Raw genomic sequence first — 144,179 nt, forward strand, 5'->3', positions numbered from 1 at the left:
ATGTAACCCCACATCGACCAGGGGGCATGGGTATATCATAGTCGCCGTTGACTATTTTACCAAATGGACCGAGGCAATGCCTACATTAGATAACACTGGTGAAACAACTGCCCTTTTTCTTTTTCAATCATGTAGTCGCCAGGTTCGGCGTACCACAAGCTATAGTTGCAGATCATTGATCGCATTTTCGCAATCACATGATGATTGAATTAGCTGCCAAGCAAGGGTTATCTCACGACAGCTCTACCCCGTATTATCCGCAAGCCAACGGACAAGTTGAAGCAATCAACAAGGTCCTGAAGCGTATGTTGCAAAGGATGATCGGAGTTCACAAAAGAAGGTGGCACCCAATCCTGTACTCAGCCTTGTGGGCTTACCGAACGTCAGTAAGAAATGCGACCGGGTTCACACCTTTCCAACTGGTGTATGGCCTGGAGGCAGTCTTACCAGTCCAGTGCGAAATTTCGTCTCTTAAACTCGCAATCGACCTCCTCCCCGGAACTTCAGAAGAAGAAGCCCGTTTCTTGGAATTAATCCAATTGGATGAAACCCATCGTGACGCCTCTTTGGCTAACGAAGCCCATAAGAAATGAGTCAAGGCGCAATTCGACAAGAATGTCAAACCCCGTGTCTTCTCAGAAGGTGACTTGGTCTTGCTTTACGACAAAGAATCCGACAAATTGGGAGCAGGAAAATTTAATTCTTTATGGATGGGCCCCTATATTATTAAACGAGTGTTAGCAAAAGGAGCCTACGCGTTAATGGATTATGACGGAATTCCACTGGCGCAACCCCGCAATGGGTTGTACCTCAAGCATTACTATGCTTAAATAGTAACCTGTGTGCTTTTGTTGTATTTTGTTTTCGCTAAAGTGTTTGTTTTGGTCGAGTAATCCACCTTTTTACATTTATTGCAGATGTCGAACCTTTCTGAGACATGTGTGGGATATCCTGATGGAGCGAGTCGTAGTTCGCGGAACCTATCCTCCGCGGCCTGGGCCATTTTTTATCCAAGCGGCGAGTTAGTAAGTTTTAGAGGTGTGTGTATTGGGCAATCAATGAATAATATCGCTGAGTATAGTGCGTTGATAGAACTACTCTCTGATGCCATCACCCATGGTATACGCCGACTAATCGTCAGGCTAGACTCACAACTCGTGATACTACAACTCAATGGTATATATTCCGTCCGCAATCCAGCTATTTATCGTATGTTTCTAAGGGTTAAGATTTTGGAAAGACAGTTTGAGTTAATTCAATACCAACATATTTCTAGGAACTTAAACACATTAACCGACTCATTAGCAAACTATGTGTTAGATAGACATTTGCGACATTTATAAAAAGAAATGCATCATCAATGTTGTGCAAGTGGATCATATAACTCAACCGGAATAAACCCCGAAAATCAAAATATATATATAAAAGCTGTTTATCGTTTACACATAATGTTCTGTAACCAAGACAAAAATTGGTCGCATGATCCAAGAACTCAAAAATGCTAGGGGGCACCCTAGCCTAGTGATGCACATGATAGCACGTCACGGCCTGTGCAATCATGCGCAAGAGACGAGTCCATCGTCTAGGCACACCAATAGTATGCCGGTGCAACTCTAAAGGTAACTCATCGATCCGTACATCCGGAATACCAAGAGTAAGGCTCTCAACCTGCTCCTGCACAGCTGTAAGGGTCTCGGCCACGTCAAGGTCGCGAAGAATAACCCTCCCAGCAGGCTCCCCTACTGGGGAAGCGACTGGCACTCTCGGGTGAACTGCTGGACGAACAGGACCAACATCTGCATGCACACAAGAGTTTGATTAAAGTCTTGACAGAGTAAAGCACAGAAACATTATGAATAAAAATAGTAAACAGTGATATGGTCGAAGATTTTACCAATAGCACCCCACTGTTCGCCATCTGGTAGTACCAAATCCGGATCGCCTCGGAAATCCATGCCAACATATGGATACTCGGAATAGACCATTTCCTGACGCTCGAACCACCTGAAGAAGATATCAGTGAAAGAAATATGAGATTGACCAACATGCCTAGACATGTGATCAACCCATCTCTGCATGTGTGGCTCGGTAGGAGAAGGCAAGTCGAGCGCAATATACTGAGGCTGTATCAGTGGTATCTTCTCCAAGGTAAAGGCAGTCAAGATAGAACCAAATCCAAAGTTCTTCAGCTTCCCGTCCTTTACCTTGGTCAACTGACTTTTCATCTGGATAAGTACTGCATCACACCAGTTGAAGACTTTCGGTTGGAGACACTCCAAGGCGTGCTGCACATAAGATCTGTTGGCAACATGAAGAGATGCGCTACCGGCCATCCTACCAATAGTATACAGAATGGACCTGAGAGGCCTGTCAGTAATCTCATAGATAACGACCTTGCCGTCTCTGCTCGGCTGAGATCCTTCCCTGCAATACTGGTGGACATAATCTCTCACGGAGTCATTCCCTCGGGCCGAACCTGACAAAGAAATGGGGGCACCCCGCTTTGACAATCCAGTCAAGAAGTAAATGTCTACTATGGTCAAGGGGATGGATTTGCCCCTAATCTGGAATACTTGGTTGATAGGATCCCAAGCATCAAGCATATACTGCAGTAAGGAGATCTGTGCTCTCATACTAGAGATACGGAAGAACTTCAGCAGGCCACAGTTCCGCAGCGCGTTCACCGTGACAGGATCATGGAGGGCAATCATGTCCTCTTCTTCATGTTCTCGTTCTCGCCATGTAAGGGTCATTTTGCTCAAAGGTCCCTGCAAAACAAACAAGAGAAAGAGTAAGATCCTGGATTTGATGAGAAACTGGCAAAATTTTCATCAAAAGCTATGCAACAAAACTAGTTTTCTGTGCCCAACGCAGTTAGCCAGTGTTCCACCTGCGTTGAAGGTCAAACTGCCTTAAGGCAGCTTGACATTCAACACAGGTTTCGAGTGAACTAGCTGCTCTGATGGCAAAGCGCCCTAACAAAACCCCAGGTGCTCAAGGAGACAGGAAAACAGGCACAGAATGGAAAAATGAAACCATGAAAAGAAAGAGCTAAGAGTTTAGCTCCTACCTGGTCCAGACGGCGCTGAGAATCGTCCACAAAATCTCCCGAAATCAGCTGGTGAAAATCAAGGGGGAAGAGGCACCTCCAAAGCTCCAACAAACCAAGTTCAAATGAAATGGTAAAATGAGAGGTAAAAACAATTTTTAATTTCTTTTTACGTAGTTCAAAGCGAAATATTAGGGTTTTAATCTCATTTTCAAACAAATGTTATTCATTTCTAACTAAGTTTGATGCAGCAATTGAGAATGCAGTACTATCTTTGAAAAGGGCAAAGCTAGTTATGGTAAAAAATCAAAATTTGACCATATAAACGAGCAGTTTTAGCACACAGTTCATGCTCGTTAAAAAATAAACGCAAGATCCGAGCAGTTTTAGCGCATAGTTCATGCTTATTAAAAAATAAACATAAGATTGAGCAGTGTTTTTCCGCGTTCAAGCTCGTTTAAAAAATGAACTATCTTCCGGTAAATAACCACTGTGAATGTAACCTTATCTGCCATTAAAGCCTTGGTCGTGTTTGCACCATCACCTCAAATTTTCATTTGGCCGATCGTTCACCTCCATATGATTGTTTACCCATTTGGAGGAACAGCTGCGAAGAGTGATTTCACCTAGCCATCCTTGTGACACTGCCATGATTGGAAAATTCCAACCTGTACCTGGAATCAGCTGCTAACCCTGTTTATCACTCATTCCTCAAAAGATGAGTCTTCTTTAAGCTCTTTTCAACTGACTCGTAAAATATCAAAAGATTGCCGAGTCTTGGCCTTCCAGCTCGTTAAAGGGACAGGAAGTGTTATCCCTCCTCTAGATTTTAATCTTTTTGGACCTGAGGGATTATTGCACAAAATGATCTAGCGCTTGTTTTGTTCGGCTCGTTAAAACTATCGAAAACTCATCCCTTCTGTATTGTTTTATACTTTTTCGGACTTAAGGGATTAGATGACGAAAAAGGACTTTCGGAGTTAACTTTATGTACCTTTTCAGACTCTCTAAAAATGAAAAGGACCGAGTTATCTTTGTCGTTAGACTCGTTAAAATCACTAAATAGCGACAAACTTTTCTTTAGACGAGAACGAGTTTCACTGTCGCTAGGCTCGTTAAAACATAACGATGGGCTTGCCCGAAGGGTAGGTTATAGAACAAGCATATGTTATCCTCCTCAAGCTTGACAAAAATAAAGAGGTACTGGTCAGCAATGACTGGGGAAAAATTGGGAGAAACTAAAGAAAACTTTGATGGTAGCAAGTCGCTCTTGAACATGACAATTTTCCTCCGTACCACAATCGGGTTGGGTTGTTTCATTCACCGGTCACATCACCATGGTCTCGCCATACCATCCATATTTGGGGTAATGCTACCGATCCATCGCATCAGTGTTGCCACATGTTCAAGAGAAGTCGTTCAGAAAGAGTCAACTGTGTCCCATCCACTACCATACATTATCCTTCATCCGTTCATGACCGCCACCCTGAATCATATGTCACAGATCGTTTTCACCTCCATCAAAATCATTAGCTCCGTTCCATGTCATAGATGTGGGATTCATTAAGGCCCTCCTTTGACGGATCGCTTCTTGTCGACTTCAGCTCATTATCCAAGAAGTTGATCTAGGAACAACCCCTTCAGTACTTTGAAGCTTGCATGCCTCAATGGCAAGTTTCTCACTTCTGGTGACAAGTATACATCAATGTCCTTCGACCGAAAGATTTTGTGTGGTGTTCGACGCCAAGTCCTTTATTCACACCACATGAATTGTACTGCAGTACCTTGAGGGTCATTATCATTATCGGTGATTCCTCTCGCGCTTGTTAACGGTTTACCTCATTGACCGGTAATCAAGCGATGTCTTTCCATGTTCGACTTCAGAACAATTCTCACATGGATCAACTTGTACTTAGAGTGAAGATTGAACGAGTTCGAAGACCCCGGATCTAGTTTCATCCATCCGGGCTGCGATATATATTCGGGAAAGATAAAGACATTTGACACGTACATCATTGCAGCAGATAATCATCCTACTCAAAGGATGATAATTTCACCAAAATTATCAGTCTACCATCAGATGATTGTCTGTTCTATGTACAGAAAAATGAATTTATAAAGCTGAGTATGGGAATGCTCGCCTCAGCTAGATCATGAAAGCAGTATGAAAAATAATGTATTGTATTGTATCTTATTATAGGTCTCCTCCCAGCATTGGATGAACTTTGGACCCTCCTGGATAAATCATTTCACCCGATAAACGGCCTCATACTTTAGGGGTCAACTGTTATAGACATTTTTGTGCCTTACAGCATTGAGCATGAAATGTCCACAATCTAAGGGATCCAAAGTCCCTAAACATGTTGTTCCTACCGCTAGAGGAACAAGGCTAACAAACCACAGCAATTCACAGAAGTTCTCCACCAGAAACTGCTCAGAACAAGTCAATTCAGGATCATGTCAATGGCTCCACTGGCTGTCTGTGCTGAATGTCAATGGCTACACTGGCTACCTGTGCTGAATGTCAAAGCCAACACTGGCTACCTGCGCTGAGCGAGAGTGGACATGGAAGTGAACCAGCAAAAACTATGTACTACCATGAAACACTTGCAAATGAGACTAACGACAAAAGTATCCTATGCAGGACGATCAAAAGTGTTTCGATCCGGTTTCTCTTCTCTTGGAGAGTTCCCAGCTACTTGCCTTCTCGCTCGCCCAGCTTCAATAGGTCTCTGCAAGATCACAAGAGAAGAACGCTACAAAAGACAGATTCATATTCATAACTAGTTCAGGATTAGAAGTAAACTAAACATACTAATGCAATCATACATCAAAGATACATCAGTATATAGGAGAAACCAAGATAGCTTTATTGATGAATAACAAGGTTCAGGAAGAGATACAACCCAGAGGGCTCCAATCCAGCATCTCCTTCCCAGCAGAATGGAATTCCTATCTTCACCTCCCTTCAAAGCATTAAGCACCCAATGATTCCAATCTCAAACCAACAGCAATTCTTTGCAGTAACAAAATTCCAGCCTGTACCTGGAATCAGCTGCTAACCCTGTTTATCACTCGTTCCTCAAAAGACGAGTCTTCTTTAAGCTCTTTTCAACTGACTCGTAAAATATGAAAAGATTGCTGAGTCTTAGCCTTCCAGCTCATTAAAGCGACAGGAAGTGCTATCCCTCCTCTAGATTTTAATCTTTTTGGACCTGAGGGATTATTGCACAAAACGATCGAGCGCTTGTTTTGTTCGGCTCGTTAAAACTATAGAAAACTCATCCCTTCTGTATTGTTTTATACTTTTTCGGACTAAAGGGATGAGATGACGAAAAAGGACTTTCAGAGTTAACTTTATGTACCTTTTCAGACTCTCTAAAAATGAAAAGGACCGAGTTATCTTTGTCGTTGGACTCGTTAAAATCACTAAATAGTGACAAACTCGTCTTTAGACGAGAACGAGTTTCACTATCGCTAGGCTCGTTAAAACATAGCGATGGGCTTGCCCGAAGGGCAGGTTATAGAACAAGCATATGTTATCCTCCTCAAGCTTGACAAAAATAAAGAGGTACTGGTCAGCAATGACTGGGGAAAAATTGGGAGAAACTAAAGAAAACTTTGATGGTAGCAAGTCGCTCTTGAACATGACACTTTTCCTCCGTACCACAATCGGGTTGGGTTGTTTCATTCACCGGTCACATCACCATGGTCTCTCCATACCATCCATATTTGGGGTAATGCTACCGATCCATCGCATCAGTGTCGCCACATGTTCAAGAGAAGTCGTTCAGAAAGAGTCAACCGTGTCCCATCCACTACCATACATTATCCTTCATCCATTCATGACCGCCACCCTGAATCATATGTCACAGATCATTTTCACCTCCATCAAAATCATTAGCTCTGTTCTGTGTCATTGATGTGGGATTCATTAAGGCCCTCCTTTGACGGATCTCTTCTTGTCGACTTCAGCTCATTATCCAAGAAGTTGATCTAGGAACAACCCCTTCAGTACTTTGAAGCTTGCATGCCTCAATGGCAAGTTTCTCACTTCTGGCGATAGGTATACATCAATGACCTTCGACCGAAAGATTTTGTGTGGTGTTCGACGCCAAGTCCTTTATTCACACCACATGAATTGTACTGCAGTACCTTGAGGGTCATTATCATTATCGGTGATTCCTCTCGCGCTTGTTAACGGTTTACCTCATTGACCGGTAATCAAGCGATGTCTTTCCATGTTCGACTTCAGAACAATTCTCACATGGATCAACTTGTACTTAGAGTGAAGATTGAACAAGTTCGAAGACCCCGGATCTAGTTTCATCCATCCGGGCTATGATATATATTCGGGAAAGATAAAGACATTTGACACATACATCATTGCAGCAGATAATCATCCTACTCAAAGGATGATAATTTCACCAAAATTATCAGTCTACCATCAGATGATTGTCTGTTCTATGTACAGAAAAATGAATTTATAAAGCTGAGTATGGGAATGCTCGCCTCAGCTAGATCATGAAAGCAGTATGAAAAATAATGTATTGTATTGTATCTTATTATAGGTCTCCTCCCAGCATTGGATGAACTTTGGACCCTCCTGGATAAAGCATTTCACCCGATAAACGGCCTCATACTTTAGGGGTCAACTGTTATAGACATTTTTGTGCCTTACAGCATTGAGCATGAAATGTCCACAATCTAAGGGATCCAAAGTCCCTAAACATGTTGTTCCTACCGCTAGAGGAACAAGGCTAACAAACCACAGCAATTCACAGAAGTTCTCCACCAGAAACTGCTCAGAACAAGTCAATTCAGGATCATGTCAATGGCTCCACTGGCTGTCTGCGCTGAATGTCAATGGCTACACTGGCTACCTATGCTGAATGTCAAAGCCAACACTGGCTACCTGCGCTGAGCGAGAGTGGACATGGAAGTGAACCAGCAAAAACTATGTACTACCATGAAACACTTGCAAATGAGACTAACGACAAAAGTATCCTATGCAGGACGATCAAAAGTGTTTCGATCCGGTTTCTCTTCTCTTGGAGAGTTCCCAGCTACTTGCCTTCTCGCTCGCCCAGCTTCAACAGGTCTCTGCAAGATCACAAGAGAAGAACGCTACAAAAGACAGATTCATATTCATAACTAGTTCAGGATTAGAAGTAAACTAAACATACTAATGCAATCATACATCAAAGATACATCAGTATATAGGAGAAAGCAAGATAGCTTTATTGATGAATAACAAGGTTCAGGAAGAGATACAACCCAGAGGGCTCCAATCCAGCATCTCCTTCCCAGCAGAATGGAATTCCTATCTTCACCTCCCTTCAAAGCATTAAGCACCCAATGATTCCAATCTCAAACCAACAGCAATTCTTTGCAGTAACAAAATTCCAGCCTGTACCTGGAATCAGCTGCTAACCCTGTTTATCACTCGTTCCTCAAAAGACGAGTCTTCTTTAAGCTCTTTTCAACTGACTCGTAAAATATGAAAAGATTGCTGAGTCTTAGCCTTCCAGCTCGTTAAAGCGACAGGAAGTGCTATCCCTCCTCTAGATTTTAATCTTTTTGGACCTGAGGGATTATTGCACAAAACGATCGAGCGCTTGTTTTGTTCGGCTCGTTAAAACTATAGAAAACTCATCCCTTCTGTATTGTTTTATACTTTTTCGGACTAAAGGGATGAGATGACGAAAAAGGACTTTCAGAGTTAACTTTATGTACCTTTTCAGACTCTCTAAAAATGAAAAGGACCGAGTTATCTTTGTCATTGTTCTCGTTAAAATCACTAAATAGCGACAAACTCGTCTTTAGACGAGAACGAGTTTCACTATCGCTAGGCTCGTTAAAACATAGCGATGGGCTTGCCCGAAGGGCAGGTTATAGAACAAGCATATGTTATCCTCCTCAAGCTTGACAAAAATAAAGAGGTACTGGTCAGCAATGACTGGGGAAAAATTGGGAGAAACTAAAGAAAACTTTGATGGTAGCAAGTCGCTCTTGAACATGACACTTTTCCTCCGTACCACAATCGGGTTGGGTTGTTTCATTCACCGGTCACATCACCATGGTCTCTCCATACCATCCATATTTGGGGTAATGCTACCGATCCATCGCATCAGTGTCGCCACATGTTCAAGAGAAGTCGTTCAGAAAGAGTCAACCGTGTCCCATCCACTACCATACATTATCCTTCATCCATTCATGACCGCCACCCTGAATCATATGTCACAGATCATTTTCACCTCCATCAAAATCATTAGCTCTGTTCCGTGTCATTGATGTGGGATTCATTAAGGCCCTCCTTTGACGGATCTCTTCTTGTCGACTTCAGCTCATTATCCAAGAAGTTGATCTAGGAACAACCCCTTCAGTACTTTGAAGCTTGCATGCCTCAATGGCAAGTTTCTCACTTCCGGCGATAGGTATACATCAATGACCTTCGACCAAAAGATTTTGCGTGGTGTTCGACGCCAAGTCCTTTATTCACACCACGTGAATTGTACTGCAGTACCTTGAGGGTCATTATCATTATCGATGATTCCTCTAGCGCTTGTTATCGGTTTACCTCATTGACCGGTAATCAAGCGATGTCTTTCCATGTTCGACTCCAGAACAATTCTCATATGGATCAACTTGTACTTAGAGTGAAGATCGAACGAGTTCGAAGACCCCGGATCTAGTTTCATCCATCCGTGCTGCGATATATATTCAGGAAAGATAAAGACATTTGACATGTACATCATTGCAGCAGATGATCATCCTACTCAAAGGATGATAATTTCATCAAAATTATCAGTCTACCATCAGACGATTATCTGTTCTATGTACAAAGAAATGAATTTAAAAAAGCTGAGCATGGGAATGCCCGCCTCAGCTAGATCATGAAAGCAGTATGAAAAATAATGCATTGTATTGTATCTTATTACAGGTCTCCTCCCAGCATTGGATGATCTTCGGATCCTCCTGGATAAAGCATTTCACCCAATAAACGGCCTCATACTTTAGGGGGCAACTGTTATAGACATTTTTGTGCTTTACAGCATTGAGCATGAAATGTCCATAAACTAAGGGATCCAAAGTCCCTAAATATGTTGTTCCTACCCCTAGAGGAACAAGGCTAACAAACCACAACAATTCACAGAAGTTCTCCACCAGAAACTGCTCAAAACAAGTCAATTCAGGATCATGTCAATGGCTCCACTGGCTGTCTGCGCTGAATGTCAAAGCCAACACTGGCTACCTGCGCTGAGCGAGAGTGGACATGTGGCAAGCTCATTTCTCAAGGTGTCAAAACCCAGGAAGCTTCCAAAATGACACTTGCCTCAGGGAATTTGACTATGATGAGTAAGAGGTTCCAAATCTCCAAGTGGAAGCAAGAACCTCCAAGTGGAATCAAGAACTGACAGAGGGAGAGGACACTAGTCAGATCTCAAGCTAACTCATCCTCTCTCCAAAGGGTTGGAGCCCTCTGGGTTGTATCTCCTCCTGAACCTTGTTATTCATCAATAAAGCTATCTTGGTTTCTCCTATATACTGATGTATCTTTGATGTATGATTGCATTAGTATGTTTAGTTTACTTCTAATCCTAAACTAGTTATGATTATGAATCTATGTCTTTGTGTAGTGTTCTTCTCTTGTAATCTTGCAGAGACCTGTTGAAGCTGGGCGAGTGAGAAGACAAGTAGCTGTGAACTCCCAAAGAGAAGAGGATCTGGATCGAGGGACAAACGGAAGACACCGGTTAGTCCATCCGTCTCTCTTCATTCTTAATTCATAAAGGAAGAATACTAGAATAGCTGTCTCTGTTTGTTGCTAAGGCACTGTCACACCTTAGGTGGATAGGATCGTCCTGCATAGGCATTTTTCCCCACAAACAAGTGGACGAGAACGAGCTAGATGCAACCGGTTTCAATAGGATTTGATGTATGATTTAATATCTGAGATATATTAGGAAACCCTAGTTATTGATGATGCGAAACATTTTGGAGTAGGGGTCTTTGAGTGTCAAGCTCGTACACTCAATAGGAAACCCTTCTTCCATTATATATTGGACAGGGAAGCTTCAGAAGAAGAAGCCCGTTTCTTGGAGTTAATCCAATTAGATGAAACCCGTCGTGACGCCGCTTTGGCTAACGTAGCCCATAAAAAACAAGTCAAGGCGCAGTTCGACAAGAATGTCAAACCCTGTGTCTTCTCAGAAGGTGACTTGGTCTTGCTTTACGACCAAGAATCCGACCAATTGGGAGCAGGAAAATTTAATTCTTTATGGATGGGCCCCTATATTGTTAAACGAGTGTTAGCAAAAGGAGCCTACGAGTTAATGGATTATGACGGAATTCCACTGGCGCAACCCCGCAATGGGTTGTACCTCAAGCGTTACTATGCTTAAATAGTAACCTGTGTGCTTTTGTTGTATTTTGTTTTCGCTAAAGTGTTTGTTTTGGTCGAGTAATCCACCTTTTTACATTTATTGCAGATGTTGAACCTTTCTGAGACATGTGTGGGATATGCTGACGGAGCGAGTCGTAGTTCGCGGAACCTGTCCTCCGCGGCCTGGGCCATTTTTGATCCAAGCGGCGAGTTAGTAAGTTTCAGAGGTGTGTGTATTGGGCAATCAATGAATAATATTGCTGAGTATAGCGCGTTGATAGAACTACTCTCTAATACCATCACCCATGGTATACACCGACTAATCGTCAGGCTAGACTCACAACTCGTGATACTACAACTCAATGGTATATATTCCGTCCGCAATCCAGCTATTTATCGTATGTTTCTAAGGGTTAAGATTTTGGAAAGACAGTTTGAGTTAATTCAATACCAACATATTTCCAGGAACTTAAACACATTAACCGACTCATTAGCAAACTATGTGTTAGATAGACATTTGCGACATTTATAAAAATAAATGCATCATCAATGTTGTGCAAGTGGATCATATAACTCAATTGGAATAAACCCCGAAAATCAAAAAATATATATATATATATATAAGTTGTTTATCGTTTACACATAATGTTCTGTAACCAAGACAAAAATTGGTCGCATGACCCAAGAACTCAAAAATTCTAGGGGGCACCCTAGCCTAGTGATGCTCATGATAGCACGTCACGGCCTGTGCAATCATGCGCAAGAGACGATTGCATCGTCTAGGCACACCAGTAGTATGCCACTGCAACTGTAAAGGTAACTCGTCGATCCGTACATCCGGAATACCAAGAGTAAGGCTCTCAACCTGCTCCTGCACATCTGTAAGGGTCTCGACCACGTCAAGGTCTGCGCTGAATGTCAATGCTTACACTGGCTACCTGTGCTGAATGTCAAAGCCAACACTGGCTACCTGCGCTGAGCGAGAGTGGACATGGAAGTGAACCAGCAAAAACTATGTACTGCCATGAAACACTTGCAAATGAGACTAACGACAAAAGTATCCTATGCAGGACGATCAAAAGTGTTTCGATCTGGTTTCTCTTCTCTTGGAGAGTTCCCAGCTACTTGCCTTCTCGCTCGCCCAACTTCAACAGGTCTCTGCAAGATCACAAGAGAAGAACGCTACAAAAGACAGATTCATATTCATAACTAGTTCAGGATTAGAAGTAAACTAAACATACTAATGCAATCATACATCAAAGATACATCAGTATATAGGAGAAACCAAGATAGCTTTATTGATGAATAACAAGGTTCAGGAAGAGATACAACCCAGAGGGCTCCAATCCAGCATCTCCTTCCCAGCAGAATGGAATTCCTATCTTCACCTCCCTTCAAAGCATTAAGCACCCAATGATTCCAATCTCAAACCAACAACAATTCTTTGCAGTAACAAAATTCCAGCCTGTACCTGGAATCAGCTGCTAACCCTGTTTATCACTCGTTCCTCAAAAGACGAGTCTTCTTTAAGCTCTTTTCAACTGACTCGTAAAATATGAAAAGATTGCCGAGTCTTGGCCTTCCAGCTCGTTAAAGCGACAGGAAGTGCTATCCCTCCTCTTGATTTTAATCTTTTTGGACTTGAGGGATTATTGCACAAAACGATCGAGCGCTTGTTTTGTTCGGCTCGTTAAAACTATCGAAAACTCATCCCTTCTGTATTGTTTTATACTTTTTCGGACTAAAGGGATTAGATGACGAAAAAGGACTTTCGGAGTTAACTTTATGTACCTTTTCAGACTCTCTAAAAATGAAAAGGACCAAGTTATCTTTGTCGTTAGACTCGTTAAAATCACTAAATAGCGGCAAAATCGTCTTTAGACGAGAACGAGTTTCACTATCGCTAGGCTCGTTAAAACATAGCGATGGGCTTGCCCGAAGGGCAGGTTATAGAACAAGCATATGTTATCCTCCTCAAGCTTGACAAAAATAAAGAGGTACTGGTCAGCAATGACTGGGGAAAAATTGGGAGAAACTAAAGAAAACTTTGATGGTAGCAAGTCGCTCTTGAACATGACACTTTTCCTCCGTACCACAATCGGGTTGGGTTGTTTCATTCACCGGTCACATCACCATGGTCTCTTCATACCATCCATATTTGGGGTAATGCTACCGATCCATCGCATCAGTGTCGCCACATGTTCAAGAGAAGTCGTTCAGAAAGAGTCAACCGTGTCCCATCCACTACCATACATTATCCTTCATCCATTCATGACCGCCACCCTGAATCATATGTCACAGATCATTTTCACCTCCATCAAAATCATTAGCTCTGTTCCATGTCATTGATGTGGGATTCATTAAGGCCCTCCTTTGACGGATCTCTTCTTGTCGACTTCAGCTCATTATCCAAGAAGTTGATCTAGGAACAACCCCTTCAGTACTTTGAAGCTTGCATGCCTCAATGGCAAGTTTCTCACTTCCGGCGATAGGTATACATCAATGACCTTCGACCAAAAGATTTTGCGTGGTGTTCGACGCCAAGTCCTTTATTCACACCACGTGAATTGTACTGCAGTACCTTGAGGGTCATTATCATTATCGGTGATTCCTCTCGCGCTTGTTAACGGTTTACCTCATTGACCGGTAATCAAGCGATGTCTTTCCATGTTCGACTTCAGAACAATTCTCATATGGATCAACTTGTACTTAGAGTGAAGATCAAACAAGTTCGAAGACCCCGGATCTAGTTTCATCCATCCGTGCTGCGATATATATTCAGGAAAGATAAAGACATTTGACATGTACATCATTGCAGCAGATGATCATCCTACTCAAAGGATGATAATTTCATCAAAATTATCAGTCTACCATCAGACGATTGTCTCTTCTATGTACAAAGAAATGAATTTATAAAGCTGAGCATGGGAATGCCCGCCTCAGCTAGATCATGAAAGCAGTATGAAAAATAATGCATTGTATTCTATCTTATTACAGGTCTCCTCCTAGCATTGGATGATCTTCGGATCCTCCTGGATAAAGCATTTCACCCGATAAACGGCCTCATACTTTAGGGGGCAACTGTTATAGACATTTTTGTGCTTTACAGCATTGAGCATGAAATGTCCATAAACTAAGGGATCCAAAGTCCCTAAACATGTTGTTCCTACCCCTAGAGGAACAAGGCTAACAAACCACAACAATTCACAGAAGTTCTCCACCAGAAACTGCTCAAAACAAGTCAATTCAGGATCATGTCAATGGCTCCACTGGCTGTCTACGCTGAATGTCAAAGCCAAGACTAGCTACCTGCGCTGAATGTCAAAGCCAACACTGGCTACCTGCGCTGAGCGAGAGTGGACATGTGGCAAGCTCATTTCTCAAGGTGTCAAAACCCAGGAAGCTTCCAAAATGACACTTGCCTCAGGGAATTCGACTATGATGAGTAAGAGGTTCCAAATCTCCAAGTGGAAGCAAGAACCTCCAAGTGGAATCAAGAACTGACAGAGGGAGAGGACACTAGTCAGATCGCAAGCTGACTCATCCTCTCTCCAAAGGGTTGGAGCCCTCTGGGTTGTATCTCCTCCTGAACCTTGTTATTCATCAATAAAGCTATCTTGGTTTCTCCTATATATTGATGTATCTTTGATGTATGATTGCATTAGTATGTTTAGTTTACTTCTAATCCTCAACTAGTTATGATTATGAATCTATGTCTTTGTGTAGTGTTCTTCTCTTGTAATCTTGCAGAGACCTGTTGAAGCTGGGCGAGTGAGAAGACAAGTAGCTGTGAACTCCCAAAGAGAAGAGGATCTGGATCGAGGGACAAACGGAAGACACCGGTTAGTCCATCCGTCTCTCTTCATTCTTAATTCATAAAGGAAGAATACTAGAATAGCTGTCTCTGTTTGTTGCTAAGGCACTGTCACACCTTAGGTGGATAGGATCGTCCTGCATAGTCATTTTTCCCCACAAACAAGTGGACGAGAATGAGCTAGATGCAACCGGTTTCAATAGGATTTGATGTATGATTTAATATCTAAGATATATTAGGAAACCCTAGTTATTGATGATGCGAAACATTTTGGAGTAGGGGTCTTTGAGTGTCAAGCTCGTACACTCAATAGGAAACCCTTCTTCCATTATATATTGGACAGGGAAGCTTCAGAAGAAGAAGCCCGTTTCTTGGAATTAATCCAATTGGATGAAACCCGTCGTGACACCGCTTTGGCTAACGTAGCCCATAAGAAACAAGTCAAGGCACAGTTCGACAAGAATGTCAAACCCCGTGTCTTCTCAAAAGGTGACTTGGTCTTGCTTTACGACCAAGAATCCGACCAATTGGGAGCAGGAAAATTTAATTCTTTATGGATGGGCCCCTATATTGTTAAACGAGTGTTAGCAAAAGGAGCCTATGAGTTAATGGATTATGACGGAATTCCACTGGCGCAACCCCGCAATGGGTTGTACCTCAAGCGTTACTATGCTTAAATAGTAACCTGTGTGCTTTTGTTGTATTTTGTTTTCGCTAAAGTGTTTGTTTTGGTCGAGTAATCCACCTTTTTACATTTATTGCAGATGTCGAACCTTTCTGAGACATGTGTGGGATATGCTGACAGAGCGAGTCGTAGTTCGCGTAACCTGTCCTCCGCGGCCTGGGCCATTTTTGATCCAAGCGGCGAGTTAGTAAGTTTCAGAGGTGTGTGTATTGGGCAATCAATGAATAATATTGCTGAGTATAGCGCGTTGATAGAACTACTCTCTAATGCCATCACCCATGGTATACGCTGACTAATCGTCAGGCTAGACTCACAACTCGTGATACTACAACTCAATGGTATATATTCCGTCCGCAATCCAGCTATTTATCGTATGTTTCTAAGGGTTAAGATTTTGGAAAGACAGTTTGAGTTAATTCAATACCAACATATTTCCAGGAACTTAAACACATTAACCGACTCATTAGCAAACTATGTGTTAGATAGACATTTGCGACATTTATAAAAATAAATGCATCATCAATGTTGTGCAAGTGGATCATATAACTCAATTGGAATAAACCCCGAAAATCAAAATATATATATATATAAGTTGTTTATCGTTTACACATAATGTTCTGTAACCAAGACAAAAATTGGTCGCATGACCCAAGAACTCAAAAATGCTAGGGGGCACCCTAGCCTAGTGATGCTCATGATAGCACGTCACGGCCTATGCAATCATGCGCAAGAGGCGATTGCATCGTCTAGGCACACCAGTAGTATGCCACTGCAACTATAAAGGTAACTCGTCGATCCGTACATCCGGAATACCAAGAGTAAGGCTCTCAACCTACTCCTGCACATTTGTAAGGGTCTCGGCCACGTCAAGGTCGCGAAGAATAACCCTCCCAGCAAGCTCCCTTGCTGGGGCAGCGACTGGCACTCTCGGGTGAACTGCTGGACGAACAGGACCAACATCTGCATGCACACAAGGGTTTGATTAAAGTCTTGACAGAGTAAAGCACAGAAACATTATGAATAAAAACAGTAAACAGTGATATGGTCGAAGATTTTACCAATAGCACCCCACTGTTCGCCATCCGGTAGTACTAAATCCAGATCGCCTCGGAAATCCATGCCAACATATGGATACTCGGAATAGACCATCTCCTGACGCTCGAACCACCTGAAGAAGATATCAGTGAAAGAAATCTGAGATTGACCAGCATGCCTAGACATGTGATCAACCCATCTCTGCATGCGTGGCTCGGTAGGAGAAGGCAAGTCGAGCACAATATACTGAGGCTGTATCAGTGGTATCTTCTCCAATGCAAAGGCAGTCAAGATAGACCCAAATCCATGTTGGCATTTTGGCACAGGTGTAGCGCTATGATACAGGTGTTGTCCTTGATGGCAACTCTCTTTGATGACAGATCTCCGTTCAGACTACAGAATGAAGAGAAATCTCATATACGCAGGTTAATTAAGTCCAAGTTGCGTATACACGCTGGTGATATGCATACTAAGTCGCGTATACGCAGGTGAGCTATATAAGAAGGCGCGTATACACGCAGATGCATGAACAGAAAAGGGCGTATATGTCGGGAAGCTTCCCTTTGGTCTGTGGTAGTTAGTCCTCGATACTTGAGCCTATGTCCTTAGACCAAAGTATCTCGATAGACGTGTTGATCCCTAGTTTTTAAGTTGATGGTATTGGATTTCTATGGTTTTGGCTCTTGGTATTGAGCAAGGCCTAAGGCTATATAAGGAGAAGAAGATCATTAGGCAAATCATCTTTTGAAGAGGCTTGAATATCTGAAAAAGGAAGAGATCTGGTATGCAGGTTCTGGGTTGCTTAATCTAAGATAAGGAGAGATCACATCGGTTGATGGAAGACTAGATCTAAGGATAGATCGGGATCTAATGGTTTGAAATGCACTATTATGATATGGTTGATTATGCGTATTTCTAGATCTGCATACTGACGCAATGTTATGTTCTGGGTCTAACTGATGTCTGGTACAGCTGCAAGTTGAGAGAATTTATTTTTAGATCTGTACGCAGGTTGTCTTTGGTAAAAGCGCGTGTATACGCGGGTTTCTCTCATTGAAGTAGCGTATATCTTTTGAAGTTTGATTTTTGGGGTTGCAGTTGAGTTTGACTGCTATTGCAGAGTTCTGTAGTCTGCTCTGTGGTTCTGTGACTGATGTTGACAGGGTTTCAATGGTTCAGTGTTTCAAAGATTGATGATGCTAGTATTGGTTGTTTTGTGCTTCAGTGATCTATTGTGAAAGTTGAATGAATTGTGGTCTTCAAATTGTAATGTTGTGCTTCAGGAATATCCAGTCTGAAAATGTATGAAAGGTGGTACCTGAAAGAAAGAAGATTGTAGGCCAGCACCTACGTACTAGTATCTTAGCTAGTACAAGAGCAGAGGGGGTTGGAGCTCCCTTCCAAGGAAGTTTGGAGAACGAGAGAAGGTTGTAGCCTTCTGCAGGTTGTAGCCTGCGTACTGGTATAAGGCTGCACCAGTACAAAATATTGTAAACTGAAGTTTCATTTTAAAGAAAGATAGAGACAACTTGCAGCAGGTGGTTTTCACCCACATTGGGTTTCCACCTTATATCATGGTGTTCATGTGTGTGGTTTTTATGTGATGATCTGTTCTGTTATACTGCACATGTTTTACTATCATGGTTAATAATGTCCTGATGCATTTACTGAAGATAAAATACTGAATCATAAATTTTCTTGTTATACGCTGGATTCTTTAGACACAGCAGCGTGTACACGCTGTTTTACTTAACTGAAGTAGCGTGTATGTTTCTGAGCATAAAATGAAAAAGTTTTTCTGATAATACTGATTCACCCCCCCTCTCAGTATTATTTCCAACAATTGGTATCAGAGCCGGTCCTTCAGAGAAGCTTGACCGCTTGAAGGTAGATCGTTCATCATGAGCAACTACGAGAAAGAAGCATCAATCAGGCCACCGGTTTTTGATGGGACAAACTTCAATTATTGGAAGGTAAGAGTTACTGCCTATCTTCAATCTCTTGGTACAGAAGTTTTGAACATCGTAGAAACAGGCTACACTTTTCCTTCAGCTACTCCTACAGATGCAGCCGAGAAAAAGAAATATGAAACAAATGCGAAAGCAGTCAATACTCTATTGGGATGCATCTCTCAATCAGAATTCATGAAGGTAATGCACTATAAATCTGCAAAAGAAATATGGGATAAAATGGTCACGAGCTATGAAGGAGACGATCAGGTAAAGCGTGCTAAACTTCAAACTCTCAGGATTAAGTATGAGACTCTCAGAATGTATAATGATGAAAGTGTGGCTAACTACTTCCTTAGGGTAGATGAGATTGTCAATTGCATGCAAAACTTGGGTGAAGAAATAAAAGAGGCTATTGTGGTTGAAAAGGTTCTAAGATCTTTGTCCCCCAAGTTTGAATCTAAAGTGTCTGCCATAGAAGAAAAGGAAAATTTGCAAATTCTTACTATGTCTCAGCTTCACGGAATTCTAACCGCTTATGAAATGAGAAAGGGAGGTCCATCAGACAGAAGAGAAGCTGCCTTCAAGGCTTCAGGCAAAGAAGATTATTATGAAGCAAGTCACCTGCCAGAAGACGAAGAAGAGGAATCAAATTTTGTCAGAAATCTTCAAAGGTGTTCTGGAAGGTTCAGAGGTAAGTTACCTTTTAAATGCTTTGCTTGTGGAAGAGTAGGTCATTATGCTGCCAAATGTCCTCACAAAGATAAGAATGACAAGAGAAAGGAACCTGTTAAATGGAACAAGAAACAATATGAAAATAAGAAAAGCTATTACACTCATGAAGATAGTGATGGACTTTCAAATAGTGATGAAGATGAACAAGGTAATAGATATAAACTTTTAATGGCTTTTGAAGATGATGGCTACATGGATGCTATAGATGTAGAAGGCTTTTATGAAGAAATGAAAGATCTCAAAGTTTGTTTAGAAGAGAAGAGTGCTATTATTGATTCTCTACAATGTCAACTAGCTAAAAAGGAAAAACATCTTGAAAAATTGGAATGTGAGATTGTTTGTCTTAGAAAGGAGATTGAGAAAACCAAAGCAATTAATCTTAAGTTTGTTAAAGGATCTGAAACCTTGGATGAGATTATCAATGTGCAGCGATCTCCTCTGATCAAGACAGGTCTTGGATATAATGGAGAAAAATCTCAAGCCTCTACCTCTAAAAGTTATCTTGATGCAGCAAGGAGAAGCGAGCAAAGGCCAAATAAAAGTCATCAGGTGAATCAGGGACAGTTTACCTCAAGAACAAATAAACACCATCAAGAAATTCGGGGACAAACTGCCTTAAGGACAAACAGAAGCTACAATCAGCCACAGGTAAAATCTTCCCAATTTGCTCCAGGAATGAATAGAAGCTACAATCGGTTGGATGATAGATCTGATTATCGCAGAAGATTCTTTAATGGCCAATGCTTTTCATGCCATAACTTCGGTCACAAAGCAGCTCAATGTGTTGCCTACAAAACAATCATGACTAGAGAAGCTCAAAAGCAAGGGAGAATGACTGGAACCATGAAAAGGACTTATAACAATTTTTCGGTTCTTGAAAATGAGGTTGAATGCTCTATTTGTAATAACTTTGGTCATGAAGACTCTGAATGCAGGAGCAGGTTCCGGAAGACAACTCAGAAGGAACAAACCTCAAATGTTAGAACATGGAGAATAAAAGAATCACAACCAGAAAGATGTGGGATAGCCTTTTATGCAGAAGGTCAAGAAAGTCTATGGCACATTGACAGCGGATGTTCGAAGCATATGACAGGGGACATAGAAAATCTTGAGTCATATACCGCATTAGAAAAGGGGAAGAAAGTTTCTTTTGGGAACGATATCTCTACAGCCATAAAAGGAAAAGGTGTTGCTCCGTTGAAAGAGAATGTCAAAGCAGGAAATGTTTTATATGTTGATGGATTGAAGCATAATCTTCTGAGTGTCAGTCAGATGTGCGATCAAGGAACCGAGGTAATATTTAGATCAAATGGATGTTGTGTTCGCGATCTTGATACAGGTGAAACAGTGATCAAAGGAAGAAGGACTCCAAATAATCTATATATCTTTGAGGAAAGACAACAATGCTACTTAAGCAAGGATGATGAACATTGGCTATGGCATCGGAGGTTGGGGCATCTAAGCTTTTCACAAATAAGGAAAGCATGCAAATATCAGGCAGTTCGTGGTCTTCCAGATATCAAAATTCCAGACAACACCATATGCAAATCTTGTCAGTTTGGAAACCAAACCAGAACTAACTTTCCAGAGAAGGAAGGATCAGCTAGCATGCCTCTCGAGCTAGTCCATACAGATGTATGTGGTCCATTTAGGAAGAGGACACCTCGAGGAGAAGAATATATGATATTATTCATTGATGATTTCTCCAGATTTGTTTGGTTAGGGCTCATGAAGCACAAAGATGAAGCATTCGAAAAATTCAAATCCTTCAAAGCCTTGGTTGAAAATGAATCAGGACACAAAATTAAGTGCCTCAGATCTGACAGAGGTGGGGAGTTTACCTCAAACGAATTTTTCGATTTCTGTGAAGAACATGGGATAAGAAGAGAATTCTCTACAGCTAGAACTCCTCAGCAAAATGGGGTTGTGGAAAGAATGAACAGAACAATCCAACAAATGGCTCGTGCTATGCTTGATGAATCAGGTACTCCTGCAACCTTCTGGGGTGAAGCTGCACATGCGGCGGTTATTATTCTTAACAAAACAAATGTCCGATAAACAGCACTCAAACACCTCATGAGCTCTGGAGTGGTGAGACTCCTTCGGTGAAGCACTTCAAAATCTTTGGGAGCAAATGGTATATTAAGAATACTGATGAGCAACTTTGCAAGCTTGAACCAAGAGCAGATGAGGGCATTCTTCTTGGTTATTCTCCACATAGCAAAGCATACAAGTGCTACAATAAAAGACTTGGCAGAATTGTTGACAGCATTGATGTAGTGGTTGATGAGAAGGGATATATTCCTAGGGAAGTTCATCATGAAGACATTGAAGAAGATGAAGGCTACCCTCAAAGGCGGAATGATGAAGAAGAAGAACCTCAAGAAGAACCAGAGGAGCAGACAAGAATAGAAGAGAAGACTCCATCCAGATATGTTCAAAAGAATCATCCAGAATCTCAGATTGTGGGGCAGAAAGAAGCAGGAGTACAAACAAGAAGGACACTTGCAGAAGCTTCAAGCTATTTGGCATTACTCTCCTCCACTGAACCAAAAAATGTGAAAGAGGCATGCAAAGATGAATGTTGGGTCAAAGCAATGGATGAAGAACTTGAGCAGATAAAAAAGAACAACACTTGGGAATTAGTTCCTAGACCAAAAGATAAGAATGTAATAGGAACAAAATGGGTCTTCAAGAATAAATTGAATGAAAATGGAGAAGTAATTAGAAACAAGGCCAGACTTGTTTGTAAAGGGTATGCACAGCAAGAAGGAATAGATTTTGAAGAGACCTTTGCTCCTGTGGCAAGACTTGAGGCCATCCGAATGTTCCTTGCTCTCTCAAGCTTTCAAAACTTCAAGGTATTTCAAATGGACGTGAAATCAGCCTTTCTGAATGGAGACTTAGAAGAAGAAGTATATATTGAGCAGCCAGATGGTTTCATTCTTGGGAATGATCCAAACCTTGTATGCAGATTGAAAAAGGCTCTCTATGGACTCAAACAAGCTCCAAGGGCTTGGTACTATCGGTTGGACAAATATCTTCACCAACAAGGCTTTTCAAAAGGATCAGCAGATAGCAATCTCTATATAAAAGTTGAAAATAACAAATTGCTAATACTTGTTGTCTATGTAGATGATATTATCTTTGGCAGCAATGAAGAGACTATGAGTCAAAACTTTGCCTTGGTTATGCAGAAAGAATTCGAAATGTCACTACTTGGAGAATTGACATACTTTCTTGGGTTGCAAATCCAACAAAATGAAGGAGGTATCTTCTTGTCTCAAACCAAGTACCTCAAGCAGATCTTGAAGAAGTATGGCATGGAAGACTCAAAGCCAGTATGTACACCCATGGTTACAGGATGCAGCCTCAGTGCAAATGATGAATCAGCAGCAGTTCATCAACCAACTTATAGATCCATAATTGGGAGTTTGCTTTATTTGACAGGTACCCGACCAGACATCATGCATGCAGTTGGAATAGTTGGAAGATTTCAGGCAAATCCAAAGGAGACTCATCTTCAGGCAGTGAAGAGAATTTTCAAATATCTTCAAGGGACACAAAATTATGGCTTATGGTATCCTAGAGATACAGATCTCACACTTCATGCTTATACAGATGCAGATTGGGCCGGAAGCATGGATGACAGGAAGAGCACAAGTGGTGGTGCTTTCTTTATGGGATCCAGATTAGTATCTTGGTTCAACAAGAAACAAAGTTCGATTGCCTTATCTACAGCTGAAGCAGAATATGTGGCTGCGACATCTTGTTGCACACAACTTCTTTGGATGATGCAGACCTTGTAGGACTTTCAAATCGCTTGCACTTCACCAGTCTCTATCTTATGTGATAATACAAGTGCAATCAGCATTTCAAAGAATCCAGTCATGCACTCAAAGACCAAGCACATACCAATCAAGTACCATTTTCTTCGGGAACAAGTGCTTGAGCAGAAGGTCAAGTTGGAGTATGTTCCTTCTAAGGAACAAGTTGCCGATATTCTCACAAAACCACTGCCCAGGGAAACTTTTGAATATCTCAGACAAAAGCTAGGAGTAGTTGGTGCTTCATCCTGCTGTTGAAGCTTGTCTGTTCTACAGAAAAGTTGGTATACGCAAGTTACGTAAGGGATATCCGCGTACACACGCCGATTTATGCGGGAAAGTCGCGTGTATGATGTACGCATGTTGCAGAAAGTATATCCACGTACATACGTAGGTTTATGCAGGAGAACTCGCGTATATGGAGTTCTGAACAGCAAGGGCAGACTCTCGTTTGAAAAGGTCTGAGAAGGGTATGCCAGAATTCTTCAGGCACAGTTTTAGTGGGTGTAGCAGGCACAGGTTCAGGGGGAGCAGCTTAAAGTCTCATAAAGCATTGTTGGCATTTAGATGTTTTGATTGTTGGTTTCAGGAGAAGGAGCTCAAAAGGAGATCTTGGTTGCTGATCTAAAAGATGTTTATCGGATGCTGCTTGTGACTTTCCTAAGTCTTGGTCTAGATTTGTTGTCTCTATGTCATGTATCTCTTGTGTGATATCTCTTTTATGGTGTCAAGGTCATGTAACGGCATTTCTTGGTTCCCCCACTATTCCTGGGATGAATGATGTAATTTAATTGATTATTTTGATGTGTCCCCTCTTGGTAGGGAGTATAGATGTATGTATTGAGTCTTTTGGTGATAGGAAGGTCCCTTATGGTGTATAAGCATTGGTTCTCTTTGAAGAACATCGTTTGCATATCTTGCCTACAGTCAGGGGGAGCATGATTCAGCACAGCCAAGCAGAGGTATCAGCATGTACTCAGGGGGAACACAACCCTTTGCCCTTGATGACAAAGGGGGAGAATGATTCTAAGGATCTTGAGGTTGACATCAGGATCTTGAGGTTGCCATCAAGTCCAAAGGGGGAGATTGTTGGCATTTTGGCACAGGTGTAGCGCTATGATACAGGTGTTGTCCTTGATGGAAACTCTCTTTGATGACAGATCTCCATTCAGACTACAGAATGAAGATAAATCTCATATACGCAGGTTAATTAAGTCCAAGTTGTGTATACACGCTGGTGATATGCATACTAAGTCGCGTATACGCAGGTGAGCTATATAAGAAGGCGCGTATACACGCAGATGCATGAACAGAAAAGGGCGTATATGTCGGGAAGCTTCCCTTTGGTCCGTGGTAGTTAGTCCTTGATACTTGAGCCTATGTCTTTAGACCAAAGTATCTCGACAGACGTGTTGATCCCTAGTTTTTAAGTTGATGGTATTGGATTTCTATGGTTTTGGCTCTTGGTATTGAGCAAGGCCTAAGGCTATATAAGGAGAAGAAGATCATTAGGCAAATCATCTTTTGAAGAGGCTTGAATATCTGAAAAAGGAAGAGATCTGGTATGCAGGTTCTGGGTTGCTTAATCTAAGCTAAGGAGAGATCACATCGGTTGATGGAAGACTAGATCTAAGGATAGATCGGGATCTAATGGTTTGAAATGCACTATTATGATATGGTTGATTATGCGTATTTCTAGATCTGTATACTGACGCAATGTTATGTTCTGGGTCTAACTGATGTCTGGTACAGCTGCAAGTTGAGAGAATTTATTTTTAGATCTGTACGCAGGTTGTCTTCGGTAAAAGCGCGTGTATACGCGGGTTTCTCTCATTGAAGTAGCGTACATCTTTTGAAGTTTGATTTTTGGGGTTGCAGTTGAGTTTGACTGCTATTGCAGAGTTCTGTAGTCTGCTCTGTGGTTCTGTGACTGATGTTGACAGGGTTTCAGTGGTTCAGTGTTTCAAAGATTAATGATGCTAGTATTGGTTGTTTTGTGCTTCAGTGATCTATTGTGAAAGTTGAATGAATTGTCGTCTTCAAATTGTAATGTTGTGCTTCAGGAATATCCAGTCTGAAAATGTATGAAAGGTGGTACCAGAAAGAAAGAAGATTGTAGGCCAGCACCTACGTACTAGTATCTTAGCTAGTACAAGAGCAGAGGGGGTTGGAGCTCCCTTCCAAGGAAGTTTGGAGAACGAGAGAAGGTTGTAGCCTTCTACAGGTTGTAGCCTGCGTACTGGTATAAGGCTGCACCAGTACAAAATATTGTAAACTGAAGTTTCATTTTAAAGAAAGATAGAGACAACTTGCAGCAGGTGGTTTTCACCCACATTGGGTTTCCACCTTATATCATGGTGTTCATGTGTGTGGTTTTTATGTGATGATCTGTTCTGTTATACTGCACATGTTTTACTATCATGGTTAATAATGTCCTGATGCATTTACTGAAGATAAAATACTGAATCATAATTTTTCTTGTTATACGCTGGATTCTTTAGACACAGCAGCGTGTACACGCTGTTTTACTTAACTGAAGTAGCGTGTATGTTTCTGAGCATAAAATGAAAAAGTTTTTCTGATAATACTGATTCACCCCCCCTCTCAGTATTATTTCCAACAATCCAAAGTTCTTCAGCTTCCCGTCCTTTACCTTGGTCAACTGACTTTTCATTTGGATAAGTACTGCATCACACCAGTTGAAGACTTTCGGTTGGAGACACTCCAAGGCGTGCTGCACATAAGATCTGTTGGCAACATGAAGAGATGCGCTACCAGCCATCCTACCAATAGTATAGAGAATGGACCTGAGAGACCTGTCAGTAATCTCATGGATAACGACCTTGCCGTCTCTGCTTGGCTGAGATCCTTCCCTGCAATACTGGCGGACATAATCTCTCACGGAGTCATTCCCTCGGGCCGAACCTGACAAAAAAATTTGGGCACCCCGCCTTGACAATCCAGTCAAGAAGTAAATGTCTACTATGGTCAAGGGGATGGATTTTCCCCTAATCTGGAATACTTGGTTGATAGGATCCCAAGCATCAAGCATATACTGCAGTAAGGAGATCTGTTCTCTCATACTAGAGATACAGAAGAACTTCAGCAGGCCACAGTTCCGCAGCGCGTTCACCGTGACGGGATCATGGAGGGCAATCATGTCCTCTTCTTCATGTTCTCTTTCTCGCCATGTAAGGGTCATTTTGCTCAAAGGTCCCTGCAAAACAAACAAGAGAAAGAGTAAGATCTTGGATTTGATGAGAAACTGGCAAAATTTTCATCAAAAACTGTGCAACAAAACCAGTTTTCTGTGCCCAACGCAGTTAGCCAGTGTTCCACCTGCGTTGAAGGTCAAACTACCTTAAGGCAGCTTGACATTCAACGCAGGTTTCGAGTGAACTAGTTGCGCTGATGTCAGAGCGCCCTAACAAAACCCCAGGTGCTCAGGGAGACAGGAAAACAGGCACAGAATGGAAAAATGAAACCATGAAAAGAAAGAGCTAGAGTTTAGCTCCTACCTGGTCCAGACGGTGCCGAGAATCGTCCACAGAATCTCCCGAAATCAGCTGGTGAAAATCAAGGGGGAAGAGGCACCTCCAAATCTCCAACAAACCAAGTTCAAATGAAATGGTAAAATGAGAGGTAAAAACACTTTTTAATTGATTTTTACGTAGTTCAAAGCAAAATATTAGGGTTTTAATCTCATTTTCAAACAAATGTTATTCATTTCTAACTAAGTTTGATGCAGCAATTGAGAATGTAGTACTATCTTTGAAAAGGGCAAAGCTAGTTATGGTAAAAAATCAAAATTTGACCATATAAACGAGCAGTTTTAGCACACAGTTCATGCTCGTTAAAAAATAAACGCAAGATCCGAGCAGTTTTAGCGCATAGTTCATGCTCATTAAAAAATAAACATAAGATTGAGCAGTGTTTTTCCACGTTCAAGCTCGTTTAAAAAATGAACTATCTTCCGGTAAATAACCACTGTGAATGTAACCTTATCTGCCATTAAAGCCTTGGTCGTGTTTGCACCATCACCTCCACTTTTCATTTGGCCGATCGTTCACCTCCATATGATTGTTTACCCATTTTGAGGAATAGCTGCGAAGAGTGATTTCACCTAGCCATCCTTGTGACACTGCCGTGATTGGAAAATTCCAACCTGTACCTGGAATCAGCTGCTAACCCTGTTTATCACTCGTTCCTCAAAAGATGAGTCTTCTTTAAGCTCTTTTCAACTGACTCGTAAAATATGAAAAGATTGCCGAGTCTTGGCCTTCCAACTCGTTAAAGGGACAGGAAGTGCTATCCCTCCTCTAGATTTTAATCTTTTTGGACCTGAGGGATTATTGCACAAAAAGATCGAGCGCTTGTTTTGTTCGGCTCGTTAAAACTATCGAAAACTCATCCCTTCTGTATTGTTTTATAATTTTTCGGACTTAAGGGATTAGATGACGAAAAAGGACTTTCGGAGTTAACTTTATGTACCTTTTCAGACTCTCTAAAAATGAAAAGGACCGAGTTAGCTTTGTCGTTAGACTCGTTAAAATCACTAAATAGCGACAAACTTGTCTTTAGACGAGAACGAGTTTCACTATCTCTAGGCTCGTTAAAACATAGCGATGGGCTTGCCCGAAGGGCAGGTTATAGAACAAGCATATGTTATCCTCCTCAAGCTTGACAAAAATAAAGAGGTACTGGTCAGCAATGATTGGGGAAAAATTGGGAGAAACTAAAGAAAACTTTGATGGTAGCAAGTCGCTCTTGAACATGACACTTTTCCTCCATACCACAATCGGGTTGGGTTGTTTCATTCACCGGTCACATCAGCATGGTCTCGCCATACCATCCATATTTGGGGTAATGCTACCAATCCATCACATCAGTGTCACCACATGTTCAAGAGAAGTCGTTCAGAAAGAGTCAACCGTGTCCCATCCACTGCCATACATTATCCTTCATCCGTTCATGACCGCCACCCTGAATCATATGTCACAGATCGTTTTCACCTCCATCAAAATCATTAGCTCCGTTCCGTGTCATTGATGTGGGATTCATTAAGCCCCTCCTTTGACTGATCGCTTCTTGTCGACTTCAGCTCATTATCCAAGAAGTTGATCTAGGAACAACCCCTTCAGTACTTTGAAGCTTGCATGCCTCAATGGCAAGTTTCTCACTTCCGGCGACAGGTATACATCAATGACCTTCGACCGAAAGATTTTGCGTGGTGTTCGACGCCAAGTCCTTTATTCACACCACGTGAATTGTACTGCAGTACCTTGAGGGTCATTATCATTATCGGTGATTCCTCTCGCGCTTGTTAACAGTTTACCTCATTGACCGGTAATCAAGCGATGTCTTTCCATGTACGACTTCAGAACAATTCTCACATGGATCGACTTGTACTTAGAGTGAAGATCGAACGGGTTCGAAGACCCCGGATCTAGTTTCATCCATCTGGGCTGTGATATATATTCAGGAAAGATAAAGACATTTGACACGTACATCATTGCAGCAGATAATCATCCTACTCAAAGGATGATAATTTCACCAAAATTATCAGTCTACCATCAGACGATTGTCTATTCTATGTACAGAAAAATGAATTTATAAAGCTGAGCATGGGAATGCCCGCCTCAGCTAGATCATGAAAGCAGTATGAAAAATAATGTATTGTATTGTATCTTATTACAGGTCTCCTCCCAGCATTGGATGAACTTCGGACCCTCCTGGATAAAGCATTTCACCCGATAAACGGCCTCATACTTTAGGGGGCAACTGTTATAGACATTTTTGTGCCTTACAGCATTGAGCATGAAATACCCGTAATCTAAGGGATCCAAAGTCCCTAAACATGTTGTTCCTACCCCTAGAGGAACAAGGCTAACAAACCACAGCAATTCACAGAAGTTCTCCACCAGAAACTGCTCAAAACAAGTCAATTCAGGATCATGTCAATGGCTCCACTGGCTGTCTGTGCTGAATGTCAATGGCTACACTAGCTACCTGCGCTGAATGTCGAAGCCAACACTGGCTACCTGCGCTGAGTGAGAGTGGACATGTGGCAAGCTCATTTCTCAAGGTGTCAAAACCCAAAAATCTTCCAAAATGACACTTGCCTCAGGGAATTCGACTGGTGATGAGTAAGAGGTTCCAAATCTCCAAGTGGAAGCAAGAACCTCCAAGTGGAATCAAGAACTGACAGAGGGAGAGGACACTAGTCAGATCTCAGGCTGACTCATCCTCTCTCCAAACATCTATATATGGATCTCTCCTCCATGAGATCTAGGGGCTCGAATTTTGTAAAGAATTGTTGTTGGTTTGAGACTGGAATCATTGGGTGCTTAATGCTTTGAAGGGAGGTGAAGATAGGAATTCCATTTTGCTGGGAAGGAGATGCTGGATTGGAGCCCTCTGGGTTGTATCTCTTCCTGAACCTTGTTATTCATCAATAAAGCTATCTTGGTTTCTCCTATATACTGATGTATCTTTGATGTATGATTGCATTAGTATGTTTAGTTTACTTCTAATCCTAAACTAGTTATGATTATGAATCTATGTCTTGGTGTAGTGTTCTTCTCTTGTAATCTTGCAGAGACCTGTTGAAGCTGGGCGAGCGAGAAGACAAGTAGCTGTGAACTCCCAAAGAGAAGAGGATCTGGATCGAGGGACAAACGGAAGACACCGGTTAGTCCATCCGTCTCTCTTCATTCTTAATTCATAAAGGAAGAATACTAGAATAGCTGTCTCTGTTTGTTGCTAAGGCACTGTCACACCTTAGGTGGATAGGATCGTCCTGCATAGGCATTTTTCACCACAACAAATCCTATATGGAGGGAGTCCAATATATTATATATTAGGTATAATATATAATGACTTGACTCCGCTGATGTCGACGGTTGCTCAAACATTTTGAGTCTATCCAATAGATTGCCTAGTGATTCTACAGGAACTTCCACTAGTGATGGACTAAAGAAATGGGGGCACCCTAATTCAATACCAACATATTTCCAGGAACTTAAACACATTAACCGACTCATTAGCAAACTCTAGTTATTCGCTTCTTATTACTGGATAATGGAATGCCCTTCAGACAGCTTGACATTCAGCGCAGGTTTCGAGTGAACCAGCTGTGTTGATGGCAGAGCGCCCTAACAAAACCCCAGGGGCTTAGGGAAGCAGGAAAATGGGCACAGAATGGAAAAAGGAAACCATGAAAAGAAAGAGCTAGGGTTTAGCTCCTACCTGGTCCAGACGGCACTGAGAATCGTCCACAGAATCTCCTGAAATCAGCTGGTGAAAATCAAAGGGGAAGAGGAACCTCCAAAGCTCCAACAAACCAAGTTCAAATAGAACTACTATTTTAAAAAAATATATATCGATCTACTCATGTCCCCAGCAGAGTCGCCAATTTGTTGTGGGGAAAATTCCTATGCAGGACGATCCTATCCACCTAAGGTGTGACAGTGCCTTAGCAACAAACAGAGACAGCTATTCTAGTATTCTTCCTTTATGAATTAAGAATGAAGAGAGACGGATGGACTAACCGGTGTCTTCCGTTTGTCCCTCGATCCAGATCCTCTTCTCTTTGGGAGTTCACAGCTACTTGTCTTCTCGCTCGCCCAGCTTCAACAGGTCTCTGCAAGATTACAAGAGAAGAACACTACACCAAGACATAGATTCATAATCATAACTAGTTTAGGATTAGAAGTAAACTAAACATACTAATGCAATCATACATCAAAGATACATCAGTATATAGGAGAAACCAAGATAGCTTTATTGATGAATAACAAGGTTCAGGAAGAGATACAACCCAGAGGGCTCCAATCCAGCATCTCCTTCCCAGCAAAATGGAATTCCTATCTTCACCTCCCTTCAAAGCATTAAGCACCCAATGATTCCAATCTCAAACCAACAACAATTCTTTGCAATAACAAAATTCCAGCCTCTAGATCTCATGGAGGAGAGATCCATATATAGATGTTTGGAGAGAGGATGAGTCAGCTTGAGATTTGACTAGTGTCCTCTCCCTCTATCAGTTCTTGATTCCACTTGGAGGTTCTTGCTTCCACTTGGAGATTTGGAACCTCTTACTCATCATAGTCGAATTCCCTGAGGCAAGTGTCATTTTGGAAGCTTCGTGGGTTTTGACACCTTGAGAAATGAGCTTGCCACATGTCCACTCTCGCTCAGCGCAGATAGCCAGTGTTGGCTTTGACATTCAGCGTAGGTAGCCAGTGTTGGCTTTGACATTCAGCACAGACAGCCAGTGGAGCCATTGACATGATCTTGAATTGACTTGTTTTGAGCAGTTTCTGGTGGAGAACTTCTGTGAATTGCTGTGGTTTGTTAGCCTTGTTTTTCTAGGGGTAGGAACAACATGTTTAGGGACTTTGGATCCCTTAGATTATGGACATTTCATGCTCAATGCTGTAAGGCACAAAAATGTCTATAACAGTTGCCCCCTAAAGTATGAGGCCATTTATCGGGTGAAATGCTTTATCCAGGAGGATCCAAAGTTCATCCAATGCTGGGAGGAGACCTGTAATAAGATACAATACAATACATTATTTTTCATACTACTTTCATGATCTAGCTGAGGCGGGCATTCCCATGCTCAGCTTTATAAATTCATTTCTTTGTACATAGAACAGACAATCGTCTGATGGTAGACTGATAATTTTGATGAAATTATCATCCTTTGAGTAGGATGATAATCTACTGCAATGATGTACATGTCAAATGTCTTTATCTTTCCTGAATATATATCGCAGCCCGGATGGATGAAACTAGATCCGGGGTCTTCGAACTCGTTCGATCTTCACTCTAAGTACAAGTTGATCCATGTGAGAATTGTTTTGAAGTCGAACATGGAAAGACATCGCTTGATTACCGGTCAATGAGGTAAATCGTTAACAAGCGCGAGAGGAATCACCGATAATGATAATGACCCTCAAGGTACTGCAGTACAATTCATGTGGTGTGAATAAAGGACTTGGCGTCGAACACCACGCAAAATCTTCCGGTCGAAGGCCATTGATGTATACCTATCGCCGGAAGTGAGAAACTTGCCATTGAGGCATGCAAGCTTCAAAGTACTGAAGGGGTTGTTCCTAGATCAACTTCTTGGATAATGAGCTGAAGTCGACAAGAAGCGATCCATCAAAGGAGGGCCTTAGTGAATCCCACATCAATGACACGGAACGAAGCTAATGATTTTGATGGAGGTGAAAACGATCTGTGACATATGATTCAGGGTGGCAGTCATGAACGGATGAAGGATAATGTATGGTAGTGGATGGGACACGGTTGACTCTTTCTGAATGACTTCTCTTGAACATGTGGCGACACTGATGCGATGGATCGGTAGCATTACCCCAAATATGGATGGTATGGCGAGACCATGGTGATGTGACCGGTGAATGAAACAACCCAACCCGATTGTGGTACGGAGGAAAAGTGTCATGTTCAAGAGCGACTTGCTACCATCAAAGTTTTCTTTAGTTTCTCCCAATTTTTCCCCAGTCATTGCTGACCAGTACCTCTTTAGTTTTGTCAAGCTTGAGGAGGATAACATATGCTTGTTCTATAACCTGCCCTTCGGGAAAGCCCATCGCTATGTTTTAACGAGCCTAGCGATAGTGAAACTCGTTCTTGTCTAAAGACGAGTTTGTCGCTATTTAGTGATTTTAACGAGTCTAACGACAAAGATAACTCGGTCCTTTTCATTTTTAGAGAGTTTGAAAAGGTACATAAAGTTAACTCCGAAAGTCCTTTTTTGTCATCTAATCCCTTTAGTCCGAAAAAGTATAAAACAATACAGAAGGGATGAGTTTTCGATAGTTTTAACGAGCCGAACAAAACAAGCGCTCGATCTTTTTGTGCAATAATCCCTTAGGTCCAAAAAGATTAAAATATAGAGGAGGGATAGCACTTCTTGTCGCTTTAACGAGCTGGAATGCCAAGACTCGGCAATCTTTTCATATTTTACGAGTCAGTTGAAAAGAGCTTAAAGAAGACTCGTCTTTTGAGGAACGAGTGATAAACAGGGTTAGCAGCTGATTCCAGGTACAGGTTGGAATTTTCCAATCACGGCAGTGTCACAAGGATGGCTAGGTGAAATCACTCTTCGCAGCTGTTCCTCAAAATGGGTAAACAATCATATGGAGGTGAATGATCGGCCAAATGAAAAGTGGAGGTGATGGTGCAAACACGACCAAGGCTTTAATGGCAGATAAGGCTACATTCACAGTGGTTATTTACCGGAAGATAGTTCGTTTTTTAACGAGCTTGAACGCGGAAAAACACTGCTCAATCTTATGTTTATTTTTTAACGAGCATGAACTATGCGCTAAAACTGCTCGGATCTTGCGTTTATTTTTTAACGAGCATGAACTGTGTGCTAAAACTGCTCGTTTATATGGTCAAATTTTGATTTTTTTACCATAACTAGCTTTGCCCTTTTCAAAGATAGTACTGCATTCTCAATTGCTGCATCAAACTTAGTTAGAAATGAATAACATTTGTTTGAAAATGAGATTAAAACCCTAATATTTTGCTTTGAACTACGTAAAAAGCAATTAAAAAGTGTTTTTACCTCTCATTTTACCATTTCATTTGAACTTGGTTTGTTGGAGCTTTAGAGGTGCCTCTTCCCCCTTGATTTTCACCAGCTGATTTCGGGAGATTCTGTGGACTATTCTCAGTGCCGTCTGGACCAGGTAGGAGCTAAACTCTAGCTCTTTCTTTTCATGGTTTCATTTTTCCATTATGTGCCTGTTTTCCTGTCTCCCTGAGCACCTAGGGTTTTGTTAGGGCGCTCTGCCATCAGCGCAGCTGGTTCACTCGAAACCTGCGCTGAATGTCAAGCTGCCTTAAGGCAGTTTGACCTTCAACGCAGGTGGAACACTGGCTAACTACGTTGGGCACAGAAAATTGGTTTTGTTGCACAGTTTTTGATGAAAATTTTGCCAGTTTCTCATCAAATCCAGGATCTTACTCTTTCCCTTGTTTGTTTTGCAGGGACCTTTGAGCAAAATGACCCTTACATGGCGAGAACGAGAACATGAAGAAGAGGACATGATTGCCTTCCATGATCCCTGCGAAACTGTTTTAACGAGCCCGAAGTGACAAATGCTCGGATGGACTTTTTCTGTTATAGAGTCTGAAAAAGGCCAAAAGAAACTGCTCTGGAGTTCTAGGCAGGGGGTGTGCCAAACTTTTCGCAAAACCGCAGAATACTTTTTAAGGTACGGGCAGTCGATCTTCCTGAATGCTGTGTTCAGTGCATTGCGATCAGTAGGGCAGCCAACACGGCTTCCTAAGGATAAAGGTTAAATTCCTATAGGGGTCTCCCAATATATACGTGACGATACGTGGGAGCACAATCCGTACTGGCGCTATCGTCCCTCAGGAGGAATCACCCACCTTCAACGAGATCGACAGTCACCAGGCTTTACGACGCCGGAACATGTCTCTAGCCTAGACCTCTATGTTGTGCATTTAGAAGATGGCTTCACAACCGTGGGTGGTGCAATACCAACAACCACAGTTCCAGCAAGTGTACCAAGGTTCTGAGCAGCAGATCTTTGCGAACAGTGGACAACCGTACATTCAAAACGGTCAAAACCAACCGCTTTACAGTGGTCAAGTCCACCAACCGTATCAGTCATACCAACATCAATTACATTATGCTGGTATGCAAAGACCAACTGTTCAGGCGATTCCATCGTATCCTGGGTATGCTTCGCCTAACCTGAATCAGCAGTTACCATTCGTGGCAACTTTAGAGTTACCCGATTTACACTGGTTAACGAATGATCCAATTGCTTACGCCCCTTGGTGGCCAGCGATTCCTCACAAACTTCCATCGGACATTCCTAAATTTAATGGAAATCCAGGCGAAGACCCATCGAATCACGTGATGACATTTCATCTGTGGTGTTCATCAAACACCCTAAACGATGATTCGATAAGGCTTCGCCTTTTTCAGAGGATGTTAACGGGTCCAGCGGCTAAATGGTATATTGAATTATCTAGAGCCTCGTTCGACAATTTCAGCTCCCTAGCCACGACTTTCTTGACCCATTTTCAATTACCGATAAGGTATGAAACGAGAACGGAAATCTTAACCAACTTCAAGCAGACAACGGCCACTCATATATCCGATCATATACATGAGTGGCGTCGTCGTCGTAGGATGGTGAAGACTTACGTTCCCGATCAGTTATTAGCTGAATGGTTTATAAAGTCATTGCTTCCTGCCATAACAGAAGATGTGTCCAAGGGGGGAGTCGTAATGGAGGAGCAAGTTATTGCTCGTGCACAATATCTAGACTTAGTTTACACTCAGTCTGGCATGCTCTACGACAAAATACCTGACGCCCCTAGACCGGAATTCTCAATTCCTCCTCCTCCTAAATCAAATAGTGACTCTCATGCCGGCGATGGTGTGATTGTCACGGCAAACACGAAATCGACAAAGGCTTCGTCTAAGAAAGCCCGTAAGACTTCAGATCAAAATGCAAAAAAAGAAATTCTTGCTTCGGAAGTAAATGCCGTATCAGCAGATAAAGGCAAATTAACCAATCAACTAGGAAGCAAGAAGAAACAAAACAAAGGGAATAAGAAGAAACAAGGTGAGTCATCTCCTGGAAATACTTCTTCAAACCCTCCTCGGAAAGGGAAACCAAAAAGTCCATGCATGATATATGACGAGGATCATTGGACAGCTGATTGTCCATACAAAGCTGAGCTTAAAAGATTCTTCAAAAGTTCGCAAACCTCAGCTGTGTTAACTGATCCGTTTCCCAATCCAGGTCAAAATCTGGTTGATAGTGGAAATGCTTCCCCGTCGCAAGTGCTAATCTTGTCGATCTCCAAGCAACAAAATGATGCTTTGATTTCGACAAGGAACAAAGATTATGGGAATCCGCAGCTGTCGAATGACAAAGATAAATATCAACCAAGTAGTTCGACAACAACTTCGACAGAAGTTGTACCGCCCATCATTCCTGAATTAACAATAAAACCACCAAAGGGAGTAGTACACAAGTCGACATTTAATCCTCGCGCCAGAGCGGCTCAGCATTATAACATAGTGGAAGATTTGGCCCAATCGCCATCCGCTATGTCGACTCTTGAAGTACGACAAAATTGTCCATCCCAAAGGCAGGCTTTGTTGTTGGCTATTGGTGGGGTTGATCCTAAGGATTCCAATCTTGTATCCTTCGACCACAAAGGATACGATCCTCAGTTACCAGCTCAACTAGCTTTCCTTATTCAAGTGAAAGCCCTCAACAAAACTATTCACCGAACAATTATTGATGAGGGGGCATCAACATGTATTATGTCGATGAGTTGCTGGAAAACTTTAGGATCTCCAACCTTGTCGCGATCTTCGACGACATTAAAAGCATTCGACGGAAGGACATATACCCTGTGCGGTATCCTAAATAACTTGAAGGTTGAACTAGAGGGAAAAACCATAGAAATAGATGTTGAAGTCATCGATGGGAATCTTGATTACAACATCCTACTGGGAAGACCATGGATATATGCCATGGCGACTGTAGTGTCGACCTATTTTAGAAAGATCGCATTCCCTTTTCAAGGAGGGATTACGATCGTCGACCAACAAAACTTCCTCCCTAATGGTTCACAAGTTACAGGAAGCATTCCCATGATCCATGGAAGCAACCATTCGCTTCAAAATATCGGAGTAGGCCTACTGAAGGACCCTGCCTTAATGGGTACTTTTGCCCTACCGCCTCCAAGTAATCTGGCGGAAGTGGCCACAGTGGAAACCTACAATATGAAATCTTCTATATCTAATGGATTCGGAAGATTCCTAAACATTTTGTCAGCATGGATCATCGCCATAATAGAAATATTGTAGCAATCAATTTTCTTGGCTTGGAGGGCAAACCCAAATCAACGCTCATCAAGCGTTTGGATAGATAGTTCTAGAGAATATGGTACCCCTTCAGATCCTTGGTCGCGAGTGCATGGAACCGACAAAGGAATTGTCCAATCAATGATAATTGACGGGGCACCATGGAAAAATTCCCACCATCGTTCCCTTCTCTCGGATTGTGGAGAAGATACTCAAGATGACCTTTATCATCCTTCAGTTTTTGATTTTCTATCAAATACTGTAAATACAGTGGGTTCCGAGGACAGTTCTTATCTTGTGTCGACCTCGTTAAAAAATGAAACAAGGAGTCATGAGGATAGTTCTTTTATTGTGTCAACCTCGTTAAAAAATGAAACAAATCCCCTTTTCAAATCTCAAAGATAAACCTTCATTCCAACCATCGACTTGAATGCAATGAAGCTTGGGGGGCATGCACCTCGATTTGCGTTATTATGCTGGGGGCATGCAAACTTAAGATTCGAGCAGTTTTAGCACACAGTTCATGCTCGTTAAAAAATAAACGCAAGATCCGAGCAGTTTTAGCGCATAGTTCATGCTCGTTAAAAAATAAACATAAGATTGAGCAGTGTTTTTCCGCGTTTAAACTCGTTAAAAAATGAACTACCTGGTAAATAACCACTGTGAATGTAAATTATCAGCCATTAAACCCTTGGTCATGTTTGCACCATCACCTCCACTTTTCCATTGGCGGATCATTCACCTCCATTTGCTTGTTTACCCATTTTGAGGAACAGCTGCGAAGAGTGATTACACTAGCCATCCTTGTGACACTGCCGTGATTGGAAAATTCCAACCTGCACCTAGAATCATCTGCTAACCCTTTTTATCACTCGTTCCTCAAAAGATGAGTCTTCTTTAAGCTCTTTTCATCTGACTCGTAAAATATGAAAAGATTGCCAAGTTTTGGCCTTCCAGCTCGTTAAAGCGACCGGAAGTGCTATCCCTCCTCTAGATTTTAATCTTTTTGGACCTGAGGGATTATTGCACAAAAAGATCGAGCGCTTGTTTTGTTCGGCTCGTTAAAACTATCGAAAACTCATCCCTTCTGTATTGTTTTATACTTTTTCAGACTTAAGGGATTAGATGACGAAAAAGGACTTTTGGAGTTATCTTTACGTACCTTTTCAGACTCGCTAAAAATGAAAAGGGACCGAGTTGTCTTTGTCGTTGGACTCGTTAAAATCATTAAATAGCGACAAACTTGTCTTTAGATGACAACGAGTTTCACTATCCTGAGCCAACTCATTATCCAAGAAGTTGGTAGGAGCTAAACCGGATCATCCTGGGAACTATGTACACATGCAAGTGTTTCCGTAGCGCATTCATCGTGACGGGATCATGTCAATGGCTCCACTGGCTGTCTGCGCTGAATGTCAAAGCCAACACTGGCTACCTGCGCTGAATGTCAAAGCCAACACTGGCTAACAAGGATGGTGAATTGCGTCAAAAATAAAGAGGTACAAATGGTACTCAAGCTCCAACGGTGCCGAGAACGGCAAATGAAATACTTGCAAATGGACCAACTTTCATTGTGATTAGTAGGGCGGCCGATACAGCTTCCCCATTTCATAGACTCAACAGCAACAATCGAACTTCTTCTGCTATTCTCAGTTGCAAAGTAGACAGTTGCTGCCTTGATCCAATCACTGGATTTGTCTATGATCTGAACAATGGACTCACAAATGATTTGAATTTTCTTCTGGACTCACAAATGATTTGAGTTTTATTCCTATAGGGGTCTCCCAATATATACGCGACGGTATGTGGAAGCACAATCCGTACTGGCGCTATCGTCCCTCAGGAGGAATCACCCACCTTCAACGAGATCGACAGTCACCAGGCTTTACGACGCCGGAACACGTCTCTAGCCTAGACCTCTATGTTGTGCGTTATGTTGCAAAGCGTTGTTAAGTTCATTCAGTTTATTTTAAGTTGATCTTTTTAGAAGTTTGCCTTTCTGGATCACCACGAGATGTATGATACAATTCCTAAATGCAGTCTAAAGATGATAAGCAAGCTTTATATCTTTTCAACTTTGAAAATCCTAGCTACTAAGGGAAAAGAAAGACACCATCTTTTGTCAAAGAGCAATCAGCACACTCTAATGCACTTTTCCTAAATCAAGCATGCAAACTATCAAGATGCAAATGCACAATGCAGGTGTTTGTTTTCCGCTTTCTTAGTATTGATGCCTACAAAGAAAGCTTTTTGTACAACTTTGAATTTGCTTTTAAATGACAAATACAAACAAGTTTACTTTTTCGAAATCATAAAGGTTAGAAGAGAATACAACACTTTACGACTTTCGAAATGAACACTTGTTTTGACACTTAAAAGAGACAAACTCAAACCAATAAGCAAAAGCAAATGTATAATCAACTGTAAACAGCCAATGAGCTCTCTCCTAAGATCACAATTGACAGATCTGAATCAAGGGCTACAGGATGATTATTTCACTCATGCAAAGGAAAACTGTAAATGACACCACAAACACATAAAAACACTCACAGTCTTTTTGTACAAAAGGAGGCGGAATTTAAGCAGAGAAAAGGAGTTATCAGACTGGTACCTATGCTGGTTACAGGCTGCAAGTCCTTTATTCACACCACGTGAATTATACTGCAGTACCTTGAGGGTCATTATCATTATTGGTGATTACTCTCGCGCTTGTTAACGGTTTACCTCATTTACCGGTAATCAAGCGATTTCTTTCCATGTTCGACTTCAGAACAATTCTCACATGGATTGACTTGTACTTAGAGTAAAGATCGAACGAGTTCGAAGACCCCGGATCTAGTTTCATCCATCCGGGCTGCGATATATATTCAGGAAAGATAAAGACATTTGACACGTACATCATTGCAGCAGATAATCATCCTACTAAAAGGATGATAATTTCACCAAAATTATCAGTCTACCATCAGACGATTGTCTGTTCTATGTATAGAAAAATGAATTTATAAATCTGAGCATGGGAATGCCCGCCTCAGCTAGATCATCAAAAGCAGTATGAAAAATAATGTATTGTATTGTATCTTATTACAGGTCTCCTCCCAGCATTGGATGAACTTCGGACCCTCCTGGATAAAGCATTTCACCCAATAAACGGCCTCATACTTTAGGGGGAAACTGTTATAGACATTTTTGTGCCTTACAGCATTGAGCAGGAAATGTCCGTAATCTAAGGGATCCAAAGTCCCTAAACATGTTGTTCCTACCCCTAGAGGAACAAGGCTAACAAACCACAGCAATTCACAGAAGTTCTTCGCCAGAAACTGCTCAAAACAAGTCAATTCAAGATCATGTCAATGGCTCCACTAGCTGTATGCGCTGAATGTCAATGGCTACACTGGCTACCTGCACTGAATGTCAAAGCCAACACTAGCTACCTGCGCTGAGCGAGAGTGGACATGTGGCAAGCTCATTTCTCAAGGTGTCAAAACCCAAAAAGCTTCCAAAATGACACTTGCCTCAGGGAATTTGACTGGTGATGAGTAAGAGGTTCCAAATCTCCAAGTGGAAGCAAGAACCTCCAAGTGGAATCAAGAACTGACAGAGGGAGAGGACACTAGTCAGATATCAAGCTGACTCATCCTCTCTCCAAACATCTATATATGGATCTCTCCTCCATGAGATCTAGGGGCTGGAATTTTGTAAAGAATTGTTGTTGGTTTGAGACTGGAATCATTGGGTGCTTAATGCTTTGAAGGGAGGTGAAGATAGGAATTCCATTTTGCTGGGAAGATGATGCTGGATTGGAGCCCTCTGGGTTGTATCTCTTCCTGAACCTTGTTATTCATCAATAAAGCTATCTTGGTTTCTCCTATATACTGATGTATCTTTGATGTATGATTGCATTAGTATGTTTAGTTTACTTCTAATCCTAAACTAGTTATGATTATGAATCTATGTCTTGGTGTAGTGTTCTTCTCTTGTAATCTTGCAGAGACCTATTGAAACTGGGCGAGCGAGAATACAAGTAGTTGTGAACTCCCAAAGAGAAGAGGATCTGGATCGAGGGACAAACGGAAGACATCGGTTAGTCCATCCGTCTCTCTTCATTCTTAATTCATAAAGGAAGAATACTAGAATAGTTGTCTCTGTTTGTTGCTAAGGCACTGTCACACCTTAGGTGGATAGGATCGTCCTGCATAGGCATTTTTCCCCACAACAAATTGGCGACTCCACTGGGGAGATTTGTTTTAGTCATTTTATTTGTGTCTCTATCATTGTTTGTTTCATAGACTTAACAACAACAATCGAACTGCTTCTGCTCTTCTCAGTTGCAAAGTAGACAGTTACTGCCTTGATCCAATCACTGGATTTGTCTATGATCTGAACAATGGACTCACAAATGATTTGATGATCCTTTGTGATAGATCTTAGTATCCCCTCAAAGTATCCCTTTGATTGTACCTTGCTTGTGGTTTTGATTTGGCCTGAAACCGTTGATTAATTAGCAATCTGTGACCCAGAACCCAGTGAGAAACTCTCGTTTCTCGTTCAGCGCGAACCCTGTGAAGGCATTCTGCATTTCAACGCAGGTCCCATGAAGGCCACCTGTGCTGAATGTCAAAACCTCTGTGTTGAGGTTGCGCTGATCCAGTTTTGCCTTGTGCAGCTGGGGTTCTTTGCTCTCTGTTGCCCTGTTTTGATCTCTGATTTTTGCAGCCTGTAACCAACATAGGTACCAGTCTGATAACTCCTTTTCTCTGCTTGAATTCCGTCTCGTTTTGTACAAAAAGACTGTGAGTGTTTTTATCTGTTTTTGGCGTCATTTACAATTTTCCTTTGTATGTGTGAAATAATCATCCTGTAGCCCTTGATTCAGATCTGTCGGTTGTGATCTTAGAAGAGAGTTCATTGGATGTTTACAGTTGATTATACATTTTCTTTTGCTTATTGGTTTGAGTTTGTCTCTTTTAAGTGTCGAAACAAGTGTTCATTTCGAAATTCGTAAAGTGTTGTAATCTCTTCTACCCTTTTTGATTTCGAAAAAGTAAACTTGTTTGTATTTGTCATTTAAAAGCAAATTCAAAGTTGTACAAAAAGCTTTCTTTGTAGGCATCAATACTAAGAAAGAGGAAAACAAACACCTGCATTGTGCATTTGCATTTTGATAGTTTGCATGCTTGATTTAGGAAAAGTGCATTAGAGTGCGCTGATTTCTCTTTGAGGAAAGATGGTGTCTTTCTTTTCCCTTAGTAGCTAGGATTTTCAAAGTTGAAAAGATATAAAGCTTGCTTATCATCTTTAGACTGCATTTAGGAATTGTATCATACATCTCGTGGTGATCCAGAAAGGCAAACTTCTAAAAAGATCAACTTAAAATAAACTGAATGAACTTAACAACGCTTTGCAACATAACGCACAACATAGAGGTCTAGGCTAGAGACGTGTTCCGGCGTCGTAAAGCCTGGTGACTGTCGATCTCGTTGAAGGTGGGTGATTCCTCCTGAGGGACGATAGCGCCAATACGGATTGTGCTCCCACGTACCGTCGCGTATATATTGGGAGACCCCTATAGGCATAAAACCTTTATCCTTAGGAAGCCGTGTCGGCCGCCCTACTGATCGCAATGCACTGAACACAGCATTCAGGAAGATCAACCGCCCGTACCCTAAAAAGTATTCTGCGGTTTTGCGAAAAGTTTGGCACACCCTCTGCCTAGAACTCCAGAGCAGTTTCTTTTGGCCTTTTTCAGACTCTATAACAGAAAAAGTCCATCCGAGCATTTGTCACTTCGGGCTCGTTAAAACATCGAAGGAGACTAGAGTCATCTTTAGCTTTTTCTCGACTCTTTAAAAGTGAAAAAGCAAGTTATGTCTAAAGCATCGTTAACAATTTATTTTAAACGGAACAATCACCCTTTATTCCCACGTTGATCTTTAGGTTGAAAAAATGGAGCACACCAACCAAGGAATTCCCCTTGGTGGAAATCCTAGTCCCTTATCCTCTTGGGGAGATGTTGGTGCGCCCCACATGGCCACTTTGTCACTTCCAGGATTGACAATTGGCCTGCCGGTCTGGCTCTTTTCAACCAATGTCGTTTAGAACACCACTATTCTTGAACAGTCAAGTCAACAGTTAGACCATATCAGAGTTTCCCACCAACCTTCTACTTCATCTTCCTCTCCTCCTTCCTCTTCGCTTGACGGAAATGGTAAAACAAAAAAACGAGTTCCTAAGGAGAAGAAGGAGAAAAAGAAGAAAGAGAAGAAGAAGAAGGAGCCAAAAACGACTGGGGGAAAACAAGTGTCGTCTGACAAAAATCCACACACAGCACTGGCAAGGCCTAAATCGCCATGCGTCATATGTAAGGGAGACCACTTCCACAGAGATTGTCCCTACATCCCTCGGATACTAAGGGACTGGTCTCCCCGTTTGCACAATTTGGTAGCATCAACCTCTGATAGCCATGTTGACTGCTCACCGTCAATTAGCGGGAGTGAAGCCCCAGGACAGAGAGGGAAAGCTAAATTTCCCTGCAGAATGTGTGAAGGCAACCATGCCATCCACCGTTGTCCTTTCTTGGACAAGGCAAAAAGAGTTTTGGAAGATCGCCCGATTTTACGAGTGCAACTTCCTCCTGGATATCAAAAACTCCTGCCAAGTCCTTCGCTAGTTGAGAACCCGGCTGGCCTGCTCAGATGGTCAGCCAAAGCACCTATCATTGAAGATGAACCGTCTGAATCCATACCTGACGAAATTCTAAAGGTTGAAACGGCAGTTGACCCGGTTTTGCCTTCAGAGGCTCTATCTTCGAATGATACCATCACAGAGGAGAGTAAAGACGACACCGTCCAAATTCTCTTCATCAACACTGACTCTGATGATCAAGGGGGCAATGCCCCCATTCCTTTATCGCAGGAAGGAAGTTCATCAGAGCGATATCTGGCCGTCTATTCGGTCCCACCACCAAGCAACCTAGTTGTCTCATTCGACTGGAACCAACTAGGCAGACCCCAGTTGCCAGCAAGTATACCATTCAGAATTATCGTTCAAATATATAGAATGGTAATGGCTGGCACTATTTTTGATGAGGGGGCATCTGTGAGTATCCTTTCCTCTATTGCTTGGAAAGCACTTGGTTCGCCAACGCTTTTGCCTGAAATGAGAAATCTATCAGGCTTTGATAAAGGAACCAGTCGACCTTTAAGGGTCCTCCCCAATGTGCCCATAACATTGAAAGGGAAGACCGTTCAAATGAACATGATGGTCGTTCAAGGACCCTTGGATTATAACCTACTCCTTGGACGAGACTATATATATTGCATGGGAGCCATCGTCTCCTCACTCTTTAGAGTAATGTGTTTTCCGCACGAAGGAAGAGTGGTCAAGCTCGTGGACCAACTTTCATTTCCCAGATCACGCATCGCAAATAGTGTTGTACCATCCCTAAATGGTCTATTCACGCAATAAGTGTCTCAACCTACGGTCCGTCCTCCTGATGAGCGCGAGTAATCCGGGAGGATATGACTGGAACCCAGGGGGCATGCGTCCTGGTCTGCTTCGGCAGGAAAACTTTGGGTATAGGGTAGGTTTCCGTGGGAGAATATGACTAGTCTGTACCCCGTCCGTCATGGAAGAGGGGTTGTTCTAGAATAAGATTCTTTTGTCAAAGTTATGTGTTTGGCGCTCGTTGTCACTCACCTTTGTCTATTTCGGTAGGCATCGCCGAAGAAGTGTTTTATTCGTGGCCGCGAATGGAGCAATCTTTGGTAACCTGAAAGAGGTAGGCCTTTCCTGCTTAAACAAATGTTTTGGCGGACAAAGTAAGGGTAACCTTGAAATCATACTTTATATCTGGGGGCATGCAAACCTTTTGGAGTGCGAGCAAGGGGCGGCTATTTATTTTTTAAATTTTTAGGTCCTCCCTTTAAACCTGTAGGTCTAACCCTTTAAACTCGTAGGATTAGTCGTTTCTGAACTTGCATAACGAAAGGATTCAGAGCAAAGCTTTGTAAGATCTAAGCTCCCTAAAAAATAGCATCTTCAATGAGACATTCTTATCATATGACTGGGTTAAACGAGCAGTTTTAGCACATAGTTCATGCTCATTAAAAAACAAACGCAAGATCCGAGCAGTTTTAGCATATAGTTCATGCTCGTTAAAAAATAAACATAAGATTGAGCAGTGTTTTTCCGCGTTCAAGCTCGCTTAAAAAATGAACTATCTTCCGGTAAATAACCACTGTGAATGTAACCTTATCTGCCATTAAATCCTTGGCCATGTTTGCACCATCACCTCCACTTTTCATTTGGCCGATCGTTCACCTCCATATGATTGTTTACCCATTTTGAGGAACAGATGCGAAGAGTGATTTCACCTAGCCATCCTTGTGACACTGTCGTGATTGGAAAATTCCAACCTGTACCTGGAATCAGCTGCTAACCCTGTTTATCACTCGTTCCTCAAAAGACGAGTCTTCTTTAAGCTCTTTTCAACTGACTCGTAAAAATACTTAGAAGATATATATGGTTGACAAAATATATATCGAACTACTCATGTCTACTCTGATGGTATCATTCGAAGATAGAGCCTCTGAAGGCAAAACTGGGTCAACTGCCGTTTCAACCTTTAGACTTTCGTCAGGTATGGATTCAGACGGTTCATTTTCAATGACCGGCGCTTCGGCTGACCACCTGAGCAGGCCAGCCGGGTTCTCAACTAGCGAAGGACTTGGCAGGAGTCTTTGATATCCAGGAGGAAGTTGCGCTCGTAAAATCGGGCGATCTTCCAGAACTCTTTTTGCCTCGTCTAAGAAGGGACAACGGTGGATGGGAAAAATGTGGGAAAAATGCAAAAGAAGAAATTCTTGCTTCGGAAGTAAATTCCGTATCAGCAGATAAAGGCAAAGAAACCAATCAACCAGGAAGCAAGAAGAAACAAAACAAAGGGAATAAGAAGAAACAAGGTGAGTCATCTCCTGGAAAAACTTCTTCAAACCCTCCTCGGAAAGGGAAACGAAAAAGTCCATGCATGATATCTGACGAGGATCATTGGACAGCCGATTGTCCATACAAAGCTGAGCTTAAAAGATTCTTCAAAAGTTCGCAAACCTCAGCTGTGTTAACTGATCCGTTTCCCAATCCAGGTCAAAATCTGGTTGATAGTGGAAATGCTTCCCCTTCGCAAGTGCTAATGTTGTCGATCTCCAAGCAAAAAAATGATGCTTTGATTTCAACAAGGAACAAAGATTATGGGAATCCGTAGCTGTCGAACGACAAAGATAAAGATCAACCAAGTAGTTCGACAACAACTTCGACAGAAGTTGTACCGCCCATCATTCCTGAATTAACAATAAAACCGCCAAAGGGAGTAGTACACAAGTCAACATTTAATCCTCGCGCCAGAGTGGCGCAGCATTATAACATAGTGGAAGATTCCAGTCTCAAACCCAATGATTCCAGTCTCAAACCAACAGCAATTCTTTGCAATAACAAAATTCCAGCCTCTAGATCTCATGGAGGAGAGATCCATATATAGAGTGAAACTCGTTCTCATCCACTATGTTCGAGAAGAAATGAGTGGCCAGTTATTCATCAATAAAGCTATCTTGGTTTCTCCTATATACTGACGTGTCTTTGATGTATGATTGCATTAGTATTTTTAGTTTACTTGTAATCCTGAACTAGTTATGAATATGAATCTATGTCTTGTGTAGCATTCTTCTCTTGTGATCTTGCAGAGACCTGTTGAAGCTGGGCGAGCGAGAAGGCAAGTAGCTGGGAACTCTCCAAGAGAAGAGAAACCGGATCGAGGGACAAACGGAAGACACCGGTTAGTCCATCCATCTCTCTTCATTCTTAATTCATAAAGGAAGAATACTAGAATAGCTGTCTCTGTTTGTTGCTAAGGCACTGTCACACCTTAAGTGGATAGGATCGTCCTGCATAGGGAAAGCAAACTGTTATAGACATTTTTGTGCCTTACAGCATTGAGCATGAAATGTTCATAATCTAAGGGATCCAAAGTCCCTAAACATGTTGTTCCTACCCCTAGAGGAACAAGGCTAACAAACCACAGCAATTCACAGAAGTTCTCCACCAAAAACTGCTCAAAACAAGTCAATTCAGTATCATGTCAATGGCTCCACTAGCTGTCTGCGCTGAATGTCAATGGCTACACTGGCTACCTGCGCTGAATGTCAAAGCCAACACTCGCTACCTGCGTTGAGCGAGAGTGGACATGTGGCAAGCTCATTTCTCAAGGTGTCAAAACCCAGAAAGCTTCCAAAATGACACTTGCCTCATGGAATTCGACTGGTGATGAGTAAGAGGTTCCAAATCTCCAAGTGGAAGCAAGAACCTCCAAGTGGAATCAAGAACTGACAGAGGGAGAGGACACCAGTCAGATCTCAAGCTGACTCATCCTCTCTCCAAACATCTATATATGGATCTCTCCCCCATGAGATCTAGAGTATGGAATTTTGTTATTGCAAAGAACTGTTGTTGGTTTGAGATTGGAATCATTGGGTGCTTAATGCTTTGAAGGGAGGTGAAGATAGGAATTCCATTCTGCTGGGAAGGAGATGCTGGATTGGAGCCCTCTTGGTTGTATCTCTTCCTGAACCTTGTTATTCATCAATAAAGCTATCTTAGTTTCACCTATATACTGATGTATCTTTGATGTATGATTGCATTAGTATGTTTAGTTTACTTCTAATCCTGAACTAGTTATGAATATGAATCTATATATTGTGTAGTGTTCTTCTCTTGTGATCTTGTAGAGACCTATTGAAGCGGGGTGAGCGAGAAGGCAAGTAGTTGGGAACTCTCCAAGAGAAGAGAAACTGGATCGAGGGACAAACGGAAGACACCGGTTAGTCCATCCATCTCTCTTCATTCTTAATTCATAAAGGAAGAATACTAGAATAGCTATCTTCGTTTGTTGCTAAGGCACTGTCACACCTTAGGTGGATAGGATCGTCCTGCATAGGCATTTTTCCCCACAACAAATTGGCGACTCCATTGGGGAGCTATTGGTAAAATCTTCGACCATATCACTCTTAAATGTTTTTATTCATAATGTTTCTGTGCTTTACTCTGTCAAGACTTTAATCAAACTGTCGTGTGCATGCAGATGTTGGTCCTGCTCGTCCAACAGTTCGCCCGAGAGCGCCAATCGCTGCCCCAGCAGGGGAGCCTGCTGGGAGGGTTATTCTTCGTGACCCTGACGTGGCCGAGACCCTTACAGCTATGTAGGAGCAGGTTGAGAGCCTTACTCTTGGTATTCCGGATGTACGGATCGACGAGTTACCTTTACAGTTGCAGCGGCATACTACTGGTGTGCCTAGACGATGGACTCGTCTCTTGCGCATGATTGCACAGGCCGTGACGTGCTATCATGAGCATCACTAGGCTAGGGTGCCCCCTAGAATTTTTGAGTTCTTGGGTCATGTGACCAATTTTTGTCTTGGTTACAGAACATTATGTGTAAACGTTAAACAACTTTTATATATATATTTTGATTTTCGGGGTTTATTCCGGTTGAGTTATATGATCCACTTGCACAACATTGATGATGCATTTCTTTTTATAAATGTCGCAAATGTCTATCTAACACATAGTTTTCTAATGAGTCGGTTAATGTGTTTAAGTTCCTGGAAATATGTTGGTATTGAATTAACTCAAACTGTCTTTCCAAAATCTTAACCCTTAGAAACATACGATAAATAGCTGGATTGCGGACGGAATATATACCATTGAGTTGTAGTATCACGAGTTGTGAGTCTAGCCTGACGATTAGTCGGCGTATACCATGGGTGATGGCATCAGAGAGTAGTTCTATCAACGTGCTATACTCAGTGATATTATTCGTTGATTGCCCAATACACACACCTCTGAAACTTACTAACTCGCCACTTGGATCAAAAATGGCCCAGGCCGCGGAGGACAGGTTCCGCGAACTATGACTTGCTCCGTCAGCATATCCCACACATGTCTCAGAAAGGTTCGACATCTGCAATAAATGTAAAAAGGTGGATTACTCGACCAAAACAAACACTTTAGCGAAAACAAAATACAACAAAAGCACACAGGTTACTATTTAAGCATAGTAACGTTTGAGGTACAACCCATTGCGGGGTTGCGCCAGTGGAATTCCATCATAATCCATTAACTCATAGGCTCCTTTTGGTAACACTCGTTTAACAATATAGGGGCCCATCCATAAAGAATTAAATTTTCCTGCTCCCAATTTGTCGGATTCTTGGTCGTAAAGCAAGACCAAGTCACCTTCTGAGAAGACACGGGGTTTGACATTCTTGTCGAACTGCGCCTTGACTCGTTTCTTATGGGCTTCGTTAGCCAAAGCGGCATCACGACGGGTTTCATCCAATTGGATTAATTCCAAGAAACGGGCTTCTTCTTCTGAAGTTCCGGGGAGGAGGTCGATTGCGAGTTTAAGAGACGAAATTTCACACTGGACTGGTAAGACTGCCTCCAGGCCATACACCAGTTGGAAAGGTGTGAACCCGGTCGCATTTCTTACTGACGTTTGGTAAGCCCACAAGGCTGAGTACAGGATTAGGTGCCACCTTCTTTTGTGAACTCCGATCATCCTTTGCAACATACGCTTCAGGACCTTGTTGATTGCTTCAACTTGTCCGGTGGCTTGCGGATAATACGGGGTAGAGCTGTCATGAGATAGCCCTAGCTTGGCAGCTAATTCAACCATCATGTGATTGCAAAAAAGCGATCCATGATCTGTAACTATAGCCTGTGGTACACCGAACCTGGCGACTACATGATTGAAAAAGAAAAGGGCAGCTATTTCACCAATGTTATCTAATGTAGGCATCGCCTCAGCCCATTTGGTAAAATAGCCAACGGCGACTATAATATACCCATGCCCCCCGGTCGAGGTGGGGTTACATTGCATGAAATTGATGCCCCATTTGGCAAAAGGCCCAACAGCAACTATTAGCTGCAAAGGTGCGGGTGGTCTTCTGGTTTTGTTATCAAAAATTTGACAAGCATGGCAACTTCTGACTGCGATTATGCAATCTTTGAACATGGTTGGCCAGAAGTATCCTGCTCGTAAGATTTTTTGTGCTATTGCATATCTAGATTGATGCCCCCCACACGCGCCTGAATGACACTCATTCAGGGCTTTTTCGGCCTCCTCATGGGTAAGGCACCTCCTCAGAACTGTATCGATACCACGACGGTAAAGTGTATCACCGACGATCATGTAGTCTTTCGCTTGGTATCGTATACGTTTCTGTTCAGACTGAGAGGTGTTAGGCCTGAACTTTTGGGTTTGGAGATGAATTATTATATCTCCATACCACTCATTTCTTGTAGATATCAGAAACAAATTCTCGTCCACAATTGATTCTTCGGATGTTTTCTCCAAGGCGTGCTGCACATAAGATCTGTTGGCAACATGAAGAGATGTGCTACCGGCCATCCTACCAATAGTATACAAAATGGACTTGAGAAACCTGTCAGTAATCTCATGGATAACGACCTTGCCGTCTCTGCTCGGCTGAGATCCTTCCCTGCAATACTGGCGGACATAATCTCTCACGGAGTCATTCCCTCGGGCCAAACCTGACAAAGAAATGGGGGCACCCCGCCTTGACAATCCAGTCAAGAAGTAAATGTCTACTATGGTCAACGGGATGGATTTGCCCCTAATCTGAAATACTTGGTTGATAGGATCCCAAGCAACAAGCATATACTGCAGTAAGGAGATCTGTGCTCTCATACTAGAGATACGGAAGAACTTCAGCAGGCCACAGTTCCGCAGCGCGTTCACCATGACAGGATCATGGAGGGCGATCATGTCCTCTTCTTCATGTTCTTGTTCCCGCCATGTAAGGGTCATTTTTCTCCAATAATCTCTGAAAAACAAACATGAGAGGAGTTAAATCCTGGATTTGATGAGAAACTGGCAAAATTTTCATCAGAAACTGTGCAACAAAACCAATTTTCTATGCCCAGCGCAACTAGCCAGTGTTCCACCTATGTTAAAGGCCAAACTTCCTTCAGGCAGCTTGACATTCAGTGCAGGTTTCGAGTGAACCAGCTGCGCTGATTGCAGAGCGCCCTAACAAAACCCCAGGGGCTCAGGGAATCAGGAAAATGGGAACAGAATGGAAAAAGGAAACCATGAAAAGAAAGAGCTAGGGTTTAGCTCCTACCTAGTCCAGACTCAAAATGTCTGAACAACCGTCAACATCCACTATTTTCTCAAGGTGTCAAAACCCAGGAAGCTTCCAAAATGACACTTGCCTCATTTGTTTCCCTTGTATAATATATAATGACTTGACTCCGCTGGGTTATATCTCATATCCTAGCAAGTAATGAGTGGAGATATATTATACGAGAAGGATCAACCGTCGAGATCCTTTATTGATGACGAGTGGGCTCATCATCAAGTGTTTCTAGATCCTTATCTGCCATTAAAGCCTTGTTCGTGTTTGCACCATCACCTCCACTTTTCATTTGGCCGATCGTTCACCTCCATATGATTGTTTACCCATTTTGAGGAACAGCTGCGAAGAGTGATTTCACCTAGCCATCCTTGTGACACTGCCGTGATAGGAAAATTCCAACCTGTACCTGGAATCAGCTGCTAACCCTGTTTATCACTTGTTCCTCAAAAGAAAGATAAAATCACAAAATTCTCGTTGATGTTGAGAAATTCTTTGCAATAACAAAATTCTTGTTGATGTTGAGAAATTCTTGCTTCGGAAGTAAATGTCGTATCAGCAGATAAAGGCAAAGAAACCAATCAACCAGGAAGCAAGAAGAAACAAAACAAAGGGAATAAGAAGAAACAAGGTGAGTCATCTCCTGGAAAAACTTCTTCAAACCCTCCTCGGAAAGGGAAACCAAAAATTCCATGCATGATATGTGACGAGGATCATTGGACAGCCGATTGTCCATACAAAGCTGAGCTTAAAAGATTCTTCAAAAGTTCGCAAACCTCAGCTGTGTTAACTGATCCGTTTCCCAATCCAACAAACCAAGTTCAAATGAAATGGTAAAATGAGAGGTAAAAACACTTTTTAATTGCTTGTTACGTAGTTCAAAGCGAAATATTACGGTTTTAATCTCATTTTCAAACAAATGTTATTCATTTCTAACTAAGTTTGATGCAGCAATTGAGAATGCAGTACTATCTTTGAAAAGGGCAAAGCTAGTTATGGTAAAAAATCAAAATTTGACCATATAAACGAGCAGTTTTAGCACACAGTTCATGCTCGTTAAAAAATAAACGCAAGATCCGAGCAGTTTTAGCGCATAGTTCATGCTCGTTAAAAAATAAACATAAGATTGAGCAGTGTTTTTCCGCGTTCAAGCTCGTCAAAAAACAAACTATCTTCAGGTAAATAACCACTGTGAATGTAGCCTTATCTGCCATTAAAGCCTTGGTCGTGTTTGCACCATCACCTCCACTTTTCATTTGGCCGATCGTTCACCTCCATATGATTGTTTACCCATTTTGAGGAACAGCTGCGAAGAGTGATTTCACCTAGCCATCCTTGTGACACTGCTGTGATTGGAAAATTCCAACCTGTACCTGGAATCAACTGCTAACCTTGTTTATCACTTGTTCCTCAAAAGATGAGTCTTCTTTAAGCTCTTTTCAACTGACTCGTAAAATATGAAAAGATTGCCGAGTCTTGGCCTTCCAGCTCGTTAAAGTGACAGGAAGTGCTATCCCTCCTCTAGATTTTAATCTTTTTGGACCTGAGGGATTATTGCACAAAAAGATCGAGCGCTTGTTTTGTTCGGCTCGTTAAAACTATCGAAAACTCATCCCTTCTGTATTGTTCTATACTTTTTCGGACTAAAGGGATTAGATGACGAAAAAGGACTTTCGGAGTTAACTTTATGTACCTTTTCAGACTCTCTAAAAATGAAAACGACCGAGTTATCTTTGTCGTTAGACTCGTTAAAATCACTAAATAGCGACAAACTTGTCTTTAAGACGAGAGCGAATTTCACTATCTCTAGGCTCGTTAAAACATAGCGATGGGCTTGCCCGAAGGGCAGGTTATAGAACAAGCATATGTTATCCTCCTCAAGCTTGACAAAAATAAAGAGGTATTGGTCAGCAATGACTGGGGAAAAATTGGGAGAAACTAAAGAAAACTTTGATGGTAGCAAGTCGCTCTTGAACATGACACTTTTCCTTCGTACCACAATCGGGTTGGGTTGTTTCATTCACCGGTCACATCACCATGGTCTCACCATACCATCCATATTTGGGGTAATGCTACTGATCCATCGCATCAGTGTCGCCACATGTTCAAGAGAAGTCGTTCAGAAAGAGTCAACCGTGTCCCATCCACTGCCATACATTATCCTTCATTCATTCATGACCGCCACCCTGAATCATATGTCACGGATTGTTTTCACCTCCATCAAAATCATTAGCTCCGTTCCGTGTCATTGATGTGGGATTCATTAAGGCCCTCCTTTGACGGATCGCTTCTTGTCGACTTCAGCTCATTATCCAAGAAGTTGATCTAGGAACAACCCCTTCAGTACTTTGAAGCTTGCATGCCTCAATGGCAAGTTTCTCACTTCCGGCGACAGGTATACATCAATGACCTTCGACCAAAAGATTTTGCGTGGTGTTCGATGCCAAGTCCTTTATTCACACCACGTGAATTGTACTACAGTACCTTGAGGGTCATTATCATTATCGGTGATTCCTCTCGCGCTTGTTAACGGTTTACCTCATTGACCGGTAATCAAGCAATGTCTTTCCATGTTCGACTTCAGAAAAATTCTCACATGGATCGACTTGTACTTAGAGTGAAGATCGAACGAGTTTGAAGACCCTGGATCTAGTTTCATCCATCTGGGTTGCGATATATATTCAGGAAAGATAAAGACATTTGACATGTACATCATTGCAGCAGATGATCATCCTACTCAAAGGATGATAATTTCACCAAAATTATCAGTCTACCATCAGACAATTGTCTGTTCTATGTACAGAAAAATGAATTTATAAAGCTGAGCATGGGAATGCCCGCCTCAGCTAGATCATGAAAGCATATGAAAAATAATTTATTGTATTGTATCTTATTACAGGTCTCCTCCCAGCATTGGATGAACTTCGGACCCTCCTGGATAAAGCATTTCACCCGATAAACGGCCTCATACTTTAGGGGGCAACTGTTATAGACATTTTTGTGCCTTACAGCATTGAGCATGAAATGTCCATAATCTAAGGGATCCAAAGTCCCTAAACATGTTGTTCCTACCCCTAGAGGAACAAGGCTAACAAACCACATCAATTCACAGAAGTTCTCCACCAGAAACTGCTCAAAAACAAGTCAATTCAGGGTCAATTCAGTGGCTCCACTAGCTGTTTGCGCTGAATGTCAAAGCCAACACTGGCTACCTGCGCTGAATGTCAAAGCCAACACTGGCTACCTACGCTGAGCGAGATTGGACATGTGGCAAGTTCATTCCACAAGGTGTCAAAACCCAGGAAGCTTCCAAAATGACACTTGCCTCAGGGAATTCGACTATGATGAGTAAGAGGTTCCAAAATCTCCAAGTGGAAGCAAGAACCTCCAAGTGGAATCAAGAACTAACAGAGGGAGAGGACACTAGTCAGATCTCAAGCTGACTCATCCTCTCTCCAAACATCTATATATGGATCTCTCCTCCATGAGATCTAGAGGCTGGAATTTTGTTATTGCTCAAGTCACAAAGGATCATGAGCCCAGCATAGGATAAACACTTGATGATGAGCCCAGCAAGTGTTTCTAGCTCCTACCTGGTCCACATTTTTCCCTCATAGGCATTTTTCCTAACGGGAAACACTTGATGATGAGCCCAGCAAGTGTTTCTAGCTCCTACCTGGTCCAGACGGCGCCGAGAATCGTCCACAGAATCTCCCAAAATCAGCTGGTGAAAATCAAGGGGGAAGAGGCACCTCCAAAGCTCCAACAAACCAAGTTTAAATGAAATGGTAAAATGAGACGTAAAAACACTTTTTAATTGATTTTTACGTAGTTCAAAGTGAAATATTAGGGTTTTAATCTCATTTTCAAACAAATGTTATTCATTTCTAACTAAGTTTGATGCAGCAATTGAGAATGCAGTACTATCTTTGAAAAGGGCAAAGCTAGTTATGGTAAAAAATCAAAATTTGACCATATAAACGAGCAGTTTTAGCACACAGTTCATGCTCGTTAAAAAATAAACGCAAGATCCGAGCAGTTTTAGCGCATAGTTCATGCTCGTTAAAAAATAAACATAAGATTGAGCAGTGTTTTTCCGCGTTCAAGCTCGTTAAAAAACGAACTATCTTCCGGTAAATAACCACTGTGAATGTAGCCTTATCTGCCATTAAAGCCTTGGTCATGTTTGCACCATCACCTCCACTTTTCATTTGGCCGATCGTTCACCTCCATATGATTGTTTACCCATTTTGAGGAACAGCTGCGAAGAGTGATTTCACCTAGCCATCCTTGTGACACTGCCGTGATTGGAAAATTCCAACCTGTACCTGGAATCAGCTGCTAACCCTGTTTATCACTCGTTCCTCAAAAGAAAGATAAAATCACAAAATTCTCGTTGATGTTGAGAAATTCTTTGCAATAACAAAATTCTCGTTGATGTTGAGAAATTCTTGCTTCGGAAGTAAATGCCGTATCAGCAGATAAACGCAAAGAAACCAATCAACCAGGAAGCAAGAAGAAACAAAACAAAGGGAATAAGAAGAAACAAGGTGAGTCATCTCCTGGAAAAAATTCTTCAAACCCTCCTCGGAAAGGGAAACCAAAAAGTCCATGCATGATATGTGACGAGGATCATTGGACAGCTGATTGTCCATACAAAGCTGAGCTTAAAAGATTCTTCAAAAGTTCGCAAACCTCAGCTGTGTTAACTGATTCGTTTCCCAATCCAGGTCAAAATCTGGTTGATAGTGGAAATGCTTCCCCGTCGCAAGTGCTAATGTTGTCGATCTCCAAGCAACAAAATGATGCTTTGATTTCGACAAGGAACAAAGATTATGAGAATCCGCAGTTGTCGAACAACAAAGATAAAGATCAACCAAGTAGTTCAACAACAACTTCGACAGAAGTTGTACCACCCATCATTCCTGAATTAATAATAAAACCGCCAAAGGGAGTAGTACACAAGTCGACATTTAATCCTCGCGCTAGAGCGGCGCAGCATTATAACATAGTGGAAGATTCCAGTCTCAAACCCAATGATTCCAGTCTCAAACCAACAGCAATTCTTTGCAATAACAAAATTCCAGCCTCTAGATCTCATGGAGAAGAGATCCATAAATAGATGTTTGGAGAGAGGATGAGTCAGCTTGAGATCTGACTAGTGTCCTCTCCCTCTGTTAGTTCTTGATTCAACTTGGAGGTTCTTGCTTCCACTTGGAGATTTTGGAACCTCTTACTCATCATAGTCGAATTCCCTGAGGCAAGTGTCATTTTGGAAGCTTCCTGGGTTTTGACACCTTGTGGAATGAAATTTCCACATGTCCAATCTCGCATTTTTCTTTGACCGTCGGTGATACACTTTACCGTCGTGGTATCGATACAGTTCTGACGAGGTGCCTTATCCATGAGGAAGCCGAAAAAGCCCTGAATGAGTGTCATTCAGGCGCGTGTGGGGGGCATCAATTTGGATATGCAACAACACAAAAAATATTACGAGCAGGATACTTCTGGCCAACCATGTTCAAAGATTGCATAATCGCAATCAGAAGTTGCCATGCTTGTCAAATTTTTGATAGCAAAACCAGAAGACCACCCGCACCTTTGCAGCCAATAGTTGCTGTTGGGCCTTTCGCCAAATGGGGCATCGATTTCATGCAATGTAACCCCACCTCGACCGAGGGGCATGGGTATATTATAGTCGTCGTTGACTATTTTACCAAATGGGCCGACGCGATGCCTACATTAGATAACACTGGTGAAACAACTGCCCTTTTCTTTTTCAATCATGTAGTCGCCAGGTTCGGCGTACCACAGGCTATAGTTACAGATCATGGATCACATTTTCGCAATCACATGATGGTTGAATTAGCTGCCAAGCTAGGGCTATCTCACGACAGCTCTACCCCATATTATCCGCAAGCCAACGGACAAGTTGAAGCAATCAACAAGGTCCTGAAGCATATGTTGCAAAGGATGATCGGAGTTCACAAAAGAAGGTGGCACCTAATCCTGTACTCAGCCTTGTGGGCTTACCGAACGTCAGTAAGAAATGCGACCGGGTTCACACCTTTCCAACTGGTGTATGGCCTGGAGGCAGTCTTACCAGTCTAGTGTGAAATTTCGTCTCTTAAACTCGCAATCGACCTCCTCCCTGGAACTTCAGAAGAAGAAGCCCGTTTCTTGGAATTAATCCAATTGGATGAAACCCGTCGTGACTCCGCTTTGGCTAACGAAGCCCATAAGAAATGAGTCAAGGCGCAGTTCGACAAGAATGTCAAACCCCGTGTCTTCTCAGAAGGTGACTTGGTCTTGCTTTACGACCAAGAATCCGAAAAATTGGGAGCAGGAAAATTTAATTCTTTATGGATGGGCCCCTATATTGTTAAACGAGTGTTAGCAAAAGGAGCCTACGAGTTAATGGATTATGACGGAATTCCACTGGCGCAACCCCGCAATGGGTTGTACCTCAAGCATTACTATGCTTAAATAGTAACCTGTGTGCTTTTGTTGTATTTTGTTTTCGCTAAAGTGTTTGTTTTGGTCAAGTAATCCACCTTTTTACGTTTATCGTAGATGTCAAACCTTTCTGACACATGTGTGGGATATGCTGACGGAGCGAGTCGTAGTTCGCGGAACCTGTCCTCCGTGGCCTGGGCCATTTTTGATCCAAGCGGCGAGTTAGTAAGTTTCAGAGGTGTGTGTATTGGGCAATCAACGAATAATATCGCTGAGTATAGCGCGTTGATAGAACTACTCTCTGATGCCATCACCCATGGTATACTACAACTCAATGGTATATATTCCGTCCGCAATCCAGCTATTTATCGTATGTTTCTAAGGGTTAAGATTTTGGAAAGACAGTTTGAGTTAATTCAATACCAACATATTTCCAGGAACTTAAACACATTAACCGACTCATTAGCAAACTATGTGTTAGATAGACATTTACGACATTTATAAAAAGAAATGCATCATCAATGTTGTGCAAGTGGATCATATAACTCAACCGGAATAAACCCCGAAAATCAAAATATATATATAAAAGTTGTTTATCGTTTACACATAATGTTCTGTAACCAAGACAAAAATTGGTCGCATGACCCAAGAACTCAAAAATGCTAGGGGGCACCCTAGCCTAGTGATGCTCATGATAGCATGTCACGGCCTGTGCAATCATGCGCAAGAGATGAGTCCATCGTCTAGGCACACCAGTAGTATGTTGCTGCAACTGTAAAGGTAACTCGTCGATCCGTACATCCGGAATACCAAGAGTAAGGCTCTCAACCTACTCCTACACAGCTGTAAGGGTCTCAGCCACGTCAAGGTCGCGAAGAATAACCCTCCCAGCAGGCTCCCCTGCTGGGGCAGCGACTGGCACTCTCGGGCGAACTGCTGGATGAACAGGACCAACATCTGCATGCACACAAGAGTTTGATTAAAGTCTTGACAGAGTAAAGCACAAAAACATTATGAATAAAAACAGTAAACAGTGATATGGTCGAAGATTTTACCAATAGCACCCCACTGTTCGCCATCCGGTAGTACCAAATCCGGATCGCCTCGGAAATCCATGCCAACATATGGATACTCGGAATAGACCATCTCCTGACGCTCGAACCACCTGAAGAAGATATCAGTGAAAGAAATCTGAGATTGACCAGCATGCCTAGACATGTGATCAACCCATCTCTGCATGCGTGGCTCGGTAGGAGAAGGCAAGTCGAGCGCAATATACTGAGGCTGTATCAGTGGTATCTTCTCCAAGGCAAAGGCAGTCAAGATAGAACCAAATCCAAAGTTCTTCAGCTTCCCGTCCTTTACCTTGGTCAACTGACTTTTCATCTAGATAAGTACTGCATCACACTAGTTGAAGACTTTCGGTTGGAGACACTCCAAGGCGTGCTGCACATAAGATCTGTTGGCAACATGAAGAGATGTGCTACCGGCCATCCTACCAATAGTATACAGAATGGACCTGAGAGACCTGTCAGTAATCTCACGGATAACGACCTTGCCGTCTCTGCTCGGCTGAGATCCTTCCCTGCAATACTGGCGGACATAATCTCTCACGGAGTCATTCCCTCGGGCCGAACCTGACAAAGAAATGGGGGCACCCCACCTTGACAATCCAGTCAAGAAGTAAATGTCTACTATGGTCAAGGGGATGGATTTGCCCCTAATCTGGAATACTTGGTTGATAGGATCCCAAGCATCAAGCATATACTGCAGTAAGGAGATCTGTGCTCTCATACTAGAGATACGGAAGAACTTCAGCAGGCCACAGTTCCGCAGCACGTTCACCGTGACGGGATCATGGAGGGAAATCATGTCCTCTTCTTCATGTTCTCGTTCTCACCATGTAAGGGTCATTTTGCTGAAAGGTCCCTGCAAAACAAACAAGGGAAAGAGTAAGATCCTGCATTTGATGAGAAACTGGCAAAATTTTCATCAAAAACTGCGCAACAAAACCAGTTTTATGTGCCCAACGTAGTTAGCCAGTGTTCCACCTGCATTGAAGGTCAAACTACCTTAAGGCAGCTTGACATTCAGTGCAGGTTTCGAGTGAACCAGCTGCGCTGATGGCAGAGCGCCCTAACAAAACCCCAAGTGCTCAGGGAGACAGGAAAACAGGCACAGAATGGAAAAATGAAACCATGAAAAGAAAGAGCTAGAGTTTAGCTCCTACCTGGTCCAGACGGTGCCGAGAATCGTCCACAGAATCTCCCGAAATCAGCTGGTGAAAATCAAGGGGGAAGAGGCACCTCCAAAGCTCCAACAAACCAAGTTCAAATGAAATGGTAAAATGAGAGGTAAAAACACTTTTTAATTGCTTTTTACGTAGTTCAAAGCGAAATATTAGGGTTTTAATCTCATTTTCAAACAAATGTTATTCATTTCTAACTAAGTTTGATGCAGCAATTGAGAATGCAGTACTATCTTTGAAAAGGGCAAAGCTAGTTATGGTAAAAAATCAAAATTTGACCATATAAACGAGCAGTTTTAGCACACAGTTCATGCTCGTTAAAAAATAAACGCAAGATTCGAGTAGTTTTAGCGCATATTTCATGCTCGTTAAAAAATAAACATAAGATTGAGCAATGTTTTTCCGCGTTCAAGCTCGTTAAAAAACGAACTATCTTCCGGTAAATAACCACTGTGAATGTAGCCTTATCTGCCATTAAAGCCTTGGTCGTGTTTGCACCATCACCTCCACTTTTCATTTGGCCGATCGTTCACCTCCATATGATTGTTTACCCATTTTGAGGAATAGCTGCAAAGAGTGATTTCACCTAGCCATCCTTGTGACACTGCCATGATTGGAAAATTCCAACCTGTACCTGGAATCAGCTGCTAACCCTGTTTATCACTCGTTCCTCAAAAGACGAGTCTTCTTTAAGCTCTTTTCAACTGACTTGTAAAATATGAAAAGATTGCCGAGTCTTGGCCTTCCAACTCGTTAAAGCGACAGGAAGTGCTATCCCTACTCTAGATTTTAATCTTTTTGGACCTGAGGGATTATTGCACAAAAAGATCGAGCGCTTGTTTTGTTCGGCTCGTTAAAACTATCGAAAACTCATCCCTTCTGTATTGTTTTATACTTTTTCGGACTAAAGGGATTAGATGACGAAAAAGGACTTTCGGAGTTAACTTTATGTACCTTTTCAGACTCTCTAAAAATGAAAAGGACCGAGTTATCTTTGTCGTTAGACTCGTTAAAATCACTAAATAGCGACAAACTCGTCTTTAGACGAGAACGAGTTTCACTATCGCTAGGCTCGTTAAAACATAGCGATGGGCTTGCCCGAAGGGCAGGTTATAGAACAAGCATATGTTATCCTCCTCAAGCTTGACAAAAATAAAGAGGTACTGGTCAGCAATGACTGGGGAAAAATTGGGAGAAACTAAAGAAAACTTTGATGGTAGCAAGTCGCTCTTGAACATGACACTTTTCCTCCGTACCACAATCGGGTTGGGTTGTTTCATTCACCGGTCACATAACCATGGTCTCACCATACCATCCATATTTGGGGTAATGCTACCGATCCATCGCATCAATGTCGCCACATGTTCAAGAGAAGTCATTCAGAAAGAGTCAACCGTGTCCCATCCACTACCATACATTATCCTTCATCCGTTCATGACCGCCACCCTGAATCATATGTCACAGATCGTTTTCACCTCCATCAAAATCATTAGCTCCGTTCCATGTCATTGATGTGGGATTCATTAAGGCCCTCCCTTGACGAATCACTTCTTGTCGACTTCAGCTCATTATCCAAGAAGTTGATCTAGGAACAACCCCTTCAGTACTTTGAAGCTTGCATGCCTCAATGGCAAGTTTCTCACTTCCGGTGACAGGTATACATCAATGACCTTCGACCGAAATATTTTGCGTGGTGTTCGACGCCAAGTCCTTTATTCACACCACGTGAATTGTACTGCAGTACCTTGAGGGTCATTATCATTATCGGTGATTCCTCTCGTGCTTGTTAACGATTTACCTCATTGACCGGTAATCAAGCGATGTCTTTCCATGTTCGAATTCAGAACAATTCTCACATGGATCGACTTGTACTTAGAGTGAAGATCGAACGAGTTCGAAGACCCCAGATCTAGTTTCATCCATCCGGGCTGCGATATATATTCAGGAAAGTTAAAGACATTTGACACGTACAGGGAATTCGAATGGTGATGAGTAAGAGGTTCCAAATCTCCAAGTGGAAGCAAGAACCTCCAAGTGGAATCAAGAACTGACAGAGGGAGAGGACACTAGTCAGATCTCAAGCTGACTCATCCTCTCTCCAAACATCTATATATGGATCTCTCCTCCATGAGATCTAGAGGCTGGAATTTTGTGATTGCAAAGAATTGCTGTTGGTTTGAGATTGGAATCATTGGGTGCTTAATGCTTTGAAGGGAGGTGAAGATAGGAATTCCATTTTGCTGGGAAGGAGATGCTGGATTGGAGCCCTCTGGGTTGTATCTCTTCCTGAACCTTGTTATTCATCAATAAAGCTATCTTAGTTTCTCCTATATACTGATGTATCTTTCATGTATGATTACATTAGTATGTTTAGTTTACTTCTAATCCTGAATTAGTTATGAATATGAATCCATGTCTTGTGTAGTGTTCTTCTCTTGTGATCTTGTAGAAACCTATTGAAGCTGGGCGGGCGAGAAGGCAAGTAGCTGGGAACACCCAAAGAGAAGAGAGGCCAGATCGAGGGACAAACGGAAGACACCGGTTAGTCCATCCATCTCTCTTCATTCTTAATTCATAAAGGAAGAATACTAGAATAGCTATCTCTGTTTGTTGCTAAGGCACTATCACACCTTAGGTGGATAGGATCGTCCTGCATAGGCATTTTTCCGAAGCACCTATTTTTGTGGGGAAAAATGCCTATGCAGGACGATCCTATCCACCTAAGGTGTGACAATGCCTTAGCAACAAACAGAGACAGCTATTCTAGTATTCTTCCTTTATGAATTACGAATGAAGAGAGATGGATGGACTAATCAGTGTCTTCCGTTTGTCCCTCAATCCAGTTTCTCTTCTCTTGGAGAGTTCCCAGCTACTTGCCTTCTCGCTCGCCGAGCTTCAACAGGTCTCTGCAAGATCACAAGAGAAGAACGCTACACAAGACATAGATTCATATTCATAACTAGTTCAGGATTAGAAGTAAACTAAACATACTAATGCAATCATACATCAAAGATACATCAGTATATAGGAGAAACCAAGATAGCTTTATTGATGAATAACAAGGTTCAGGAAGAGATACAACCTAGAGGGCTCCAATCCAGCATCTCCTTCCCAGCAAAATGGAATTCCTATCTTCACCTCCCTTCAAAGCATTAAGCACCCAATGATTCCAATATCAAACCAATAGCAATTCTTTGCAATAACAAAATTCTAGCCTCTAGATCTCATGGCGGAGAGATCCATATATAAATGTTTGGAGAGAGGATGAGTCAGCTTGAGATCTGACTAGTGTCCTCTCCCTCTGTCAGTTCTTGATTCCACTTGGAGGTTCTTGCTTCCACTTGGAGATTTGGAACCCCTTACTCATCACCAGTCGAATTCCCTGAGGCAAGTGTCATTTTGGAAGCTTCCTGGGTTTTGACACCTTGAGAAATGAGCTTGGCACATGTCCACTCTCGCTCAGCGCAGGTAGCCAGTGTTGGCTTTAACATTCAGCGCAGGTAGCCAGTGTTGGCTTTGACATTCAGTGCAGACAGCCAGTGGAGCCATTGACATGATCTTGAATTGACTTGTTTTTGAGCAGTTTCAGGTGGAGAACTTCTGTGAATTGTTGTGGTTTGTTAGCCTTGTTCCTCTAGGGGTAGGAACAACATGTTTAGGGACTTTGGATCCCTTATATTATGGACATTTCATGCTCAATGCTGTAAGGCACAAAAATGTCTATAACAGTTGCCCCCTAAAGTATGAGGTCGTTTATCGGGTGAAATGCTTTATTCAGGAGGGTCCGAAGTTCATCCAATGCTGGGAGGAGACCTGTAATAAGATACAATACAATACATTATTTTTCATACTGCTTTCATGATCTAGCTGAGGCGGGAATTCCCATGCTCAGCTTTATAAATTCATTTTTCTGTACATAGAACAGACAATCGTCTGATGGTAGACTGATAATTTTGATGAAATTATCATCCTTTGAGTAGGATGATTATCTGCTGCAATGATGTACATGTCAATTGTCTTTATCTTTCCTGAATATATATCGCAGCCCGGATGGATGAAACTAGATCCGGGGTCTTCAAACTCGTTCGATCTTCACTCTAAGTACAAGTCGATCCATGTGAGAATTGTTCTGAAGTCGAACATGGAAAGACATCGCTTGATTACCGGTCAATGAGGTAAACCGTTAACAAGCGTGAGAGGAATCACCAATAATGATAATGACCCTCAAGGTACTGCAGTACAATTCACATGGTGTGAATAAAGGACTTGGCGTCGAACACCACGCAAAATATTTCGGTCGAAAGTCATTGATGTATACCTATCGCCGGAAGTGAGAAACTTGCCATTGAGGCATGCAAGCTTCAAAGTACTGAAGGGGTTGTTCCTAGATCAACTTCTTGGATAATGAGCTGATGTCGACAAGAAGCGATTCGTCAAAGGAGGGCCTTAATGAATCCCTCATCAATGACACGGAACGGAGCTAATGATTTTGATGGAGGTGAAAATGATCTGTGACATATGATTCAGGGTGGCGGTCATAAATGGATGAAGGATAATGTATGGCAGTGGATGGGACATGGTTGACTCTTTTTGAATGACTTATCTTGAACATATGGTGACACTGATGCGATGGATCGATAGCATTACCCCAATTATGGATGGTATGGCGAGACCATGGTGATGTGATCGGTGAATGAAACAACCCAACCCGATTGTGGTATGGAGGAAAAGTGTCATGTTCAAGAGCGACTTGCTACCATCAAAGTTTTCTTTAGTTTCTCCCAATTTTTCCCCAGTCATTGCTGACCAGTACCTCTTTATTTTTGTCAAGCTTGAGGAGGATAACATATGCTTGTTCTATAACCTGCCCTACGGGCAAGCCCATCGCTATTTTTTAACGAGCCTAGCGATAGTGAAACTCGTTCTCATCTAAAGACAAGTTTGTCGCTATTTAGTGATTTTAACGAGTCTAACGACAAAGATAACTCAGTCCTTTTCATTTCTAGAGAGTCTGAAAAGGTACATAAAGTTAACTCCGAAAGTCCTTTTTCGTCATCTAATCCCTTTAGTCCGAAAAAGTATAAAACAATACAAAAGGGATGATTTTTCGATAGTTTTAACGAGCCGAACAAAACAAGCGCTCGATCTTTTTGTGCAATAATCCCTCAGGTCCAAAAAGATTAAAATCTAGAGGAGGGATAGCACTTCCTGTCCCTTTAACGAGCTGGAAGGACAAAACTCGGCAATCTTTTCATATTTTACGAGTTAGTCGAAAAGAGCTTAAAGAAGACTCGTCTTTTGAGGAACGAGTGATAAACAGGGTTAGCAGCTGATTCCAGGTACAGGTTGGAATTTTCCAATCACAGCAGTGTCACAAGGATGGCTGGGTGAAAGCACTCTTCGCAGCTGTTCCTCAAAATGGGTAAACAATCATATGGAGGTGAACGATCGGCCAAGTGAAAAGTGGAGGTGATGGTGCAAACACGACCAAGGCTTTAATGGCTGATAAGGTTACATTCACAGTGGTTATTTACCGGGCAGTGGTTCATTTTTTATTTTAAAATGAGCTTAAACGCTGGTGGAAACACTTGCTCATTGCTTATGTTTATTTTTTAACGAGCATGAAGTCCACGTTAAAACTGCTCGGATCTTGCGTTTATTTTTTAACGAGCATGAACTTTGTGCTAAAACTGCTCGATTATACCAGTCATATGATAAGAGTGTCTCATTGAGATTCTATTTTTTATGGAGCTTCATCTCACGAAGCTTTGCCCTGGATCCTTTCGTTATGCAAGTTCGGAAACGACTAATCCTACGAGTTTAGAGGGTTAGAGGTCCTAAAAATTTAAAAAATAAATAGCCGCCCCTTGCTTGCACTCCAAAAGGTTTGCATGCCCCCAGGCATAAAGTACGATTTCAAGGTTACCTCTACTTCACCTCTGCCAAAACATTTGTCTTGCTGAGAGAGGCCTACCTCTTTCAGGTTACCCAAAGATTGTCTTGTTCGCGGAGCAAACAAGACACTTCTTCAGCGATGTCTACCAACGGTGAGCGACGACGCCCGCCGACTCACATAACTTTGACAAAAGAATCTTATTCTAGAACAACCCCTCTTCCTAGACAGACGGGGTACGGACTAGTCATATTCTCCCGCGGAAACCTACCCTATACCCAAAGTTTCCCTGCCGAAGCAGACCAGGACACATGCCCCCTACGTTCTAGTCATATCCTCCCGGATTACTTGCGCTCATCAGGAGGACGGACCGTGGGTTGAGACACTTCTTGCATGAATAGACCATTTAGGGATGGTATATGACTATTTGCGATGCGTGATCCAGGGAATGAAAGTTGGTCCACGAGCTTGACCATTCTTCCTTCATGCGGAAAACACATTACTCTAAAGAGTGAGGAGACGACGGCTCCCATGCAATATATATAGTCTCGTCCAAGGAGTAGGTTATAATCCAAGGGTCCTTGAACGACCATCACGTTCATTTGAATGGTCTTCCCTTTCAATGTTACGGGCACATTGGGGAGGATCCCTAAAGGTCGACTGGTTCCTTTATCAAAGCCTGATAGATTTCTCATTTCAGGCAAAAGCGCTGGCGAACCAAGCACTTTCCAAGCAATAGAGGAAAGGATACTCACAGATGCCCCCTCATTAATGATAGTGCCAGCCATTACCATTCTGTATATTTGGACGATAATTCTGAATGGTATGCTAGCTGGCAAGCGGGGTCTGCCTAGTTGGTTCCAGTCGAATGAGACAACTAGGTTGCTTGGCGGTGGGACTGAATAGACGGCCGGATATCGCTATGACGAACTTCCTTCCTGCGATAAAGGAATGGGGGCATTGCCCCCTTGTTCATCAGAGTCAGTGTTGATGAAGAGAATTTGGACGGTGTCGTCTTTATTCTCCTTTGTGATGGTATCATTCGAAGATAGAGCCTCTGAAGGCAAAACTGGGTCAATTGCCGTTTCAACCTTTAGACTTTCGTCAGGTATGGATTCAAATGGTTCATCTTCAATGACCGGTGCTTCGGCTGACCACCTTAGTGGGCCAGCTGGGTTCTCAACTAGCGAAGGACTTGGCAGGAGTCTTTGATATCCAGGAGGAAGTTGCGCTCGTAAAATCAGGCGATCTTCCAGAACGCTTTTTCCCTCATCTAAGAAGGGACAACGGCGGATGGCATGGTCGCCTTCATACAGTCTGCAGGGAAATTTAGCTTTCCCTCTTTGTCCTGTGGCTTCACTTCCACTAGTTGACGGTGAGCAGTCAACATGCCTATCAGAGGTCGATGCTACCGAATTGTGCAAACGAGGAGACCAGTCCCTTAGTATCCGAGGGATGCAGGGAAAATCTCTGTGGAAGTGGTCTCCTTTGCATATGACACATGGCGATTTAGGCCTTGCCAGTTCTGTGTGTGGATTTTTGTCAGACGACACTTATTTGCCCCCAGTCGCCTTTGGCTCCTTCTTCTTCTTCTCTTTCCTCTTCTTCTCCTTCTTCTCCTTAGGAACTCGGTTTTTTGTTCTACCAGTTCCGTCAAGCGAAGAGGAAGGAGGAGAGGAAGAATTATATGAAGTCGAAGGCTGGTGGGCAATTCTGGTCTGGTCTAACTGTTGACTCGACTGTTCAGGAATAGTGGTGTTTTGAACAACATTGGTTGAAAAGAGAGAGACAGGCAGACCAATCGTCAGTCCTGGAAGCGACAATGTGGCCATGTGGGGCGCACCAACATCTCCCCAAGAGGAGAAGGGACTAGGATTTCCAACAAGGGAAATTCCTTGGTTGGTGGGCTCCATCTTTTCAACCTAAAGATCAATGCGGGAATAAAGGGTGATTGTTCCGTTTAAAGTAAATTGTTAACGACGCTTTAGACACAACTTGCTTTTTCACTTTTAAAGAGTCGAGAAAAAGCTAAAGATGACTCTAGTCTCCTTCAATGTTTTAACGAGCCTGAAGTGACAAATGTTCGGATGGACTTTTTCTGTTATAGAGTATGAAAAAGGCCAAAAGGAACTGCTCTGGAGTTCTAGGCAGAGGGTGTGCCAAACTTTTCGCAAAACCGCAGAATACCTTTTAGGGTACGGGCGGTCGATCTTCCTGAATGTTGTGTTCAGTGCATTGCGATCAGTAGGGCAGCCGACATGGCTTCCTAAGGATAAAGGTTTTATGCCTATAGGGGTCTCCCAATATATACGCGACGGTACGTGGGAGCACAATCCGTACTGGCACTATCGTCCCTCAGGAGGAATCACCCACCTTCAACGAGATCGACAGTCACCAGGCTTAACGACGCCGAAACACGTCTCTAGCCTAGACCTCTATGTTGTGCGTTATGTTGCAAAGCGTTGTTAAGTTCATTCAGTTTATTTTAAGTTGATCTTTTTAGAAGTTTGCCTTTCTGGATCACCACGAGATGTATGATACAATTCCTAGATGCAGTCTAAAGATGATAAGCAAGCTTTATATCTTTTCAACTTTGAAAATCCTAGCTACTAAGGGAAAAGAAAGACACCATCTTTTCTCAAAGAGCAATCAGCACACTCTAATGCACTTTTTCCTAAATCAAGCATGCAAATTATCAAAATGCAAATGCACAATGCAGGTGTTTGTTTTCTGCTTTCTTAGTATTGATGCCTACAAAGAAAGCTTTTTGTACAACTTTGAATTTGCTTTTAAATGACAAGTACAAACAAGTTTACTTTTTCGAAATCAGAAAGGGTAGAAGAGTTTAAAACACTTTACAACTTTCGAAATGAACACTTGTTTCGACACTTAAAAGAGACAAACTCAAACCACTAAGAAAAAGCGAATGTATAATCAACTGTAAACAACCAATGAACTCTCTCCTAAGATCACAATCGACAGATCTGAATCAAGGGCTACAGGATGATTACTTCACTCATGCAAAGGAAAACTGTAAATGACGCCACAAACACATAAAAACACTCACAGTCTTTTTGTACAAAAGGAGGCGGAATTTAATCAGAGAAAAGGAGTTATCAGACTGGTACCTATGCTGGTTACAGGCTGCAAAAATCAGAGATCAAAACAAGGCAACAGAGAGCAGAGAACCCCAACTGCACAAGGCAAAACTGGATCAGTGCAACCTCAACACAGAGGTTTTGACATTCAGCGCAGGTGGCCTTCACAGGACCTGCGTTGAAATGCAGAATGCCTTCACAGGGTTCGCGCTGAACGAGAAACGAGAGTTTCTTACTGGGTTCTGGGTCACAGATTGCTGATTAATCAACGGTTTCAGGCCAAATCAAAACCAGAAGCAAGGTACAATCAAAGGGATGCTTTGAGGGGGTACTAAGATCTATCACAAAGGATCATCAAATCATTTGTGAGTCCATTGTTCAGATCATAGACAAATCCAGTGATTGGATCAAGGCAACAACTGTCTACTTTGCAACTGAGAAGAGCAGATGCAGTTCGATTGTTGCTGTTGAGTCTATGAAACAAACAATGATAGAGACACAAATAAAATGACTAAACAGATCTCCCCAGCGGAGTTGCCAATTTGTTGTGGGGAAAAATGCCTATGCAGGACGATCCTATCCATCTAAGGTGTGACAGTGCCTTAGCAACAAACCGAGACAGCTATTCTAGTATTCTTCCTTTATGAATTAAGAATGAAGAGAGATGGATGGACTAACCGGTGTCTTCCATTTGTCCCTCGATCCAGTTTCTCTTCTCTTGGAGAGTTCCAAGCTACTTGCCTTCTCGCTCGCCAGCTTCAACAGGTCTCTGCAAGATCACAAGAGAAGAACGCTACACAAGACATAGATTCATATTCATAACTAGTTCAGGATTAGAAGTAAACTAAACATACTAATGAAATCATACATCAAAGATACATCAGTATATAGGAGAAACCAAGATAGCTTTATTGATGAATAACAAGGTTCAGGAAGAGATACAACCCAGAGGGCTCCAATCCAGCATCTCCTTCCCAGCAGAATGGAATTCCTATCTTCACCTCCCTTCAAAGCATTAAGCACCCAATGATTCCAATCTCAAACCAACAACAATTCTTTGCAATAACAAAATTCCAGCCTCTAGATCTCATGGAGGACAGATCCATATATAGATGTTTGGAGAGAGGATGAGTCAGCTTGAGATCTGACTAGTGTCCTCTCCCTCTGTCAGTTCTTGATTCCACTTGGAGGTTCTTGCTTCCACTTGGAGATTTGGAACCCCTTACTCATCACCAGTCGAATTCCCTGAGGCAAGTGTCATTTTGGAAGCTTCCTGGGTTTTTACACCTTGAGAAATGAGCTTGCCACATGTCCACACTCGCTCAGCGCAGGTAGCCAGTGTTGGCTTTGACATTCAGCGCAGGTAGCCAGTGTTGGCTTTGACATTCAGCACAGACAGCCAGTGGAGCCATTGACATGATCCTGAATTGACTTGTTTTTGAGCAGTTTCAGGTGGAGAACTTCTATGAATTGCTGTGGTTTGTTAGCCTTGTTCCTCTAGGGGTAGGAACAACATGTTTAGGGACTTTGGATCCCTTAGATTATGGACATTTCATGCTCAATGCTGTAAGGCACAAAAATGTCTATAACAGTTGCCCCCTAAAGTATGAGGCCGTTTATTGAGTGAAATGCTTTATCCAGGAGCGTCCGAAGTTCATCCAATGCTGGGAGGAGACCTGTAATAAGATACAATACAATACATTATTTTGTACTTGTCATTTAAAAGCAAATTCAAAGTTGTACAAAAAAGCTTTCTTTGTAGGCATCAATACTAAGAAAGCGGAAAACAAACACCTGCATTGTGCATTTGCATTTTGATAGTTTGCATGCTTGATTTAGGAAAAGTGCATTAGAGTGTGCTGATTGCTCTTTGAGAAAAGATGGTGTCTTTCTTTTCCCTTAGTAGCTAGGATTTTCAAAGTTGAAAAGATAGAAAGCTTGCTTATCATCTTTAGACTGCATTTAGGAATTGTATCATACATCTCGTGGTGATCCAGAAAGGCAAACTTCTAAAAAGATCAACTTAAAATAAACTGAATGAACTTAACAACGCTTTGCAACATAACGCACAACATAGAGGTCTAGGCTAGAGACGTGTTCCGGCGTCGTAAAGCCTGGTGACTGTCGATCTCGTTGAAGGTGGGTGGTTCCTCCTGAGAGACGATAGCGCCAGTATGGATTGTGCTCCCACGTACCTTCGCGTATATATTGGGAGACCCCTATAGGAATACAACCTTTATCCTTAGGAAGTCGTGTCGGCCGCCCTACTGATCGCAATGCACTGAACACAGCATTCAGGAAGATCAACCGCCCGTACCTTAAAAAGTATTCTGCGGTTTTGCGAAAAGTTTGGCACACCCTCTACCTAGAACTCCAGAGCAGTTTCTTTTGGCCTTCTTCAGACTCTATAACAGAAAAAGTCCATCCAAGCATTTGTCACTTTGGGCTCGTTAAAACATCGAAGGAGACTAGAGTCATCTTTAGCTTTTTCTCGACTCTTTAAAAGTGAAAAAGCAAGTTGTGTCTAAAGCATCTAAAAAATTCATTCAATTCAGAAACACATTTTCCCCTTTTGTATTTTGGTTGATCGAGTAATCCCCAATCGTGGAAGAAAGTCAATTGAAACCCCGTCATTCGCAGAGGCTTACGAGTCAACCGTCCTTGTCTCCGGAATCAAAAACAGTACGGACAAAGCGAACTCGTTTAACCGGTTCGAAATCTCCTATCAAAGTTAGAACAAGTGTTCCAACAACATCTGAGATTCCGGTTACTCCAAACATTTATGGAAACCCAGCCTCTATTGAAGAAGTTCAACAGCCATAGAGGGATAGTAACACTGATCCTAGTATGAGAGCAAATACTTGCGTTACTGAACCAGTTCCATCTGTGACTGGTTCAGAGAGTCTTGCTCCTCAAACAACTGTATCTGTCGATTAAACCCCTTCTTCGGCACCAGAAATATTTTACGAACCTGACGGTCTTCCTCTTCCACCTGGTTTGATTGCGATAGAGGAAATTGTAGAAGATCCGCAAGCAAGTACTCCAACCCATTTTGGAGTAGGGGTCACTCTATTTCCTTCTACGTCGAAAGTTAGTCTATCACCAGTGGAAGTTCCTGTAGAGTCACTAGGCAATCTATTGGATAGACTCAAAATGTCTGAACAACCGTCAACATCCAGGACTGTGTCGAATGATACAGCAACAACATAACTCCCTGCCGTCACTCCCACGATGTTTGGCGGCGTGCCATCTGTCCCAACTAGCTCGCAACCACTAGAAGGAGTCCACCCAGGGACTATTTCGACAGTGTGGTCTGTTCCAGTTTGTTCCTCTGGAATAATATCCGGAAACTCTTATGTTGAGACTCGACAAATTGATCCTTATGGAGGTCAATTTGGGCCATCCAGTCCCCAACGGCAATCAATCCCCTTGTGTTCCAGATTACCGCCGTATGGGGGGCAGTATGCCCTTTCATTACCCCCTCCGAGAGGATATCCATACGGGAGTTCTCAATAGTATTCAGGTTATACTGGAGTTACGACAAGTGGTTGGGTACCTATGCTACCCCAGCAACCAAGAGTTGTGTATTCTATGCAACAATGTGTACCTATGTCGAACATCCCGACAACGCCAGCTATTGTAACAGTGTCACAAGTTCAAACGATGCCTACTGTATGTCAACCTCAGATTTCTCAGGTTGTAATGCAACAGCCCCTTGACCCTGTGACTCAACCACAATCGCCAACTGGTGGGGCGACACAGGTCCAAACGGTTACAATCACCCCACATCTTGGTCCGCCGGTTAGTATAGCACAACAGAACATGGCTTCACAACCGTGGCTGGTGCAATACCAACAACCACAGTTCCAGCAAGTGTACCAAGGTTCTGAGTAGCAGATCTTTGCGAACAGTGGACAACCGTACATTCAAAACAGTCAAAACCAACTGCTTTACAGTGGTCAAGTCCACCAACCGTATCAGTCATACCAACATCAATTACATTATGCTGGTATGCAAAGACCAACTGTTCAAGCGATTCCATCGTATCCTGGGTATGCTTCACCTAACCTGAATCAACAGTTACCATTCGTGGAAACTCTAGAGTTACTCGATTTGCACCGGTTAACAAATGATCCAATTGCTTACGCCCCTTGGTGGCCAGCGATTCCTCACAAACTTCCCTCGGACATTCCTAAATTCAATGGAAATCCAGGCGAAGACCCATCGAATCACGTAATGACTTTTCATCTGTGGTGTTCATCGAACACCCTGAACGATGATTCGATAAGGCTTCGCCTTTTTTAGAGGACGTTAACGGGTCCAGCGGCAAAATGGTATATTGAATTACCTAGAGCCTGTTTCGACAATTTCAGCTCCCTAGCCACGACTTTCTTAACCCATTTTCAATTACCGATAAGGGAATGGAAATCTTAACCAACTTCAAGCAGACAACGGCCACTCATATATCCGATCATATACATGAGTGGCGTCGTCATCATAGAATGGTGAAGACTTACGTTCCCGATCAGCTATTAGCTGAATGGTTTATAAAGTCATTGCTTCCTGCCATAACGGAAGATGTGGCCAAGGGAGGAGTCGTAACGGAGGAGCAAGTTATTGCTCGTGCACAATATCTAGACTTAGTCTACACTCAGTCTGGCACGCTCTACGACAAAATACCTGACGCCCCTAGACCGGAATTCTCAATTCCTCCTCCTCCTAAATCGAAGAGTGACTCTCATGCCGGCAATGGTGTGATTGGCACGGCAAACGCAAAATCGACAAAGGCTTCGTCTAAGAAAGCTCGTAAGACTTCAGATCAAAATGAAAAAGAAGAAATTCTTGCTTCGGAAGTAAATGTCGTATCAGCAGATAAAGGCAAAGAAACCAATCAACCAGGAAGCAAGAAGAAACAAAACAAGGGGAAGAAGAAGAAACAGGGTGAGTCATCCCCTAAGAAAACTTTTTCAAACCCTCCTAGGAAAGGGAAACCAAAAAGTCCATGCATGATATGTGACGAGGATCATTGGACAGGAAATTGTCCATACAAAGCTGAGCTAAAAAGGTTCTTCAAAAGTTCACAAACCTCAGTCGTGTTAACTGATCCTTTTCCCAATCCAGGTCAAAATCTGGTTGATAGTGGAAATGCTTCCCCATCGCAAGTGCTAATGTTTTCGATCTCCAAGCAATAGAATGATGCTTTGATTTCGACAAGGAACAAAGATTACGGGAATCCGCAGCTGTCGAACGACAAAGGTAAAGATCAACCAAGTAGTTCGACAACAACTTCGACAGAATTTGTACCTCCCATCATTCCTGAAATAACAATAAAACCACCAAAGGGAGTAGTACACAAGTCGACATTTAATCCTCGCGCCAGAGCGGCGCAACATTATAATATAGTGGAAGATTTGGCCCAATTGCCATCCGCTATGTCGACTCTTGAAGTACTACAAAATTCCCCATCCCAAAGGCAGGCATTGTTATCGGCTATTGGTGGGGTTGATCCTAAGGATTCCAATCTTGTATCCTTCGACCACAAAGGATACGATCCTCAGTTACCCACTCAACTAGCTTTCCTTATTCAAGTGAAAGCCCTCAACAAAACTGTTCACCGAACAATTATTGATGAGGGGGCATCTACATGTATCATGTCGATGAGTTGCTAGAAAACTCTAGGATCTCCAACCTTGTCGCGATCTTCGACGACATTAAAAGCATTCGACGGATGGACGTACACCCCGTACGATATCCTAAATAACTTGAAGGTCGAAGCTTTGTAAGATCTAAGCTCCCTAAAATGAGAGGCTGGAATTTTGTTATTGCAAAGAATTGCTGTTCGTTTTAGATTGGAATCATTGGGTGCTTAATGCTTTGAAGGGAGGTGAAGATAGGAATTCCATTCTGCTGGGAAGGAGATGCTGGATTGGAGCCCTTTGGGTTGTATCTCTTCCTGAACCTTGTTATTCATCAATAAAGCTATCTTGGTTTCTCCTATATACTGATGTATCTTTGATGTATGATTGCATTAGTATGTTTAGTTTACTTCTAATCCTGAGCTAGTTATGTATATGAATCTATGTCTTGTGTAGCGTTCTTCTCTTGTGATCTTGCAGAGACCTGTTGAAGCTGGGCGAGCGAGAAGGCAAGTAGCTGGGAACTCTCCAAGAGAAGAGAAACCGGATCAAGGGACAAACGGAAGACACCGGTTAGTCCATCCATCTCTCTTCATTCTTAATTCATAAAGGAAGAATACTAGAATAGCTGTCTCTGTTTGTTGCTAAGGCACTGTCACACCTTAGGTGGATAGGATCGTCCTGCATAGGCATTTTTCCCCACAACAAATGGAAGCAAGAACCTCCAAGCTTCTATATACATCGCCATCACTAGCCAATGAGACAGTAAATGCCTATGCAGGACGATCCTATCCACCTAAGGTGTGACAGTGCCTTAGCAACAAACAAAGACAGCTATTCTAGTATTCTTCCTTTATGAATTAAGAATGAAGAGAGATGGATGGACTAACCGGTGTCTTCCATTTGTCTCTCGATCCGGTTTCTCTTCTCTTGGAGAGTTCCCAGCTACTTGCCTTCTCGCTCGTCCAGCTTCAACAGGTCTCTGCAAGATCACAAGAGAAGAACGCTACACAAGACATAGATTCATATTCATAACTAGTTCAGGATTAGAAGTAAACTAAACATACTAATGCAATCATACATCAAAGATACATCAGTATATAGGAGAAATCAAGATAGCTTTATTGATGAATAACAAGGTTCAGGAAGAGATACAACCCAGAGGGCTCCAATCCAGCATCTCCTTCCCAGCAGAATTGAATTCCTATCTTCACCTCCCTTCAAAGCATTAAGCACCCAATGATTCCAATCTCAAACCAACAACAATTCTTTGCAATCACAAAATTCCAGCCTCTATATCTCATGGAGGAGAGATCCATATATAGATGTTTGGAGAGAGGATGAGTCAGCTTGAGATCTGACTAGTGTCCTCTCCCTCTGTCAGTTCTTGATTCCACTTGGAGGTTCTTGCTTCCACTTGGAGACTTGGAACCTCTTACTCATCATAGTCGAATTCCCTGAGGCAAGTGTCATTTTGGAAGCTTCCTGGGTTTTGACACCTTGAGAAATGAGCTTGCCACATGTCCACTCTCGCTCAGCGCAGGTGGCCAGTGTTGGCTTTGACATTCAGCGTAGTCAGCCAGTGGAGCCATTGAAATGACCCTGAATTGACTTGTTTTGAGCAGTTTCTGGTGGAGAACTTCTGTGAATTGCTGTGGTTTGTTAGCCTTGTTCCTCTAGGGGTAGGAACAACATGTTTAGGGACTTTGGATCCCTTAGATTATGGACATTTCATGCTCAATGCTGTAAGGCACAAAAATGTCTATAACAGTTGCCCCCTAAAGTATGAGGCCGTTTATCGGGTGAAATGCTTTATCCAGGAGGATCCGAAGTTCATCCAATGCTGGGAGGAGAGCTGTAATAAGATACAATACAATACATTATTTTTCATACTGCTTTCATGATCTACCTGAGGCGGGCATTCCCATGCTTAGCTTTATAAATTCATTTCTTTGTACATAGAATAGACAATCGTCTGATGGTAGAATGATAATTTTGATGAAATTATCATCCTTTGAGTAGGATGATCATCTGCTGCAATGATGTACATGTAAAATGTCTTTATCTTTCCTGAATATATATCGCAGCCCAGATGGATGAAACTAGATCCGGGGTCTTCGAACTCATTCGATCTTCACTCTAAGTACAAGTCGATCCATGTGAGAATTGTTCTGAAGTCGAACATGGAAAGACATCGCTTGATTACCGGTCAATGAGGTAAACCATTAACAAGCGCGAGAGGAATCACCGATAATGATAATGACCCTCAAGGTACTGCAGTACAATTCACGTGGTGTGAATAAAGGACTTGGCGTCGAACACCACGCAAAATCTTTCGGTCGAAGGATTGATGTATACCTGTCGCCGGAAGTGAGAAACTTGCCATTGAGGCATGCAAGCTTCAAAGTACTGAAGGGGTTATTCCTAGATCAACTTCTTGGATAATGAGCTGATGTCGACAAGAAGCGATCCGTCAAAGGAGGGCCTTAATGAATCCCACATCAGTGACACGGAACGGAGCTAATGATTTTGATGGAGGTGAAAACGATCTGTGACATATGATTCAGGGTGGCGGTCATGAAAGGATGAAGGATAATGTATGGCAGTGGACGGGACACGGTTGACTTTTCTGAACGACTTCTCTTGAACATATGGCGACACTGATGCGATGGATTGGTAGCATTACCCCAGATATGGATGGTATGGCGAGACCATGGTGATGTGACCAGTGAATGAAACAACCCAACCCGATTGCGGTACGGAGGAAAAGTGTCATGTTCAAGAGCGACTTGCTACCATCAAAGTTTTCTTTAGTTTCTCCCAATTTTTCCCCAGTCATTGCTGACCAGTACCTCTTTATTTTTGTTAAGCTTGAGGAGGATAACATATGCTTGTTCTATAACCTGCCCTTCGGGCAAGCCCATCGCTATGTTTTAACGAGCCTAGCGATAGTGAAACTCGTTCTCGTCTAAAGACAAGTTTGTCGCTATTTAATGATTTTAACGAGTCTAACGACAAAGACAACTCGATCCCTTTTCATTTTTAGAGAGTCTGAAAAGGTACGTAAAGATAACTCCAAAAGTCCTTTTTCGTCATCTAATCCCTTAAGTCCGAAAAAGTATAAAACAATACAGAAGGGATGAGTTTTCGATAGTTTTAACGAGCAGAACAAAACAAGCGCTCGATCTTTTTGTGCAATAATCCCTCAGGTCCAAAAAGATTAAAATCTAGAGGAGGGATAGCACTTCCGGTCGCTTTAACGAGCTGGAAGGCCAAAACTCGACAATCTTTTCATATTTTACGAGTCAGATGAAAAGAGCTTAAAGAAGACTCGTCTTTTTAGGAACGAGTGGTAAAAAGGGTTAGCAGCTGATTCCAGGTACAGGTTGGAATTTTCCAATCATGGCAGTGTCACAAGGATGGCTAGTGTAATCACTCTTCGCAGTTGTTCCTCAAAATGGGTAAACAATCAAATGGAGGTGAATGATCGGCCAATGGAAAAGTGGAGGTGATGGTGCAAACACGACCAAGGCTTTAATGGCTGATAATTTACATTCGCAGTGGTTATTTACCGGGTAGTTCATTTTTTAACGAGCTTAAACGTGGAAAAACACTGCTCAATCTTATGTTTATTTTTTAACGAGCATGAACTATGCACTAAAACTGCTCGAATCTTGCATTTATTTTCTAACGAGCATGAACTGTGTGCTAAAACTACTCGAATCTTAAGTTTGCATGCCCCCAGCATAATAACGCAAATCGAGGTGCATGCCCCCCAAGCTTCATTGCATTCAACTCGGTGGTTGGAATGAAGGTTTACCTTTGAGATTTGAAAAGGGGATTTGTTTCATTTTTTAACGAGGTTGACACAATAAAAGAACTATCCTCATGACTCCTTGTTTCATTTTTTAACGAGGTCGACACAAGATAAGAACTGTCCTCGGAACCCACTGTATTTACAGTATTTGATAGAAAATCAAAAACTGAAGGATGATAAAGGTCATCTTGAGTATCTTCTCCACAATCCGGGAGAAGGGAACGATGGTGGGAATCATTCCATGGTGCCCTGTCAATTATCATTGATTGGACAATTCCTTTGTCGGTTCCATGCACTCGCGACCAAGGATCTGAAGGGGTACCATATTCTCTAGACCTATCTATCCAAACGCTTGATGAGCGTTGATTTGGGTTTGCCCTCCAAGCCAAGAAAATTGATTGCTACAATATTTCTATTATGGCGATGATCCATGCTGACAAAATGTTTAGGAATCTTCCGAATCCATTAGATATAAAAGATTTCATATTGTAGGTTTCCACTGTGGCCACTTCCGCCAGATTACTTGGAGGCCGTAGGGCAAAAGTACCCATTAAGGCAGGGTCCTTCAGTAGGCCTACTCCGATATTTTGAAGCGAATTGTTGCTTCCATGGATCATGGGAATGCTTCCTGTAACTTGTGAACCATTAGGGAGGAAGTTTTGTTGGTCAACGATCGTAATCCCTCCTTGAAAAGGGAATGCGATCTTTCTAAAATAGGTCGACACTACAGCTGCCATGGCATATATCCATGGTCTTCCCAGTAGGATGTTGTAATCAAGATTCCCATCGATGACTTCAACATCTATTTCTACGGTTTTTCCCTCTAGTTCAACCTTCAAGTTATTTAGGATACCGCACGGGGTATATGTCCTTCCGTCGAATGCTTTTAATGTCGTCGAAGATCGCGACAAGGTTGGAGAACCTAAAGTTTTCCAGCAACTCATCGACATAATACATGTTGATGCCCCCTCATCAATAATTGTTCAATGAACAGTTTTGTTGAGGGCTTTCACTTGAATAAGGAAAGATAGTTGAGCTGGTAACTGAGGATCGTATCCTTTGTGGTCGAAGGATACAAGATTGGAATCCTTAGGATCAACCCCACCAATAGCCGATAACAAAGCCTGCCTTTGGGACGGACAATTTTGTAGTACTTCAAGAGTCGACATAGTGGATGGCGATTGGGCCAAATCTTCCACTATGTTATAATGCTGCGCTGCCCTGGCTCGAGGATTAAATGTCGACTTGTGTACTACTCCCTTTGGCGGTTTTATTGTTAATTCAGGAATGATGGGTGGTACAACTTCTGTCGAAGTTGTTGTCGAACTACTTGGTTGATCTTTATCTTTGTCGTTCGACAAAGATAAATGCCTATGCAGGACGATCCTATGGAGAAAATGCCTATGCAGGATGACCCTATGGAGTTGTGGTCAGGTCTTTAGACGAGAACGAATTTCACTATCGCTAGGCTCGTTAAAACATAGCGATGGGCTTGCCCGAAGGGCAGGTTATAGAACAAGCATATGTTATCCTCCTCAAGCTTGACAAAAATAAAGAGCTACTGATCAGCAATGACTGGGGAAAAATTGGGAGAAACTAAAGAAAACTTTGATGGTAGCAAGTCGCTCTTGAACATGACACTTTTCCTCCGTACCGCAATCGGGTTGGGTTGTTTCATTCACCGGTCACATCACCATGGTCTCGCCATACCATCCATATCTGGGGTAATGCTACTGATCCATCGCATCAGTGTCACCATATGTTCAAGAGAAGTCGTTCAGAAAAGTCAACCGTGTCCCGTCCACTGCCATACATTATCCTTGTTTATCGGATAACTCTCATCCGGTAGATCTCCTATATAGATATTCTTAATTCAGCAAGGATAATTCTTGTCGTTATCTTTTTTGAAAACTTCCAAGTGGAAGCAAGAACCTCCAAGTGGAATCAATAACTAACAGAGGGAGAAGACACTAGTCAGATCTCAAGCTGACTCATCCTCTCTCCAAACATCTATATATGGATCTCTCCTCCATGAGATCTAAAGGCTTGAATTTTGTTATTGCAAAGAATTGTTGTTGGTTTGAGACTGGAATCATTGGGTTTGAGACTGGAATCTTCCACTATGTTATAATGCTACGCCGCTCTGGCACGAGGATTAAATGTCGACTTGTGTACTACTCCCTTTGGCGGTTTTATTGTTAATTCAGGAATTATGGGCGGTACAACTTCTGTCGAATTTGTTGTCGAACTACTTGGTTGATCTTTATCTTTGTCATTCGACAGCTGCGGATTCCCGTAATCTTTGTTCCTTGTCGAAATCAAAGCATCATTTTGTTGCTTGGAGATCGACAACATTAGCACTTGCGACGGGGAAGCATTTCCACTATCAACCAGATTTTGACCTGGATTTGGAAAAGGATCGGTTAACACGGCTGAGGTTTGCGAACTTTTGAAGAACCTTCGAACTTTTGGCGACAGGTATACATCAATGACCTTCGACCGAAAGATTTTGCGTGGTGTTCGATGCCAAGTCCTTTATTCACACCACGTGAATTGTACTACAGTACCTTGAGGGTCATTATCATTATCGGTGATTCCTCTCGCGCTTGTTAACGGTTTACCTCATTGACTGGTAATCAAGCGATGTCTTTCCATGTTCGACTTCAGAAAAATTCTCACATGGATCGCAGCCTTTAGATCTCATGGAGGAGAGATCCATATATAGATGTAGGAAAGTCAGCGCAGGTAGCCAGTGTTGGCTTTGACATTCAGCGCAAACAGCTAGTGGAGCCACTGAATTAACCCTGAATTGACTTGTTTTTGAGCAGTTTCTGGTGGAGAACTTCTGTGAATTGCTGTGGTTTGTTAGCCTTGTTCCTCTAGGGGTAGGAACAACATGTTTAGGGACTTTGGATCCCTTAGATTATGGACATTTCATGCTCAATGCTGTAAGGCACAAAAATGTCTATAACAGTTGCCCCCTAAAGTATGAGGCCGTTTATCGGGTGAAATGCTTTATCCAGGAGGGTCCGAAGTTCATCTAATGCTGGGAGGAGACCTGTAATAAGATACAATACAATACATTATTTTTCATACTGCTTTCATGATCTACCTGAGGCAGGCATTCCCATGCTCAGCTTTATAAATTCATTTTTCTGTACATAGAGTAGACAATCGTCTGATGGTAGACTGATAATTTTGATGAAATTATCATCCTTTGGGTAGGATGGTTATCTGCTGCAATGATGTACATGTCAATGTCTTTATTTTTCCTGAATATATATCGCAGCCCGGATGGATGAAACTAGATCCGGGGTCTTCAAACTCGTTCTATCTTCATGTACAAGTCGATCCATGTGAGAAATGTTCTGAAGTCGAACATGGAAAGACATCGCTTGATTACCGGTCAATGAGGTAAACCGTTAACAAGCGCGAGAGGAATCACCGATAATGATAATGACCCTCAAGGTACTACATTACAATTAACGTGGTGTGAATAAAGGACTTGGTGTCGAACACCACACAAAATATTTCGGTCGAAGGTCATTGATGTATACCTGTCGCCAGAAGTGAGAAACTTGCCATTGAGGCATGCGAGCTTCAAAGTACTGAAGGGGTTGTTCCTAGATCAACTTCTTGGATAATGAGCTGATGTCGACAAGAAGCGATCCGTCAAAGGAGGGCCTTAATGAATCCCACATCAGTGACACAGAACGGAGCTAATGATTTTGATGGAGGTGAAAATGATCTGTGACATATGATTCAGGGTGGCGGTCATGAAAGGATGAAGGATAATGTATGGCAGTGGATGGGACACGGTTGACTTTTCTAAACGACTTCTCTTGAACATATGGCAACACTGATGCGATGGATCGGTAGCATTACCCCAGATATGGATGGTATGGCGAGACCATGGTGATGTGACCGGTGAATGAAACAACCCAACCCGATTGCGGTACGGAGGAAAAGTGTCATGTTCAAGAGCGACTTGCTACCATCAAAGTTTTCTTTAGTTTCTCCCAATTTTTCCCCAGTCATTGCTGATCAGTACCTCTTTATTTTTGTCAAGCTTGAGGAGGATAACATATGCTTGTTCTATAACCTGCCCTTCGGGCAAGCCCATCGCTATGTTTTAACGAGCCTAGCGATAGTGAAACTTGTTCTCGTCTAAAGACAAGTTTGTCGCTATTTAGTGACTTTAACGAGTCTAACGACAAAGATAACTCGGTCCTTTTCATTTTTAGAGAGTCTGAAAAGGTACATAAATTCAACTCCAGAAGTTCCTTTTTCATCATCTAATCCCTTAAGTCCAAAAAAGTATAAAACAATACAAAAGGGATGAGTTTTCGATAGTTTTAACGAGCCGAACAAAACAAGCGCTCGATCTTTTTGTGCAATAATCCCTCGGGTCCAAAAAGATTAAAATCTAGAGGAGGGATAGCACTTCCGGTCGCTTTAACGAGCTGGAAGGACAAAACTCGGCAATCTTTTCATATTTTACGAGTCAGTTGAAAAGAGCTTAAAGAAGACTCGTCTTTTGAGGAGCGAGTGATAAACAGGGTTAGCAGCTGATTCCAGGTACAGGTTGGAATTTTCCAATCACGGTAGTGTCACAAGGATGGCTAGGTGAAATCACTCTTCGCAGCTGTTCCTCAAAATGGTTAAACAATCATATGAAGGTGAACGATCAACCAAATGAAAAGTGGAGGTGACGGTGCAAACACGACCAAGGCTTTAATGGCTGATAAGGTTACATTCACAGTGGTTATTTACCGGGTAGTGGTTCATTTTTTATTTTAAAATGAGCTTAAACGCTGGTGGAAACACTTGCTCATTGCTTATGTTTATTTTTTAACGAGCATGAAGTCCGCGTTAAAACTGCTCGGATCTTGCGTTTATTTTTTAACGAGCATGAACTTTGTGCTAAAACTGCTCGATCTTGCGTTTATTTTTTAACGAGCATGAACTGTGTGCTAAAACTGCTCGAATCTTAAGTTTGCATGCCCCCAGCATAATAACGCAAATCGAGGTGCATGCCCCCCAAGCTTCATTGCATTCAACTCGGTGGTTGGAATGAAGGTTTACCTTTGAGATTTGAAAAGGGGATTTGTTTCATTTTTTAACGAGGTTGACACAATAAAATAACTATCCTCATGACTCCTTGTTTCATTTTTTAATGAGGTCGACACAAGATAAGAACTATCCTTGGAACCCATTGTATTTACAGTATTTGATAGAAAATCAAAAACTGAAGGATGATAAAGGTCATCTTGAGTATCTTCTCCACAATCCAGGAGAAGGGAACGATGGTGGGAATCATTCCATGGTGCCCCGTCAATTATCATTGATTGGACAATTCCTTTGTCGGTTCCATGCACTCGCGACCAAGGATCTGAAGGGGTACCATATTCTCTAGACCTATCTATCCAAACGCTTGATGAGCGTTGATTTGGGTTTGCCCTCCAAGCCAAGAAAATTGATTGCTACAATATTTCTATTATGGCGATGATCCATGCTGACAAAATGTTTAGGAATATTCCGAATCCATTAGATATAGAAGATTTCATATTGTAGGTTTCCACTGTGGCCACTTCTGCCATATTACTTGGAGGCGGTAGGGCAAAAGTACCCATTAAGGCAGGGTCCTTCAGTAGGCCTACTCCGATATTTTGAAGCGAATGGTTGCTTCCATGGATCATGGGAATGCTTCCTGTAACTTGTGAACCATTAGGGAGGAAGTTTTGTTGGTCGACGATCGTAATCCCTCCTTGAAAAGGGAATGCGATCTTTCTAAAATAGGTCGACACTACAGCCGCCATGGCATATATCCATGGTCTTCCTAGTAGGATGTTGTAATCAAGATTCCCATCGATGACTTCAACATCTATTTCTATGGTTTTTCCCTCTAGTTCAACCTTCAAGTTATTTAGGATACCGCAAGGGGTATATGTCCTTCCGTCGAATGCTTTTAATGTCGTCGAAGATCGCGACAAGGTTGGAGATCCTAAAGTTTTCCAGCAACTCATCGACATAATACATGTTGATGCCCCCTCATCAATAATTGTTTGGTGAACAGTTTTGTTAAGGGCTTTCACTTGAATAAGGAAAGCTAGTTGAGCTGCTAACTGAGGATCGTATCCTTTGTGGTCGAAGGATACAAGATTGGAATCCTTAGGATCAACCCCACCAATAGCCGATAACAAAGCTTGCCTTTGGGATGGACAATTTTGTAGTACTTCAAGAGTCGACATAGCGGATGGCGATTGGGCCAAATCTTCCACTATGTTATAATGTTGCGCCGCTCTGGCGTGAGGATTAAATGTCGACTTGTGTACTACTCCCTTTGGCGGTTTTATTGTTAATTCAGGAATGATGGGCGGTACAACTTCTGTCGAAGTTGTTGTAGAACTACTTGTTTGATCTTTATCTTTGTCGTTCGATAGTTGCGGATTCCCGTAATCTTTGTTCCTTGTCGAAATCAAAGCATCATTTTGTTGCTTGGAGATCGACAACATTAGCACTTGCGACGGGGAAGCATTTCCACTATCAACCAGATTTTGACCTGGATTGGGAAACGGATCAGTTAACACAGCTGAGGTTTGCGAACTTTTGAAGAATCTTTTAAGCTCAGCTTTGTATGGACAATCGGCTGTCCAATGATCCTCGTCACATATCATGCATGGAATTTTTGGTTTCCCTTTCCGAGGAGGGTTTGAAGAAGTTTTTCCAGGAGATGACTCACCTTGTTTCTTCTTATTCCCTTTGTTTTGTTTCTTCTTGCTTCCTGGTTGATTGGTTTCTTTGCCTTTATCTGCTGATACGTCATTCAATTTGGAAACACACTTTCCCTTTTTTGTATTTTGGTTGATCAAGTAATCCACAATCGTGGAAGAAAGTCAATTGAAACCCCGTCGTTCGCGGAGGCTTACGAGTCAATCGTCTTTGTCTCCTGAATCAAAAACAGTACGGACAAAGCGAACTCGTTTAACCGGTTCAAAATCTCCTATCAAAGTTAGAACAAGTGTTCCAACAACATCTGAGATTCCGGTTACTCCAAACATTTTTGGAAACCTTGCCTCTACTGAAGAAGTTCAACAGCCACAGAGGGACAGTGACACTGATCCTAGTCTGAGAGCAAATACTTGCATTACTGAACCAGTTCCATCTGTGACTAGTTCAGAGAGTCTTGCTCCTCAAACAACTGTCGCTGTCGAATCAACCCCTTCTTCGGCACCAGAAATATTTTACGGACCTGATGGTCTTCCTCTTCCACCTAGTTTGATTGCAATAGAGGAAATTGTAGAAGACCCGCAAGCAAGTACACCAACACATTTTGGAGTAGGGGTCACTCTATTTCCTTCTACATCAGAAGTTAGTCTATCACTAGTGGAAGTTCCTATAGAATCGCTAGGCAATCTATTGGATAGACTCAAAATGTTTGAACAATCGTCAACATCTAGGACTGTGTCGAACGACACGGCGACAGCAGAGCTCCCTGCCGTCACTCCAACGATGTTTGCCGGCGTACCATGTGTCCCAACTAGCTCACAACCGCTAGAAGGAGTCCACCCAGGGACTATTTCGACAGTGTGGTCTGTTCCAGTTTGTTCCTCCAGAATAATATCCGGCAACTCTTATATTGAGACTCGGAAAATTGATCCCTATGCAGGTCAATTTGGGCCATCCAGTCCCCAAGGGCAATCAATCCCCTTGTGTTCCGGATTACCACCGTATGGGGGGCAGTATGCCCTTTCATTCCCCCCTCCGGGAGGATATCCATACGGGAGTTCTCAACAGTATTCAGGTTATACTGGAGTTACGACAAGTGGTTGGGTACCTATACTACCCCAGCAACCAAGAGTTGTGTATTCTATGCAACAATGTGTACCTATGTCGAACATCCCGACAACGCCAGCTATTGTAACAGTGTCACAAGTTCAAACGATGCCTGTTGTATGTCAACCTCAGATTTCTCAGGTTGTAATGCAACAGCCCCTTGACCTTGTGACTCAACCACAATCGCCAACTAGTGGGGTGACACAGGTCCAAACAGGTACAATTACCCCACATCTTGGTCCACCGGTTAGTATAGCACAGCAGAACATGGCTTCACAACCGTGGCTGGTGCAATACCAACAACCACAGTTCCAGCAAGTGTACCAAGGTTCTGAGCAGCAGATCTTTGCGAACAGTGGAATACCGTACATTCAAAACGGTCAAAACCAACCGCTTTACAGTGGTCAAGTCCACCAACCGTATCAGTCATACCAACATCAATTACATTATGCTGGTATGCAAAGACCAACTGTTCAGGCGATTCCATCGTATCCTGGGTATGCTTCGCCTAACCTGAATCAGCAGTTACCATTCGTGGCAACTTTAGAGTTACCCGATTTACACCAGTTAACGAATGATCCAATTGCTTATGCCCCTTGGTGGCCAGCGATTCCTCACAAACTTCCATCAGACATTCCTAAATTTAATGGAAATCTAGGCGAAGACCCATCGAATCACGTGATGACATTTCATCTGTGGTGTTCATCAAACACCCTAAACGATGATTCAATAAGGCTTCGCCTTTTTCAGAGGACGTTAACGGGTCCAGCAGCTAAATGGTATATTGAATTACCTAGAGCCTCGTTCGACAATTTCAGCTCCCTAGCCACGACTTTCTTGACCCATTTTCAATTACCGATAAGGTATGAAACGGGAACGGAAATCTTAACCAACTTCAAGCAGACAACGGCCACTCATATATCCGATCATATACATGAGTGGCGTCGTCGTCGTAGGATGGTGAAGACTTACGTTCCCGATCAGTTATTAGTTGAATGGTTTATAAAGTCATTGCTTCCTGCCATAACAGAAGATCTGGCCAAGGGGGGAGTCGTAACGGAGGAGCAAGTTATTACTCGTGCACAATATCTAGACTTAGTTTACACTCAGTCTAGCACGTTCTACGACAAAATACCTGACGCCCCTAGACCGGAATTCTCAATTCCTCCTCCTCCTAAATCAAATAGTGACTCTCATGCCGGCGATGGTGTGATTAGCACTGCAAACGTGAAATCGACAAAGGCTTCGTCTAAGAAAGCCCGTAAGAATTTAGATCAAAATGCAAAAGAAGAAATTCTTGCTTCGGAAGTAAATGTCGTATCAGCAGATAAAGGCAAAGAAACCAATCAACCAGGAAGCAAGAAGAAACAAAACAAAGGGAATAAGAAGAAACAAGGTGAATCATCTCCTGGAAAAACTTTTTCAAACCCTCCTCGGAAAGGGAAACCAAAAAGTCCATGCATGATATGTGACGAGGATCATTGGACAGCCGATTGTCCATACAAAGCTGAGCTTAAAAGATTCTTCAAAAGTTCACAAACCTCAGCTGTGTTAACTGATCCGTTTCCCAATCCAGGTCAAAATCTGGTTGACAGTAGAAATGCTTCCCCGTCGCAAGTGCTAATGTTGTCGATCTCCAAGCAACAAAATGATGCTTTGATTTCGACAAGGAACAAAGATTACGGGAATCCGCAGCTGTCGAACAACAAAGATAAAGATCAACCAAGTAGTTCGACAACAACTTCGACAGAAGTTGTACCGCCCATCATTCCTGAATTAACAATAAAACTGCCAAAGGGAGTAGTACACAAGTCGACTTTTAATCCTCGCGCCAGAGCAGCGCAGCATTATAACATAGTGGAAGATTCTAGTCTCAAACCCAATGATTCCAGTCTCAAACCAACAACAATTCTTTGCAATAACAAAATTCCAGCCTCTAGATCTCATGGAGGAGAGATCCATATATAGATCTCTTCATAGCATAGACAAAACCTCAGATGTGTTAATTTTGTTGCATAGGCATTTTACCCTTTGGTTTAAAGAACGCAGGGGCGACGTTTCAGAGGGCAATGAGTTATGCCTTCCATGACATCAAGAACATCGTTCAACCATATCTTGACGACCTTCCATCTCATTCGCGAAAGCGGACTGATCATCCGCAGCATTTAAGAGCGATATTTCTACGTTGCCGACACTACAAGATAAGACTCAATCCACACAAATGTGTGTTTTGCATCAGTTCTGGTCGTTTACTTGGCTTTGTAGTCTCTAAGGATGGGATTCATCTCGACCCTTGCAAGGTTCAGGCAATCATTAATTTGCCTCCACCTTCAAATTTGCTTCAGATTCAGAAACTCCAAGGGAAAGCAAACTTTCTGAGGAGGTTCATTCCAAATTACGCAGAACTTGCTAAAGGTTATACTCGTCTTTTGAAAAAGGATGTACCTTTTGTCTGGGATCAGGTGGCGCAAGCTTCCTTTGATGCTCTGAAAGATTCTCTAGTAAAAGCATCATTAATGTATGCCCCAGACTATCAAAGAGATTTTAACCTGTATCTGGCTGCAGCAGATACGACCATTGCGATGGTTTTAGTTCAAGAGGTCGATGGAATTGAACATCCTATATATTATTTAAGTAAAAACTTGAATGATACAGAAAGCAAATATTCTTATGTTGAAAAACTAGCGCTTGCAGTTGTTCAAGCGATTCAAAGATTTCGACATTATGTCCTCTTTCGGAAAACTACCATTTTATCAGATTGCAACCCCATGACTTATATACTGTCGCGACAGTTGCTGGGGGGAAAATATTCAAAATGGATAGCGATCCTTCAAGAGTTTGATCTGGAATTTGTAAAATCCAAATCAAAGAAAGCTCTAGTTTTCACAGAATTATTGTGCGATCTCCCATCGTCGTCCAACGATGAAACATCCGCAGAATCAATCGGGGACGAGAATTTGTTTATGATATCTACAAGCAATGAGTGGTATGGAGATATAATAATTTATCTCCAAACCCAAAAGTTTAGGCCTAACACCTCTCACTCTGAACAGAAACGTATACAATACCAAGCGAAAGACTACATGATCGTCGGTGATACACTTTACCGTCGTGGTATCGATACAGTTCTGAGGAGGTGCCTTACCCATGAGGAGGCCGAAAAAGCCCTGAATGAGTGTCATTCAGGCGCGTGTAGGGGGCATCAATCTGGATATGCAACAGCACAAAAAATCTTACGAGCAAGATACTTCTGGCCAACCATGTTCAAATATTGCATAATCACAGTCAGAAGTTGCCATGCTTGTCAAATTTTTGATAGCAAAACTAGAAGACCACCCGCACCTTTGCAGCCAATAGCTGTTGTTGGGCCTTTCGCCAAATGGGGCATCGATTTCATGCAATGTAACCCCACCTCGACCAGGGGGCATGGGTATATTATAGTCGCCGTTGAATATTTTACCAAATGGGCCGAGGCGATGCCTACATTAGATAACACTGGTGAAACAGCTGCCCTTTTCTTTTTCAATCATGTAGTCACCAGGTTCAGCGTACCACAGGCTATAGTTACAGATCATGGATCGCATTTTCGCAATCACATGATGGTTGAATTAGCTGCCAAGCTAGGGCTATCTCACGACAGCTCTACCCCGTATTATCTGCAAGCCAACGGACAAGTTGAAGCAATCAACAAGGTCCTGAAGCGTATGTTGCAAAGGATGATCGGAGTTCACAAAAGAAGGTGGCACCTAATCCTGTACTCAGCCTTGTGGGCTTACCGAACGTCAGTAAGAAATGCGATCGGGTTCACAACTTTCCAACTGGTGTATGGCCTGGAGGCAGTCTTACCAGTCTAGTGTGAAATTTCGTCTCTTAAACTCGCAATCGACCTCCTCCCTGGAACTTCAGAAGAAGAAGCCCGTTTCTTGGAATTAATCCAATTGGATGAAACCCGTCATGACGCCGCTTTGGCTAACGAAGCCCATAAGAAACGATTCAAGGCGCAGTTCGACAAGAATGTCAAACCCCGTGTCTTCTCAGAAGGTGACTTGGTCTTGCTTTACGACCAAGAATCCGACAAATTGGGAGCAGGAAAATTGAATTCTTTATGGATGGGCCCCTATATTGTTAAACGAGTGTTAGAAAAAGGATCCTACGAGTTAATTGATTATGACGGAATTCCACTGGCGCAACCCCGCAATGGGTTGTACCTCAAGCGTTACTATTCTTAAATAGTAACCTGTGTGCTTTTGTTGTATTTTGTTTTCGCTAAAGTGTTTGTTTTGGTCGAGTAATCCACCTTTTTACATTTATCGCAGATGTCGAACCTTTCTGAGACATGTGTGGGATATGCTGATGGAGCGAGTCGTAGTTCGCGGAACCTGTCCTCCGCGGCCTGGGCCATTTTTGATCCAAGTGGCGAGTTAGTATGTTTCAGAGGTGTGTGTATTGGGCAATCAACGAATAATATCGCTGAGTATAGCGCATTGATAGAACTACTCTATGATGCCATCACCCATGGTATACACCGACTAATCGTTAGGCTAGACTCACAACTCATGATACTACAACTCAATGGTATATATTCCGTCCGTAATCCAGCTATTTATCGTATGTTTCTAAGGGTTAAGATTTTGGAAAGACAGTTTGAGTTAATTCAATACCAACATATTTCCAGGAACTTAAACACATTAACCGACTCATTAGCAAACTATGTGTTAGATAGACATTTGCGACATTTATAAAAAGAAATGCATCATCAATGTTGTGCAAGTGGATCATATAACTCAACCGGAATAAACCCCGAAAATCAAAATATATATATAAAAGTTGTTTATCGTTTACACATAATGTTCTGTAACCAAGACAAAAATTGGTCGCATGACCCAAGAACTCAAAAATGCTAGGGGGCACCCTAGCCTAGTGATGCTCATGATAGCACGTCACGGCTTGTGCAATCATGCGCAAGAGACGAGTCCATCGTATAGGCACACCATTAGTATGCCGCTGCAACTGTAAAGGTAACTCGTCGATCCGTACATCCAGAATACCAAGAGTAAGGCTCTCAACCTGCTCCTGCATAGCTGTAAGGGTCTCAGCCACGTCAAGGTCACGAAGAATAACCCTCCCAGCAGGCTCCCCTGCTGGGGCAGCGACTGGCACTCTCGGGTGAACTGCTGGATGAACAGGACCAACATCTGCATGCACACAAGAGTTTGATTAAAGTCTTGACAGAGTAAAGCACAGAAACATTATGAATAAAAACAGTAAACAGTGATATGGTCAAAGATTTTACCAATAGCACCCCACTGTTCGCCATCCGGTAGTACCAAATCCGGATCGCCTCGGAAATCCATGCCAACATATGGATACTCGGAATAGACCATCTCCTGACGCTCGAACCACCTGAAGAAGATATCAGTGAAAGAAATCTGAGATTGACCAGCATGCCTAGACATGTGATCAACCCATCTCTGCATGCGTGGCTCGATAGGAGAAGGCAAGTCGAGCGCAATATACTGAGGCTGTATCAGTGGTATCTTCTCCAAGGCAAAGGCAGTCAAGATAGAACCAAATCCAAAGTTCTTCAGCTTCCCGTCCTTTACCTTGGTCAACTGACTTTTCATCTGAAGAAGTACTGCATCACACCAGTTGAATACTTTCGGTTGGAGACACTCCAAGGCGTGCTGCACATAGGATCTGTTAGAAACATGAAGGGATGCACTACCGGCCATCCTACTAATAGTATACTGAATGGACCTGAGAGACCTGTCAGTAATCTCACGGATAACGACCTTGTCGTCTCTGCTCAGCTGAGATCCTTCCCTGCAATACTGGCGGACATAATCTCTCACGGAGTCATTCCCTCGGGCCGAACCTGACAAAGAAATGGGAGCACCCCGCCTCGACAAGCCAGTCAAGAAGTAAATGTCTACTATGGTCAGGGGGATAGATTTGCCACTAATCTGAAATACTTGGTTGATAGGATCCCAAGTATCAAGCATATACTGCAGTAAGGAGATCTGTGCTCTCATACTAGAGATACGAAAGAACTTCAGCAGGCCACAGTTCCGCAGCGCGTTCACTGTGACAGGATCATGAAGGGAAATCATGTCCTCTTCTTCATGTTCTCGTTCTCGCCATGTAAGGGTCATTTTTCTCAAAGGTCCCTGCAAAACAAACAAGGGAAAGAGTAAGATCCTGGATTTGATGAGAAACTGGCAAAATTTTCATCAAAAACTGTGCAACAAAACTAGTTTTCTGTGCCCAACGCAATTAGCCAGTGTTCCACCTACGTTGAAGGTCAAACTGCCTTAAGGCAGCTTGACATTCAGCACAGGTTTCGAGTGAACCAGCTGCGCTGATGGATGAGTGCCCTAACAAAACCCCAGGTGCTCAGGGAGACAGGAAAACAGGCACAGAATGGAAAAATGAAACCATGAAAAGAAAGAGCTAGAGTTTAGCTCCTACCTGGTCCAGACTGCGCCGAGAATCGTCCACAGAATCTCCCGAAATCAGCTAGTGAAAATCAAGGGGTAAGAGGCACCTCCAAAGCTCCAACAAACCAAGTTCAAATGAAATGGTAAAATGAGAGGTAAAAACACTTTTTAATTGCTTTTTACGTAGTTCAAAGCGAAATATTAGGGTTTTACTCTCATTTTCAAACAAATGTTATTAATTTCTAACTAAGTTTGATGCAGCAATTGAGAATGCAGTACTATCTTCGAAAAGGGCAAAGCTAGTTATGGTAAAAAATCAAAATTTGACCATATAAACGAGCAGTTTTAGCACACAGTTCATGCTCGTTAAAAAATAAACGCAAGATCCGAGCAGTTTTAGCGCATAGTTCATGCTCGTTAAAAAATAAACATAAGATTGAGCAGTGTTTTTCCGCGTTCAAGCTCGTTAAAAAACGAACTATTTTCCGGTAAATAACCACTGTGAATGTAGCCTTATCTGCCATTAAAGCCTTGGTCGTGTTTGCACCATCACCTCCACTTTTCATTTGTCCGATCGTTCACTTCCATATGATTGTTTACCCATTTTGAGGAACAGCTGCGAAGAGTGATTTCACCTAGCCATCCTTGCGACACTGCCGTGATTGGAAAATTCCAACCTCTACCTGGAATCAGCTGCTAACCCTGTTTATCACTCGTTCCTCAAAAGACGAGTCTTCTTTAAGGTCTTTTCAACTGACTCATAAAATATGAAAAGATTGCCGAGTCTTGGCCTTCCAGCTCGTTAAAGCAACAGGAAGTGCTATCGCTCCTCTAGATTTTAATCTTTTTGGACCTGAGGGATTATTGCACAAAAAGATCAAGCGCTTGTTTTGTTCGGCTCGTTAAAACTATCGAAAACTCATCGCTTCTATATTGTTTTATACTTTTTCGGACTAAAGGGATTAGATGACGAAAAAGGACTTTCGGAGTTAACTTTATGTACCTTTTCAGACTCTCTAAAAATGAAAAGGACCGAGTTATCTTTGTCGTTAGACTCGTCTAAATCACTAAATAGCGACAAACTTGTCTTTAAGACGAGAGCGAGTTTCACTATCGCTAGGCTCGTTAAAACATAGCGATGGGCTTGCCCGAAGGGCAGGTTATAGAACAAGCATATGTTATCCTCCTCAAGCTTGACGAAAATAAAGAGGTACTGGTCAGCAATGACTGGGGAAAAATTGGGAGAAACTAAAGAAAACTTTGATGGTAGCAAGTCGCTCTTGAACATGACACTTTTCCTCCGTACCACAATCGGGTTGGGTTGTTTCATTCACCGGTCACATCACCATGGTCTCGCCATAGCATCCATATTTGGGGTAATGCTACCGATCCATCGCATCAGTGTCGCCACATGTTCAAGAGAAGTCGTTTAGAAAGAGTCAACCGTGTCCCATCCACTGCCATACATTATCCTTCATCCATTCATGACTGCCACCCTGAATCATATGTCACAGATCGTTTTCACCTCCATCAAAATCATTAGCTCCGTTCTATGTCATTGATGTGGGATTCATTAAGGCCCTCCTTTGACGGATCGCTTCTTGTCGACTTCAGCTCATTATCCAAGAAGTTGATCTAGGAACAACCCCTTCAGTACTTTGAAGCTTGCATGCCTCAATGACAAGTTTCTCACTTCCGGCGATAGGTATACATCAATGACCTTCGACCGAAAGATTTTGCGTGGTGTTCGACGCCAAGTCCTTTATTCACACCACGTGAATTGTACTGCAGTACCTTGAGGGTCATTATCATTATCGGTGATTCCTCTCGCGCTTGTTAATGGTTTACCTCATTGACCGGTAATCAAGCGATGTCTTTCCATGTTCGACTTCAGAACAATTCTCACATGGATTGACTTGTACTTAGAGTGAAGATCGAACGAGTTTGAAGACCCCGGATCTAGTTTCATCCATCCAGGCTGCGATATATATTTAGGAAAGATAAAGACATTTGACATGTACATCATTGCAGCAGATGATCATCCTACTCAAAGGATGATAATTTCACCAAAATTATCAGTCTCCCATCAGACGATTGTCTGTTCTATGTACAGAAAAATGAATTTATAACGCTGAGCATGGGAATGCCCGCCTTAGCTAGATCATGAAAGCAGTATGAAAAATAATGTATTGTATTGTATCTTATTACAGGTCTCCTCCCAGCATTGGATGAACTTTGGACCCTCCTGGATAAAGCATTTCACCCGATAAATGGCCTCATACTTTAGGGGGCAACTGTTATAGACATTTTTGTGCCTTACAGCATTGAGCATAAAATGTCCATAATATAAGGGATCCAAAGTCCCTAAACATGTTGTTCCTACCCCTAGAGGAACAAGGCTAACAATCCACAACAATTCACAGAAGTTCTCCACCAGAAACTGCTCAAAACAAGTCAATTTAGGATCATGTCAATGGCTCCACTGGCTGTCTGCGCTGAATGTCAATGGCTACACTGGCTACCTGTGCTGAATGTCAAAGCCAACACTGGCTACCTGCGCTGAGCGAGAGTGGACATGTGGCAAGCTCATTTCTCAAGGTGTCAAAACCCAGAAAGCTTCCAAAATGACACTTGCCTCAGGGAACTCGACTGGTGATGAGTAAGAGGTTCCAAATCTCCAAGTGGAAGAAAGAATCTCCAAGTGGAATCAAGAACTGACAGAGGGAGAGGACACTAGTCAGATCTCAAGCTGACTCATCCTCCCTCCAAACATCTATATATGGATCTCTCCTCCATGAGATCTAGAGGCTGGAATTTTGTTATTGCAAAGAATTGCTGTTGGTTTGAGATTGGAATCATTGGGTGCTTAATGCTTTGAAGGGAGGTGAAGATAGGAATTCCATTCTGCTGGGAAGGAGATGCTGGATTGGAGCCCTCTGGGTTGTATCTCTTCCTGAACCTTGTTATTCATCAATAAAGCTATCTTGGTTTCTCCTATATATTGATGTATCTTTGATGTATGATTGCATTAGTATGTTTAGTTTACTTCTAATCCTGAACTAGTTATGATTATGAATCTATGTCTTTGTGTAGTGTTCTTCTCTTGTGATCTTGCAGAGACCTATTGAAGTTGGGCGAGCAAGAAGGCAAGTAGCTGTGAACTCCCAAAGAGAAGAGAAACCGGATCAAGGGACACACGGAAGACATCGGTTAGTCCATCCATTTCTCTTCATTCTTAATTCATAAAGGAAGAATACTAGAATAGTTGTCTCTATTTGTTGCTAAGGCACTGTCACACCTTAGGTGGATAGGATCGTCCTGCATAGGCATTTTTCCCCACAACACATTTTGGAGTAGGGGTCACTCTATTTCCTTCTACATCAGAAGTTAGTCTATCACCAGTGGAAGTTCCTATAGAATCGCTAGGCAATCTATTGGATAGACTCAAAATGTTTGAACAACCGTCAACATCTAGGACTATGTCGAACGACACGGCGACAGCAGAGCTCCCTGCGGTCACTCCGACGATGTTTGCCTGCGTACCATCTGTCCCAACTAGCTCACAACCGCTAGAAGGAGTCCACCCAGGGACTATTTCGACAGTGTGGTCTGTTCCAGTTTGTTCCTCCGGAATAATATCCGGCAACTCTTATATTGAGACTCGACAAATTGATCCCTATGGAGGTCAATTTGGGCCATCCAGTCCCCAAGGGCAATCAATCCCCTTGTGTTCCGGATTACCACCATATGGGGGGCAGTATGCCCTTTCATTTCCCCCTCCGGGAGGATATCCATACGGGAGTTCTCAACAGTATTCAGGTTATACTTGAGTTACGACAAGTGGCTGGGTACCTATACTACCCCAGCAACCAAGAGTTGTGTATTCTATGCAACAATGTGTACCTATGTCGAACATCCCGACAAGGCCAGCTATTGTAACAGTGTCACAAGTTCAAACGATGCCTGTTGTATGTCAACCTCAAATTTCTCAGGTTGTTATGCAACAGCCCCTTGACCTTGTGACTCAACCACAATCGCCAACTAGTGGGGCGACACAGGTCCAAACGGGTACAATTACCCCACATCTTGGTCCGCCGGATAGTATAGCACAGCAGAACATGGCTTCACAACCGTGGCTGGTGCAATACCAACAACCAAAGTTCTAGCAAGTGTACCAAGGTTCTGAGGAGCAGATCTTTGCGAACAGTGGACAACCGTACATTCAAAATGGTCAAAACCAACCGCTTTACAGTGGTTAAGTCCACCAACCGTATCAGTCATACCAACATCAATTACATTATGCTGGTATGCAAAGACCAACTGTTCAGGTGATTCCATCGTATCCTGGGTATGCTTCGCCTAACCTGAATCAGCAGTTACCATTCGTGGCAACTTTAGAGTTACCCGATTTACACCGGTTAACGAATGATCCAATTGCTTACGCCCCTTGGTGGCCAGCGATTCCTCACAAACTTCCATCGGACATTCCTAAATTTAATGGAAATCCAGGCGAAGACCCATCGAATCACATGATGACATTTCATCTGTGGTGTTCATCAAACACCCTAAACGATGATTCAATAAGGCTTCGCCTTTTTTAGAGGACGTTAACGGGTCCAGCGGCTAAATGGTATATTGAATTACCTAGAGCCTCGTTCGACAATTTCAGCTCCCTAGCCACGACTTTCTTGACCCATTTTCAATTACCGATAAGGTATGAAACGGGAACGGAAATCTTCACCAACTTCAAGCAGACAACGGCCACTCATATATCCGATCATATACATGAGTGGCGTCGTCGTCGTAGGATGGTGAAGACTTACGTTCTCGATCAGTTATTAGCTGAATGGTTTATAAAGTCATTGCTTCCTGCCATCACAGAAGATGTGGCCAAGGGGGGAGTCGTAACGGAGGAGCAAGTTATTGCTCATGCACAATATCTAGACTTAGTTTACACTCAGCCTGGCACGCTCTACGACAAAATACCTGACGCCCCTAGACCGGAATTCTCAATTCCTCCTCCTCCTAAATCAAATAGTGACTCTCATGCCGGCGAGGGTGTGATTGGCATGACAAACGCGAAATAGACAAAGGCTTCATCTAAGAAAGCCTGTAAGACTTCAGATCAAAATGCAAAAGAAGAAATTCTTGCTTCAGAAGTAAATGCCATATCAGTAGATAAAGGCAAAGAAACCAATCAACCAGGAAGCAAGAAGAAACAAAACAAAGGGAATAAGAAGAAACAAGGTGAGTCATCTCCTGGAAAAACTTCTTCAAACCCTCCTCGGAAAGGGAAACCAAAAAGTCCATGCATGATATGTGACGAGGATCATTGGACAGCCGATTGTCCATACAAAGCTGAGCTTAAAAGATTCTTCAAAAGTTCGCAAACCTCAGCTGTGTTAACTGATCCGTTTCCCAATCCAGGTCAAAATCTGGTTGATAGTGGAAATGCTTCCCCGTCGCAAGTGCTAATGTTGTCGATCTCCAAGCAACAAAATGATGCTTTGATTTCGACAAGGAACAAAGATTACGGGAATCCACAGCTGTCAAACGACAAAGATAAAGATCAACCAAGTAGTTCGACAACAACTTCGACAGAAGTTGTACCACCCATCATTCCTGAATTAACAATAAAACCGCCAAAGGGAGTAGTACACAAGTCGACATTTAATCCTCGTGCCAGAGCGGCGCAGCATTATAACATAGTGGAAGATTTGGCCCAATCGCCATCCGCTATGTCGACTCTTGAAGTACTACAAAATTGTCCATCCCAAAGGCAGGCTTTGTTATCGGCTGTTGGTGGGGTTGATCCTAAGGATTCCAATCTTGTATCCTTCGACCACAAAGGATACGATCCTCAGTTACCAGCTCAACTAGCTTTCCTTATTCAAGTGAAAGCCCTCAACAAAACTGTTCACCGAACAATTATTGATGAGGGGGAATCAACATGTATTATGTCGATGAGTTGCTGGAAAACTTTAGGATCTCCAACCTTGTCGCGATCTTCGACGACATTAAAAGCATTCGACGGAAGGACATATACCCCGTGCGGTATCCTAAATAACTTGAAGGTTGAACTAGAGGGAAAAACCGTAGAAATAGATGTTGAAGTCATCGATGGGAATCTTGATTACAACATCCTACTGGGAATACCATGGATGTATGCCATGGCGGCTGTAGTGTCGACCTATTTTAGAAAGATCGCATTCCCTTTTCAAGGAGGGATTACGATCGTCGACCAACAAAACTTCCTCCCTAATGGTTCACAAGTTACAGGAAGCATTCCCATGATCCATGGAAGCAACCATTCACTTCAAAATATCGGAGTAGGCCTACTGAAGGACCTTGCCTTAATGGGTACTTTTGCCCTACCGCCTCCAAGTAATCTGGCGGAAGTGGCCACAGTGGAAACCTACAATATGAAATCTTCTATATCTAATGGATTCGGAAGATTCCTAAACATTTTGTCAGCATGGATCATCGCCATAATAGAAATATTGTAGCAATCAATTTTCTTGGCTTGGAGGGCAAACCCAAATCAACGCTCATCAAGCGTTTGGATAGATAGGTCTAGAGAATATGGTACCCCTTCAGATCCTTGGTCGCGAGTGCATGGAACCGACAAAGGAATTGTCCAATCAATGATAATTGACGGGGCACCATGGAATGATTCCCACCATTGTTCCCTTCTCCCGGATTGTGGAGAAGATACTCAAGATGACCTTTATCATCCTTCAGTTTTCGATTTTCTATCAAATACTGTAAATACAGTGGGTTCCGAGGACAGTTCTTATATTGTGTCAACCTCGTTAAAAAATGAAACAAGGAGTCATGAGGATAGTTCTTTTATTGTGTCAACCTCGTTAAAAAATGAAACAAATCCCCTTTTCAAATCTCAAAGGTAAACCTTCATTCCAACCACCGAGTTGAATGCAATGAAGCTTGGGGGGCATGCACCTCGATTTGCGTTATTATGCTGGGGGCATGCAAACTTAAGATTCGAGCAGTTTTAGCACACAGTTCATGGTCGTTAAAAAATAAACGCAAGATCCGAGCAGTTTTAGCGCATAGTTCATGCTCGTTAAAAAATAAACATAAGATTGAGCAGTGTTTTTCCGCGTTTAAGCTCGTTAAAAAATGAACTACCTGGTAAATAACCACTGCGAATGTAAATTATCAGCCATTAAAGCCTTGATCATGTTTGCACCATCACCTCCACTTTTCCATTGGCCGATCATTCACCTCCATTTGATTGTTTACCCATTTTGAGGAACAGCTGCGAAGAGTGATTACACTAGCCATCCTTGTGACACTGCCATGATTGGAAAATTCCAACCTGTACCTGGAATCAGCTGCTAACCCTTTTTATCACTCGTTCCTCAAAAGACGAGTCTTATTTAAGCTCTTTTCATCTGACTCGTAAAATATGAAAAGATTGCCGAGTTTTGGCCTTCCAGCTCGTTAAAGCGACCGGAAGTGCTATCCCTCCTCTAGATTTTAATCTTTTTGGACCTGAGGGATTATTGCACAAAAAGATCGAGCGCTTGTTTTGTTCGGCTCGTTAAAACTATCCAAAACTCATCCCTTCTGTATTGTTTTATACTTTTTCAGACTTAAGGGATTAGATGATGAAAAGGGACTTTTGGAGTTATCTTTACGTACCTTTTCAGACTCTCTAAAAATGAAAAGGGACCGAGTTGTCTTTGTCGTTGGACTCGTTAAAATCATTAAATAGCGACAAACTTGTCTTTAGACGAGAACGAGTTTCACTATCACTAGGCTCGTTAAAACATAGCAATGGGCTTGCCCGAAGGGCAGGTTATAGAACAAGCATATGTTATCCTCCTCAAGCTTGACAAAAATAAAGAGGTACTGGTCAGCAATGACTGGGGAAAAATTGGGAGAAAATAAAGAAAACTTTGATGGTAGCAAGTCGCTCTTGAACATGACACTTTTCCTCCGTACTGTAATCGGGTTGGGTTGTTTCATTCACCGGTCACATCACCATGGTCTCGCCATACCATCCATATCTGGGGTAATGCTACCGATCCATCGCATCAGTGTCGCCATATGTTCAAGAGAAGTCGTTCAGAAAAGTCAACCGTGTCCCGTCCACTGCCATACATTATCCTTCATCCTTTCATGACCGCCACCCTGAATCATATGTCACAGATCATTTTCACCTCCATCAAAATCATTAGCTCCGTTCTGTGTCATTGATGTGGGATTCATTAAGGCCCTCCTTTGACGGATTGCTTCTTGTCGACATCAGCTCATTATCCAAGAAGCTGATCTAGGAACAACCCCTTCAGTACTTTGAAGCTTGCATGCCTCAATGGAAAGTTTCTCACTTCCGGCGACAGGTATACATCAATGACCTTTGACCGAAAGATTTTGCGTGGTGTTCGACGCCAAGTCATTTATTCACACCACGTGAATTGTACTGCAGTACCTTGAGGGTCATTATCATTATCGGTGATTCCTCTCGCGCTTGTTAACGGTTTACCTCATTGACCGGTAATCAAGCGATGTCTTTCCATGTTCGACTTCAGAACAATTCTCACATGGATCGACTTGTACTTAGAGTGAAGATCGAACAAGTTTGAAAACCCCGGATCTAGTTTCATCCATCCGGGCTGCGATATATATTCAGGAAAGATAAAGACATTTGACATGTACATCATTGCAGCAGATAATCATCCTACTCAAAGGATGATAATTTCATCAAAATTATCAGTCTACCATCAGACGATTGTCTGTTCTATGTACAGAAAAATGAATTTATAAAGCTGAGCATGGGAATGCCCTCCTCAGCTAGATCATGAAAGCAATATGAAAAATAATGTATTGTATTGTATCTTATTACAGGTCTCCTCCCAGCATTGGATGAACTTCGGACCCTCCTGGATAAAGCATTTCACCCGATAAACGACCTCATACTTTAGGGGGCAATTGTTATAGACATTTTTGTGCCTTACAACATTGAGCATGAAATTTCCATAATCTAAGGGATCCAAAGTCCCTAAACATGTTGTTCCTACCCCTAGAGGAACAAGGCTAACAAACCACAGCAATTCACAAAAGTTCTCCACTTGAAACTGCTCAAAAACAAGTCAATTCAGTATCATGTCAATGGCTCCACTGGCTGTCTGCGCTGAATGTCAAAGCCAACACTGGCTACCTGCGCTGAATGTCAAAGCCAACACTAGCTACCTACGCTGAGCGAGAGTGGACATGTGGAAAGCTCATTTCTCAAGGTGTCAAAACCCAGGAAGCTTCCAAAATGACACTTGCCTCAGAGAATTCGACTGGTGATGAGTAAGGGGTTCCAAATCTCCAAGTGGAAGCAAGAACCTCCAAGTGGAATCGAGAACTGACAGAGGGAGAGGACACTAGTTAGATCTCAAGCTGACTCATCCTCTCTCCAAACATCTATATATGGATCTCTCCTCCATGAGATCTAGAGGCTGGAATTTTGTGATTGCAAAGAATTGCTGTTGGTTTGAGATTGGAATCATTGGGTGCTTAATGCTTTGAAGGGAGGTGAAGATAGGAATTCCATTTTGCTGGGAAGGAGATGCTGGATTGGAGCCCTCTGGGTTGTATCTCTTCTTGAACCTTGTTATTCATCAATAAAGCTATCTTGGTTTCTCCTATATACTGATGTATCTCTGATGTATGATTGCATTAGTATGTTTAGTTTACTTCTAATCCTGAATTAGTTAAGAATACGAATCCATGTCTTGTGTAGTGTTCTTCTCTTGTGATCTTGCAGAAACCTATTGAAGCTGGGCGAGCGAGAAGGCAAGTAGCTGGGAACACCCAAAGAGAAGAGAGGCCGGATCGAGGGACAAACGGAAGACACCGGTTAGTCCATCCATCTCTCTTCATTCTTAATTCATAAAGGAAGAATACTAGAATAGCTATCTCTGTTTGTTGCTAAGGCATTGTCACACCTTAGGTGGATAGGATCGTCCTGCATAGGCATTTTTCCCCACAACAAATTGGCGACTCCACTGGGGAAAAATGCCTATGCAGGACGATCCATCAAAGGAGGGCCTTAATGAATTCCTTTGTCCTGCATATGCAAATCTCAAAGGATAGGACATAGTTAGGGGCTGGAATTTTGTTATTGCAAAGAATTGCTGTTGGGTTGAGATTGGAATCATTGGGTGCTTAATTCTTTGAAGGGAGGTGAAGATAGGAATTCCATTCTGCTGGGAAGGAGATGCTGGATTGGAGCCCTCTGGGTTGTATCTCTTCTTGAACCTTGTTATTCATTAATAAAGCTATGTTGGTTTCTCCTATATACTGATGTATCTTTGATGTATGATTGCATTAGTATGTTTAGTTTACTTCTAATCCTGAACTAGTTATGATTATGAATCTATGTCTTTGTGTAGTGTTCTTCTCTTGTGATCTTGCAGAGACCTGTTAAAGCTAGGCGAGCAAGAAGGCAAGTAGCTGTGAACTGCCAAAGAGAAGAACTTTGGAACAAAACCTCAGGATGAAAGGATGAAGGATAATGTATGGCAGTGGACGAGACACGGTTGACTTTTCTGAATGACTTCTCTTGAACATATGGTGACACTGATGCGATGGATCGATAACATTACCCCAGATATGGATGGTATGGCGAGACCATGGTGATGTGACCGGTGAATGAAACAACCCAACCCGATTGCGGTACGGAGGAAAAGTGTCATGTTCAAGAGTGACTTGCTACCATCAAAGTTTTCTTTAGTTTCTCCCAATTTTTCCCCAGTCATTGCTGACCAGTACCTCTTTATTTTTGTCAAGCTTGAGGAGGATAACATATGCCTGTTCTATAACCTGCCCTTCGGGCAAGCCCATCGCTATGTTTTAACGAGCCTAGCGATAGTGAAACTCGTTCTTGTCTAAGGACAAGTTTGTCGCTATTTAATGATTTTAACGAGTCCAACGACAAAGACAACTCGGTCCCTTTTCATTTTTAGAGAGTCTGAAAAGGTACATAAAGATAACTCCAAAAGTCCTTTTTAGTGATCTAATCCCTTAAGTCCGAAAAAGTATAAAACAATACAAAAGGGATGAGTTTTCGATAGTTTTAACAAGCCGAAAAAAACAAGCACTCGATCTTTTTGTGCAATAATCCCTCGGGTCCAAAAAGATTAAAATCTAGAGGAGGGATAGCACTTCCGGTCGCTTTAACGAGCTGGAAGGCCAAAACTCGGCAATCTTTTCATATTTTATGAGTCAGATGAAAAGAGCTTAAAGAAGACTCGTCTTTTGAGGAACGAGTGATAAAAAGGGTTAGCAGCTGATTCCAGGTACAGGTTGGAATTTTCCAATCACGGCAGTGTCACAAGGATGGCTAGTGTAATCACTCTTCGCAGCTGTTCCTCAAAATGGGTAAACAATCAAATGGAGGTGAATGATCGGCCAATGGAAAAGTGGAGGTGATGGTGCAAACACGACCAAGGCTTTAATGGTTGATAATTTACATTCGCAGTGGTTATTTATCGGGTAGTTCATTTTTTAACGAGCTTAAACGCGGAAAAACACTGCTCAATCTTATGTTTATTTTTTAATGAGCATGAACTATGCGCTAAAACTGCTCGAATCTTGCGGTTATTTTTTAACGAGCATGAACTGTGTGTTAAAATTGCTCGAATCTCAAGTTTGCATGCCCCCAGCATAATAACGCAAATCGAGGTGCATGCCTCCCAAGCTTCATTGCATTCAACTCGGTGGTTGGAATGAAGGTTTACCTTTGAGATTTGAAAAGGGGATTTGTTTCATTTTTTTATGAGGTTGACACAATAAAAGAACTATCCTCTTTGAATTCCAGACACAATAGTTTTCCTTTGCATGAGTGAAGTGATCATCGAACTGCTTTTAGTGCCTCTTGGAAACAAATGGTTCTATCTTGATTTGGTTCTATGTTTGTGCCTTACAACATTGAGCATGAAATGTCGATAATCTAAGGGATCCAAAGTCCTTAAACATGTTGTTCCTACCCCTAGAGGAACAAGGCTAACAAACCACAGCAATTCACAGAAGTTCTCCACCTGAAACTGCTCAAAAACAAGTCAATTCAGGATCATGTCAATGGCTCCACTGGCTGTTTGCGCTGAATGTCAAAGCCAACACTGGCTACCTGCGCTGAATGTCAAAGCCAACACTGGCTACCTGCGCTGAGCGAGAGTGGACATGTGGCAAGCTCATTTCTCAAGGTGTCAAAACCCAGGAAGCTTCCAAAATGACACTTGCCTCAGAGAATTCGACTGGTGATGAGTAAGGGGTTCCAAATCTCCAAGTGGAAGCAAGAACCTCCAAGTGGAATCAAGAACTGACAGAGGGAGAGGACACTAGTCAGATCTCAAGCTGACTCATCCTCTCTCCAAACATCTATATATGGATCTCTCCTCCATGAGATCTAGAGGCTGGAATTTTGTGATTGCAAAGAATTGTTGTTGGTTTGAGATTGGAATCATTGGGTGCTTAATGCTTTGAAGGGAGGTGAAGATAGGAATTCCATTTTGCTGGGAAGGAGATACTGGATTGGAGCCCTCTGGGTTGTATCTCTTCCTGAACCTTGTTATTCATCAATAAAGCTATCTTGGTTTCTCCTATATACTGATGTATTCTTGATGTATGATTGCATTAGTATGTTTAGTTTACTTCTAATCCTGAACTAGTTATGATTATGAATCTATGTCTTTGTGTAGTGTTCTTCTCTTGTGATCTTGCAGAGACCTGTTGAAGCTGGGCGAACGAGAAGGCAAGTAGGTGGGAACACCCAAAGAGAAGAGAGGCCGGATCGAGGGACAAACGGAAGACAACGGTTAGTCCATCCATCTCTCTTCATTCTTAATTCATAAAGGAAGAATACTAGAATAGTTGTCTCTGTTTGTTGCTAAGGCACTGTCACACCTTAGGTGGATAGGATCGTCCTGCATAGGCATTTTTTCCCCACAACAAATTGGCGACTCTGCTAGGGAGATTTTTTTAGTCATTTTATTTGTGTCTCTATCATTGTTTGTTTCATAGACTCAACAGCAACAATCGAACTGCTTCTGCTATTCTCAGATGCAAAGTAGACAGTTGCTGCTTTGATCCAATCACTGCATTTGTCTATGATCTGAACAATGGACTCACAAATGATTTGATGATCCTTTGTGATAGATCTTAGTACCCCCTCAAAGCATCCCTTTGATTGTACCTTGCTTGTGGTTTTGATTTGGCCTGAAACCGTTGATTAATTAGCAATCTGTGACCCAGAACCCAGTGAGAAACTCTCGTTTCTTGTTCAGCGCGAACCTTGTGAAGGGATTCTACATTTCAACGCAGGTCCCGTGAAGGCCACCTGCATTGAATGTCAAAACCCCAGTGTTGAGGTTGCGCTGAACCATTTTTGCCTTGTGCAGCTGGGGTTCTCTGCTCTCTGTTGCCCTGTTTTGATCTCTGTTTTTTGCAGCCTGTAACCAGCATAGGTACCAGTCTGATAACTCCTTTTCTCTGCTTGAATTCCGCCTCCTTTTGTACAAAAAGACTGTGAGTGTTTTTATGTGTTTATGGCGTCATTTACAGTTTTCCTTTGCATGAGTGAAGTAATCATCCTGTAGCCCTTGATTCAGATCTGTCGATTGTGATCTTAGGAGAGAGTTCAATTGGCTGTTTACAGTTGATTATACATTCGCTTTTGCTTAGTGGTTTGAGTTTGTCTCTTTTAAGTGTCGAAACAAGTGTTCATTCCGAAAGTCGCAAAGTGTTGTATTCTCTTCTACCCTTTCTGATTTCGAAAAAAGTAAACTTGTTTGTATTTGTCATTTAAAAGCAAATTCAAAGTTGTACAAAAAGCTTTCTTTGTAGGCATCAATACTAAGAAAGCGGAAAACAAACACCTGCATTGTGCATTTGCATCTTGATAGTTTGCATGTTTGATTTAGGAAAAGTGCATTAGAGTGTGCTGATTGCTCTTTGAGAAAAGATGGTGTCTTTCTTTTCCCTTAGTAGCTAGGATTTTCAAAGTTGAAAAGATATAAAGCTTGCTTATCATCTTTAGACTGCATTTAGGAATTGTATCATACATCTCGTGGTGATCCAGAAAGGCAAACTCCTAAAAAGATCAACTTAAAATAAACTGAATGAACTTAACAACGCTTTGCAACATAACGCACAACATAGAGGTCTAGGCTAGAGACGTGTTCCGGCGTCGTTAAGCCTGGTGACTGTCGATCTCATTGAAGGTGGGTGATTCCTCCTGAGGGACGATAGCGCCAGTATGGATTGTTCTCCCACGTACCGTCGCGTATATATTGGGAGACCCCTATAGGAATAAAACCTTTATCCTTAGGAAGCCGTGTCGACCGCCCTACTGATCGCAATGCACTGAACACAGCATTCAGGAAGATCGACCGCCCGTACCCTAAAAAGTATTCTACAGTTTTGCGAAAAGTTTGGCACACCCCCTGCCTAGAACTCCAGAGCAGTTCCTTTTGGCCTTTTTCAGACTCTATAACAGAAAAAGTCCATCCGAGCATTTGTCACTTCGGGCTCGTTAAAACATCGAAGGAGACTAGAGTCATCTTTAGCTTTTTCTCGACTCTTTAAAAGTGAAAAAGCAAGTTGTGTCTAAAGCGTCGTTAACAATTTATTTTAAACAGAACAATCACCCTTTATTCCCGCATTGATCTTTAGGTTGAAAAGATGGAGCCCACCAACCAAGGAATTCCCCTTGTTGGAAATCCTAGTCCCTTCTCCTCTTGGGGAGATGTTGGTGCGCCCCACATGGCCACATTTTCGCTTCCAGGATTGACGATTGGCCTGCCTGTCTGGCTCTTTTCAACCAATGTCGTTCAGAACACCACTATTCCTGAACAGTCGAGTCAACAGTTAGACCAGACCAGAATTGCCCACCAGCCTTCGACTTCATATAATTCTTCCTCTCCTCCTTCCTCTTCGCTTGACGGAACTGGTAGAACAAAAAACCGAGTTCCTAAGGAGAAGAAGGAGAAGAAGAAGAAAGAGAAGAAGAAGAAGGAGCCAAAGGCGACTGGGGGCAAACAAGTGTCGTCTGACAAAAATCCACACACAGCACTGTCAAGGCCTAAATCGCCATGCATCATATGCAAGGGAGACCACTTCCACAAAGATTGTCCCTGCATCCCTCGGATACTAAGGGACTGGTCTCCCCATTTGCACAATTCGGTAGCATCGACCTCTGATAGCCATGTTGACTGCTCACCGTCAACTAGTGGAAGTGAAGCCATAGGACAAAGAGGGAAAGCTAAATTTCCCTGCAGACTGTGTGAAGGCAACCATGCCATCCACCGTTGTCCCTTCTTAGACGAGGCAAAAAGAGTTCTGGAAGATCGCCTGATTTTACGAGTGCAACTTCCTCCTGGATATCAAAAACTCTTGCCAAGTCCTTCGCTAGTTGAGAACCCGGCTGGCCTGCTCAGATGGTCAACTGAAGCACCTATCATTGAAGATGAACCGCCTGAATCCATACCTGACGAAAGTCTAAAGGTTGAAATGAAAGTTGACCCGATTTTGCCTTCAGAGGCTCTATCTTCGAATGATACCATCATAGAGGAGAATAAAGATGACACCGTCCAAATTCTCTTCATCAACACTGACTCTGATGAACAAGGGGGCAATGCCCCCATTCCTTTATCGCAGGAAGGAAGTTCGTCAGAGCGATATCCGGCCATCTATTCGGTCCCACCGCCAAGCAACCTAGTTGTCTCGTTCGACTGGAACCAACTAGGCAGACCCCGCTTACCAGCTAGCATACCATTCAGAATTATCATCCAAATATACAGAATGGTAATGGCTGGCACTATCATTGATGAGGGGGCATCTGTGAGTATCCTTTCCTCTATTGCTTGGAAAGCGCTTGGTTCGCCAGCGCTTTTGCCTGAAATGAGAAATCTATCAGGCTTTGATAAAGGAACCAGTTGACCTTTAGGGATCCTCCCCAATGTGCCCGTAACATTGAAAGGGAAGACCGTTCAAATGAACGTGATGGTCGTTCAAGGACCCTTGGATTATAACCTACTCCTTGGACGAGACTATATATATTGCATGGGAGCCGTCGTCTCCTCACTCTTTAGAGTAATGTGCTTTCCGCATGAAGGAAGAATGGTCAAGCTCGTGGACCAACTTTCATTCCCCGGATCACGCATCGCAAATAGTCATATACCATCCCTAAATGGTCTATTCATGCAAGAAGTGTCTCAACCCACAGTCCGTCCTCCTGATGAGCGCGAGTAATTCGGGAGGATATGACTAGAACCCAGGGGGCATGCGTCCTGGTTTGCTTCGGCAAGGAAACTTTGGGTATAGGGTAGGTTTCTGCGGGAGAATATGACTAGTCCGTACCCCGTCCATCTAGGAAGAGGGGTTGTTCTAGAATAAGATTCTTTTGTCAAAGTTATGTGAGTCGGCGGGCGTCGTTGCTCACCATTGGTAGACATCGCTGAAGAAGTGTCTTGTTTGCTCCGCGAACGAGACAATTTTTGGGTAACCTGAAAGAGGTAGGCCTCTCTCGGCAAGACAAATGTTTTGGCAGAGGTGAAGTAGAGGTAACCTTGAAATCGTACTTTATGCCTGGGGGCATGCAAACCTTTTGGAGTGCAAGCAAGGGGCAGCTATTTATTTTTTAAATTTTTAGGACCTCTAACCCTCTAAACTCGTAGGATTAGTCGTTTCCGAACGTGCATAACGAAAGGATCCGGGGCAAAGCTTCGTGAGATGAAGCTCCATAAAAAATAGAATCTCAATGAGACACTCTTATCATATGACTGGTATAATCGAGCAGTTTTAGCACACAGTTCATGCTCATTAAAAAATAAACGCAAGATCTAAGCAGTTTTAATGCGGACTTCATGCTCGTTAAAAAATAAACATAAGCAATGAGCAAGTGTTTCCACCAGCGTTTAAGCTCATTTTAAAATAAAAAATGAACCAATTCCCGGTAAATAACCAATGTGAATATAACCTTATCTGTCGTTAAATCCTTGGTCGTGTTTGCACCATCACCTCCACTTTTCATTTGGCCGATCGTTCACCTCCATATGATTGTTTACCCATTTTGAGGAACAGCTGCGAAGAGTGATTTCACCTAGCCATCCTTGTGACACTGCCGTGATTGGAAAATTCCAACCTATACCTGGAATCAGCTGCTAACCCTGTTTATCACTCATTCCTCAAAAGACGAGTTTTCGTTAAGCTCTTTTCAACTGACTCGTAAAATATGAAAAGATTGCCGAGTCCTTGGCCTTCCAGCTCGTTAAAGGGACAGGAAGTGCTATCCCTCCTATAGATTTTAATCTTTTTGGACCTGAGGGATTATTGCACAAAAAGATCGAGCGCTTGTTTTGTTCGGCTCGTTAAAACTATTGAAAACTCATCCCTTCTGTATTGTTTTATACTTTTTCGGACTAAAGGGATTAGATGATGAAAAAGGACTTTCGGAGTTAACTTTATGTACCTTTTCAGACTCTCTAAAAATGAAAAGGACCGAGTTATCTTTGTCGTTAGACTCATTAAAATCACTAAATAGCGACAAACTTGTCTTTAGACGAGAACGAGTTTCACTATCGCTAGGCTCGTTAAAACATAACGATGGGCTTGCCCGAAGGGCAGGTTATAGAACAAGCATATGTTATCCTCCTCAAGCTTGACAAAAATAAAGAGGTACTGGTCAGCAATGACTGGGGAAAAATTGGGAGAAACTAAAGAAAACTTTGATGGTAGCAAGTCGCTCTTGAACATGACACTTTTCCTCCGTACCACAATCGGGTTGGGTTGTTTCATTCACCGGTCACATCACCATGGTCTCGCCATACCATCCATAATTGGGGTAATGCTACCGATCCATCGCATCAGTGTCGCCACATGTTCAAGAGAAGTCGTTCAGAAAGAGTCAACCCTGTCCCATCCACTGCCATACATTATCCTTCATCCGTTCATGACCGCCACCCTGAATCATATGTCACAGATCGTTTTCACCTCCATCAAAATCATCAGCTCCATTCCGTGTCATTGATGTGGGATTCATTAAGGCGCTCCTTTGACGGATCGCTTCTTGTCGACATCAGCTCATTGTCCAAGAAGCTGATCTAGGAACATTGATAGAACCAAATCCAAAGTTCTTCAGCTTCCCGTCCTTTACCTTGGTCAACTGACTTTTCATCTGGATAAGTACTGCACCACACCAGTTGAAGACTTTCGGTTGGAGGCACTCCAAGGCATGTTGCACATAAGATCTGTTGGCAACATGAAGAGATGCGCTACCGGCCATCCTACCAATAGTATACAGAATGGACCTGAGAGACCTGTCAGTAATCTCACGGATAATGACCTTGCCATCTCTGCTCGGCTGAGATCCTTCCCTGCAATACTGGCGGACATAATCTCTCACGGAGTCATTCCCTCGGGCCAAACCTAACAAAGAAATGGGGGTACCCCGCCTTGACAATCCAGTCAAGAAGTAAATGTCTACTATGGTCAAGGGGATGGATTTGCCCCTAATCTGAAATACTTGGTTGATAGGATCCAAAGCATCAAGCATATACTGCAGTAAGGAGATCTGTGCTCTCATACTAGAGATACGGAAGAACTTCAGCAGGCCACAGTTCTGCAGCGCGTTCACCGTGACAGGATCATGGAGGGCGATCATGTCCTCTTCTTCATGTCCTCATTCTCACCATGTAAGGGTCATTTTGCTCCAATAATCTCTGAAAAAAAAACATGAGAGGAGTTAGATCCTGGATTTGAAGAGAAACTGGCAAAATTTTCATCAGAAACTGTGCAACAAAACCAATTTTCTATGCCCAGCGCAACTAGCCAGTGTTCCACCTACGTTAAAGGTCAAACTGCCTTCAGACAGCTTGACATTCAGCGCAGGTTTCGAGTGAACCAGCTGCGCTGATGGAAGAGCGCCCTAACAAAACCCCAGGGGCTCAGGGAAGCAGGAAAACGGGCACAAAATGGAAAAAGGAAACCATGAAAAGAAAGAGCTAGGGTTTAGCTCCTACCTGTTCCAGACGGCACTGAGAATCGTCCACAGAATCTCCCGAAATCAGCTGGTGGAAATCAAAGGGGAAGAGGCACCTCCAAAGCTCCAACAAACCAAGTTCAAATGAAATGGTAAAATGAGAGGTAAAAACACTTTTTAATTGCCTTTTACGTAGTTCAAAGCGAAATATTAGGGTTTTATCTCATTTTCAAAACAAATGTTATTCATTTCTAACTAGTTTGATGCAGCAATTGAGGATACAGTACTATCTTTGAAAAGGGAAAAGCTAGTTATGGTAAAAAATCAAAATTTGACCATATAATCGAGCAGTTTTAGCACAAATTTCATGCTCGTTAAAAAATAAATGCAAGATCCGAGCAGTTTTAACGCGGACTTCATGCTCGTTAAAAAATAAACATAAGCAATGAGCAAGTGTTTCCACCAGCGTTTAAGCTCATTTTAAAATAAAAAATGAACCACTACCCGGTAAATAACCACTGTGAATGTAACCTTATCTGCCATTAAAGCCTTGGTCGTGTTTGCACCATCACCTCCACTTTTCATTTGGCCGATCGTTCACCTCCATATGATTGTTTACCCATTTTGAGGAACAGCTGCGAAGAGTGATTTCACCTAGCCATCCTTGTGACACTGCCATGATTGGAAAATTCCAACCTGTACCTGGAATCAGCTGCTAACCCTCTTTATCACTCGTTCCTCAAAAGACGAGTCTTCTTTAAGCTCTTTTCAACTGACTCGTAAAATATGACAAGATTGCCGAGTCTTGGCCTTCAAGCTCATTAAAGCGACAGGAAGTGCTATCCCTCCTCTAGATTTTAATCTTTTTGGACCTGAGGGATTATTGCACAAAAAGATCGAGCGCTTGTTTTGTTCGGCTCGTTAAAACTATCGAAAAATCATCCCTTCTGTATTGTTTTATACTTTTTCAGACTAAAGGGATTAGATGATGAAAAAGGACTTTCGGAGTTAACTTTATGTACCTTTTCAGACTCTCTAAAAATGAAACAGACCGAGTTATCTTTGTCGTTAGACTCGTTAAAATCACTAAATAGCGACAAACTCGTCTTTAGACGAGAACGAGTTTCACTATCACTAGGCTCGTTAAAACATAGCGATGGGCTTGCCCGAAGGGCAGGTTATAGAACAAGCATATGTTATCCTCCTCAAGCTTGACAAAAATAAAGAGGTACTGGTCAGCAATGACTGGGGAAAAATTGGGAGAAACTAAAGAAAACTTTGATGGTAGCAAGTCGCTCTTGAACATGACACTTTTCCTCCGTACCACAATCGGGTTGGGTTGTTTCATTCACCGGTCACATCACCATCATCTCACCATACCATCCATATCTGGGGTAATGCTACCGATCCATCGCATCAGTGTCGCCACATGTTCAAGAGAATTCGTTCAGAAAGAGTCAACCGTGTCCCATCCACTGCCATACATTATCCTTCATCCGTTCATGACCGCCACCCTGAATCATATGTCATAGATCGTTTTCACCTCCATCAAAATCATTAGCTCCGTTCCGTGTCATTGATGTGGGATTCATTAAGGCCCTCCTTTGACGGATCGCTTCTTGTCGACTTCAGCTCATTATCCAAGAAGTTGATCTAGGAACAACCCCTTCAGTACTTTGAAGCTTGCATGCCTCAATGGCAAGTTTCTCACTTCCGGCGACAGGTATACATCAATGACCTTCGACCAAAAGATTTTGCGTGGTGTTCGACGCCAAGTCCTTTATTCACGCCACGTGAATTGTACTGCAGTACCTTGAGGGCCATTATCATTATCGGTGATTCCTCTCGTGCTTGTTAACGGTTTACCTCATTGACTGGTAATCAAGCGATGTCTTTCCATGTTCGACTTCAGAACAATTCTCACATGGATCGACTTGTACATAGAGTGAAGATCGAACGAGTTCGAAGACCCCGGATCTAGTTTCATCCATCCGGGATGCGATATATATTCAGGAAAGATAAAGACATTTGACATGTACATCGTTGCAGCAGATGATCATCCTACTCAATGGATGATAATTTCATCAAAATTATCAGTCTACCATCAGACGATTGTCTGTTCTATGTACAAAGAAATGAATTTATAAAGCTGAGCATGGGAATGCCCGCCTCAGCTAGATCATGAAAGTAGTATGAAAAATAATGTATTGTATTGTATCTTATTACAGGTCTCCTCCCAACATTGGATGAACTTTGGATCCTCCTGGATAAAGCATTTCACCCGATAAACGGCCTCATACTTTAGGGGGCAACTGTTATAGACATTTTTGTGCCTTACAGCATTGAGCATGAAATGTCCATAATCTAAGGGATCCAAAGTCCCTAAACATGTTGTTCCTACCCCTAGAGGAACAAGGCTAACAAACCACAGCAATTCACAGAAGTTCTCCACCAGAAACTGCTCAAAACAAGTCAATTCAGGATCATGTCAATGGCTCCACTGGCTGTCTGCGCTGAATGTCAAAGCCAACACTGGCTACCTGCGCTGAATGTCAAAGCCAACACTGGCTACCTGCGCTGAGCGAGAGTGGACATGTGGCAAGCTCATTTCTCAAGGTGTCAAAACCCAGGAAGCTTCCAAAATGACACTTGCCTCAAGGAATTCGACTATGATGAGTAAGAGGTTCCAAATCTCCAAGTGGAAGCAAGAACCTCCAAGTGGAATCAAGAACTGACAGAGGGAGAGGACACTAGTCAGATCTCAAGCTGACTCATCCTCTCTCCAAACATCTATATATGGATCTCTCCTCCATGAGATCTAGGGGCTAGAATTTTGTAAAGAATTGTTGTTGGTTTGAGACTGGAATCATTGGGTACTTAATGCTTTGAAGGGAGATGAAGATAGGAATTCCATTTTGCTGGGAAGGAGATCCTGGATTGGAGCCCTCTGGGTTGTATCTCTTCCTGAACCTTGTTATTCATCAATAAAGCTATCTTGGTTTCTCCTATATACTGATGTATATTTGATGTATGATTGCATTAGTATGTTTAGTTTACTTCTAATCCTAAACTAGTTATGATTATGAATCTATGTCTTGGTGTAGTGTTCTTCTCTTGTAATCTTGCAGAGACCTGTTGAAGCTGGGCGAGCGAGAAGACAATTAGTTGTGAACTCCCAAAGAGAAGAGGATCTGGATCGAGGGACAAACGGAAGACACCGGTTAGTCCATCCGTCTCTCTTCATTCTTAATTCATAAAGGAAGAACACTAGAATAGCTGTCTCTGTTTGTTGCTAAGGCACTGTCACACCTTAGGTGGATAGGATCATCCTGCATAGGCATTTTTCCCCACAACAAATTGGCGACTCCGCTGGGGACACAATTGCTGTCTAAGCTCACAAAACCCATGACTTATATAAGTCAACAGAGGTTTTCCTTTGCTATGAGCAAATGGGTTACATGAGTGGCTGTTGAGTTTGTGCGGAAAAATGCCTATGCAGGACGATCCTATCCACCTAAGGTGTGACAGTGCCTTAGCAACAAACAGAGACAACTATTCTAGTATTCTTCCTTTATGAATTAAGAATGAAGAGAGATGGATGGACTAACCGGTGTCTTCCGTTTGTCACTCGATCCAGTTTCTCTTCTCTTGGAGAGTTCACAGCTACTTGCCTTCTCGCTCGCCCAGCTTCAACAGGTTTCTGCAAGATCACAAGAGAAGAACACTACACAAGACATAGATTCATATTCATAACTAGTTCAGGATTAGAAGTAAACTAAACATACTAATGCAATCATACATCAAAGATACACCAGTATATAGGAGAAACCAAGATAGCTTTATTGATGAATAACAAGGTTCAGGAAGAGATACAACCCAGAGGGCTCCAATCCAGCATCTCCTTCCCAGCAAAATGGAATTTTTATCTTCACCTCCCTTCAAAGCATTAAGCACCCAATGATTCCAGTCTCAAACGAATAGCAATTCTTTGCAATAACAAAATTCCAGCCCCCAGATCTCATGGAGGAGAGATCCATATATAGATGTTTGGAGAGAGGATGAGTCAGCTTGAGATCTGACTAGTGTCCTGTCCCTTTGTCAGTTCTTGATTCCACTTGGAGGTTCTTGCTTCCACTTGGAGATTTGGAACCTCTTACTCATCACCAGTCGAATTCCCTGAGGCAAGTGTCATTTTGGAAGCTTTCTGGGTTTTGACACCTTGAGAAATGAGCTTGCCACATGTCCACTCTCGCTCAGCGCAAGTAACCAGTGTTGGCTTTGACATTCAACGCAGGTAGCCAGTGTAGCCATTGACATTCAGCGTAGACAGCCCCTGGAGCCATTGACATGATCCTGAATTGACTTGTTTTGAGCAGTTTCTGGTGGAGAACTTCTATGAATTGCTGTGATTTGTTAGCCTTGTTCCTCTAGGGGTAGGAACAACATGTTTAGGGACTTTGGATCCCTTAGATTATGGACATTTCATGCTCAATGCTGTAAGGCAGAAAAATGTCTATAACAGTTGCCCCCTAAAGTATGAGGCCGTTTATCGGGTGAAATGCTTTATCCAGGAGGGTCCGAAGTTCATCCAATGCTGGGAGGAGACCTGTAATAAGATACAATACAATACATTATTTTTCATACTGCTTTCATGATCTAGCTGAGGCAGGCATTCCCATGCTCAGCTTTATAAATTCATTTTTCTGTACATAGAACAGACAATCGTCTGATGGTAGACTGATAATTTTGGTGAAATTATCATCCTTTGAGTAGGATGATCATCTGCTGCAATGATGTACATGTCAAATGTCTTTATCTTTCCTGAATATATATCGCAGCCCGGATGGATGAAACTAGATCCGGGGTCTTCAAACTCGTTTGATCTTCACTCTAAGTACAAGTCGATCCATGTGAGAATTGTTCTGAAGTCGAACATGGAAAGACATCGCTTGATTACCGGTTAATGAGGTAAACCATTAACAAGCGCGAGAGGAATCACCGATAATGATAATGACCCTCAAGGTACTGTAGTACAATTCACGTGGTGTGAATAAAGGACTTGGCGTCGAACACCACGAAAAATCTTTCGATCGAAGGTCATTGATGTATACCTGTCGCCGGAAGTGAGAAACTTTCCATTGAGGCATGCAAGCTTCAAAGTACTGAAGGGGTTGTTCCTAGATCAACTTCTTGGATAATGAGCTGCTGTCGACAAGAAGCGATCCGTCAAAGGAGGGCCTTAATGAATCCGACATCAGTGACACGGAACGGAGCTAATGATATTGATGGAGGTGAAAACGATCTGTGATATATGATTCAGGGTGGCGGTCATGAACGGATGAAGGATAATGTATGGCAGTGGATGGGACACGGTTGACTCTTTCTGAACGACTTCTCTTGAACATATGGCGACACTGATGCGATGGATCGGTAGCATTACCCCAATTATGGATGGTATGGCGAGACCATGGTTATGTGACTGATGAATGAAACAACCCAACCCGATTGTGGTACGGAGGAAAAGTGTCATGTTCAAGAGCGACTTGCTACCATCAAAGTTTTCTTTAGTTTCTCCCAATTTTTCCCCAGTCATTGCTGACCAGTACCTCTTTATTTTTGTCAAGCTTGAGGAGGATAACATATGCTTGTTCTATAACCTGCCCTTCGGGCAAGCCCATCGCTATGTTTTAACGAGCCTGGCGATAGTGAAATTCGTTCACGTCTAAAGACAAGTTTGTCGCTATTTAGTGATTTTAACGAGTCTAACGACAAAGATAACTCGGTCCTTTTCATTTTTAGAGAGTCTGAAAAGGTACATAAAGTTAACTCCAAAAGTTCCTTTTTCGTCATCTAATCCCTTAAGTCCGAAAAAGTATAAAACAATACAAAAGGGATGAGTTTTCGATAGTTTTAACAAGCCGAATAAAACAAGCGCTCGATCTTTTTGTGCAATAATCCCTCAGGTCCAAAAAGATTAAAATCTAGAGGAGGGATAACACTTCATGTCCCTTTAACGAGCTGGAAGGCCAAGGACTCGGCAATCTTTTCATATTTTACGAGTCAGTTGAAAAGAGCTTAAAGAAGACTCGTATTTTGAGGAACGAGTGATAAACAGGGTTAGCAGCTGATTCCAGGTACAGGTTGGAATTTTCCAATCATGGCAGTGTCACAAGGATGGCTAGGTGAAATCACTCTTCGCAGCTGTTCCTCAAAATGGGTAAACAATCATATGGAGGTGAACGATCGGCCAAATGAAAAGTGGAGGTGATGGTGCAAACACGACCAAGGCTTTAATGGCAGATAAGGTTACATTCACAGTGGTTATTTACCGGAAGATAGTTCATTTTTTAACAAGCTTGAACGCGGAAAAACACTGCTCAATCTTATGTTTATTTTTTAACAAGCATGAACTATGCGCTAAAACTGCTCGGATCTTGCGTTTATTTTTTAACGAGCATGAACTTTGTGCTAAAACTGCTCAATTTTACCAGTCATATGATAAGAGTGCCTCATTGAGATTCTATTTTTTATGGAGCTTCATCTCACGAAGCTTTGCTCCGGATCCTTTCGTTATGCAAGTTCGGAAACGACTAATCCTACGAATTTAAAGGGTTACACCTACAAGTTTAAAGGGTGGACCTAAAAATTTAAAAAATAAATAGCCGCCCCTTGCTCGCACTCCAAAAGGTTTGCATGCCCCCAGATATAAAGTATGATTTCAAGGTTACCCTTACTTTGCCCGCCAAAACATTTGTTTAAGCAGGAAAGGCCTACCTCTTTCAGGTTACCAAAGATTGCTCCATTCGCGGCCACGAATAAAACACTTCTTCGGCGATGCCTACCGAAATAGACAAAGGTAAGTGACAACGAGCGCCAAACACATAACTTTGACAAAAGAATCTTATTCTAGAACAACCCCTCTTCCATGACGGACGGGGTACGGACTAGTCATATTCTCCCGCGGAAACCTACCCTATACCCAAAGTTTTCCTGCCGAAGCAGACCAGGACTCATGCCCCCTGGGTTCCAGTCATATCCTCCCAGATTACTCGCGCTCATCAGGAGGACGGACCGTAGGTTGAGACACTTCTTGCATGAATAGACCATTTAGGGATGGTACATGACTATTTGCGATGCGTGATCTGGGAAATGAAAGTTGGTCCATGAGCTTGACCACTCTTCCTTCGTGCGGAAAACACATTACTCTAAAGAGTGACGAGACGACGGCTCCCATGCAATATATATAGTCTCGTCCAAGGAGTAGGTTATAATCCAAGGGTCCTTGAACGACCATCACGTTCATTTGAACGATCTTCCCTTTCAATGTTATGGGCACATTGGGGAGGATCCCTAAAGGTCGACTGGTTCCTTTATCAAAGCCTGATAGATTTCTCATTTCAGGCAAAAGCGTTGGCGAACCAAGCGCTTTCCAAGCAATAGAGGAAAGGATACTCACAGATGCCCCCTCATCAATAATAGTGCTAGCCATTACCATTCTATATATTTGAACAATAATTCTGAATGGTATACTTGCTGGCAACCGGGGTCTGCCTAGTTGGTTCCAGTCGAACGAGACAACTAGGTTGCTTGGTGGTGGGACCGAATAGATGGCCGGATATCACTCTGACGAACTTCCTTCCTGCGATAAAGGAATGGGGGCATTGCCCCCTTGATCATCAGAGTCAGTGTTGATGAAGAGAATTTGGACGGTGTCGTCTTTACTCTCCTCTGTGATGGTATCATTCGAAGATAGAGCCTCTGAAGGAAAAACATGGTCAACTGTCGTTTCAACCTTTATAATTTCGTCAGGTATGGATTTAGACGGTTCATCTTCAATGATAGGTGCTTCAGCTGACCATCTGAGCAGGCCAGCCGGGTTCTCAACTAGCGAAGGACTTGGCAGGAGTTTTTGATATCCAGGAGGAAGTTGTGCTAGTAAAATCGGGCGATCTTCCAAAACTCTTTTTGCCTCGTCTAAGAAGGGACAACGGTGGATGGCATGGTCGCCTTCACATAGTCTACAGGGAAATTTAGCTTTCCCTCTTTGTCCTGGGGCTTCACTCCCGCTAATTGACGGTGAGCAGTCAACATGGCTATCAGAGGTTGATGCTACCGAATTGTGCAAACAGGGAGACCAGTCCCTTAGTATCCGAGGGATACATGGACAATCTCTGTGGAAGTGGTCTCCCTTGCATATGACGCATGGCGATTTAGGCCTTGCCAGTGCTGTGTGTGGATTTTTGTCAGACGACACTTGTTTGCCCCCAGTCGCTTTTGGCTCCTTCTTCTTCTTCTCTTTCTTGTTTTTCTCCTTCTTCTCCTTAGGAACTCGGTTTTTGTTTTACCAGTTCCGTCAAGCGAAGAGGAAGGAGGAGAGGAAGATGAAGTAGAAGGCTGGTGGGAAACTCTGATCTGGTCTAACTGTTGACTTGACTGTTCAGGAATAGTGGTGTTCTGAACGACATTGGTTGAAAAGAGCCAGACCGGCAGGCCAATTGTCAATCCTGGAAGTGACAAAGTGGCCATGTGGGGCGCACCAACATCTCCCCAAGAGGAGAAGGGACTAGGATTTCCACCAAGGGGAATTCCTTGGTTGGTGTGCTCCATTTTTTCAACCTAAAGATCAACGCGGGAATAAAGGGTGATTGTTCCGTTTAAAATAAATTGTTAACGACGCTTTAGACACAACTTGCTTTTTCACTTTTAAAGAGTCGAGAAAAAGCTAAAGATGACTCTAGTCTCCTTCGATGTTTTAACGAGCTCGAAGTGACAAATGCTCGGATGGACTTTTTCTGTTATAGAGTCTAAAAAAGGCCAAAAGGAACTGCTCTGGAGTTCTAGGCAGAGGGTGTGCCAAACTTTTCGCAAAACCGCAGAATACTTTTTAGGGTACGGGTAGTCGATCTTCCTGAATGTTGTGTTCAGTGCATTGTGATCAGTAGGGCAGCCGACACGGCTTCCTAAGGATAAAGGTTTTATGCCTATAGGGGTCTCCCAATATATACGCGACGGTACGTGGGAGCACAATCCGTATTGGCGCTATCGTCCCTCAGGAGGAATCACCCACCTTCAACGAGATCGACAGTCACCAGGCTTTACGACGCCGGAACACCTTTAAGTTGATATTTTTAGAAGTTTTCCTTTCTGGATCACCACGAGATGTATGATACAATTCCTAAATGTAGTCTAAAGATGATAAGCAAGCTTTATATCTTTTCAACTTTGAAAATCCTAGCTACTAAGGGAAAAGAAAGACACCATCTTTTCTCAAAGAGCAATCAGCACACTCTAATGCACTTTTCCTAAATCAAGCATGCAAACTATCAAAATGCAAATGCACAATGTAGGTGTTTGTTTTCCGCTTTCTTAGTATTGATGCCTACAAAGAAAGCTTTTTGTACAACTTTGAATTTGCTTTTAAATGACAAGTACAAACAAGTCTACTTTTTCGAAATCAGAAAGGGTAGAAGAGATTACAACACTTTACGAATTTCGAAATGAACACTTGTTTCGACACTTAAAAGAGACAAACTCAAACCAATAAGCAAAAGCAAATGTATAATCAACTATAAACAGCCAATGAACTCTCTCCTAAGATCACAATCGACAGATCTGAATCAAGGGCTACAGGATGATTACTTCACTCATGCAAAGGAAAATTGTAAATGACGCCACAAACACATAAAAACACTCACAGTCTTTTTGTACAAAAGGAGGCGGAATCTAAGCAGAGAAAAGGAGTCATCAGACTGGTACCTATGCTGGTTACAGGCTGCAAAAAGCAGAGATCAAAACAGGGCAACAGAGAGCAGAGAACCCCAACTGCACAAGGCAAAACTGGTTCAGCGCAACCTCAACACTGCGGTTTTGACATTCAGCGCAGGTGGCCTTCATGGGACCTGCGTTGAAATGCAGAATCCCTTCACAGGGGTCGTGCTGAAGGAGAAACTCTCGTTTCTCTCTGGGTTCTGGGTCACAAATTGCTAATTAATCAACGGTTTCAGGCCAAATCAAAACCACAAGCAAGGTACAATCAAAGGGATGCTTTGAGGGGGTACTAAGATCTATCACAAAGGATCATCAAATCATTTGTGATTCCATTGTTCAGATCATAGACAAATCCAGTGATTGGATCAAGGCAGCAACTGTCTACTTTGCAACTGAGAAGAGCAGAAGCAGTTCGATTGTTGCTGTTGAGTCTATGAAACCTTCCTAGGACAGTTCTTATCTTGGGTCAACCTCGTTAAAAAATGAAACAAGGAGTCATGAGGATAGTTCTTTTATTGTGTTAACCTCGTTAAAAAATGAAACAAATCCCCTTTTCAAATCTCAAAGGTAAACCTTCATTCCAACCACCAAGTTGAATGCAATGAAGCTTGGGGGGCATGCACCTCGATTTGCGTTATTATGCTGGGGGCATGCAAACTTAAGATCCGAGCAGTTTTAGCACATAGTTCATGCTCGTTAAAAAATAAACATAAGATTGAGCAGTGTTTTTTCGCGTTTAAGCTCGTTAAAAAATGAACTACCCGGTAAATAACCACTGTGAATGTAAATTATCAGCCATTAAAGCCTTGGTCGTGTTTGCACCATCACCTCCACTTTTCCATTGGCCGATCATTCACCTCCATTTGATTGTTTACCCATTTTGAGGAACAGCTGCGAAGAGTGATTACACTAGCCATCCTTGTGACACTGCCGTGATTGGAAAATTCCAACCTGTACCTGGAATCAACTGCTAACCCTTTTTATCACTCGTTCCTCAAAAGACGAGTCTTCTTTAAGCTCTTTTCATCTGACTCGTAAAATATGAAAAGATTGCCAAGTTTTGGCCTTCCAGCTCGTTAAAGCGAACGGAAGTGCTATCCCTCCTCTAGATTTTAATCTTTTTGGACCTGAGGGATTATTGCACAAAAAGATCGAGCGCTTGTTTTGTTCGGCTCGTTAAAACTATCGAAAACTCATCCCTTCTGTACTGTTTTATAATTTTTCGGACTTAAGGGATTAGATGACGAAAAAGGACTTTTGGAGTTATCTTTACGTACCTTTTCAGACTCTCTAAAAATGAAAAGGGACCGAGTTGTCTTTGTCGTTAGACTCGTTAAAATCATTAAATAGCGACAAACTTGTCTTTAGACGAGAACGAGTTTCACTATCGCTAGGCTCGTTAAAACATAGCGATGGGCTTGCCCGAAGGGCAGGTTATAGAACAAGCATATGTTATCCTCCTCAAGCTCGACAAAAATAAAGAGGTACTGGTCAGTAATGACTGGGGAAGAATTGGGAGAAACTGAAGAAAACTTTGATGGTAGCAAGTCGCTCTTGAACATGACACTTTTCCTCCGTACCACAATCGGGTTGGGTTGTTTCATTCACCGGTCACATCACCATGGTCTCGCCATACCATCCATAATTGGGGTAATGCTATCGATCCATCGCATCAGTGTCGCCATATGTTCAAGAGAAGTCGTTCAGAAAAGTCAACCGTGTCCCGTCCACTGCCATACATTATCCTTCATCCTTTCATGACCGCCACCCTGAATCATATGTCACAGATCGTTTTCACCTCCATCAAAATCATTAGCTCCGTTCCGTGTCATTGATGTGGGATTCATTAAGGCCATCCTTTGACGGATCGCTTCTTGTCGACATCAGCTCATTATCCAAGAAATTGATCTAGGAACAACCCCTTCAGTACTTTGAAGCTTGCATGCCTCAATGGCAAGTTTCTCACTTCCGGCGACAGGTATACATCAATGACCTTCGACCGAAAGATTTTGCGTGGTGTTCGACGCCAAGTCCTTTATTCACACCACGTGAATTGTACTGCAGTACCTTGAGGGTCATTATCATTATCGGTGATTCCTCTCGCGCTTGTTAACGGTTTACCTCATTGACCGGTAATCAAGCGATGTCTTTCCATGTTCGAATTCAGAACATTTCTCACATGGATCGACTTGTACTTAGAGTGAAGATCGAACGAGTTTGAAGACCCCGGATCTAGTTTCATCCATCCGGGCTGCGATATATATTCACGAAAAATAAAGACATTGACATGTACATCATTGCAGCAGATAACCATCCTACCCAAAGGATGATAATTTCATCAAAATTATCAGTCTACCATCAGACGATTGTCTACTCTATGTACAGAAAAATGAATTTATAAAGTTGAGCATGGGAATGCCCGCCTCAGCTAGATCATGAAAGTAGTATGAAAAATAATGTATTGTATTGTATCTTATTACAGGTCTCCTCCCAGCATTGGATGAACTTCAGACCCTCCTGGATAAAGCATTTCACCCGATAAATGGCCTCATACTTTAGGGGGCAACTGTTATAGACATTTTTGTGCCTTACAGCATTGAGCATGAAATGTCCATAATCTAAGGGATCCAAAGTCCCTAAACATGTTGTTCCTACCCCTAGAGGAACAAGGCTAACAAACCACAGCAATTCACAGAAGTTCTCCACCAGAAACTGCTCAAAAACAAGTCAATTCAGGGTCAATTCAGTGGCTCCACTAGCTGTTTGCGCTGAATGTCAAAGCCAACACTGGCTACCTGCACTGAATGTCAAAGCCAACACTGGCTACCTGCGCTGAGCGAGATTGGACATGTGGCAAGTTCATTCCACAAGTTGTCAAAACCCAGGAAGCTTCCAAAATGACACTTGCCTCAGGGAATTCGACTATGATGAGTAAGAGGTTCCAAAATCTCCAAGTCAAGCAAGAACCTCCAAGTGGAATCAAGAACTAATAGAGGGAGAGGACACTAGTCAGATCTCAAGCTGACTCATCCTCTCTCCAAACATCTATATATGGATCTCTCCTCCATGAGATCTGGAGGCTGGAATTTTGTTATTGCAAAGAATTGATGTTGGTTTGAGATTGGAATCATTGGGTGCTTAATGCTTTGAAGGGAGGTGAAGATAGGAATTCCATTCTGCTGGGAAGGAGATGCTGGATTGGAGCCCTCTGGGTTGTATCTCTTCCTGAACCTTGTTATTCATCAATAAATCTATCTTGGTTTCTCCTATATACTGATGTATCTTTGATGTATGATTGCATTAGTATGTTTAGTTTACTTCTAATCCTGAACTAGTTATGATTATGAATCTATGTCTTTGTGTAGTGTTCTTCTCTTGTGATCTTGCAGAGACCTGTTGAAGCTGGGCGAGCAAGAAGGCAAGTAGCTGTGAACTCCCAAAGAGAAGAGAAACCAGATCGAGGGACAAACGGAAGACACCGGTTAGTCCATCCATCTCTCTTCATTCTTAATTCATAAAGGAAGAATACTAGAATAGCTGTCTCTGTTTGTTGCTAAGGCACTGTCACACCTTAGGTGGATAGGATCGTCCTGCATAGGCATTTTTCCCCACAACACCATACCATGGATCTTTTCATATAGTCTTCATCATTCGAATGGTTGTGTCCATGCCATAGATTCATGTCTTGATCTTAGATATGTATATGTATATGCGTCCTTGATTTGTAGGTCTCTTGATAGTGGGTGTCCTCATCCTTGCCAAAATCTCATAAAGAATCTCACCCATCACTCCTCGTTCCACCTTAATGCTTTAGGGGGAATCTATTTCACAGTGTTTTTCCACACCTCCTAAACTTCATTGTGACATACCCTGAAGTGCCTAAAACATGACCATTATATAGTATACCCATCCATGTATACAGTTCAGATCCCTTCTTCAACTTTTCTTGGAAAATCTCTAGAGCTTTCCTTTAAGAAACAACTCTTAAAACCCTAAACGAATATCATCACCCTTATGAAGCTCAAAACTGCTTTGATTGCCTATTGCACTGTGTTAGGCCAAGGCCAATGATGGTATCACTCTGTTCCCTTGCATACCTGCGATGGTCTCAAAAATGATTTTTTCGCAAAGAGGATGAGAAGCTTCATGATTTAGAATCTTCCAAAGCGGCGAGCTGGAGGTGGTTTTGCATAGATGAGGTTGAATCCTTCTAATTTTACCTCTTGGTCACATCCCTATGAGCTACCTCCTTGATATGTGGGCCTAATACTATCTTTGGAGGAGTCCTAACTCCCTCTCCAATCCTATAAATTCCTCCTCTCCCATTCCCAAATGGTTGATCTATGTCTATTTTCACCCCTATGTTGAGCTTGTTCTGAGAGGCTATTCATAAGACTTGGAGAAGGAGTGTTTGGAGAGTTTCTTGGCTTGGACTTGGATTACCACTCAAGGAGAGCCTTTCAACATCAAGGCTATGGTTATAAGCTTCCATTTGTTCTTTAAATAATATACAATTGTTGGTTCATCTTCCCAAAATATATATGTTCATGTATATATTAGCTTGGCACTCCTTGATCAGTTAAGTAGGTTATTATTGGATTTTCTATTGGTTGTTGGCATGCTTTGTTGTCTCTTGATAACTTTTGTAGGTACATAAGCACTGAAAGAAGTAGGAACAATTCCGTGACACAAGCGATTCAAGGATCTCAAAAAAGTAAATCGGAATAGCATCAGAGCAAGGTAGGTCATATCTCTCATTCTACTTTTCAATTATAATCTAGGAAGATGTCTAGTTGATTTTCATTTCAGTTGCTAGACCCACTTATTGGACTAGAGGGATTGTCTATGTCCGCAAAGAGGATTAACCTTGTCAACAGAAGCACATTACAAAAATTAAGTTGTCTTAGGTTTTGGGCACTTGGAGTGGTTATTTAGCTCCTAGGGGTCCTGTAGCTCCTGAAGAAGGTCAATAAGATCTCTTTTTTCTACTCTATTTTCTTAAGGTGATATAGGAGGTTGAGGCTTGTCATAGTAGCCCTCGCCTAATGTTTACCCTAGTAGTTTGGTGAAAGAGGCTAAATATGGGAGGTGATGTTACAAATCGGTATCAGATCATGGTTCAAATACTTGGACTAGATGGAATAGATGCATGTTTTTATGCATGCATTTTCATGCTTATGGTTTTCATGTATGAGATCATGGTATGTAGTTGGTATTTTCATGCATGACGTTGACATGCTGATATGATTATGATTATACATGTCTCGTGCTAATTTGGATTGATTTTGCAGATGAGATAAGCCTCCCTTGAACATCATTGAGGTATGATTTTAATTATGGTATCTATTTGGTTTATCTGACATGGCATTCTTGTAGGAAGGAGAAGATCAAAATGACTAGAAAAATGGTGGATTACAATTCATGAGACTCTCCCTAGAGATCAGTTTGAAAGCAAGGATATGAGTACTCCTCATATATGGCAAACACATTGAGGAGTTTGAAGGAAAAGATAAGAAGTTGAAAAATAGATAATGATAGAATCATTCAGTTACAAGAGAGATTGCTAGGGCACAGGAAAAACAAGAAGGAGTTAGCGCAATTATCCTTCAAAGTTTGTCAGACTTGCATAGACAGGGAATGATTAGGATCAGTCATGGACAGGAGTAAAGTACTAATGGAGCATATGGTAGCAATTCTCATGGTGGGCATAGGTCAGATAAAGATGACATGGTTAGAGATGGCAGATTCTTTGCTACGTCTGATTGAAGAGGTAGTGGACATGGGCTTTACTCTAGTTTTGGTTCAAATAGGCATCATGGTCATCACTGCCATCATCATTATAGGAGGAGTTAGTATTTTCCAGAGGATTTCAAGAAATTCGATCCCCTTACATTCGATGGAGAGATGAAGAATTCAGAATATGGAAAGACATGGTTTCTCGGGATCAAGAAATTCTTCAAATTACATAACTATTCGGAGAACATGAAAGCCAAAATAACTACCTTTAGTATTAAAGGGAAAGAAGACATCTGGTGGGAAGATGTGAAGAATGTCATAGGCATTTGAGAAGAATATTTGAGTTGGTATGAATTCAAGGGACCCTTCAAGAAGAAATAGCTATTTGAGAGATATTACGATGGTAGAGATGAGTTTTATGAGTGGCAGATGGGTTCTATGATAGATGATGAGTATACTAGCAAGTTCTTGGAGATGTTGAGTTATGTGCCTTACCTCAAGGATGAGAAATCAAAGATTCAAAGATTCATTATTGGATTACTAGCAGCATATAGAGACCAAATTGAGTTTGATTATTCTAGATCATTGGAGGAAGCCATTAGGAAAATTAAGCATTATTCTAAGGATGCAAAGCGTAAAGTTGAGCCTAAAAATGAATTTAAGGGGAATGAGAAAGATAAAGGGAACTAACCACTGAAGTGGGGAATCCCTCATAATGCAGGTGAGAAAGAAAATGTTTCTTCTTACAAGAATTTTAATGTATTTGATAAGGGACATGGGTCATAGCCTAGAGAGTAGTAGAATAGAGTTGATGGTAGGGGACCATTGTAGCGTTGGATTGGGGACAAATATCATCACAAGAAGGATTTTCCATTATACCAAGGTGGTAGGCCTTAGATATATAGTGCTCAGGAGGCGCAAATAGTTTGGGATGTTGGTCTTAACATTCTTGTTGACAGTGTTGGAAATCCATCAACCAAAGGGATCTCCCATATATGAAGTCCCAACTAGACATCACAACATTTGGTGTACGATTCCATCTGGTGTAAAGGCTCAGTTTCCAAATACTCAAAGATATTCCTTGGCTCTAGATGTCAGCACATGAGAGTTTTACGATGGTATCCTCAAATAGTAAGGTAAGTGTGTCTCATGAGTGCGTAACATAATTGTGTCAAGGTTATCTTACTGCAAAAGGGGGATAAAAGTGAGCCTCTAAGTTAGAGGTAATAGTACCACCTAGGAAGAGACACACATGAACCAAGAATGGTCTATCCAACATCCATTGGAATATTCCACAACGAACGTGGTAGTCATTAAAACCAAAGTACAAGGGGAGACCTATCCACCATCCACCAGAGTAGCCCACAATGGATGTGTGACAATCATTATAACTAGTAAGGGAGGAAGGTTTGTCTAGTATCCTGCAGAGTAGTCCACAAGGATGAGACAATAGTGATAACCAATACAACACATTCCCAATAAGGTAAGTACTAAAACAACTAAAATAGTTCAACTATCTTAGTACATGTGAAAGAAACATGCATGAAAATGTGATGGCCTGAACAAGATTCTATATTAATAAAAAGTTCCAAGACACATATGTACATCATACTTCACTAGCCCCAGTAGTGGGACATTGGAGCCACTCCTTGCTCCTCAAAGAACTGACTCAAAAATCTCTATGCTTCGTGGGAGGAGCCAAGGTGGAAATTCCCTTCCTCATAAAATGACGGGGTATATATATCCAAGGGTGATGCTTGACCCTTGTGACCCTTGGACTACCCTCATGACCGTTCAACTTCCTATCAATTTTCAATTGACATGAGTCTTCATGTTCATTGTATGTCCATTAGAATTTCACATTACATTACATTCGGTTACAATAGATATGGCCCATAGTAGTGATGTGGCCTCGACAAATCATGGCACAACTTGACATGACACTGCTGACATGGACTGCCTAGATGTGGTGGAAATGTCAAGCTGTTGTTGTTGCTAAGTAATGGATGTGTTCTTGGATGCACTTTCTCTTCTCCTCTACATAGCTTGATGTTGTGGGGTCTTCAATGATCTTGGTCTTGTAAGATGGTTGCATGCATGTGTTCCCTTTTATTGTTCTTTGATGAGATTCTTTTGTCCATCCAGTTGCAAGTGAGTATTCTAGCATGTTTGTTCCTTCTTCATCTCATTCATCATCTCACCATGATCTATCAATATACCTATTCTTGCAATTCACTCATGATGGGACAACATCAAATCGAAGAACCTCGGTCTAAGATGATGCATTGGTTTCCATGGATCGATCCAAGGATAGATGACAGGCTAGGAAGAGGGCCCAGTAGCTATGAATTGCATAGTTCCAGGTGACATGAAGAGAGACTGGTCACTGAGACTGCGTAGTGTGTTTCTCAGGCTTGGTTAAGCAACTCCGGAGCACAGTCTTCACTATCAGAGAAAACTACGCAGTGGCCATTGGGAGGTAGTATGCGCAGTTGAGGTCACCAGTGCCAGCTGCAAGCTGGGACCCTGGGAGGCACCTCTGCAAATTTTTCCGAGGGAAGACAAGACAAGGTAGCAGAGCGACCAGAAAGGACAGTTTTGTGCAGTTTCTAGGAGAAGTGAGTCCCCGCTGCGGGAGGTCACTTAGAGGACATCTTTGTGCATTTCTAGGAGGTTAAGCAGGCTCATGTATTTGTGCATTTTTGGGTTCTTGTAGGCAGGGAGGAGGCTTGATGATTGATTTTGTGGAGTTCAAGTCAAACTTTGAGGCAGTTTCTGCGAAAATCTAGGAAGGAAGGTAAAGTGGTCACCTCTGGGATTTCATAGTTCTATTGTCTTGGGGAATAACCTCAAGAACCATGCAGTTCTAGATAGCATAAAAGCATCACTGAGGGCTAAGACTATGCAATACAGCTCAGTTGGGGTCCAACGAAGTGGAGTTGTTTAGTCTGAAGGATTTTCAGGAAAATGACTAAGTGTGGGAGGCCTGTGAACTTGTGAGGACTTGAAATCGTGATCACACACTTAGCATACTTCAACAACATGACAACATAGACCACTGGGATAAGAAGACAAATAATTTCCCTCTGTTAGACTATCTAGAGATAAAAGCAACAAGTGCAACACTTGGAATAGACCTTTGGATGACCATGACAATGCTTGTGCGACAATGCTTACAACTTTTTCTATGAGTGTGATAGGTGTTTAGATGGTCAGGAAAACTTTTATACACAAAGACCAACCTTCAAGGTAACCAAAATGATTCACAAACATGACATAACAACAAAACATGTCAAAAGATGACACTTGATCCAACAAGCAAAAGGGAGCAAGACACATAAAGGAAAAACATGGAATGACTTTTAGTGCTTGCAACCATACATTTCATTGAAGATGGAATAATATAAAAATGATAAGAAGACCTTCAAGCTACACTAAGAGGTGTATTTCAAAAGATGTGCTTTGTTTTCCATATCTACCCTCCAAAGGATTATGCATCAGATGGAGTCTTCAGGCAGTCCCAATATTCCATCATACCTTGGGTTCCTCGGTTTGCTTATCTTTCTCCTTAGCTCCTTTAGAGTCATCTAGAATTTCATCCTTCTTAGTGGCCCTTGAGAGAGACAATTGCACAATTTTAGCAGGCAGTGATTGTTGTGAGATGAGGCCCTAGCAGGACACATCTGTGAAGTTTCAAGATGCAAGGCATACTAGGCAGCTTAGAGACAAAACTACACAATTTTAGGATGTGAGGCACTGTTGTGGGATGAGGCCCTAGGAGGACACATCTGCACAATTTTAGGATGCAAGGAAAACTGGGCAGCTGAGGACAAAATTTCGTAGTTACGAGACAGTCGGTTCCAGCTGAGGGAAGGACACTCTAGGAAACCACAGTGCATTTTTGGATGCTAATGGAGGTTAGGCTTTCTGTGCAATTGGAAATTGCAAAAGCTGAGAGAAAATATTTAGTGTTACATATGCGAAGTGCGTGGTTCAGGAAAGCTGGATGAGGCTAGGTTGCTAGGGAAATTCCAGAATTTGGCTACGTGTGGGATTAGTGGAACTGGTGTGAATAGTGATATAAGTTGGCTATGATCACACAATTCAACACTTAGTGATACAACATAGACCATCCAAAACATGTAAAAACATACTTCGCTTAATGCAACAACCTTTGTGGCAACTTACAACAAGTGTGTCTCCGATGATAAACTTTCAGAGGATAAAGGAGACACTTGTGCAAGAGTGTGTAAGATGAGTGTGAAACATGTCTATCTGGTGAGGACAACCCATGATCACAAAGATTACCCCTTGAATCAAAACAAAATTCCCTTTGCATGACAAGCGATAATCCCCATGCCCAAGGATGACACATACTATATAAAGATAAAAGCATGAGAAACTCTTAAGATTGAAGAGGGGAGCTTGAGATCATCATCTTACCCACAAGTGACTCATGAACAAATGATCATGAGATTGACAGTAGGCTCCAAAATTTAAGTATTGGCCAAAATTTTGGAGGGTGTTGTAGCCACTACAACACTTGGAAACACATTGGTTCAATAACAGCTTCTCTGTCTTGGTTCGTTTCTGTGCAGGTTGGTCATTGAGGGAGTATTGATTCATCATGCAGATTACTTTGGCTTCCCCACTTGCCCCATGGGAAAGCATGGTCCCCTTTGTACCTTCTCAGTTGAACACAACATAAGATTCAGACAGATCACAGTGTTTCAAATTAGGAAGGTTATTTTAGCTCGCGAGCTTAAGATTTTCAAAGTATAGTTTTTCATCTCTGGTGTTGCTCCACTGTTAGCAGGCCTCGACAGTACCCTGGCAGAGTCACACAGGAACACAAACATTGCTCCACTACTAGCTAGCTTGGATAGTACCCCGGTGGACTTGCTTGCTTCACCTCTCTTCGTAGAAAGCCTTTCTCTTCTTTCACATTTGTTATTTTTTTTTAAAGAGAACTATGCATAGGCACTTATTTATTTTTGGGTCAGTAGAGGAATCCTAATTTATTGAGAGCGAGAGATGTTGTTCCTTCAGAGAAGCATATAAATACCTCTGATTTAGGTTTTCTCATTCAGATTTTTCCCCTTCTCCATTTCTACTAGTTGGATAGCCTTAAAAACACCAAAGTAGAAAACTGAGTCTAGGCATGAGGTTCTCAGTCTAGACACAGGTTATGGTTGGACGAAAACTCCCCTTACGTATAGATCATATTTTCCTTCAAGACTTCATCAGCCAAAAATTACAACCAATTACAAGGAAGTTAGACACAAGATTGGACAAATGTTGAATTGTCACAAGACTCTTTGAATCTCAACCACATACACATTCGGAAGCCACAACAGGTCCAGGCAAAACACTTATTCGTCTAGTGAAAACAATTAGAAAGTTGAAAAAGGAAGGAAAAAAAGTAAAAAGAAAGAAGACAAAGAACCAAGAAACCAAAATTGAAAGAAAACATGATTTAAAACCACAAGAAGAAAACCAGGATGAACTACCGAGAACAAGTGCAAGATGAGTGCAACGAAAGGAAAACTAAGATGCAACTAATCCTACTCCTATCCAAACGTCTAGACGGTCAGGTTACATGTAATGAAATTTCCAGTGAAGCCATGGAAGTCATTCCTGACCTACGTCCACAAAGGTATGAATAATTAAAACAAATAAAAAGTGATGTGCAAGAGAAAATACAAAAACCTGAAAAAATTACACGCGGGAAGGAAGGCCTTTCCTATGGGTAGAAATACGTGTCACAACCACTACTTTTACCCAAGCCAGATGCTTACCTCTCTGATGGATACCACTTTTCAACAAACCTTGAAAGCCTCTTGTGAGTGTATCCTCATATGCACCGAAATTCTTAGCAAGAACGAGGAAGGATTGAAACTTATTGCCTACAACAGAGCTTTCCAAGTAAGATTTTTCCAGCCATTCAGTGATTGGATCATAAAATTCATGATGGTTAGCTTGAAAGCCTCATGATCTTTGAAAATATGAATTTTCAATTTGAGAAGTAGGATCACAATGGGAATATTATAAATAAAAATAGATATGATCATCCTCAAAGATCATGTCAAGATAGTGAGGACCTACCATAACTATCAGAGAAGGTTGAAGCACCTCACCTACTTGATGGAAACCTGAAGAGAGAGATGTTAAAGAATGAATATCAAAGAGCGCGAAGCAGCTCTCACTGGATGTGTTGATGGGAAAATGATAAGATGAATGACAGTCACCCAAGATAGAGAATTGGTCAGATGGGTTGCTTGAAACATAAGATTCCTAGTTTGTAATGAACACAGAAAAATCCATTTGAACAATCTTGTGAATTCTATGAACAATCAAACCAAGTTCATTGTCAGATATATATGAAAGAATGCCTTCCTACAACTGGCGACCAATTGTGAAAGAATCATGGTCATCACAAGAATTTAAAAAGGATACTAGCACCATGAATGCGTGAACCCATTTGAGGCATGGCGAATGGAGAGGAACTTGATTCATGTGATATCTTATGTGTTCATCATCACCTAGGGAAATTTATGGTGTGACGAGAGGACAGTTTTGTAGTACATGTTCACAAGAAGACTGAGGAGATAACCATAAGGGGAAAATTTGATAAGTATGATTCTTGGCAAAGATAGTCTTTGAGATGGTCAACTTCACAATCCCATGATATCATGAGAGATGGACATCCCCAACTTTTGTCTAGGTAAATCCTCTTTGTGGACAAAGATGATCCATCTAGCCCAATAAGTGGGTCTAGCAATCGAAGTGACAATCTACTAGACACTTTCCTAAGTTATGATTAAAAAGGAAGACAAAGAAGATGTCCTACCTCATTCTGATGCTATCATGATCTCCTTTGTTGAATACCTTGAATCGCTTGCATCACGGGCTCGTTCCTGCTACTCTCAACATTTATGAACCTGCACAAGAGATCAAGACACAACAAGGCATGAAAATACAAATAGCATATTCAAAATCAACCTACTTAACTGATTAAGGAATGTTAAGCTAAATGATACATGAGCATACACATTTAGGGAAAATGAACCAGAAGTTGTATATTAATAGAAAATAAGGGGAAGCATACAACCAAGCCTTCATGTTGATAGGCTCTTCTTGAATGAATATCCAAGTCCAAGATAAGCTCTCCAAGCACTCCTTCTCCCAGCCAAATGAATAGCATATAGGCACAATCTTAGCATAAGGGAGCAAATAGACATAGACCATCCATTTGGGAATTGTAGAGGATGAATATATAGGTTGGGAAAGGGAGTTAAGATCTCTCCAAAGATAGTATTAGGCCATCATCTGAAGGAGGTAGCTCATAGGGATAAGACCAAGAGGCCAAGTTGGGAGAATTTGACCTCATATATTCCAAACAACCTCCATCTCCCACTCTAAAAGCTTCTACATCACGAAGCTTCTCATCCTCTTTGGGAATATTGCCTTTTTGGGATCATCATGGGTATACAAGTGAACAGAGTGATGCCATCATGGGTCAAGTTCAATGCACTAGGAAATCATCATTGTCGTTAGTCTCATAAGCACAATGATTCTCAAATTAGGGTTTTAGAGCTATTTCTTTTAGGGAAAGATTAAGGAATTTTCCAATCAATGTCTTAGGAAGGATCTGAGATGAATATATGAATGAGTACACTACATAATGGTCATGTTTTGGGAATTTTTGGGTATGTCATAAGGAAGTGCATGGGGTGTGACAAAATATTGTGTAATAGATGCCCCCTAAAGCATGAAGGCTTAACGAGGAGTGATGGTTGAGATTCTTTACAAGCTTTTGCAACGACAAGGACAATCACTATCAGGAGACTTGCAAATCAAGGACACACATACATACACATATATAATATCAAAACATGAATCCACGGTATGGGTGCAACCATCCAAATGAAAAGGATCACATGTGAACCTAAGATCCAAGGTATGGTCGTAGCCATCTGACATAGAAGGATCGCCATAAATGTAAAGTCCCACAGTATGGTCACAACCATCCATATAGCAGAAACATGTGTACAATCATGAATAACATATAACTCCATGTAGCCTGAGTCATATTAGATAGGACTCAGGGTCTTTCTCTCCATCCCAAACTGATCAATTGTGATTTCTAACATGTGAATAAATGTGTTGAAGTCAAACATGCTAGAAAACCACCTAATTACCAGCCAATGATGTGGACTATTAACAGGTACAAGAGAAACCACCAATAATAACAATGGCTCTCAAGGTACGACAATACAATCTATGAATGTGATAATGAACCTAAAGTTGAACACTCATGGAATCATCCAATCGAAAGCCAATGATGAAGACCTATTGTCAAATTCAAAGAAATTTCCATTAAGGCATTCAAGCTCTAAGGTACGGAAAGGGAGTTTCTAAGTCATCTTCCTGGATAATGAGATAAATTTGATAGGAAGTGACCCTTCGAAGAAGGGTAATGATGAGTCCCCCATCATCGACATGAAACAAGGAATAAAGTGGAATGAAATGAATAAGATCCAATATTGTAACAATGGGTCAAACAATGTATATGTAAATAACTACAGATAGGACTTCTCTTGAACACTCGCGACATCACTCCAGAGTGTGGGAACATTTGACTCAATCATAAGACTAAAGGCCATGATGACAAAATGGAATAGTCGAATGAGAACCAAAAATGGATCACCCAAACCTAGAAGGACAAGTGACTGAGTGAGGATATCCAAAACCCGACATGAAAGTAGAAGAGTGTCATGTTCAAGAGTGGCATGCTACCTATACAAAGGATTCTTCATCTTCCATTTTCCCCCACTATTTCTAGTGAGTAACCCAATTATTTTTATCACAAGCTTGAAGGGGATAGCATATGCTTGTCATGTAAGTTCATTCTTCGAATGAATCCATTCTAGTAAGTTTTAAGAGTCCTAGGAAGGAAAAACTTGGTCTCATCATGATGACGAGTCTTTTTCCATAAAATTTTAACGAGTCTGACATAAGAATAACTTGGTATCTTTTTCATATTTAGAGAGTTTGAAAAAGAGATGAAAAAGAAAACTCCATCATGTCCCTTTTCGTAATTTGTCTCTCGAACTCGAAAAGGTAGAAAACAATATCTGAGAGATCCTCTTGACCATGTCGACCAAGGTGTATCTTTTTCGTAAATAGTCAATCTCAACTCGAAAATGGGGTAAACGTATATTGAGGTGACGTCAATCCAACAAGTTCAAAATGACAAGTACTCGTTGATCTTTTCAGTTTTGAGAGTTAGAAAAGGGCTTAAAGACAACTCTAGGGGGGTTCCTTTTTCGTTTATTTTTAATGAGTCTGAAAAAGAGATAAAACAAAAACTCATGAGAATCAGTCAAAAATAATCACTGTCCATCGAAAGCACCTATAACTGCACAAAGAAATGCACCCATCACTAATATCGAGAAATAATAATAAAATATTATTAAAATATTGACAAAAAATGACTTCAAAACTTATAAATAACCAAAAGTAACATTACTTTTCACCATTTTACCATAGTAAGTTCTGAAAGTGCATTTGTAACCTAATTTGCTCAATTTTCATGTGACCATTGTGGGAGATTAAAGGCACCATTTCACGAATATTCTGCAACAGGTAATAGGTTTTTCCTTTCTCTTGCATTTCATCACATTTTCATGCATTTTGAATGGAACTTTGTGTGCTGAAAGGGAGCATTTTAAAAAAAATTAGCATCGGTGATCATCACGGGTTTGGTCATCGAACTCGTGATAATCGCTATCGAGCTAAAATATGCCCACGTTGATATCGCTCTATTAATCAAAACAGGCGCAATGGCATCGAGGTAGATTTTTTTTGAAGGAAAAACCCTTTTTAAATAAAAAAAATTCTTGATTTTGATTCATGAAAAAGTCTCTAATTGGTGTTAAATGATGTTTTGCAGGAGATCATGGTTCTAGAATGGAAATAAAGAATCCATGAGGCCGAAGACCATCAAGCATCCCAGAATCCATAATGCATCAATTCCTTGAGAGATTGTGGGTTGCTGAAGTTCTTCAGGACCACAGTACTGAGGGCTCAGATGGAATTGTTGCCCTATTTGATCAGTCTTTGGGATGTGGATCGAGAGATATTCATAATCAAAGGCCAGGAACTGGAAATAGAAGAATCATACATCTATTTCATCACAGGATTGTCCCAAAGAGGAGAGAGAGTCCAACTCTTCAGATCTTGCCCAGGTGGTGAGAGTACTAGTGCTCTGATTAGGAGGCATTGCCCAGGTGCAGAGATGACGAGGGGTGGGAAGGTGAAGATCGCCATGATCACCAACAACCTTCCTTTATGAACCATCCTATTCACCATAGCTCACATATCTGGGACGCAAGCCCTACATGAGAGTTTGAAATCCCAATTACGGTATGGAGTTGAGTGTCTAACCCCCACCATATTCAATTGGTGTGGAGGCCTTCTAGAGAATATGAAAAGATAGCTGACCAAAGGGAAGCAGGGAAACCTTAGACAATTTGGGTTCTGCTCGATACTGGTGACTTTCTTCCTAGAGTTGGTGCCCCTATTCTAGTATCAGTGGGCAGAGGTACCAAATCTTTCCCCCAAGACCCGAGGCTATTGAGGTGGAGTCAAATCATACCTCGAGGAGGGACGAGTCAGCAGATGCACTATCCTCCACAGTTTTTTACATGGCTATAGTGCCAATAACTCATGGTGGACAATTATGCGTATGCTGGCATGGATTTTAGATGAGATCCAGATCTACCTCTTCCACTAGGAGAATAATGGATTGATACAGGTAAAGACTTGTTTTTTGGATTTTTTCAAGTCTTATGATTTTTTTGTAAAAGTGTAAACTAAGACTTGACTTATGATAAATGTGCAGATGTGGGACCGGAAAGACTACTTGTTATGTCGCCAATAGCATGGCGGGTTTCTCATTAGATAGTGGGTGCTGACTATGAGGAAGAGGTGGACCCCTTAACTGATATGGAGTGCAACCTAGATGCAATTACTCGGGGAGTTCCAAAGTATGCTACTATAGACGAGGTACCACTATGCTTGTACAGACACACAATGGGAGCATCCGCAAGAGTGTGTTAGTAATTAGGCCGAGTGACCAGAGCAGTCTCGTGCTACCATGCAAGCTTATAGTATTTCTAGCTATTTTTACACATTTTTTTGGCTTTGAAATCCAAGTGCCCCAGAACACTTTATTTTTTGAGTTTTTGATGTAAAAACTTCGACACACTTGATATATATATGTATGTATGTACATATATATCTATATATATATATATATATATAGATATATATATATATATATATATATATATATATATATATATATATATATATATATGCATGCTTTATTTTCTACTTATGTGTCCAGAATATGATCAGTTTTATAAATGACGCAAATGTCTATCAAGAACATAATTTTCTAATGCATCTGTTAATGTATTCAAATTGCGTTGAGTGTGTTGATATGTAATAAAATCAAAATTTCTTTCCAGTAATCAAACACATAGATACATATGCAATATCTTTGGATTTCTTAATGAAAAATGATTGTTTAATTGTAACACAACGAGTTGTGAATCTAACTTGAAAACTAAATCCCTAATGCCAAGAGAAACTACTTCTAACAATAGATCAATGACTACACTATATTTAGCAATATTGTTAGTTGTTCGTCCGAGGAAAATACATTTTAAATCAATCAACTTGCCATCAGGGGTATATATTACCCACACCGTGGAAGACAAGTTATGTGTGCTACGACAAGCACCATCAGGAAAACCAACATAATGACTTGACGACATCTACAAACCAAGTGGAACACAAGATAAGTAGAAAAACACATGTCTGCAAAGCAAACAAACACACCAAAAATTAAAAAGCGCACTCTAACGAATTCACAAACTAATGTACAAAAAGTCATTACATGAATTTCACGCATAATATGTTTTTAAATTAAACCCATTTTGGGGTTGTGACAATGTATTTCCTTCATAATCAACTAACTCATAGGCGCCTTTTTTCAAAACACATTTGATAATATATGGCCCATGCCACATAGGTTCGAACTTTCCAATGCCTAAATTATCATTAGTCTGATCATAAACGAGGACCAGGTTGCCTTCAGAAAAGGTGCAAGGAAAAATAGTTTGACAAAAATGAGCTTTGACATGTTTCTTTTGGGCTTCAATTACCATTGCAATAATGCGACAGGTCTCGAAGCCTCTCAAGGTAGAGTAGCCACTCCTCTTCAGGCGAGGTATTAAGAAGAAGTTTGACAGCTAATTTGAGCGAAGGGATTTCGCATTGGATCAGAAGAGTTTCCTCCAAACCATAAACTAGCTGGAAAAGAGTGAATCCAGTGGTCGTCTTTGTGGATGTTCTATAAGCCCATATAGTTGAGAATAGCATCAAATTCTAGTCCTTTTTGTGCTTCCCAATGGTGCATTGAAGCATACTAATCAAATATTATTAATTGCTTTAACTTGGCCATTAGCCTGTGGATAGTAAGGAGTTGAGCTATCATGACGAAGGATCAACTGAGAAGTCAACTCTGTCATCATGTACAGATGCAAGTGTGATCCATGGTCAGTTACAATGGCTTGAGGAACACCAAAATGCACTATGACGTGGTTGAAAAGGAACTGAGTAGCAATGATACCATCAGCATTATATGTGGGCATTGCCTTGGCCCATTTAGTAAAGTATTCAATGGGGACTATAATATAGCCATGCCCCCCGGCCGAGAAAGGGTTACATGTCATGAAGTCTATACCCCATTTAGCGAATGGGCCAATGGTAACTACTGGGTGTAAGAGTGTTGGCAAGGGCGCACTGCTTGGAGAAAAAAATCTAGCATTCATGGCATTTTTGAACAGCTAGAATACAATATTTAAAGATACAAGGCGAGAAATAACCAGCATGAAGGATTTTCTAAGCAGTAGAGTAGCCTGACATATGACCACCACAAGCACTAGAGTGGAAGTCATTCGAGACCCATTCAGCCTCTTCAAGTGTGAGACATTTGTGAAGAATAGAGTCTACACCGACTCGATACAATGTATCACCAAGAATCTGATAGGGTTGGGACTGATGCCAGATGTGGCATCGGTCAAATAGAGACAAATAAGATTGGAAGGTTTGGGTTTGAAGATAAACAATAATATATCCATACCACGGGTCAAGAGTGTTGATGAGAAACAGAGTCTCATCAGAAATCTGCTCAGTGAAATCAGTAGAAGTGCTTGCAGATGAAAGGGCACATGCCAACTCAAAAAAAAAAAGTGATTTCTTTTATTTGGTGGTAGTAAACTCCAAATCAAACTCCTATAGGACAACAATCCATTTGGAGTATTTCCCACCCAGCAATTGACAAGTCAATATATAGGTCATGGGGATGTAATTGGAAATCATCGTGGTTTTTCGTAAAAGGATATAATGAAAAAATATTTGAACAACATGGATTGCTACCAAGGCAAGCTTCTCAACATGGGCATATCGAGATTCAATGTCAAGAATATTTTGGCTTAAATAATAAACCACATGTTCATTGCCATCAGCATTGTCCTGAACTAACACCGTAGTAATGGTAGTATCAATTGTAGCCAAGCATAGGAAATAATTGCGTCAATGATCAGGGGGATGTAATATGGAGCACTAACAAGCATGTCTTTCAAAACATCGAAGGCTTTCTGGGAAACTTAATCCCAAATGAAATGGATCCCCTTCTTAAGAAAGTGTGTAAAACCCTTGGCGAGTTCAGTGTAGTTAGGAATGAATCGATGAAGAAAGTTAGCCTTTCCTTGCAGGCTTTGCAATTGCAGCAATGAGGTAGGGGGGTAAGTTGACAATAGCCTCAACTTTTAAAGGATCAATTTGGATACCTTCGTGGGACACCACAAAACCTAAGTGTCAATCAGATTCAATGCAAAAAATGCACTTTTGCGAATTGGGATGGATGTTATAATGTCGACATTGTAGAAAGATGGACCTTAAGTGGTCCGAATGGTCATGACACTTAGCAGAATGGGCTGGTAAGTCGTCAAGGCAAGGCTGAACAATGTGTCAAATATCATGAAATGCATAAGACATTGCACTTTGGAAGGTAGCCCATCATTTTTTAAACCAAAAGGAAGCTTCTTATAGGCAAAATTTCCCCATGGACAGATAAAGGTCATCTTATGTTGATTAGTAGGTGAAATGTTGATATGGTTGTAGCCAGAAAAACCATCCATAAAAGAGAAAATCTCACTTCCAACACACTCGTCAATGATCTAATCGATAGATGGAGTGTGATAATTGTTTTTTGGACAAGCACGATTAATGTCGCGGTAATCAACACAGACGCGAATTGTGCCCTGCTTTTTGGCAACAGGGACAATGTTAGACACCCAATTGGTCAATGGGATGGGATAGATAAAACCATCTTTTAAAAGCTTTTCCACTTCTTCTTTAATAGCAGTAGCCTTTTGAGGATGCACAGGGCGAAGCCATTGGCAAATAGGCTTTGCACCAGGATAGGTAGGTATTTCATGCACCACTATTGTTGGATCAATACCAGGCATTTCCTCATATGACCATGCAAAGACATCTCGAAATTCTTTGAAAATTTGAGTGTAAACCCTGATCTCATCGGGAGAACAGGACACCCCAATATGAATGTTCTCGACAATTCTAGGTTTAATGGAAATGTCAAGAGGCATGGTTGTAGTAATGTTTCCCATATTACCCTCAGATAGGACTTCATGCACCAAGACAGGTGTTTGAAGTGGATGCATTGGGCAATGAGAAACAAATGCTTCAAGACACGAAGGCATCTCACCGAGGCAAGGAAGAAACGAAGAACAATGACGGAGACTATTCCAAGGAGTTTTGTCCAAAGACATAACCTCAACGACACTCTCATCGATGGGGAATGTCTCGTTCAAAGGATCTAGGGAATCCCAAGAAACAAGCCAAGGAGATGGCACATAAGTATCTTGGGTCATACTAAAAACAACATGACTTTCTGAAGTGGACATTGAAGCCAAGACAATTTCTTGATAATTTTGCTCTAATGGACTTAATGGCATAAAAACACAAAATGAAACAATTTGATCTAGAGTAGGAATAATCCAAGGATCCATCAAAATGGCGATCATATTGATCAAAGTGACATTCGAAGGTGGGAGAGTAAAAGTACCCATAAAAGCAGAGTCCTTGAAAAGACCTACCCCCACACTCTCATAAGGAATCTCTATATTTCCCACACATGGGACATTGTCGTTCAACATACCAAAAGAGAAAAAGGACAGTTGGTCGACAATGACAATTTTTCCTTCATGAGGAAAATGAAGCTCCTGAAAGAAAGAAGAAACCATAAAAAACATAGTGTGGGTCCAACTTCACCTGAGAAGAAGGTTGTAATTGAAATTTTCATATACAACTTCCACTTCGAGCTCAATGGTCATCCCTTCCAACATGATCATCAAGTCTGTGAGAATAACATATGGATGGGAGCCTCTACCATCAAAGGCCTCCAAAGTGTTCGGGGACTAATTAAGAGAAGGAGAGCGAATGGCCTTCCAACACGAAATAGACATGATGCAGGTGGAAGCACCTTCGTCAATAATAGTCTGATGTATCGTATTTCCTTTAATGATAACCTGAATCAGAAAAGAAATCTGATGAGGAAGACAAGGAACGTGGTTTTCAAGATCAAAGGTAATTAAACTCGAATCGTAGGATCAACGGCACCTATAGTAGACAATAATGATTTTTGTGGCATTGGACATCTTTGGATAACATCCAAAGAATACATCGTCGAAGGTGATTGAGCTAAATCCTCAAAAATATTATAATGTTGTGTAGCTCTAGCATTCGGATTACAAGATGACATCCAAAGTACACCCATGGTAGGTGGTCAGCTTACAAACTAATTGTTACGACACTCAATATGGAGCATACCAGAACAGGATGGAGTGGAAGTAGAACGTATATCAGTGATTTCTTTCTCCAATTTCTACTTTTGCGGAGTTTGATAGTCCTTTATTTGAGTATCAATCGAGATAGGTGATGAACCTTACACCATGAAAACTTGGGAACCAGAGGAGGCAGAGGATTGCGGTTGGTCTACCAACTACATCTGCTAAGATGGAAAAGGTTCTTTCAAAATAGTTGGAGTCCCTTTCAATAAGCGGTTAACTTCAGAACATTGGGGACAATCCTTGGTATAATGATCTTCCTCATAGATGAGGCAAGGATATTTTGGCTTGCGCTTGGAAGCATCATCAGGACATGATTTGGGTGGATCTTCTTTTGAGGTATCAGTTTTGGCTTTACCTTTACCCTTTTTCTTATCATTTGAGGCCTTATCTGCTGCAGTAGACTAAACAACATGTACCTCAGAGGTTTTACCGGGATTTGATGAATTTTTTCAAAGGATTATTAGAACCAGTGTTTGAAACAGATTTATGCTTCGAGGAAGCCTTAGTGGAATTTTGAGACACTGAACCAAATACACTATCAACGGGTGGTACATTGGGAGACTTTGAGGTTGTTGGATCTGAAGATGGTCTTGGAGCATCAAGAAACATCTCATATAATGTGCCAGATTGTGAATAGACTAAGTCTAGATACTGAGCACAGGAAATAGC

This window comes from Pinus tabuliformis, chromosome J, assembly GCF_031772625.1.
Source record: "Pinus tabuliformis cultivar Carrire ecotype Pingquan chromosome J, CPIR1, whole genome shotgun sequence".
Taxonomy (NCBI): domain Eukaryota; kingdom Viridiplantae; phylum Streptophyta; class Pinopsida; order Pinales; family Pinaceae; genus Pinus; species Pinus tabuliformis.